At 32.6% G+C, this 107,390-nt stretch overlaps 2 protein-coding genes across 3 annotated transcripts; one reads left to right on the plus strand and one right to left on the minus strand.

Annotated features, from left to right (window-relative positions):
• Positions 1 to 18,245: 18,245 nt before the first annotated feature.
• On the minus strand, positions 18,246 to 22,552 carry LOC139516607 (microtubule-associated protein 10-like). Its single transcript, XM_071306802.1, has one exon. The coding sequence runs from the start codon at positions 22,459 to 22,461 to the stop codon at positions 19,516 to 19,518; it is 2,946 nt and encodes a 981-aa protein (XP_071162903.1). The 5' UTR covers positions 22,462 to 22,552; the 3' UTR covers positions 18,246 to 19,515.
• A 4,827-nt stretch (positions 22,553 to 27,379) lies between these two features.
• Positions 27,380 to 95,381, plus strand: LOC139514273 (Fanconi anemia group M protein-like). 2 transcript variants are annotated; one of them, XM_071303280.1, is made up of 15 exons: positions 27,380 to 27,502; positions 28,991 to 29,186; positions 29,845 to 30,286; positions 30,816 to 30,988; positions 31,937 to 32,014; positions 32,792 to 32,950; positions 33,504 to 33,635; positions 35,463 to 35,689; positions 37,040 to 37,137; positions 38,525 to 38,691; positions 39,486 to 39,692; positions 42,507 to 42,726; positions 86,727 to 86,860; positions 89,713 to 89,845; positions 90,590 to 95,381. In XM_071303280.1, the coding sequence occupies exons 2-15, from the start codon at positions 29,046 to 29,048 to the stop codon at positions 95,359 to 95,361; spliced, it is 7,083 nt and encodes a 2,360-aa protein (XP_071159381.1). In that variant the 5' UTR covers positions 27,380 to 27,502; positions 28,991 to 29,045; the 3' UTR covers positions 95,362 to 95,381. The 2 variants fall into 2 exon arrangements, with proteins under 2 accessions (XP_071159381.1, XP_071159382.1); XM_071303281.1 differs by having other exon boundaries at positions 27,382 to 27,415.
• The last annotated feature ends 12,009 nt before the right edge of the window (positions 95,382 to 107,390 follow it).

Raw genomic sequence — 107,390 nt, forward strand, 5'->3', positions numbered from 1 at the left:
CACTTTCTTTCAATAACATGTTTACAGGTGTACACTTTTTTATTTGGTTCTAATTAAGAGACACCAATTATAAAAATATAGTCTGTGACATTAAATAATTATCTGTATCTTTTAGATAAGCATGACAACCGTAAACATTGAGTAGTATTGCATTCCAACTCATTTCAACCACATATAATTAGTATCATATGATTAGGATTTCAACCCAAATGATTAACTAAAACCACGTCTGGTCATTTAAAATTGTTTCTCATTTAACATAATCTTAACTATATATTTGAAAATTCCACGGTCGTAGTTGGTTTTTATCTTCAAAAATTACACGGATAATATATTTAATCAATCAATATTTATATACAAGGAGTTTGGATTGGGTTTACAGAATAGAGAATAATGGACGAAAAAATAAATAAAGAATGATATGGGCGAGAAAAATAAAGAATAAAGAAATATGACCAAAATAAATATAAAGAATAGTGAAATAGGAACTGGTAAAATATATCGAATAGAGAAATATACGGTTGCTTAAATATAAGGAATTAAGAATTATGGGATGTTAAACTATAAAAAAAATTATAAAGGAATACAAACAAATACGACTGTTACAATTGCAGTAGCATTTTTTGTTTGTTTGTGCACGTGCAAGAATTATGTCCGTGCAGAGAAACAAGAACCGGTTTGAACCGGTATAAATGAGATGATTCTGGCTCTGTAGGTGGCCGGCTCTTAGCATACGGTCCAATCAAACAAGTTTTATGTCTATATAGTCCTTAACATAAATTATGATGAAGATTACTAAATGCTTAAGGAAGAAAGATGATCAGGAGGATTCATTAATTATACAGAAACACAAAAAATTGTATTGACTATAATAATTATTTCAACCGTATAGAAGATAAATTAGTCTACTGTACTTATATAGTTATACACAACACATTTTAGCCTATTGCAAGGCAAAATTTATGTTCCTATCCAATATACCCTTTTCCCGCGGGGTGGCCTCTTTTACAAGACCTATACCTATTGTATTTATGGTAACGTGTTCTAAACATTCATGAATTATTTGCCACTGGACGTTAAGCAATCAATTACTATTTCCGTTTATTTCCTTAAATACGGCTTTGAGTATAACAAAGCTGTAAGAGAGATACTAAAGGTTTCACTGGAATTAACACTATGGACAAGTTTTGTTTATTTATTAATAGCGAAAACTCGCTTTCATCCATCGTTTGAAAATAACGTACGTGGCAATTTCAAAGTGCGCCTTGCAAAACGCTATACGTTGGATGGATCGTGGGAATGTTCATTGAAGGTGTCGTTCATACCGGAATTAGAAGCCTAAACGAGACGTATGTACTTCTGTTCCGATTTCGTGCACCAGTCGTACGTTAGGGGAAATCTCTACATATTCTCCAGTCGATACGATTAAATGAAGATATTACGGACGTGACGTTTGGGAAACCAGTCTATTTCACGGTAACCAGGAATGAATTGTATCACATCGAATTTGTTTTGAGATACGATCATTTTCAAATATGTCGTCTAAAAGATGACCATGTATTTCTCTTGCTATATTTTCGAAGGAAGTGAAGTAAATCTATAAGAGGAAACTACTCACTGTCATTTAGGAAATTACGAGTATGTTTAATTGCAATATTTGCTGCTAAATGTATGTGTGGCCGCACGATCTTCAAAGACATATAAGAAGTAAGCATTCTTCCGATGAGCCACTATACCACCCAGGTGTTACCAAGCAGCAGCAAAAGCAGCAACAGCAGCAGCAGAAAAAGAAGCAGCATCAGCAAAAGCAGCAGCAGAAGGCTTTCGTGTTTAGACACCCTTCTACCATGATTGTGTCCGGTCCAACCTCCTGCGATAAAACTTATTTTATGTTATTTGTTTCAACACATAAAAAAAACTGTGAAGTCCTAGTCCAGACAGGATCGTTTGGTTGTATAAAAGGTGGCAACCTCTTTACGAGGAAATACAACGAACATGCAGTGCTTCCACGCGTTGAATTCATTCGTGGAATTCCTTTTGATCTCGAAAGGGACGATTTTTTCGATCCCAACATTCGAAACATGATCCTATTAGATGACCTCATGTCGACATCGGACAAAGACTCCAGAATAAATGATTTGTTTACGGAAGGGTGTCACCATAGGAATTTATCGGTCGTCGTTTTTAATCAGAATGTATACTTTGTCAAAGACCCCACCCAGAGACGAAACTGTCATTATCTCATTCTCTTTAATAACCCCATTGATCGACAGCCCATCGTTACTCTTGGCCGACAGATGTATCCTTCTCGAGGGGACTTCTTTCTCCGGAAATTTGAAGAGGCAAAGAGGACACCTTTCGTGTACTTTCTTGTTGACCTAAAAGCTAGAACCCCAGAAGCCTCCAGATTGCACACAGAGGTCTTGCAGGTCGGTCAAGGAGAGACACCAGACGGACAGAGGGATGACGACCGTCTCTCGAATACTTTGGAAGACGATAGTTCGGTCTCATCAGACGAAGATATTGCCGACGAGACAACACATAGTTCGTCAGAGGATGCTGAAACACGGAAAGATCTCATCGCCTGTCAGGATTGTGGAGTACTTAGTGTTTGCTCACCTACGTGGATTAGAAGCCCAACGTCAGCAAGGTTGTGGGAATAAAAACGGCATTGCCCTTAACGATGACCGGGAAAGATGTAGAGGATGCTTTGAGTGGATTGCCCGTGACCGTTTGCTGTGCAGAAGACTTGCCTAGATATGTGAGCGACAGGCGTAGAAGGTTTGTGGTCAATACGGACAACTGTGATCAAAAGGGGAGTCATTGGGTTGCATTTCATTTCCCCGCATTGGGTCCATCAGAATTTTTCGACTCCTTAGAACGAATACCGGAAAAGTACCAACGCTATTTCAGAAATGTACTCATCGTCAATGGACCGAAATACTGTGTGGTTTGCAATCAAATCCAATCCAATGATTCAGATACATGTGGCCTGTATTGCATTTATTACGTCAAATTGAGATGTCGGGACTCGAGATGAAGGACATTATCAACAACTTTTCATCCACTGACACGATTCAGAATGACAGTAAACTCGTAGTTCTATTTGGTTAAATGAAAAATAAGGATACAAAAAAAAAATAATGAAAAAAGAAAGAAAAAAAAACAGAAGAAAAGAATAAAAAAATCTTAAAACACCTACATGGATGTATAGCAGGTCTCAAGTCTTGAAAAACTCTTTCTAGGGTCACTAAAAGTATCCACCCTGGAGGGTAGCCTGGTCAAAAATTAAGATATAGCGTCCAGGATTTAAGCCCAAATATGGCGTCGGCGTCTCGATGTCAGAGTAACATGGTCCAACCCGAAGTTTGCGTCTTGATTTCAGGGTCGACTATGGCGTCCGCTTTAAGGCCCAAATATGGCGTCGGCGTCTGCGCCAACTTTCGAATATGGCGTCAGCGTCCGACGTCCACCTTAATGGGGATCATTCTGTCCCACAAACACTACTGTTGTCTCATTGGCAATCATACAACATCTACTTTTTTATATTATATATATATTATCTATACGTATATATTTTCTATATACGAATTTTACATGTTTAGATGATGCAATGAAAATTCAGAAGATATGTGGTAATATTGCCAATGGGAAACTTATCCACCGAAGACAAACGAATGTGAATCAGCCATGAGTTACACATATGTATTCATGTAAAATGCTATTCAAATCCATTCCTGACTAGATGTGACGAAAAACGAAAACTAACAGCCCGATTAATGCTGAAACGGTAAACGTAAAATCAATATCAAAGACAGCAACCAATAACAATACAGTGCTCCTATATATCGTCTACCAACAGTATTTATCTATACCTACCGTCGGTGGTTAATATGCAATACAGTACTCAAATGTACCGTATATCAACAGTATTTGTCTATACCTACCGTCGGTGGTTAACATACAATATAGTGCTCCTATATACCGTCTATCAACAGTATTTGTCTATACCTACTGTCGGTAGTTAACATACAGTATAGTGCTCCTATACACCGTATATCAACAGTATTTGTCTGTACCTACCGTCGGTGGTTAACATACGATATAGTGCTATTATATATACCGTCTATCAAGAGTTTTAGTCTATACCTACTGTTGGTAGTTAACATACAATATAGTGCTCCTATATACCGTCTATCAACATTATTTGTCTATACCTACTGTCGGTAGTTAACATGCAATATAATGCTCCTATATACCGTCTATTATCAGTATTTTTCTAAACCTACCGTCGGTAGTTAACATGCGATATAGTGCTCCTATATACCGTCTACCAACAGTATTTATAATGAAATTCAAAACAGTGTGGCTGTGGCCACTGATTGACACATTAAATTCATCCATTGACTGGGACAATTAAGGTGAACGTTTGTATGTAACTACCACTGCTCACGATGTACTTTTTAAAGACACTTAAACTATGGGGTCATCAAAGGTTCTCAACAACTTAATAAAGTAATTCGAAAAACTAATCAGAAATAACACGATGTTTTGATTTATATCAATTATATAAATCAAAACATAAAGGTTATTCCTGATTAATTTTTTGAATTATTTTATAATTAAAGGCGTTAAGAAACCTTTGGTGACCCCACAGTTTAAATGTCTATCGTAGGTACGTCGTGAACAGTGGTCGTTACAGACAAACGTTCATGTAAATTGTCCCAGTCAATGGATGAATTTAATGTGTCAATCAATGGCCACAGCCACACTGTTTTGAATTTCATTCTATCTATACCTACCGTCGGTGGTTAACATGCAATACAGTACTCCTATTCACAGTATATCAACAGTATTTGTCTATACCTACCGTCAGTGGTTAACATACGAATTAGTACTCCTTCACACCGTTTATCAATAGTATTTGTCTATACCTACCGTTGGTGGTTAACATGCAATATAATGCTCCTATATACCGTCTATTATCAGTATTTTTCTAAAACTACCGTCGGTAGTTAACATGCGATATAGTGCTCCTATATACCGTCTACCAACAGTATTTATCTATACCTACCGCCGGTGGTTAACATGCAATACAGTACTCCTATTTACCGTATATCAACAGTATTTGGCTATACCTACCGTCGGTGGTTAACATACAATATAGTGCTCCTATATACCGTCTATCAACAGTATTTGTCTATACCTACTGTCGGTAGTTAACATACAATATAGTGCTCCTATATACCTTCTATCAACAGTATTTGTCTAATACCTACTGTCGGTAGTTAACATACAATATAGTGCTCCTATATACCGTCTATCAACAGTATGTGTCTATACCTACCGTCGGTAGTTAACATACAATATAGAGCTCCTATATACCGTCTATAAACAGTATTTGTCTATACCTACTGTCGGTAGTTAACATACAGTATAGTGCTCCTATACATCGTATATCAACAGTATTTGTCTGTACCTACCGTCGGTGGTTAACATACAATACAGTGCTCCATTACACAGTCTATTGACAGTTGTCTATACCTACCGTCGGTGATTAACATGCAATATAGTGTTCATATATACCGCCTATCAACATAATTTATCTATACCTACCGTCGGTGATTAACATGCAAGAAAATGCTCCTATATACCGTCTATTATTTTATTTTTTTCTAAACCTACCGTCGGTAGTTAACATGCGATATAGTGCTCCTATATACCGTCTATCACCAGTATTTGTCTATACCTTCTGTCGGTAGTTAACATACAATATAGTGCTCCCATATACCGTCTATCAACAGTATTTGTCTATACCTACTGTCGGTAGTTAACATAAAATATAGTGCTCCTATATACCATCTATCAACAGTATATGTCTATACCTACCGTCGGTGGTTAACATACAATATAATGCTCCCATATACCGTTTATCAACAGTATTTGTCTATACCTACTGTCGGTAGTTAACATACAATATAGTGCTTCTATATACCATCTATCAACAGTATTTGTCTATACCTACCGTCGGTGGTTAACATACAATATAGTGCTCCTACAATGTATATACCGTCTATCAACAGTATTTGTCTATACCTACCGTCGGTGGTTAACATACAATATAGTGCTCCTATATACCGTCTATCAAGAGTTTTAGTCTATACCTACTGTCGGTAGTTAACATACAATATAGTGCTCCTATATAACGTCTTTCACCAGTATTTGTCTATACCTACTGTCGGTAGTTAACATATAATATAGTGTTCCTATATACCGTCTATCAACAGTATTTGTCTCTACCTACCGTCGGTGGTTAACATACAATATAGTGCTCCTATACACCGTCTATCACCAGTATTTGTCTATAACTACTGTCGGTAGTTAACATACAACATAGTGCTCCTATATACCGTCTATCACCAGTATTTGTCTATACCTACCGTCGGTGATTAACATACGATATAGTGCTATTACATATACCGTCTATCAAGAGTTTTAATCTTTACCTACTGTTGGTAGTTAACATACAATATAGTGCTCCTATAAACCGTCTATCAACAGTTTTCATTTATACCTACCGTCGATGGTCAATATAACGTATTATATGGTCCGTATATAGTGCTCATATATACCGTCTGTCAAAAGTATCTGAATTTACCTACCGTCGGTGGTTAACATACAATATAAAGCTCCCATATAACGTCTATCAACAGTATTTGTCTATACCTACTGTCGGTAGTTAACATACAATATAGTGCTTCTATATACCATCTATCAACAGTATATGACTATACCTACCGTCGGTGGTTAACATACAATATAGTGCTTCTATATACCATCTATCAACAGTATATGACTATACCTACTGTCGGTAGTTAGCATACAATATAGTGCTCCTATATACCGTCTATCAACAGTATTTGTCTATACCTACTGTCGGTAGTTAACATACAATATAGTGCTTCTATATACCATCTATCAACAGTATATGACTATACCTACTGTCGGTGGTTAACATACAATATAATTCTCCGATATACCGTCTATCAACAGTATATGTCTATACCTACTGTCGGTAGTTAACATACAATATAGTGCTTCTATATACCGTCTATCAACAGTATTTGTCTATACCTACCGTCGGTGGTTAACATACAATATAGTGCTCCTACAATGTATATACCGTCTATCAACAGTATTTGTCTATACCTATCGTCGATGGTTAACATACAATATAGTGCTCCTATATACCGTCTATCAAGAGTTTTAGTCTATACCTACTGTCGGTAGTTAACATACAATATAGTGCTCCTATATACCGTCTATCAGCAGTATTTGTCTATACCTATCTTCAGTGGTTAACATACAATATAGTGCTCCTATATACCGTCTATCACCAGTATTTGTCTATACCTACTGTCGGTAGTTAACATACAATATAGTGCTCCTATATACCGTCTATCATCAGTATTTGTCTATACCTACCGTCGGTGATTAACATACGATATAGTGCTATTACATATACCGTCTATCAAGAGTTTTAGTCTTTACCTACTGTTGGTAGTTAACATACAATACAGTGCTCCTATATACCGTCTATCAACAGTATTTGTCTATACCTACTGTCGGTAGTTAACATACAATATAGTGCTCCTACATGTGTATATACCGTCTATCAACAGTATTTGTCTATACCTACCGTCGGTGGTTAACATACAATATAGTGCTCCTATATACCGTCTATCAAGAGTTTTAGTCTATACCTACTGTTGGTAGTTAACATACCATATAGTGCTCCTATATACCGTCTATCAACAGTATTTGTCTATACCTACCGTCGGTGGTTAACATGCAATATAGTCCTCCTATATACTGTCTATCAACAGTATTTGTCTATACCTACCGTTGGTGGTTAACATGCCATACAGTACTCCTATATATCGTCTATCAACAGTATTTGTCTGTACCTACCGTCGGTGGTTAACATGCCATACAGTACTCCTATATACCGTATATCAACAGTACCTGTCTATACCTACCACCGGTAGTTAACAAGCATTACAGTACTCCTATATACCGTCTATCAATACTATTTTTCTGTACCTACCGTCGGTGGTTAACATATAATACAGTGCACCTATATACCGTCTATTATCAGTATTTTTCTAAACCTACCATCGGTGGTTAACATGCAATATAGTGCTCCTATATACCGTCTATCAACACTATGTTTCTAACCTGTTTCTATACCCACCGTCGGTGGTTAACATGCAATACAGTGCACCTATATACCGTATATCAACAGTATTTGTCTATACCTATCGTCGGTGGTTAACATGCAATATAGTCCTCCTATATACTGTCTATCAACAGTATTTAGTCTATACCTACCGTCGGTGGTTAACATGACATATAGTACTCCTATATACCGTATATCAACAGTACCTGTTTATACCTACCATCGGTGGTTAACAAGCAATACAGTACTCCTATATACCGTATATCAAAAGTATTTGTCTATACCTACCGTCGGTGGTTTACGTAAAATATAGTGCTGTCTATTAAAATCATGTGTCTATACATACTGTCGGTGGTTAACATACAATAAAGTGCTCCTATAAACCGTCTATCAACAGTTTTCATTTATACCTACCGTCGATGGTCAATATAACGTATTATATGGTCCGTATATAGTGCTCGTATATACCGTCTGTCAAAAGTATCTGAATTTACCTACCGTCGGTGGTTAACATACAATATAGTGCTCCTATATACCGTCTATTAACAGTATTTCTTTATACCTACCGTCGGTGTTTAACGTAAAATATAGTGTTCCTTTATATACCGTCTTTCAATAGTATTTCTTTATACCTACTGTCGGTGGTTAACAGAATTTAGTGCTCCTATATGCCGTCTATCAACCGTATTTGTCTATACCTACCGGCGGTTGTTATCAAAACAAACTATTTTCAATCGACGGTCCAAAGTTTCGTATCTATACTTCACTCTGAATGACCGATGACATTTATTTGAACAGTAACATTCCCTATTGTTTTCATTATTTAGTTTTCTCCCTGAACTTGTCTGAAGTATTTGCGGCTGTACTGATGGCAAACAACAATCAATCAATTTCTTAAAGTACTTCTTAATCTAAATAATATATTAGTTTTTAATCTAACCAGTAATATGTGATCGGTGAATGTACGTATGACAATTACGGCAATTTTGAAAAAGCATATTTTTTTTCATTTGCGCACATTGACATTTTTTAATTTGCACCAAATTGATTCGAAAGGTTAGGTCTGATAAATTTAGATGATAAAATTAAACTTGTTTAACCAAACGCAGCAATTCAATGAACACAAGCTACAATATAGATAAATGTGTGTATAGACACATGTTGAGATCATGGGTATCATCATTTAATCACACTTCTGGTACCCGAACATTTACTTTCATATATGGAACCGATGCCATAAAGAAAAAAACAGGCTTTAACTGATAAAAATTTTGATAAAAAAGGGGATGCTTTATTGTAGGGAAGATATCACAAGGTTGCAGTTCAACAGAAGTGTTGCATGACAATACTCAGTTAAAAAAGATTTGTGCTTATGCAAATGTGCTTTTTATGTCAAACTGTTACAATCTTATTTTATAAAGTGCTACTTCAAGTGTGGTGTACACTTGCAATAAACTTATCCTGCTTTCAATCCCCCTCCTCCTCCCCGTCACGTGTGAGCAAGTGGCAGGTGGCAAAAGGCCAGAAGGAATATTTTTGTTATTATATAAATAAATTCTATACATCTTATATGCCTCATGACTTGTGTTTACCTGTTAATTTGTGCAAATGAAGAAAATAAATTTGGCGCAAAGAAATAAAAAAAATAGGCGCTAATTAAGTGCAGATTGGCGCAAATGGAAAAAGCCGAAGCAAATATAATCTTTTCTTGTATCAAGATTTCAAGATTTTATTCATAACCTCAGACACATACTTGTGTACAAGAGGACAATAATATATACAACCATATTAAGATAATACATAGCGAGACAGGACAAACGAAACACAAATACATAGTATATTTTAAAAGACAATTGGTATAATTAGATTAAGTATTTCATGATTTTCTTCACGAAAATTGATAATTTCCTTTGAACTTGTACGTTACATATAGACAACAAGCCAGTGAATTTCTTCTTGCTTGGATTCATTACATAGTAATTTGGTACAAACTTTGATCTAAGAGCAGAAACATCAGCATTTTTACAGGTAAACAATATATGAAACTCATCCCCTATTCCCTCATTACATAATGTACATATTCTATTTTCCCTCGCGATCCCCGCCCATCTACCCGTCTCAATAGGTAACTTCAAATTCGAGCATCGAAGTTTAGATATGTAATATCTGTCCTTGGGTAATACTCGCAATAGATACGGTTCCAAACCAAACTCGAGTTTGAATAAAGAATAGAATTCACCCCTATCAGATCAAATTGGTGTTTTCTTTCTTTTTTTCGTTCAGTTTCATCTAGTCCATTTGTTCATTTGACTCTGTTTCCATCACGACTAGGATGCATTTTAATTTATAATGTAAAGTCGTTCAGGTTTTTGTTTTATTATATAAAAAAAGAAGATATGGCATGATTGCCAATGAGACAACTCTCTAAAAGAGACAAAGTGACACCGGAATTAACTATTAAAAAAAAATTAACAGATCACGGTACGCTGACGGTACAGATGTCTGTAAATTCAGAAATTAATGCGAGGTTTTTATTATGCGACAATAATTAAGACTCGCATTTTGAAGTATTGCGTTTGAATTAATCAGGATTTTTTCTTAATCGTTGTAATCAAAACTCATTTCAGGCTATAATGACACTCATCGCATTAAATATTTAACAATTGCACGCAACAAATTTATATTCTAAAATTTGATGTATATTTGACAAGATTAGTTCGTTTAAGTTACCAAAAATTCTATAATTAGTGTATTATTCTCCCAAGTTTATTTGAAAAGGTATAATTCCTCTATACAAATGGCAAAATCTTTCATAAAATATCCAGTAAGTTGGATAAACGTTTACCAAATCATCCCAATACAGTTTGATTTATATATTCACTTTGCTATTCCGTTCTTGCACAGTGATATAGTTCATTTTGCGTCATCCCATATTCTAGCAAAGGGAGATTATCTCAGCATCACCGTTACATTAGTAATAGCTCTCGTACATAAAATAGTTAGCTTGAACTGTATGATCCTGTGTGAATCTGATCTTTATATTAAAAGTGCATAAATGGTTCACATATGGGTCTTATTTAAACATTAAACAGTATCAAAACAATTAGTGCATTATAATATAACCAAATAGGCATGCAAAAAAGAATCAATAGGCAAAATATGCTTGTCTACCGTCTAATTCTAATTGCTAGTATTTACTGTATTGTACATAGCTCAATTCCATTCCATTCCATTCAATTTATTTATTTTTTAATTTTCAGAAGAAAACAGTATTTCTAACAATTAAATTGAATTAATTTGATATGACGTTGACACACGGTAATCACTCTCATGTTTTTATTTACATCGCTGTCAATCATCCGGTAAAGATGAATATTCATTACTACCCTCGGTAGTTAACGTCCCTCGATGGTTAACTTTAAGTGCCTACCTTGGGCCAACTTGATTTGGACACAATATTTTAGCTTGATACTGTCTGAATTTGGATTGTTATCAAATTTTTGACATGATATAGGTTTCTGACACACACAAAAATATACCAAGATCATACAAATCTATTGGGCAATACTGTGCAATTAAAGATTTGGAAGAAAAAATTGAACCCCGTAAAAAATCAGAACCCCCCAAAACTTTTGAATCCTCCTTTGGAGCAACTACATCACACTTGATCCCTGCCTTTCCTTTGTGGTATGGAACCTTGTAGTACAATTTCAGAGAGATCCATGCACTTAAACACAAGTAATTATCTGGAAACTAGATATATGCTCGTTTTTGGTACTTTTTTGGCCCCTAATTCCTGCATGAATCGAGTAATAACCTCCAAACTCAATCGAAGCCTTCCTTTTGTGATATGGAACCTTGTTGTACAATGTGAGATAGATCCATGTTCTTGTATACAAGTTGTTGTCTAGAAAATACAATAATGCTTGTTTTTTACCCCTTTTTGGCCCCTATTTCCTAAACGGTTGACACCATAACCCCATAAATGAATCTAAACCTTCTACTTGTGGTATTAAACATTTTACACATGTTTCCTATGATATGATCTTTCTAATTTTAGTGCCAAATTAGATTTTTGACCCCAAATTCACGATCCACTGAACATTGAAAATGTTCGTGCCAGTTTAAGGTTAAAGTTTTTGGTCAAGGTAGTTTTTGATGAAGTTGAAGTCCTATCAACTTGAAACTTAGTATATATGGTCTTTCTAATTTAAATGCCAAACAAAATTTAGTATCCCAACTTCACGGTACACTGTACATAGAAAAGGATAGTGTGAGTGGGGCATCCGTGTACTATGGACACCGTCATTCTTGTTTATTATGAGTTACTTGGCATTTTTAGTGAATATTTTAAAAACTGACAAACCAAACAAATTATTTTAATCAACTACCACTGTATTTTTTAATAATTTATCACCGAGTAAAAAAATAATTTGCTTTTGAATGTTGAGAAAATAAAAATATTGTTTGACTAAGAATAATGCTTTGAATAATTACGACGAAAATAAATTGTTGTATTAAAACAACAAAAATTCCCAAGTCAAAGTTGAACGCGTTCGTTCAGGTAAGAATTTTCATTCTGAAATTAATTTACTAATTTCTTTAATAAAGGATATGGGCAATTTGCGAAAATGGAATGAATTAAGGTGGAGACAAAAGATTCAAACTTATAATTTGAAAACAGACTGACAATGCCATCACGAAAAAGACAAACAGTACACAAATTGAAAACAAAATAAAGAAAACTAAAGACTGCAGCAACATAAACCTCACCAAAAACAGGGAACGATCGCAGGTGCCCCGGAAGGGGCTATCAGATCCTTCTCCATATGTGCTACTCGTCCGTGTTACTCTTGTACAACTACAGTGAGTCTTATTCGGTATGTCATATTCGAGGATAAGGGCTGTCTAAAAGGGATTATGGTTATGACAAATGAAACATGTCCGTCGTCGTCTTTGAAACGGATATTTCATAACGGTCTTCCAGCTCGATGTGCCGTCTTTAAAAACTTGCGATGACATAATTTCAACTTCCTTACTTAGTTTAATAGCTTCCATATAAACAGTAACCCTCTATGAAGGAAATCATGATAGGAAAATTCAAGCTCTGCATATCGTTTGAACTTTCAATTGGGATAAATATACTCCATATGCATGTCCTGCTTGAATTTTTGCTACATACAAATTGGAAGTTCACAATTGAGGGGGGGGGGGGGGCAAGGGGTTTAACTGTTATGCTGTTATGGGGCAATTTAATTCTTTGTTATCTGTTATTTTGCAAATATATTTGCTGTTAGCTGTTATTGTCTTATTCTTTGTTAGCTGTTATTGGGCTTTTAGTTTTTTTGCTATCTGTTATTGTGATAATGTATTTGCTGTTAACTGTTATTGAAAATTGGAATGTTAGCATTTTTTTGACAGTCATTATTCGGTATAAATTGAAGATCATTGGCCATTGGGGTCTACCCCTACTAATATGTTTGTCCCGTATTCAGAGAAGGATTCCATTAACATATACCCATCACAGAAGTGAGGTCCAGGACAATTCAAGTATATCTTATGATTATCCTTTGTAATAAATTCCATTTTTTTATGAATGTGTATTTAGAATTATCTTAATTTTTTGTATGAGAATAATGTTCATTGTTTTCCGTACGAACATATTAAATTAAAACAATTTCTAATATGACAAAAAGGAAAACATATGGCCATGAATATCTGATAGGGATCTCAATTAAGGACTAGGTCCTAACAACCACTTAACCTTTTATATAATATGGTACATATACTCAGCTCTGTGATTCTTTTCAAAGCAGAACCAAATGCATTGTACAATGAAAGTTCCAACCATGTACTTGGGTCCGAAGCTGCACATAACTCATTACAAACAAAGATTTATTTCGTTTCAAGCCATTGTTCCCCTACTAAACTATGTATTCTACTTACTAGTACACTTGGTACAATCAAAAACCTCAGCTGATAAAAAAATGTTCAAATAAGGCCTTTGAAAATAGTGGAATAAATTGCTTTTAGAGTGTCAAAATTCGTACGAAGTACTTGATAAATTCATTATTGCATGCTTATAATTGGTGCTTTTGATTTTTCTACCCTATATACCACTTTGCCTCATAGTTTTATTAAGAAAAATTCACACACCTCATTAAATGGTCATTTAGAAAAAGTCAGAATATTCAAACTCTTTTAGGTCACTTTTTTTATTAGCAACAAAGGGAGCTTCAGTCAATATATAATTATAAACAATACACCAACGTTTCATGAGAACTGCTGAAAACATTTTTGTCTTAATGTCTGAAACTGGAAAATCACCCCTTTTTAATTAATAAAACTCGTTAACTCAGAAACGTAAAATCTAAAATTTATAAAACTGAATTGAAAGTTACCTCATGTTAATAGATATAAACAATTCACCAAATTTCCTTGCTTTGTGAAAGCATTTTTGAGATATTATCAGAAAACTGGAAAAAAAAACACCAATTTTATTGAATAAAAACCCATTACCCAGAAAATTTATAAAAAAAAAAAAGAAAAAAAAGGGAGCTCACGTTAATAGATATAACCAATTTCCCAAAGTTTAATGCAAATGGTTAAAGAGTTTTTGAGTTAATGTCCGACATGTTGACAACAGTATACCAGAATATGTTCCGTAAACGAGCGTATAAAAAATATTATAATATATTGAGTAGTAATTTAAACACATTCTAGATACATAAATTAATACTAAAAACATAGTCATAAAAAATGGAATGCATTACAAAGTATTATATCCGTAATAAGAAATACTGATTTGTCAAAGACCGAATTATTTTAATATTTCATTTACTGTTATCTGTTTTTGTCCATTTTAATTCCTTGTTATCTGTTATGAGCCAAATCAATTTGCTGTTTTGCTGTTATTGGGACCCCCCTTGCCCCCCTCACAATTGGTAAACCGGCGAAAACATCTCTTGTTTTAAAAGTCCATACCGCAGTCAGATATAATTATAAAAGGCCCCGAAATTATCAATGTAAAACTATTCAAACGAGAAAACTAACGGCCTTATTTGTGTGACAAACAAATGAAATAGGGATTTAAAATTAGATTGGTGGAACTATTTATTTAGTAAATGAGGAAAAATAAACAAAATAAAAGGCCCAGAATGGTTTGGTCTGGATCATAAATAAACGTAAGTTAAACATGAGTGCACACGCTAAAAATTAATTGTCTCTCCTTCTTTACTTACCATTGATATTATGTTGATAGTCCTAATTATAAACTTTACTACAACTATCATATAAACTGAACCAAGTATCCGTTTTTAAGGCCGGCCCGTACCTTGACCTATAATGGTTTACTTTTATAAATTGTTATTTGGATGGAGAGTTGTCTCATTGGCACTCATACCACATCTTCCTATATCTATTAACATGACCCAAGAAAATGACAACAAAACTGATACAAAACTTTGAATTTTTCGAAACAAGAGTGCACACGCTGAAATGTTTCGCCTTCTTTACTAATCATTGATATTATGTTGATAGTCCTAAATAAAATAAACTGTATCACAACTGTCACATAAACTCAACATTAACCAAGAAATCTAGAACTTAATCAATGAACCATGAAAATGAGGTCTAGGTCAGATGAACCATGCCAGGCAGACAAGTACAGCTAACAATTCTTCCATACAACAAATATAGTTGACCTATTGCTTATAAATTAAGAAAAACAGACCAAAACACAAATACTTAACACTTAGCAATAATTTCCAGTACAAATAAGGTCAAAGTCAAATAAAACCTGTGCAACTGACATATAGATCATAAAATATTTCCATACACTAAATATAGTTTACCAATTGCAAATAGTATTAGAAAAATTGACCAAAACTCAAAAACTTAACTTAACTGAACTATGAAAATGAGGTCAAGGTTAGATGACACTTGTCAGCTAGACATGTACAACTTACAATCATTTCAAACACCAAATATAGTAGACCTGTTGCATATAGTATAAGAAAAACAGACCAAAACACAAAAACTTAACTATAACCACTGAACCATGAAAATGAGGTCAAGGTCAGATGACACCTAACGGTTGGACATGTACACCTTACAGTCGTTCCATACACCAAATATATTAGACCTATTGCTTATAATACCTGAGATTTGGACTTGACCACCAAACTTAACCTTGTTCACTGATCCATGAAATGAGGCCGAGGTCAATTGAAAACTGTCTGACGGGCACAAGGACCTTGCAAGGTACACAAGGTTCTTGCAAGGTACACACATACCAAATATAGTTATCCTATTACTTAGGCAGCAACCATTTGATTTTCTGGGGGGGCTATGGGTTTTTTTTCTGTGCAAACTTTTTTTTTCATCTGCGGCGAAAAACAATCTATTTTTTTCGCGACAAGTCGAAAACAATTTTTTTCTTTCAATTTTAGCATTACATATAGGGGCAGCTGAGGGTGAAACAAACAATTTTTTTTTCTCAGAATCAAAAACAAATTATTTTTTTCTCAAAAAACTGGAAACAAACTTTTTTTTCCAAAAAAAACCAAATCCCCCCCCCCCCGAGAAAATCAAATGGTTGCTGCCTTATAATAAGAGAGAATTTAACATTACAAAAAATCTTAAAGTTTTTTTCAAGTAGTCACTGAACCATGAAAATGAGGTCAAGGACATTGGACATGTGACTGATGAAAAGTTCGTAACATGAGGCATCTATATACAAAGTATGAAGCATCCAGGTCTTCCACCTTCTAAAATATAAAGCTTTCAAGAAGTTAGCTAACACCCCTGCCGCAGGATCACTATTCCTATGTCAAGCTTTCTGCAACAAAAGTTGCAGGCTCGACAATAAACCAAACAAGAAATACATGTACACCTTTAAATCATTCAATACACTAAATAAAGTTGAACTATTGCTTATAGTTTGTAAGAAACAGACTTAACTAAGAAAACTAAGCATTGCCCAATGAACCCTGAAAACCAGAGCATGGTTAAATGAACCATGCCAGGCACACATGTACGATGTCATGTACAGTTTATAATACTTCCATACACCAAATTTAGTTGACCTATTTCTTGAAAAAAGACCAAAACTTAAAAACTTAAGTTTGAACACTGAACCATGAAAATGAGGTCAAAGTCAGATGACACCTGCCAGTTGGACATGTACATCTTAAAATCATTCCTTACAGCAACCAAATATAGTAGACCTTTTGCATACAGTATAAGAAAAACAGTCCAAAACACAAAAGCTTACCTATAACCACTGTACCAAGAAAAATGAGGTCAAGGTCAGATGACACCTGCCAGTTGTATATATGTCAGTGATATTGTTGGCTTTTTTCAAAACTACCTCTACCCTTTTTTATTGGGAAAATATGCGTCATTTTCATCAAATTGGGAAATTTGAAATAAACCATGAATTTGACTGAAACTTTAATTTACAGACCCATTTTCAAGAGTCAAACCCTGCTTTAAAATAAGACTCCATTTTGTGAGTGATGATACATAAATAGACCCTCAAATGTGCACATACTAGTATAGTAATTTTAGGCAACAAAATTGTTTAAATTAGTGTTTTTCAGTTTGAATTCACGCGCAATTACTACTGAGACTGCACTGTTTGGGAAAAAAGTTGTCTTTTTGGGAATAATTTTAAGCCATTTTTTTTCAAATTGGGATTCTTCTCCAGGGGAAAAAGCCTTTATTCTCCACTGATTTAAGGCAAACAATATCACTGAATGTTCATATAATCCTTCCATACACCAAATTTACTAGGTCTATATATTGCTTATAGTATCTGAGATATGGACTTGACCACCAAAACTTAACCTTGTTCACTGATCAATGAAATTAGGTTGAGGTCAAGTGAAAACCGTCATTAAAAAAAAACCCATACCGCCCCTCCCCCTTTTGAAGTTAAAAGGGTTGATCCCTTAGTAGTTGGTGTGGTTTGTTGAACTGACCAACAAGTCAGGTCTGAAATCAATTGAACTTTCAATGGTATTTTTAAATATATTGTATTTCAAGAATGAGACAATGTAGTCATTTGATGATAATACTTTTATATAAATAATAAATATCTTTATACAATGTGTACAACTTTCTATTAAAACAATCCTACATATTCTTTACATGTACATGTATCTATCTATCTATTTTGATTCATAATAAAAAAAAATAATGATTCAAAATATAGTTTAAAATAGAGATTTCTTTTTTATGATATAAAAAATTATCTATTGAAGTCTTAAAGTATCCGCATCACAAATATATCAAATAAAAAAAAAAGGTTCACTGTTCAAAACAAGACTCAAATTGATAAAAGAAATCAAAAGCTCATAATGGAAAATGGAACACTTAGTATAATGCATGAATCTTGAATGCATACTTGTGAAATAAAAATGAATTTGTGAACACTATATTTATACAAAGAGAAAACAAAATCATATTTGTCATGAAATAGATGGAAAAATAAAACAAGTAAAAAAGTCAATGTTGAACCTTGGGAGATTTTATTTAAAGCAATAAGATTCTTGATGATCAAGGTATACTGTAAATTTAGAAATTAATGCATGCATTTTTTCATTGTAAAATGAAATCCTTGACCATTGGCAAAACTGGAATCTGAATTTTATGAAGGAAAAAGCTCCATAACCTTTTAATATTTTTAACTTATTTTGTTTCTTAAGTTAAGTTCTTCTAGCCTATAGTATCAATTTTAAATTCAAGATTTTTTGTTAATTTCACCTAAGTCAATCCTTGAGAAATATGAAAAGCAACTAGAAATGTTTAATATACACAGTATGAATAAAAACATAAAAAAATGATCACGTACAAAAATTATACAGGTAAAATTGTTTCAGGACTACATTTTTTGCAAGGGGAAAAATATGAAAATGTAGAATATGATCCATTCAATTGTATATTAGATTACTTTTGGATTGTTATCAAATTAAGTCAGACACGTTTAAAAACAAAACAAAAATGAATAAATGTGGAAATCTTTCAGTACATTATACATTACATGCACAATATTATACTTGTATGGATTAAAAATACTTGTCTCTGTTTCCTTTTCTTAATAAAAATAAAAATAAAATGTGTGTACTGACTATTTAAAATTTCGTAGTTTTAAAAAATAAAAAAAAATTTACTTGATAAATAATTAGCCATATAATGACTACATATTTGTATACATATCAACTTAACCTAGCTTTAACAATTGATAGAATAACTAAATTTTGTTGAAAACAGTTCTAACTTATAGTATAACCAAGTTTTGTGGAAGGAATCCATTTGTTAGAGTGGCTTACAATAGGAGACATTCTTGAGCTACTATTGTCATTAAAGTCATCTGAGTACCCATCATTACCGAGAATATCTTCTTCGTCTGAAGGAATATATGAACTGACTGATTCTGTATGAATAGAATCGGGTTTAAAGTCCATTCTTTTTCTCTGAGCTGTTTTCTTTCTTGGTGTTGGAGTAGGATGACGAGAACTACCCGGTGATCTTGGCGTTACCACGGGTGATGTTCTACCAGATCCATCTATTTTTGTCTGCGATTTTCGAATGGCTGGTAATGGTGATTGCATCGAAGCTTTCGGATTAAGAACTTGAAATCGTGCAGCTGTCATGTTATAATCAAAAGGAGGTATTACATTTGGTGAGACCTCAGATCGACTTGTACTTAGAATATCTGAAACTTCTGATTTCTCACCAGAACTCATAAGTTTCTGAAGTTCTGGTTCTTCTGTTGACTGAAACTGTTGTGTGTCAATTTCATCATGAGATTTGTTAGGTTTAGAATATCTTGTGGACTCCAGTGGTTGATAATCCTCTTCATCATGTTCATAATAATTATCTCTTGTTGAATTAAGTGATTCATTAGTTTTACCATTTATTGACGCTGGGTAGGAAACATTATGATCAATAAATCCAGGAAACTTATTATCATTTGGACTACTTTCTTCAGATCTACTTTTATCCATGTGTCCAGGATATTTGTAACTTTTAGGACTGTCAGCAAAGTCACTATCATCTTCATACATCTGAGCACTAGGTATTCTCACTTCAATGCTTTTGAAACTCTTTGCATCTTCTTCATCAGAAACATGTTCTTCTTTTTCTATATGTCCTGAAGTTGTAAAATCATCGTCTCTAGATTCAGATTTACTGGATATCTGCACTTTACTTAAATATTTGTGCTTTGGAGATTTTGATCGTTTTCTTACAGGACTTGGGGCAGATGGTTTTGGTTTCCTTGGTGGAGAGATTCTCCTCCGATTCTTTTTCATTGTAGATTTCACTGTATCATCAAAGTTTGACTCATTTTGCTCTACTGTATCATCCATCTGATTTAAGTTTTTCTCTGCCAAACGTCTTACTTCTGTCAGTGTATCAGACAGATTTCCTTTTTCAAATTCTTCATCTTCCCTTTTGAATGTTTTTGCTTTCAAAGCTTTTGCTTCCTTTTCTTCTTTTTCAATAGTCTTTAACCATTCAGGGTTTACTTTTGCAAGTCTCAGTCTTTGAGTATTTGTTAGACCATATGCTAACTTGGACTTGCTGACACTAACATTTGGAGTTTTTCTGATCCATCCTTTCTTTTTAGGAACACCATCAGAAGGTGTTGTAAACACTTTATTGGTTTTACGTCCTCTTAATTGTACATCTTTTTCACCAGCTTGAATATTTTCCTTATTATCATGTAGTTTTGATTTATTTGGAGAATTTATAATTTCAGACTTTTGTGTCATGCGAGGCTGAGGTACAGGACATGGTCTTGGCTGTTGCCTATCTTGTGTGGCTATATTCACTTGATTTACTGCAGACTGAACAAATCTGGGATCTTGTATTTTAGAAAGCTCATTTAATAAGGCTGTCAGCATTGGAAATAAAGGTCCATTTGTCATTGATCCAGGAAATCCCAGCATTAAACTCTGAAATTGACCAAGTGCAGGTGCTTTTTCAGCTGACGGCTGCTGAATTTTCACCTGGTTTTCCTCTCTAGTTCTTGGCTTTGTTGATGTCACTTTTTGAGGTGGTACATTTCTTGGTGGTTTACTTAGTGTCTTTTCTTCATCTGAAAAATCATCCATTGTTAATTCATCTGTATAAACACTAGATGCATCATCCTGGTAGTACAGGTAAGGCCTTTGAATTTTTACTCTTGGTTCATTTTCACTGTTGTAAAATAATGGTGGAGGATGCACAATGTTATTTATAATAAATTCATCGTCACTTTCATCAGCTGGGGGTTTAAGTTCTATGCTAACCAGTTTGGGTTCTTTTCTATTTTTATTCAACTTCTTTTGAGTTTGGGTTGACACAGTTTGTAAGTCTCTCGGCTTTTCTGTTTTAATATCAGATAAGGCAACATGAATTTCTTTGTCGCACATATCTATTGTTTGCATCAGAACATCATGTTTTTCAGGATCTGTCATTGAACCCATATCTTGTGATGTTGACAACTTCTTTGATTCTTTTGTTTTTGCTCTTTGGACAGTTTTAGCACTTTTGTTGCTTTTCGTCGGTGCATGATATTGTTCTTGAATGCTTTCTTCTATCTGCTGTGAATGTTCTTGAATGCTTTCTGACTGGCGTTTGGCAATTTCTCTCTGTGGAATATGTGGAATGAGACCAGATCCTAGGCACATCAATCTATAGCCTAGTATTATATAACCTATTTCTTTCCCCATCAAATTGAACACTTTAAATAGTCCTTTGTCCCCATGCACAGATGGAACAGTGTCTCCAACTTTTCGAATATCTTCAGCAATATCCTTTATTACCTCATCCAAAGGCACGGTTGTATTTCCTAAAAGCTTTGGAACTTGTGGGTAGCTATCAATAATCATGACATACATAGGTGTATTTGATAAATGTGTTTGCATTGTGTTGAAAGGCAGTTTCAGAAGGCAAGATTTTCCCTTTTTCAGCTCAAAATTTCCATGTTTGTCGGTTAGTTCGTTTATTTGTTTCGGAAGTTCGTAATAGGGATCAGATGAAACTTTCCTTCTAATTTTGGAAGCTAGATCGTGTTCTACATGGTCAATTAAAATAGTTGGATAATCTAAAAGTCTAAATGCCACAGATGGAAACCGACATACTTCGTGTGGTATGTATATCTTTTCAACCACTACTTCTAATGAAAATAAAGACCCTATGTCCCTTTTTAGCCTTGAGTGTTTAGAGTCCATGTTTTCTTGCTTTAGTCCGGTGTTAACATTACAACCAAATCAGTTGGGATAGACAAGTTTTGACAGGAAAAAAAATCAAAACAAAAATTCAGTGTTGATTAGACGCTTTCATACCTAATAACCAAAAGGTTTACTTTGGGATAAATGACAGCCACGAACTGGATAAGCTTTTATCTATTATTGTCGGGCAAAAGAAAATAAAAATGTGAAAAAAATAAAATATATAAATAAAATGAATAAAATGCACCATGCAATATAAGTTGAAAAACTCCATTACCAGATTATAGAATTTTACAGATCGATAATGCAATAGTTGAGTCAGGGATTAAGACTTACTAATACTATACAAATCCTTGGTTGAATATAGACCTGCAACCACTAAAACACATATTCACTAACATAACATACAATAAAAAAAATCTGAGATTTCATTCTTATGTAGACTATTCAATTGTAGTATTAAATAGACTGACTTATTTTGGACAGAATTTCAACTTCATGTTTATATATGATTTCATTGCAACAAATAGATGTTACAGCAATATTTTTTTTCTTTTTTCTTGTTATAAATTCTTTTATTAGCTATTTACACTTCTTCTTCTTTTTCTTCCAGGTAAGGAACCGGATTCAATGCTGAATGTTAATGGTTCCACTTATATTGATAAATGTTTTTAACGATTATCTGTGTCTCAAATATTGTTATCTGTTTTCTTATTAAACTACTGGTATATCAGTATGTTGACAGTGCACATTTCATAGTACTTTTCAAAAGTATATCATGATTAAATTTCACTCTACAACGAACTGGCAAAATAACAAAATCGCTATATTGCTGGTGCCGGGAAAATAGCCATTTCTATAGAAATAATATCTATAGAAATAGGCTATTTTGCGGGCTTAAATTAAGATATGTTAATCAGAGCCGGCAAAATAGCCCCTGCCTAAAAAAACCCACCAAAAACTTCAAACGTGCACTGCTGTACAATACAATCCAACTGAACTGGCCAATATTTCCTTTCAGCCAGTAGAGTGGGGCGCTCATATTCGTCGGGGACACAATTTTGCCGTTTTCAATGATGATTTTGAGATGTTAAACAATCAAAGGATGGGTGAAATTGAAGAAAATTGGTGGTAAATTATATTATTATAACAAATATGATTATTGTTTTTAAAACTTAGACAAAATGTCGGCACTTACCGCAAAGGACCGAAAAACAGACAACGATTTTTGGCCAATTTCCTGAATGAAAAAATGATTTCAAAGAAGCCATTTTTTAGTATTTTTTTGACTGATTGCCCTCAATTTCTGTTATTTACACGAAATGTCTGCCATTCATCTTATTCTGTAATGAAATTAATTTGATAAATAGTGTTTAAAGCTGCAGTTTGTTTGTGTTTTTTTTGGGGTTTAGAATAGATGTTAAAACGGCGAATATATGTGTCCCCCTTTGACAAAACATCAGGAAATTTCAAATAGCCTTTAATCTAACTTTTCAGATGATTTTTTTCTAACAAAAACATTTTCAAGCTAAAAATATTTTGTTTTTTGATGTTATCTTCATATGGAAATATCAGTATACTTCAAAAACATAAAGACCTGGCCACCGTTTCACAAAGCCTTCTTACCGCAAAGGACCGAAAAACAGACAACGATTTTTGGCCAATTTCCTGAATGAAAAAATGATTTCAAAGAAGCCATTTTTTAGTATTTTTTTGACTGATTGCCCTCAATTTCTGTTATTTACACAAAATGTCTGCCATTCATCTTATTCTGTAATGAAATTAATTTGATAAATAGTGTTTAAAGCTGCAGTTTGTTTGTGTTTTTTTTTGGTTTAGAATAGATGTTAAAACGGCGAATATGTGTCCCCCTTTGACAAAACATCAGGAAATTTCAAATAGCCTTTAATCTAACTTTTCAGATGATTTTTTTCTAACAAAAACATTTTCAAGCTAAAAATATTTTGTTTTTTGATGTTATCTTCATATGGAAATATCAGTATACTTCAAAAACATAAAGACCTGGCCACCGTTTCACAAAGCCTAAATCCTTGGTTGAATATAGACCTGCAACCACTAAAACACATATTCACTCAAACATAACATACAATAAAAAAATCTGAGATTTCATTCTTATGTAGACTATTCAATTGTAGTATTAAATAGACTGACTTATTTTGGACAGAATTTCAACTTCATGTTTATATATGATTTCATTGCAACAAATAGATGTTACAGCAATATTTTTTTTCTTTTTTCTTGTTATAAATTCTTTTATTAGCTATTTACACTTCTTCTTCTTTTTCTTCCAGGTAAGGAACCGGATTCAATGCTGAATGTTAATGGTTCCACTTATATTGATAAATGTTTTTAACGATTATCTGTGTCTCAAATATTGTTATCTGTTTTCTTATTAAACTACTGGTATATCAGTATGTTGACAGTGCACATTTCATAGTACTTTTCAAAAGTATATCATGATTAAATTTCACTCTACAACGAACTGGCAAAATAACAAAATCACTATATTGCTGGTGCCGGGAAAATAGCCATTTCTATAGAAATAATATCTATAGAAATAGGCTATTTTGCGGGCTTAAATTAAGATATGTTAATCAGAGCCGGCAAAATAGCCCCTGCCTAAAAAAAACCCACCAAAAACTTCAAACGTGCACTGCTGTACAATACAATCCAACTGAACTGGCCAATATTTCCTTTCAGCCAGTAGAGTGGGGCGCTCATATTCGTCGGGGACACAATTTTGCCGTTTTCAATGATGATTTTGAGGTGTTAAAAAATCAAAGGATGGGTGAAATTGAAGAAAATTGGCGGTAAATTATATTACTTATAACAAATATGATTATTGTTTTTAAAACTTAGACAAAATGTCGGCACTTACCGCAAAGGACCGAAAAACAGACAACGATTTTTGGCCAATTTCCTGAATGAAAAAATGATTTCAAAGAAGCCATTTTTTAGTATTTTTTTGACTGATTGTCCTCAATTTCTGTTATTTACACGAAATGTCTGCCATTCATCTTATTCTGTAATGAAATTAATTTGATAAATAGTGTTTAAAGCTGCAGTTTGTTTGTGTTTTTTTTTTGGTTTAGAATAGATGTTAAAACGGCGAATATGTGTCCCCCTTTGACAAAACATCAGGAAATTTCAAATAGCCTTTAATCTAACTTTTCAGATGATTTTTTTCTAACAAAAACATTTTCAAGCTAAAAATATTTTGTTTTTTGATGTTATCTTCATATGGAAATATCAGTATACTTCAAAAACATAAAGACCTGGCCACCGTTTCACAAAGCCTTCTTACCGCAAAGGACCGAAAAACAGACAACGATTTTTGGCCAATTTCCTGAATGAAAAAATGATTTCAAAGAAGCCATTTTTTAGTATTTTTTTGACTGATTGCCCTCAATTTCTGTTATTTACACGAAATGTCTCCCATTCATCTTATTCTGTAATGAAATTAATTTGATAAATAGTGTTTAAAGCTGCAGTTTGTTTGTGTTTTTTTTTTGGTTTAGAATAGATGTTAAAACGGCGAATATGTGTCCCCCTTTGACAAAACATCAGGAAATTTCAAATAGCCTTTAATCTAACTTTTCAGATGATTTTTTTCTAACAAAAACATTTTCAAGCTAAAAATATTTTGTTTTTTGATGTTATCTTCATATGGAAATATCAGTATACTTCAAAAACATAAAGACCTGGCCACCGTTTCACAAAGCCTTCTTACCGCAAAGGACCGAAAAACAGACAACGATTTTTGGCCAATTTCCTGAATGAAAAAATGATTTCAAAGAAGCCATTTTTTAGTATTTTTTTGACTGATTGCCCTCAATTTCTGTTATTTACACGAAATGTCTCCCATTCATCTTATTCTGTAATGAAATTAATTTGATAAATAGTGTTTAAAGCTGCAGTTTGTTTGTGTTTTTTTTTGGTTTAGAATAGATGTTAAAACGGCGAATATGTGTCCCCCTTTGACAAAACATCAGGAAATTTCAAATAGCCTTTAATCTAACTTTTCAGATGATTTTTTTCTAACAAAAACATTTTCAAGCTAAAAATATTTTGTTTTTTGATGTTATCTTCATATGGAAATATCAGTATACTTCAAAAACATAAAGACCTGGCCACCGTTTCACAAAGCCTTCTTACCGCAAAGGACCGAAAAACAGACAACGATTTTTGGCCAATTTCCTGAATGAAAAAATGATTTCAAAGAAGCCATTTTTTAGTATTTTTTTGACTGATTGCCCTCAATTTCTGTTATTTACACGAAATGTCTGCCATTCATCTTATTCTGTAATGAAATTAATTTGATAAATAGTGTTTAAAGCTGCAGTTTGTTTGTGTTTTTTTTTTGGTTTAGAATAGATGTTAAAACGGCGAATATGTGTTTCCCTTTGACAAAACATCAGGAAATTTCAAATAGCCTTTAATCTAACTTTTCAGATGATTTTTTTCTAACAAAAACATTTTCAAGCTAAAAATATTTTGTTTTTTGATGTTATCTTCATATGGAAATATCAGTATACTTCAAAAACATAAAGACCTGGCCACCGTTTCACAAAGCCTAAATCCTTGGTTGAATATAGACCTGCAACCACTGAAACACATATTCACTCAAACATAACATACAATAAAAAAATCTGCGGAAAACATGGAAAGCTATTGCGAAAATGAGAACCCCACTCTGTGCTTATTATTCCCGGTAAAAAATAAAACAGAAGTTAGATATAAACTAATTAGAGGCCTCAAAAGTGCACTCAAAATAAAAAATCAAATCCAAGATATGACTAGGAAGTGTTCCTGTGGTACGTTTTGGTCTATACAGTTAGAGTTTAGGTTGTAGGTTCTAGGTTCTTAAACGATTTCAAACGTTCAAACGACGTTGAATAATTTCACGTGGCGCCATCACTTCAAAGTTGAAAATGTAAACAAGTTTCCAAATATGAAAAATATTAAACTACAGACAGTTGAAAATATAACCACCATCCAGTAGAAAATATGATTTCAAATAGTATGTGGCAGGTGTAACCTAAGAAAGAAGACGAACTCTGTTATCTAGTCCTATAACATATGACCTCGGGGGCATTATTTACTATTTCTATTCTGTTCTGATAATTTTTTTTACTATCAATGTGCCACCCGCATTAAAAAATAAATAAATGAAAATATCAGTATAAAAACGTTAAAAATTGAATAAGAATGCGAAGTCATATGTTATAGGACTAGCTTATTACCTGATTTCTATGATATAGAATGTCTAAATAAAAGCAGATTTCGGATAAACATTAACAAGAAAAAAATCCAGCAACAACATAAAACCAACTGAGACCTATTTTATTCAAAATTCAGTTGATAACGAGCAACAAGAGTTTTATATACTATTCAGTATGAATGGTATGTCAAGCACTAATTCATCATGAGTCAAATTAATCTTTCTTATGACAGGCACATGATATATATTGTATTCAGCAATTTTTTTCAAGCATGAACCAGATTTTATATGTTTCGGATATAAATTTAAATTCAGATATTTTTGCATGCATTTATTATTATGATTTTACCAAGGACAATTTTTTTATTCTGATTTCAGTAACTGATGGAAAAAAATAATGCTATTGTCAATAAATGCAATTTAAATTTTTACGAAACCAATCCAGTTGCAATTTTCACAATAGTAAACATGATAAAATATTCTGAATTTACTATTATACTAAATACATTTGTACGTCAAATATTTTTTGAATTTTGATAATTCCTTATACATGTATCATTTTAGGTATTATATACACACTACATATAACGTGACGGTACCCAAATTGCACCTATTTTGACAGTTTTTTCATCTACGTTTTTTTATGATACGGACAAAAATGTCAATTCTGTGTTTATTTTGTAGCTGTATCCTTCTTTATTATAAAGGTACACCAATTTGATTTTTATTCCATATGGAATCATAGAAAAATTAGTCTAAACTGACCTCCAAACCATCAATGATTCTGAAATGAGGAGTACCCAAATTGCATCCATGCTTAAATTCACATCGTCAAAAGTCTAATAACAAGGGCTTTTGTTTAATTTCTTCAAATATTTTGAACAATTGGATATTAGTCCATGCTTACTCTTCATTATTTTTTAAATGGATACTTGTAACATATTGTATTTGCTCATTTTAAAAAGATGACGTTTTGATGACGTCGCATGGCGACGTTTCAATACATTTTGCTTTTTCAGTAAATACTTCATCTGTTGATAAATACTGTGAACGTTTTGTGCATATCTAAATAGTTTTACCTATGTTGAAAGATGTGCTTAGTATCAAATCATAAAAATACAAATGGTTTAGTCTCTATGAAATCTTGTAAGATTTTCGCTGCTAGTTTTGCTAAATAGGTGCAATTTGGGTACTCGGTGCAATTTGGGTACCGTTACGTTATGTGTCTCTGTTAAGTTGACAACCATGGGAAATATTAATTGTAATATTTCATATTTTATTTTGCAGTATTGGGTACTTGCATTGTCCCAGGATAAAAGGAAATGATAAAACAATTTACATCATGAACAAAGGAAAACAGGCTACTCTGTTTCAGAGTTGGGGACAGAAGAAGAAGGATGTACAAACAGATAATAAAGGCAGCAGTGACGTTATTGATCTGTGTGAGGGTTTGGATGAAGATGATGATCAGTTATTGGCAGAGGTACGATTTACATTTAAATTATAATTTTACCCACCATGCAAGACCTTCATGGGTAGTCAAGGTCTTTAAATACCCCCTAGTAGTAGCACAAAAAAAGTACACAGTTAAATCATGATATCAGGGTTCACAATTGCATAGTGTTTCTCATAGATTTCATTTCAAAAGACTACATGGTAATGGAAAGTGAACACAATTAAAAAAGTGAACAGGTTGTAAAAAGTGCACATAAGATATCTTGATGACTTTGAAGAAAATAATAGGTTCACAAAATAAAAATCAAATACATATGGTACTATAAAAGACATATGTAAGCATTGAAAAATAAAATTCTGTGAGTGAAAAAAATTAAAAAAGAATTTACCAGAATAAGGTATTATAATATTAGACATGAATATGTGATAGCATGGTCTGTCAAAAAATGAAGAAAGACACTTTATGATGCTATTCTCTCTTAGGGAAATCTTGTAGCTGACCAACATAAATCTTTGTCCAACATAAACTATGTTCAAAAATGTACATGTCACTAATCAGTAAAAGCACAAAAAACACTCAAATTTCAGATGTTTCTAGTATTATTTCATACTATGATTTTTGAATAACCTACCTGTAAATTATTGATTATAAAAAAATTGATCTTTGCATATTCTACATTTTTTAGGCTATGGAGAGAAGTCTACATGACTATAGTGATGATGGTGGACAGACAGCGAATGATGGTCATGACGGACCATCTGATGTATGTAACATATCAATAGGAGCCGAGAGCTTCCCAGTACCAACACAGGGATTGACACAGACGAACGTACCGCCAGGGTTTGACAGAGTTGCTGGAAAGTTATGGATCTATCCCACTAACTACTCAGTGAGAGAGTACCAATACAATATAGTTGGTAAGGCCTTGCTGAAGAATACCATGGTAACGCTGCCGACTGGTCTAGGAAAGACATTTATAGCTGCCGTTGTGATGTATAATTTTTATCAGTGGTATCCCCAAGGAAAAGTTGTCTTTATGGCTCCAACCAAACCATTGGTAGCACAACAGATTGAAGCCTGCTACAATATAATGGGTATACCACAGGAAGATACTGCAGAAATGACAGGTGAACTATAAATTATTTATTTGCTAGTCAAGAGACTGTAATCCAGTAGTTGTGGTTGGCTACATATTGTCATAAATTTATTTTTCTTCACATTTTGTTATGCATAAACTCCCAAAAAGCTCCAGTTCGTACAAAATACTGACTAAGACTTGGAATTAAATGTGTTTTAAAGGGAGTTGTATGATCCCATGGATCTCATTTTTTTAACATCGAAGGGGTATTTGCAAAAAGGATATGCCTTTTTTACCCTCTCTGCTGGGGTATTTGCCAAAAAATACTCTATCTGACTGGACACTTGTAATGTCATCATCAAAACGTTTTTGAACGTTAACATTCCGTGTAATTAAACAGATATAGCATGTTCTTGAGGGGTATTTGCGAAAAATACCAGTCTTGAGAATGAATGGGTGTGTTATTTTACTTGGAACTTTTTTTTTATTTTACATATTCCCTTTAGGGGCTATATTTCAATTAACTTGTCCACCTATTCTTTACAAGTGAATCAAATGTCTTTGAACTTACAATTTAGGCACAATGGCACCTACAGAGAGGAGAAGAGTTTGGATGGAAAAGAGAGTGTTCTTTTTGACACCTCAAGTCATCATGAATGATTTAAGCAGAGGAACCTGTCCTGCTGTAGATGTTAGATGTCTGGTTATTGATGAAGCCCACAAAGCTACAGGCAACCATGCTTACTGTCAGGTAATATATATATATATATATACAAGTCTAAATTGAAAACTACGTTCAAACCTATGATTGCGTTGGATAAAAACCGCAATTTTTATACATGTGCATGTAAAACAAATTTCGTTGTAGAAGGGTCTAAATACTGCACAAACAACATTTTCCAAAAGACCAAAAAAGTGAAAAAGTATATTTAAACAAAACGCATTTGACTAACAGGTCGAACAACTGATGTTCTTTAACCCTGCTGACTGCCATTGGCGATTGCCAAATAAAATTGAGTAGGAGATGTAACAAAATGGATCTTAATATAAATTTAATACTAAACAGAAAACAATGAACTTGTGACCAAGATGTTATGCCACAAACACAAGGAGTATATATATATATACTGATGGAGGCAACTAATCTTATTGCCTGGAAAAACATATGAGAACATCTAACTAGGCAAAATGTCAGATGAAGTTACAGTAAAAGGCAGCAGAATACCTTTATTTACTGTGATGTTTTTGATAGTTCTATATTTTTTATACTTTATGCCCCTGAACATATAAAAGAGGGGCGAAAGATACCAATGGGAAATAAGAACTCATAAATCGAAAAATAAACTGACAACATCATGGCTAAAAAAAAACCCGACAGACAAGCAATAGTACACAAAAACTAAAGACTAAGCAAAACAAAACCAAACAAAAAACTTGGGGTGATCTAAGATGCTCCTAAGGGTAATCAGATCCTGTTCCTCATGTAGGAAACCCATTGTGTTGCTCATACCAGTACAAACCAAGATATATGTGCAACACAGGGGACTTTGAAACTCTTTTATGTTTTCTGCATTTAGGAATCTGAATACATTTTTTTAGTGACTTATTTAGGTATCAAACTAAATGTTTAAAGTAAAGGACTTCTGCTTTATCTTTTATAATGTGTTCGTTTGGAATATATTTTACGCTTGTATTATAGGTTGTTAGAGAATTGATTAAATACACAACAGAATTCCGTATATTGGCTTTGAGTGCTACACCTGGAGGTGATATCAAGGTATTTATTTTTTATTTTTATTTTTTATGTGATGTTTCTCATTTCATCCTCTTAAATTAAACATTTTGTCCAGATTTTTTTCTTTAAATCTGAATTCACTTCTAAATTTGATAACATTTGATGGACCCGTATTTCCAGAACGTCCGATTTACATTATTCGGAAATTCGGGTCTGTCATATTTTACCGAGTTTAATATTTTTTTTCTCTTTGAAAATTACATATTTTGGTAATTCTGGGAAATCATTTTGAAAACAAATTATATATTTAACTACCTCAAATGGAATCGTATCTTATTTTATCATTTGGATATTTCTGGAAATATTTTGCATCAACATCAATAAGCACAAAAAAGTTAGGACTTAGTTACTACATGTATGTAAAAATTTCTAGCCGACAATGAAAATTTCATGTCAAAATTAGGTCTCAAAGTTCCCCCCAAAATTTGCTCTCAAAGTCCAGATGTAAAAAATGGCTTCAGCGTATGACGTCAAAGGAAGGCATCCCAGAAAAAAATTAAAAAAGCTTTGCCAGACGTCAAAATTATTTGGACTATATGATGCTCAACTAAAAAAAAAGAGTTTTGTTTTCGACTAAGGTACATTTTATGGAATTAAGCCCCTTAGACTTTAAAACTTTGTGAAAATTTTACTTGGCAGCTGAAAGGGCATTTTGTTTTTCATTCCTAGACATTTAATCAAATTACCATAATTTATTTCAAACTGAAAATAAAGAAACTTTTTAATCATAAATACACATGAATTTTGACTTACTTTTAGGCAGTACAACAGGTGCTTGCTAACCTATTGATATCACACATAGAAATACGTACAGAGGAATCCCCAGACATTAAGCCATACTCTCATGAAAGGAAAGTAGAAAAGATTGTTGTCCCATTAGGAGATGAGTTAACAAGTGTCAAGAAAAAATATGTTCAGGTATGTATGGATCACATGAGACTCAACTTTTTTACAATGACCTTTTTTTCATTTTGAAACATGAAAATTACTGTTTACATTTCCTGGTTAGTTAGTGGAGCAGGATCTGTGTATCCTTCTGGTATCTCTCACCCCTCTTTTAATGCTTTTTCTATTTATAATATGTTTTTATGTACAGAATTTACTTCCTTTATTTTTAAAATGATCTTTTAGTGTAAAATGTTATTTCAAAATATATTGTAAGGGAGATAATTCATGTTTTTTTTACCCAACTATGAAATGCACATAGATGAGGTCTTTGGAAGTGTTTGTAATTTAATGAAATCTGTAGCAACGTTATTTTCAATACATGTAGACAGTTTGTTAAATGTTTCATTTGTGTTTAAAATTCTATTTGACAAATTTATTATTTGGAACACAGAGATCCAAATAATTTTTGAAATTCTATTTGTCAAATTTATCATTTGGAACTCAGAGATCCAAATAATGATTTGAATAAATTTGTAGAGTAAACTTAATAACAGGATAAATTTTCTTTTCTTTTTATTGATAGATTTTGGATGTAACCATAAACAAATTAAAAAGACATGGTGTAATATACAACAAAGATACCACTAGTTTTTCCAAGTTCTTAATTTTAAAAGCAAGAGAAGACTTTAGACAGAATCCACCACCTAATTTACAGGTAAATCTATGTTTTGTAAATACTATTTGCTTTTTGTGTTTGATTATTATACTCCCAGAAAGCCAATAGTCACTACACTAATATAAAAAGTAATTATATGGTTTTAATAACATGATGACAAAATATAAAAAAGAAGATGTGGTAGGATTGTCAATCAGATAACACTTCACAAGAGACCAAATGCCATAGAATTCAACAAAAGTTTGCTTTTATTACAATGCTTCTGCCATGACATGATTCTGCTGATCATACAATGTAAATCACACATAATTTTCTCTGCAATGGAAGGTATCTTTCAGGTTCAGTCTTGAAACATAAAAAGTCATTAAAAATTTTAATGGTTTAATCTTCTGCCATGATATAATTCTTCTGATCATAAAATACAAGTCCTATATAGTTTTCTCCATAATGGCAGCTATCCTTCATTTACAGTCTTGAAACAAAAATAAAGTCAATAAAAAAAAACCCAATAAATTGAAAACAAAATTTTTGTTTTCTTTTATTACAAACCTACTATTTTAGAAACAACAATGAAATAAAATATTGAATCTGAAAATCTTTAATCTGTGTGATTATGATGGCTTTAAATCAAAGTTAATTTACCCTTTCGCCGATGAGTCCCCGTTTACTGGGATTCTTACAAGAATACCTCTTTTATATTTCCTGCTCAAAACAGTGCAAACATGAGTTATCTTTCTCTAATGAATACCCGGATGAAAGTGTAAACATGGCGCTTCCGTTTGTTGAAAACTGTGTCAAAATCAGAGGAAATTTACGGAATTTAATAGAATTTGAAATGAGGGAACATTTTTTTTGAAAGTATATGGAAGAATTGAAGCCAAACTAGTATACTTTTTTGACATAAAATGTTGTTTTATGTATAAAACAATTGGAAGGACATCGTTCAGTGTGAGGAATTTGTACAGCCTCATAAAATTTTTCAAAATTTTGCCGTTTTGGGTTAAAAAATTATGATTTGGGGTCAAAGAGAAAAATTTTGAGAATTTCACCTAGATAATGCCGAAAATTTGGAAATTTGAATATTTTATGAAGAAAAAATTATCAAAACATGAATAAAACTGTGAACATGGTGTTAGTGAATGAAATAAATACACAAATAACTACAAACAAGATTTTATTGACATTTATTATGAAGATCTCCCACTTGAGTAATAGTAGCCAGAGAAGCCATCATCTCAGAGTAGCTTCTGTCTGGGCAGCAACCGGTGAAAGGGTTAACTTGACCTATATTTAATGGTTAAGTTTTCATCACTTTTTTTCAATACATTTTGACTTCAGGTACCTTAACATATGATATATTTTATTCCCATCAAATGAAGTTATTCCAAGTTTTTATTTCAGTTTATCAACTTTTTCACTCAATTTTGACTTTTTTGAGGTAATTTTATTTACAGCTGTTATCATAAAGCCAGAAAGTTAAAGTTTTTTATGTCTTGCTTGCTTTGTTTGTATTAATGTTTGCAAAAGCTTTGTAATTAACATTGACATCTGAAAACAATAGATAAAGGTTGGGTTAAACTTTTAAACATTATACATGTACTTAAATTTGATTGGACACTATCAAATAATCAAATTTACTTATAAACAGGTTAACTTATAATGTTTGCAGATGTCAGTCTTAATTACAATGCTTGAGCAAACATTAACACCAACAAAGCAAGCAAGGCAAGCAATCTAACCAAACTTTTACTCTGCATGCATTAAGAAATCAACTGTAAGTGTAATGTTATTTTTGTAGTAGCAAAAATAGCATAGATGAAATGCTTTGAAAGTTAGTTTGTTTACAATAGTCAACCTCTATTTCAGAGAAACAACTATGGTATGGTAGAAGGAGATTTTGCTCTAGCTTTAAGTTTGTACCATGGATTTGAACTGCTCCAGTTACATGGATCAAGATCATTATTTAACTACCTTGATGGAATATTACATGGAGACAAAGGTTATGGTCGCACTAAAACAGAATTACTGAGGAATCATGACTTTAATGAATTGATGGATTTGTTAAGAGAAAAATTTACACCACCTGACTGCAGGTAATAAATATGTTTTACAAGAAATAAATGTTTCATTTGAATAACATTATCTTACTGTAAATTCAGAAGTAATTGCAAGGTTTTTATTATTGGAACTAATGCCACTAGGTGAGACTTACAATAACAAGAACCCTCATTCTGATATCTGATACATAAATCTGTATGCAGATATTTTTCAATCCAAATGATAAATCTAGAATCCTACTCTTTTCAAAAATTCAATGTAAATTGCAAGCAATTATTTCTGAATTTGCAGGGTTTTAAAAAACAATTATCCAAAACTTGATCAATTTTCAAAAACAAGTTTTTATTCCAGTTACAAGTAAGAAAATTTATTTCTTAAAATTTTTTTTTTCTTAATAGAATTACACAAATAAAGTCATTTTGGCTTTGTTTAGTTTTTTACCAGATTTTTGTGACAAAAATGTCAGTTATTGATTTGGGGATGTACAGTGGGCGGGCGGCAATCAAATGTTGTCTGTGCATTTACTCATTAACCATTCAACCAAAGCTTTTAAAATTTTAATATGTTGTTACTGAAAACTAAATGAAGGTCAAGTTCAATAATGGCGATTTTGACTTTTACCGTTCAGGAGTTATGGTTCTTGAAAGATTGAAAAATGGTGTTTCCAGTCGTGTCCGTGCATTTACACATGAACTGTTTTACCAAAGCTTCCCAAATTTTAATATGTTGTTACTGATGACAAAATAGAGGTCTAGTTCAATAATGACGATTTTGACTTTTACCGTTCAGGAGTTATGGTTCTTGAAAGATTGAAAAATGGTGTTTCCAGTTGTGTCCGTGCATTTTCTCATGAACCATTCAACCAAAGCTTTTGAAATTTTTATATGTTGTTACTGATGGCAAATTATAGGTCAAGTTCAATAATGACGATTTTGACTTTTACCGTTCAGGAGTTATGGTTCTTGAAAGATTGTGAAATGGCGTTTCCATTCACGTTGTTGCATTTACTCATGAACCATTCAATCTAAGCTTTTCAAATTTTAAGATGTTGATACTGATGACAAAATGGAGGTCAAATTTGATATTGACGATTTTCACTTTCACCATTCATCAGTAATGGTTCTTGTGATATTGCCAGGACACAAATAAATATTAATAAATCCGGTTTGCTGTCGTTGTGACAGCCTCTTGTTTGTTATGCTCTGAAAAAGGGGTACCTGTACATATTGGGATTTTCTTCTCAAATTTTACCATATCAATTCATGCAATATACAAGAAAAGTTTCAATTTTAGAGATTGTATGCATTTTTGTGGATAATTTGTCATACTTATGTAATGTAAATTTGTAAACTTTAAATAGTTTGTTTTGATACTGTAATTTTCAGGCCAAGTCAGAGCAGTAAAAAGCCTCTAGTAACAGGTCACCCTAAGATGGAGAAGTTAGAACAAGTGGTACTTGATCATTTCAATACATTTAATTCAGGTAAAATTACAGTAAAGTGGTCATTTCAATACATTTAATTCAGGTAAAATGTACTGTAAAGTGTTCATACTTACTTAGTTGCTGTAACGACATAAACCGCAAATGCAAGACACAGCAATTATACATTCCATTTTTGACCGATTGAGTATGTGGTTAAATTTTATTCAAAATTCAATATCTTTGTCAAACATTTATGAAATTTGATGATGGTAAAGTTGAACCATTTCAAGAAAAAACAAATTTTATATAGGAAGGGACCAAATATCCTTGAAAATAAATTAATTAAAGGGGCACTAGCTGTCAAATTCATGTTCACCGATTTTAATCAAATTCTCATATTTGATTTATAACAATGTAAAACATTTATCCAAACTATTAAAAGTCTAAAATAATCAATTAACAGGGCACGGTTGTAAAACTACATAGGTTCGTTTCATGTGTAATTTAGTCTAGATGCCATCTAATTAACTATCAAGTTGACCTCTAAAGTCATCCGATGACCAATAAGCGATGTAAACATAAATATAGATATAAATAGATTTAGCACAGGGCTTTTTAGCATCAGGGTAATGTGATGCTATAATCTTAAATGTAATGCTATCTGAAGTGGTTTTCTTATCGATTATGTTATGGATGTGATGCTATAATCTTTAGAAACAAGATGGTATATCAATTTCTCCTGTTTACCAGGATGCTAAGTGAAATATCTGGGGAGAACACTGTAGCAAACTTGTACTGTTGGATTTTTCTAGGTTTATTTAATTTCATATTATAGATGAAAAATAAATCATCTTTTTTACCTGTATAAGAAAGATTTTTTGTGGATAGAATCAGTCAATCAAATGATTTTCCTTTGTTTCACTTTCAATGTTGACATTCTTTTCCTTTCAATAACTTTACACATACAATTCACTTATTATCCATCTCAAGCTAAGGGGTTAATTTGAAGTTCACATGAATACAGAATCAATGAGGTAGAATTAAGTGAATAATTCATAATCAATATTTTTTAGCTTTTTTTGACAAAATTAAACCATACTAGCTGCTAAAAGCAAATTATTATTTCACTTTTTGCATTTCATTAATGATTGAGCCAAAAAAAAAATAGTATATTAGATTTTTCATATATCTCATAGCTAGTGCCCCTTTAATACAGTGTTGGTTGCTTAACGTCCAGTGGTTATGAAAATAAAAGATAAAAATCAGCACATTAGGATATTCCAAATGATTTGAAGTTGACTTTTTTTTTAAATTAAGGACATGATTCTTTAAAAAAAAAGGGGTTTTCTCATTGTTGATGGCTGTCATACATCCACTTCATTTGAACTTTGGTGAAAAGTTGGTCTCATTGGCAATCATACCACATCTCCTTATTTTTATATTTTAGGAGATGGTGAGACTAGAGTGATGATTTTCTCCCAGTATCGTGACAGTGTATCAGAAATCACTAATATATTGAAACAGCATCATCCCCTGGTTAAAGTGATGAGTTTTATTGGCCAGTCCTCTGCAGGAAAGTCTACCAAAGGATTTACACAGAAAGAACAACTAAAGGTATTGAATTTGTACTTCTAATATTAATTTAAACTTTAAAAAAGATTTTGGTTGGATATACCTGAGTGAAAAAAATTAAGAGAAAAAAGAAGAATTGCATATTGATAGTCTCTATCTTGTCTTAGCTGCTTAAAGGGGTTACCCTGCAGCGAGAAAAAGAGGCCCCTTGCCTCAACTTCAGTGGTATGTTTGTGTTTAAACTTCAATAGATCTTACGGAATTAGGTTTGTTGCAATCTAAATTGACATTAAAAAAAAGCAAGATATTTTCTTTCAGTAAGGTTAGGAAACATAAACAAATGTATGTAGTTATTTTAACAAATTTAATATTGTCAATAAATTAGTATCTATTTATTTTTGCTATGATTTCCAAATTATTTTCTCATAAATAAAAGATTTTTTTTCAATTTGATGGGAATAACCCACAAAATTGAAACAGAGTATAAGTAGCTTTAATGGATAAATGGAAATAATTAATATAGTTAAGACTAAAAATTGTTAGTTGAACAATAAAGCTGTTGTATTTGGCTTGCGGCATTATTTAGTACATTTGTACTTTTATTCATTTATATTGGATTTTTATGTTTGGCGCACTAGTGTTGCTTTAATATTTCAATTGAGTTTATTTCAAGTAAACAAGGTTAACATGTAGGATGCATCTAAATTTCTTTTGTATTTGTGTATATTATTTTTCATGAAAATATACGATCCTCAAAATCATGAAATACACAACAAAAAATATTCTTATGCTGTAATTAGCAAAGTTTTCCATTTATATTTATGACTGTGTTGCAGGTAATGAAAGATTTCCGTGAGGGTGGTTATAACACTTTGGTATCAACATGTGTTGGTGAAGAAGGTCTAGATATTGGTGATGTAGACCTTATAGTTTGCTTTGACGCCCATAAGAGTCCAATACGTCTGGTACAAAGAATGGGAAGAACTGGCAGAAAACGAGAAGGGCGTATTGTAATGCTTGTTACAGAAGGCAAAGAAGAACAGGTTATTTATATGACAGGGCTTTCAATAGAAGGCGGTAGGCGGCGATTTTCGTCGTCTACTTGAAGGAAATCCGCCGCCTACTTTGCTCAAAATTGTAAAATTAAAAAATCAATAAAAATGACTGAAGGGGAAATTTACGCTGTTGACACAACCAGGGGATTTCCGATAAAGTGTGGTTGATATTTATAACCTCTACGTGAAGTGACCCGAGTAGTCACGAACGCCTAGGCTGGGATCGCTATCAACAAGGAGAGTAAGGCAAAAACTACTGAAAGTAGAAACCAGCAGAAGGCACCCGAACACCGTCTGTAAACAGACTCCTGATTGGTCGATTTACAACCGGTTTTCTTAAACGACCTACGATTGGTGTAATTAATAGGCGTGTACGAAAATAAGTAAACGAAACCAAAGTGACATCAGTCAATGGATTAGAAAAATACAAAAACAAGGTGCTTTATAAATATTGAATGGAAATACAACTTATTCAAAGGAGAACACTATATATTTTCACAATGTTAAAATAAAATAAAAAACAAACAAACGCCAATATAAACAACGTACAGCCACTGACCCACGTGTTCGCAAGGACACCGATCCCACATTTGTTTTTAGATTCAAATCCTATTACATAGAGTGAACTACATGAACATGTTCCTTTATAACTATGTTGGCTTTGTATTAAAAATTAAATAAATTGGTGTCGCAATCTTCTTTTCTTTGTATCTGTAAAGCATCACTGTCAAATTTGGGCCCACTTTAGGGTCTTCTGACTTCAATGCACAATGCAACGATGTACCCACACTCAATGCCCATGTCAAGGATCATATAATTTATTATCCTGTTAAGGATTTGTCTGCCTCTGTTGTATCTACTGAACTGAATGTTAATGTCCCATTCAATTTATATTCTATTTTCCCTGAACTCATAGAATTTTAATCTAATGACTATTTTTTCAATTATTATTCAAAGAGCACAATAATCACAAAATTATTAAGGCATGTTGTAAGGGGCAAATAATAATATTTTTTTTTTAAATAAAATTTTAAAATGTTTTTTTTCAGAAAATCAATATTTTTAGAGGGGTGTGAATCATCAGACGGGTCAGTAAGCGAACAGCAAACACATGTATTTGTAATTTAGGCCAGCCTCCTGATAGTATTAATTCATAAAGCGCATTGAATAATTTCCTATATTATAAAAAGGGATTTTCATAGTGCTATAATTGTACCAAAATATAGTGGTCCCCTGTTCTATTTCAGAACTTCTTGAGTTTAAGTATAATAAAATTTCATTAATGAATAAATATGATTGGATGTGGATCTTTCCCTATATTATCACCATGTCATTGCTATTCTCAAACAACTTCAAATACAAGCTTTAAGTTGAAGTCTGGATCAAATGCAGATATAAATGTAGTCAATATTTACAGAAAATCCAACCATGCTACAAATTTTAATCAAACATTTACATTATCTTCATTAAAAAAATGATGTTTTGAGAGGACTGAAACAGGGTCCAGGAGACTCCCAGAATGCAGGATTTTGCACCATTTTAAAAAAAAATTCTGGGGCCCTTGAGCGGGCCCCAGACCCCAGGCCGTAGGTTCGACGAGCAAGCTCGTCGCCGCGGCCGGCTTCGCCGTCCGCATTAAGGGGACTCCTATTTTTTGGTTTCATCCTTCTACTTCTAAACTTATTGAAAGCCCTGTATGATACTGTTTGTTTTAATTTATTTTGTTTTTTATGCCCCACCTACGACAGTAGAGGGGCATTATGTTTTCTGGTCTGTGCGTCCGTTCGTTCGTCCGTCCGTTCGTCCATTCGTTCGTCCGTCTGTCCCGCTTCAGGTTAAAGTTTTTGGTCGAGGTAGTTTTTGATGAAGTTGAAGTCCAATCGACTTCAAACTTGGTACACATGTTCCCTATGATATGATCTTTCTAATTTAAATGCCAAATTAGAGATTTTACCCCAATTTCACGGTCCACTGAACATAGAAAATGATAGTGCGAGTGGGGCATTCGTGTACTGAGGACACATTCTTGTTTGTCATGTTTGTGGACAAGGTTGCAATCAAAACCATTGTGTTACTCATGCCTTCCTTACCTAACATGCAGTGAGGTGAAGATAACTGATCTATCTAATCACATGTCAAGCAATTTATTCATACTTTGTACTTCGATAGACAAGTTACAGTTATAGATAAAAATTTGACACTTGAGATTTTATGCTATTTGTAATATTTGTTATGTCCTTTTTTAAAACTTTTTATTTGAGAAGATGTCAATGGCTTTTTTTCCAATATCTTTAGGAAGATTATGTTGTCACAGTTATGAAAAAAGATTTTCATTGAACACTTCTTTTAAGGATGTTCGCTTGTTCTGTTTTGGAATTTTTGTCAGATTTTTGGAATCCTCTGGTTTTATCCATTTGAATGCCATAGAAGAAAAGCCCCATTGACCCCCAATTTTCTTTTTATAAATCTTTATAATTGTAAGCCATCTGTCAAACTCTTATAACATCCTTGTTATTTTTTAATAGTTTTTGAGCACTTAAACTTGTCAATGATAAAACTATGAAAAATCAAGAGAGAACATTTTCCCGCCAAAATTCCAATGGCTAATATCTCGAAAACGAGCACATTGACCCATATTTTTCTTTGGCTCTTTTGGTTCCTTTATTAACCCTTTATCAATATGTACTAGTGTTATGAAAAGCTTGTTACTTTGTAACTGAGTAGCAAACCTCCTTAAGTCACAATGAATATTTATTTAGGAAATAATATAATTTTTCCATACATGTTTTATCTAAATTTTAGATTTATAATCAGAGTCAGTATTCAAAGAAAAGTATCCATAAAGCTATATTGAATAGTGCAAAGACGTTACATTTCTACCAGAATAATCCTGCCATGGTTCCAGATGACTGGACACCAAAATGTCATAAAATGTTCATCACTGTCAGTAAGAAATTTAAACCTTCAAAGGCAGCGACTACATCCAACCAGAACAAAATAACCAGCATGCTTGCTTCACATGGTAAGTTACCCAAACAGAATATTAGACAGGCAACAAAGCTTGCATCACACCACAAATGGTAAGGTAAATAACCCTAGCATGACAAAAAGAAGCTAGTCAGTTAGAAGAAACGCAACTAATACCCCTGAAGGTAGGAGGGTATATCATGCTTGCTGTAGTATCTACCTTCAACATTTAGAAGTTGTGTCACATCAACATTTTTATTTTGTTTTTATATTGAGATAAAAAGAAATTCAAGAGTTCATGTGAGATTTATTTGATACTGAAGTTATTTATTAATAGAATGACATTAGCTGCTCCTGCAGTAGATACAGTTGCAGATCAAACATTTCATATTCAGAAAGAACCATTGAAAAAAAAAAATAATTGAAATTGGTAAATGTTGAACTTGCAACTTCGTCCATATTTCCTGTACTCAAATGAAAATCAATGTTTTAATAGTTTGAATCATAAAGGTATCAAAGAATGAGATCTGTGGTATCAAGCCACTCTTAGTAAATTTTTATAGATTATTGGGTTTTCTTCACATTGATATTGTAAAATATCAGCAGCGAGCTACAATGTGAACCTAAGACAGTTTAAGTTTTTGCGCAAGCTCGATAACGTCTCCTCTCGCAATGTGACATCGCTGATAACTTCTCCTCTCACATTGTGACGTCGCTGATAATGCCTGGTCTCGTTTTAAAGCCTTGATACAAGAATTACAGAGCGATAGAGCAGGGTGATGTAGGCGTAGGGAAGGACGATAAATTTTAAATATGCATTGTACATGTGTATCTGATGAGATATGCCTTTTTAAGTGATGATTACTGTTCGTTCTTATGTCCTGCTGTTCCCAATTGTCCCAGTTTAGTGCAGGGATGGGGTTGATTACTTTAAAATGTAATCAATTTAATTACAATATTACTTTGCTTATTCAATGTTATTGATTACATTATAATTACAATAACTTTGCTTATTCAATGATATTGATTACATTATAATTACAGCTAATTTCGAATGTAAATCAATTACATTAGATCACTTTTCTTTAAAGTATTCATGATTACTTAGGATTGTATTGTATATCGTAGTATTAAAGAATTTCTTAATAAGATTTTTTCCGCACGAAAAAGCTAATTTTGGTGTCTATTTTTACATCCTTAATCTATTCATTTAATTAAGAATTATAGAAATTTAGAAAAGACACATTGTAACAAGTGTTATGTTTGATAGCATAGACAAGTGTCCTTTCTCTGGGTAAAACATTGGTATTTTTAAAAAAAAACCATGCCAGCTGTCAAATTAACTCAAACAAAACAAATAATGAAAACCCAATTAAGTATAGTTTTATTGTCGGTGGGGATATAATTGACACGTCCATATGTTGTTACAGGTGTTAATCACTACTTCTATTTTTTAACAACCGATAGGTGATCTTGAAAATTTAATTATCTTTATTGCAATATCAATAAATTTATAATTAGTTTATTTTCATTATTTATTTAATTGTTTAAAAAAATTTAATACTTGATAATATACAATTGTAGTTAGAAATCACATATAAATTAGCTAATTGCCTATATAATATCTGATCAGGTCAATTGTTGTGGCTGTCCAAAAAAGGTGTTTGGAATAATTGGAATGATCGCTCTCCAAATATAAAGCTATTCCAACAATTTACTTCTAATGGAATATGAGTTGAAAGGTTTTTTTAAATTTAATATCTAAATTGATATTCTATTATGGAGGAGATTTTTCATTTTGATATGTTTAAGGTTAAATGTTAGAAACAATGAAAGAAAAGGCAAGAATTCCTGAAATTAACACTTTTATTTCTTGATAAATTTGAGGACATTATTTTTCTCTGAAATTTTATCAGAAAATCTGAAACAAAACATTTTTACCTTAAATGTTTCAATAAAATGAATTGAATCAAATATAACTTGACAAGTTTTTTTTAGATTTACAAAGATTTCCCCCCATTTTAGTATTAGGTTCACAAGTAACAATATGTCCCCATTGTGTTGCACTTCTGGGATATTGTCATGGTCTCTGTATGTCCCCTTGTATATCCATCAGAGGCAATTTGACATAAAGCTTTCATACTTGGTAGGATTATTTGAAATATATTTATATGTGCAAAAAATAAAGTAATCTAAAAAAAAAATAATCTTGAAATTGCACTTGATTGAAAACCTTTTATATTTTTATTTATTTCTGTTATATATGTAAAATAGCCTTTTAATATTTTTTAGACTTACTTACCGATTTTTTGCACAATTTTTGGGGAATTTTGCCTTCCAGCTGTCTTTTTTAGACCATCGCTGATGGATTTTGTGTTCTAAATTTTTAGCCCTGGTATTCTACAGCTAATTGATGGATGCCAATACTGGTGGAAGTTTTATTCTAATTGGGATCACCAGTTTGAAAGGCAGCAGTTTTTGTGAAATGAAATATCATCAATATGATCATTTTCTGTAAATTAACTGTCAATGAAATATTGAATTACAATGTATTTCGACACAAAATTTAGGTAGTTTTGTTTTTTACTGCTTTTTATCTACGTATTTGATATAGTCCTCCAACAATGTTGATTCTTGCATCACTTATGCTCCTATTGTTGACAGAAAAGTTTGTCTGGTATGCTTAAGTGTAATTAAGCTGGTTCTTTGGTTAAAAACATGTAATGTTGGGTTCATGCCACTGGTGTAGCTATCACCAAATAGGTAGTCAGCACTACTATTTTGACATGAAATATCCTTGGTACTCTTGTTAATTACATGAACATGCAGGGAAAATATAATGAACTATTTTTGTCCCCTGCATCAGACATTGTGGGGACATGGAAATACTGGGTGTCTGTCTATCTGTCCTTCTGTTCATCTGGTCTTGTTAGCGCTCTTACAGGTACAATTCTTGCCATGGTTTTATAAAACTTAAACTCTAGGTTCATATCAGCAATATCTTGGACAAGTTCTAAAATGGTGGAAGATTGGGTCTTTTCAAAAGAGTTATGTCCCTTTGAAATATTAAATTTATTGAAATGACCTAGATAGCTCTCTCACAGTTTCAATTCTCGCCAAATTTTGATGAAACTTATAGTTATACTCAAGGTTAATATCAGCAATATCTTGTTTGGGAATATTAAATTTATTGAAATGGCCTAGTAAGTAAGTTCTCTCATGGTTTCAATTCTTGCCAGATTTTTATGAAACTTACACTCAAGGTTAATATCAGCAATATCTTGTTTGGGAATATTAAATTTATTGAAATGGCCTAGTAAGTAAGCTCTCTCATGGTTTCAATTCTTGCTTGATTTTTATAAAACTTACACTCTAGGTTGATATCAACAACATTGGAACTCTGTTCTTTTATGTTTAATTGATTAATGTCTGTACATATGTAAGTAGGTCGATGCCACTACTGGTTGAGTTTTAATTCGCAGAGGGTGTCACCAGCCCAGTAGTCAGCACTTCTGTGTTGATTTGAGTTATCATTGATATGTTCAAGATTATAAATTTACTATTAACAAAACTTTGAATTCTTATACACCCGTCAAAATTATTATGGTATACAAATGTTCGGCGTCCGTCTGTCTGTGCAGCTTAAATATGTCACACCGTTACTTGAGAACAACTTATCCAAATTTCATGAAACTTAGCATAGTTGTTTCTCATGATGGTCAAATGATCTGAATACTCTTTGGTGAAAATAAGATAAAAACTTATTGAGTTACAGGACTTAGTAACTAAAACAGGGTGTGTTTTCTTCACATGTCGTGCAGTATCTCAAAAACAGTTTATGATTATTGTTTAAAACTTTACATACTTCTTAGTTTTATTAATCTAAAGTTCTATATACTTTTTGGGTGATGATTCAAAATTTTTTTTTTGAGAAATTGAGTATTTTGTAAAAAAGTGGGAGTGGGTTTTCACATGTCGCGCTGTATCTCAAAATTGATTCATGGTTATTGCTTTAAACTTTACTTAATTCTTAGTTATATTAATCTTAAGATCAGTATACTTTTTGGTTTTGATTCAAAATTTTATTTTAGAGATATCAATGTTTTTGTAAAAAAAAAAAAGTAGGGTGTTTTCACATGTCACGCTGTATCTCAAAAACAATTTATGATTATTGCTTAAAACTTTACTTACTTCTTAGTTATATTAATCTTAAGATCTGTATACTTTTGGTGATGATTCAAAATTTTATTTAAGAGTAATTGTGGTTTTTGAAAAAAAGGGGGATTTTCACATGTTGCGCTGTATGTCAGAAACTATTTATGCTTATTGCATTATAATTCACTTCTCAAGACGAAGGGCGTATCAAACGCTCATTGTGCAGCTGTTTATTCAAATACTCTGGCTTTTCTACTTTAGGAATAGATAACCTTAGCTGTATTTGGCAAAACTTTTAGGAATTTGTAGTCCTCAATGCTCTTCAACTTCGTACTTTATATGGCCTTTTTCACATTTTTATATTTGAGCATCACTGTTGAGCATTTTGTAGATAAAATGCACGTCTGGCATAAATATAAAATTTCAATCCTGGTATCTATGATGAGTTTATTTATTATTTTTCTTTTTAATCAGAGTAATAATTCTAATGAAATATACATGTATAGGAGGTACAATATACAAGGTTTTTTTAATGGAATAAATTACAAATTATAAGTAATTGTGTCTTGTTCTAGGCAATCTTTGAAAATATCTTGACAATACCTAATATTATGGATTACAAATGTGTGGAGGTTTGTGATTTGGATAACAACACAGAGATGTCAGTATATATTCAAGAAACTACCAGGGTATATACGATGTTTTTATCCCCAATTGGAACCTCAAAAACGTCATCATAACACTAGTCACTATGTGACCTATTCAAAATTAATGCTATACATAACACAAAGGAATGTCAGAGGCTCATAGTGGAAAAATAATGACATGCTTCAGTCAATAATACATTTTGAATACAAAATCACGCAATTTATACTTTTAATTCTTAAATTTAATGTTAAAAGTGTTATTATAAATTATGTTCACAGCAAATTAGAAAATCCTTCACGTATGCCGAACATATCAGGTTGGTTGTTTCAATAATGTGTTGTAAAAAACTAAGCCACACACACATACAAACACAAAATATCATATCTAAAAACTTTATTGAAACTACACAAAAAATGTATTTTTTAACGGAAAAAAAATTGTCAAGATAAATAGGTGCATTTAAATGGATTACTCAAAATATTTAAGAAACAATAAACATGTAATGAATATACATGCTGCATTGTGAATGTTCAACAAATACCTGCACTGGAAAATAACATTTAGTCAGGGGTAATCCGTAATATATGTGTAATTCAGGTCTCAGACAGGGTATATACTGTGACATTCCCGGCTTAGGGCTTAGCTAAGCTGGGAATGTGACAGTATACCCTGCCTAAGACCTGAATAACATATATTATTGTGTTATGTCACACTAGTGAAATTGTCTAATTAATTTCACATTTTGAAATTATTAGCTTTTATTTAACTGGGGCTATCATAAATGTATTGCCACCAATATTATAAATACCTATTCTTTGTTCCTGTATTAGAATAATAATATAATGAAATATACAGTTATCAAGCTAGACATGAAAATATAAGACATTACAAAACAGAACTTGTCTAACCATAATGCTATGTCTTTGTAGAAGATAGTAATGTCATCATTTACAGAGACCTTCTCCTTTCTCCCTTTTCTGCACAAAATCTTTGCAATATGCTTCAGAAATCCTTTGATTTCCTTGTCATTTTTGACAAAGAAGTAGCAGTTGATGATATTGAACAACAATATGACAGCACTTGCTATAAACACTAAGACAATGAAGACAATCAGAAATGATATGGGATTTGATGTGGCTGGTATTTTATCAGAAGCCAGTGTCAAGAAGACCACAAATGAAAGCAATATTGTCATTCCATAAGATATTCTTTCACCAGAGTTTTGTGGAAGCAGGAAAACCAGTGGATTCAATAATGCTAATACAGCTATTGGTGTAAATACCAGGATGTTATAATATAGTGGTTCACGTTTGATATTCAGAAAAACTGCCAAAGATATATTTCCTTGTTTATCAGGTTTTACTTCCCAACTTTGAACCCTCCAACCTGGGTTTTTAGTTTCAAAATAGTCACTGTATGGCATTGATACTGGTTCAAGACATAACTGCTGACTTGGTTCCCATACAAAAAATGTTAATGAACATTTTTGTTCATCAAATGGAAATTTTCTCATATTAGCTGGACATTTGGAATTGATAACATGAGCATGGGACCATTCTATGTTCCCAATATATGAAACACTGACTTTGGAAGGACTGGTACTGCCAAATGGTTCAAGTTTGTTTGCATCACTCAATAGAATAATATGTGGGAACCAGACTGTACCTGTAGAAACAGTGATATGCCTCAGATTGTTATAATCAGACGGTTTCCATCGCAGTGAAGAGTCCAGCCATGTAAGAATTGTCATTGAAGTCAACGATAATATTCCATCTACTTCATCATAATGGTTTATTCCAAGGTTATAAAACTGAAACTTAATCCACTTTTTATTTGAATTGCCATTTTCAGTGTCAAATGGTGTTATATCTGGATTATAGTCATTGAATAAGTCATTGTGTAGTTTCTTGTAGTCTGTTAAATTCTGGCATACAGTTGCCTTAGGAATACTCAATATCATAAGTAAAGAAAGTATTTTCACATACATTTTCAGAACAAGAATGATTTCAACCTTTGATATAGGAAGCTTTTATAGTTCCATATTTCATTGATGCAAGAATCAATGCTAACAGGCTGGAAGCTTTTAAAAAATGAAACACTTTTCAATCATTGGTATATTTGCTAAAAAAAAATCATTTTGTATATTTTAATTGATATTTTGTATAGAGGAGTTTTACAATTCAATGAAAGAATAAGGGCTTAGATGAAGACAATTATATGGTGTGTATTTAGTAATTTAATATGTATTTACTTTGTTTTTTATGTGTTTTAAAATTCAATATTTGCTTGCAATTAGGTAATTGCCTGTATAATATCTGATTGAGTCAATGTTTGTTGCTGTCCAAAGAAGGTGTTTGGAATAATTGAAATGATTGCTCGTCAAATATAAATATAATTCCAAAATGTTACAATTTGCTTTTAATGGTATATGAGTTGAAATTTTTTTTTATATCAAAATTGATATTAAATTATGGAGGAGTATTTTTAAAAATGTTTAAGGTTAAATGTTAGAAACCATGAGTGAAACCTGCACAAATTCCTGAAATTTACACTTAATTTCATTATAAATTTTGGGCATTTGATTTCTTCTGAGAGTTTGATTAGAGAATCTAAAACAAAATATGTTAACCTTAAATGTTTCAATAAAACGAATTGAATCAAATAAATTTTATAAGTTATTTTATGATTTACAGGTTTCCCCCTATATTAGTATTAGGTCCACAAGTAACAATATGTCCCCATTGTGTTGCACTTCTGGGATATTGTCATGGTTTTGCATGTCCCCTTGTATGTCCATCAGAGGCTGTTTGACATAAAGTTTTCATTCTTTGTAGGATTATTTGAAATACATTTATATGTACAAAAAATAAAAGTGATCTAAAAAAAATGAAAAAAAATCTTGAAATTGTACTTGATTGAAAACCTTTTTTAAATTTATTACTTCTGTAACGTTTGTGAAACTTACTTTTAATATTTTTTTCAGACTTACTTACCGATTTTTGCACAATTTTTGGGGAATTTTGTCTTCCAGCTGTCTTTTTTGTACCATCACTGATGAATTTTGTGTACTTAATTGTTAGCCTGGTATTTCACAGCTAAGTGGATGATGCCAAAACTGGTGGAAGTATTATTCTAATAGGGATCACCAGTTTAGAAGGTAGCAGTTTTTGTGAAACAGAATATCAGTATGATAATTTTCTGTACATTTACTGTCAATGAAATATTGAAATGTTAATTAGACACAACTTTTAGGTAGTTTTTTGTCAAGCCTGCGACTTTTGTCACAGAAAGCTGGACATAGGGATAGTGATCTGGTAACAGCTTAGGCGGCATTAGCTTACTTCTTTAAGAATATTTAGAAGGTGGAAGACCTGTATGCTTCATACTTTGTATATGGATGCATGTTTACATGTTCTGAATTTTCTGTCAGTCACATGTCCAATGTCCTTGGCCTCATTTTCATGGTTCAGTGACTACTTGAAGAAAATTTTAAGATTTTTTGTATTGTTCAATTCTCTCTTATAATAAGTAATAGGATAACTATATTTGGTATGTGCATACCTTGCAAGGTCCTCATGCCCGTCAAACAGTTTTCACTTCACCTCGACCTCATTTCATGAATTAGTGAACAAGGTTAAGTTTTGGTGGTCAAGTCAATATCTCAGATAGTATAAGCAATAGGTCTAGTGTATTCGGTGTATGGAAGGACTGTAAGGTGTACATTTCTAACTGGCAGGTGTCATCTGACCTTTATCTCATTTTCATGATTCAGTGGTTATAGTTAAGTTTTTGTGTTTTGGTCTGTTTTTCTTATACTGTATGCAATAGGTCTACTATATTTGGTGTATGGAATGGTTGTAAGGTGTATATGTCTAGCTGGTGGGTGTCATCTGACCTTGACCTCATTTTCATGGTTCAGTGGTCAAAGTTAGGTTTTTGAGTTTTTGTCTTTTTTTTTAATACTATATGCAATAGGTCAACTATATTTGTTGTATAGAAGAACTGTTTGCTGTACATGCCTGCCTGGCATGGTTCATCTGACCTTGATCTCATTTTCATTGTTCAGTTGTTAAAGTTAAGTTTTTGTATTTTGGTCGTTTTTCTTATACTGTATGCAATAGGTCTACTATATTTGGTGTATGGAATGATTGTAAGGTGTACAAGTCTAGCTGGCAGATGTCACCTGACCTTGACCTCAATTTCATGGTTTTGTGGTCAAAGTTTAGTTTTTGAGTTTTGTTTTTTTTTCTAATACTATATGCAATAGGTCAACTATATTTGGTGTATGGAAATATTTTATGATCTATATGTCAGTCCCGCAGGTTTTATTTGACCATGATCTCATTTTCATGGTTCATTGCTCAGTGTTAAGTTTTTGTGTTTTTGGTTTGTTTTTGTTTAACTATAGGCAATAGATCAACTATATTTGTTGTATAGAAGAATTGTTTGCTGTACATACCTGCCTGGCATGGTTCGTTGGTCAATATTTAGTTTTCTTGGTTAATATTAAGTTTATGTGCCAGTTGTAATAAAGTTTTATATTTAGGACTATCAACATGATATCAATGATTAGTAAAGAAGGCTAGACATTTCAGCGTGTGCACTATTGTTTTTTAAACTATAAGGTCAACTTTATTTGTTGTATGGAAGAATTGTTAGCTGTATATGCCTGTCTGGCATGGTTCATCTGACCTTGATCTCATTTTCATTGTTCATTGGTCAATGTTTATTTTTCTTGGTTAATGTTAAGTTTAGGTGACAGTTGTAAAAAAGATTATATTTAGGACTATCAACATAATATCAATGATTAGTAAAGAAGGTGAGACCTTGCAGTGTTTTTTTAACTAAGTATTTGATTTAGTCTTCGAACGTTTTGATTCTTGCATCACTGGTGCTCCTTTTGTTGACAGAAAAGCTTGTCTTGTATGCTTAAGTGTAAGCTTGTTCTTTTGTTCAAAAAATAATGTTGGGTTCATGCCACTGGTGTAGCTATCACCAACTAGGTAGTCAGCACTTCTATTTTGACATGAAATATCCTTGGTACTCTTGTTAATTACATGAACATGCAGGGGAAAATGTAATGTACTATTTTTGTCCCCAGCGTAAGACATTGTGGGGACATGGAAGTACTAGGTGTCTGTCTATCCGTCCGTCTGTTCATCTGGTCTTGTTTGTTCTCTTGCAGGTACAATTCTTGCCATGGTTTTATAAAACATATACTCTAGGTTAACCATACAATATTTAGGACAAGTTCTAAAATGGTGGAAGATGAACTATTTTTCAAAAAGTTATGTCCCCTGGAAATACTAAATTTATTGAAATGGCTTAGATAGCTCTCTCACAGTTACAATTCTTGCCAGATTTTTATAAATCTTAACTCTAGTTTAAAATCAACAATATTGGAACTATGTTCTTTTATTTTAAATGATTAATGACTTTAAATATGTAGGTCTATGCTGCTGCTGGTGGAGTTTTAATTCCTTGAGGTTATCACAAGCCCCAGTAGTCAGCATGTCTGTGTTAATTATAATTATTAATTAACTGTTAACAAAACTTTGAATTTTTGAAATACTAAGACTTTTTTACCTCAGGAAAGTTTACCTTATAGTCGCCGTCAGCTGAAATTCGTAGCGGTTATCGGTAAAAATAATCTAAACTATCAATCGCGTTCACTCAAGATATAGTTTTTCACATTCCATTCATAAATCGCAAAAAGAAAAACCACTACTGACCTACCTTTTAAGTGATTGTACTGTAATAATCCTAACCTTCACTTTTTCATAGACGATTTTGAATGATGGAATCAGCCATTGTTTTTACCGGAAGTGTTTCTGTGGAGTTCAATTTCATAAAATTTGCATAAAGCTCGGGAAACCTTATCACATCAATAAAAGGAACATTTCAGGAAACTGCGTACAGTGACGAATGTCATATGTAAACAAATGATCCTCATAGAAACGAAGATGGCGGAATTACAATGGAAAATATTCTGGAAAATGTGAAGGTCAGGATTATTACAGTGTGATCACTTAAAATGTAGGTCAGTAGTGGTTTTCTTATTGCGATTTATGAATGGAATGTGAAAAACTATATCTCGAGTGAAAGCGATTGATAGTTTAGATTATTTTTACCGATAACCGCTACGAATTTCAGCTGACGGCAACTATAGTTGTATTTGGCAAAACTTTTAGGAATTTTTGGTCCAAAATACTCTTCAACTTATTACTTTATTTGGCCTGTTTAACATTTTTTTATTCAAGCTCCACTGACGAACAGGCATCTGTCTTAAATATGATTTCAATCATGGTGTCTATGATGATCATGAGTTTATTGATAAATGATTTTTAAATCAGAGTAATGATTCTAATGAGCCATACATGTACAGGAGGTACAATATACAAGGGTTTTTGAAAATGTCTTGACAACACATGTCATTGTGTTATGTCACACAAGTAAAATTGTCTGATTTATTTCACATTTTTAAATTATTAGCTTTTCTTTCACTTGGGCTATTATATTTCAATGCCACCAATATAATTAATTCCTATTCTTTGTTCCTGTATTAGTGTAGTAATATAATGAAATATACAGTTATCAAGCTGAGCATAAACATATAAGACATTACAAAACAGAACTTGTCTAACCACAATGCTATGTCTTTGTAGAAGATAGTAATGTCATAATTTACAGAGACCTTCTCCTTTCTCCCTTTTCTGCACAAAATCTTTGCTATAGTCTTCAAAAATCCTTTGATATCCTTGTCATTGTTGTGAAAAAAGTAGGAGTATCAGAAGCCAGTGTCAAGAAGACCACGAATGAAAGCAGTATTGTCATTCCATATATGATATTCTTTCACCAGAGTTTTGTGGAAGCAGAAATACAAGTGGATTCAGTAATGCTAATACAGCTATTGGCGTAAATACTAGGATGTTATAATATAGTGGTTCACGTTTGATATTCAGAATAACTGCCAGAGATATAGTTCCTTGTTTATCAGGTTTTACTTCCCAACTCTGTACCATCCAATCAGGGCTTTTAGCTTCAAAATAGTTGTACCATCCAATCAGGGCTTTTAGCTTCAAAATAGTCACTGTATGGCATTGATACTGGTTCAAGATATATCTGCTTACTTGGTTCCCATACAAAAAATTTTAATGAACATTTTTGTTGATCAAATGGAAATTTTCTCATGGTTTGCGTTCCTTGTGACCATTTATTTCCCGTTCTATTATTTGGCACGTATTTGCCACTGTTTCTCATTTCTTGGAGCTTTCTGCAATCTCTTTTGTAATGTCCTTTAATTCCACAAAAATAGCAGGTAGCTTCTGCAGTGTTCTCCCCAGAAATTTTGGATAGCATCACATTTGGCGTAAAAAAAATAATTGTATTTTTTTTCAATGTAATTTATCGTGTCGTGGCAACGCTTTATTTCCTTTATTTTATATACATTATTGTTTATTTACAAAATGTATTATAATGTTTGTATGCTATAGGCCCTTATTTGGTAAATAAAATATTCTATTCCACCCTATTCTTTGTTTTTATATTGTTGAATTCATAACTGAGAATACAATTAAACTATAACCATGATAACAGTATTTTCAGTTTATGTTTTCTATATTCATTTATAGTTCCAGAATTATTTTTTTCCTCTTAGCCTAAATAAAAATATATGTGTGGTTCCAGTTACCCTACCTATACCCAGCTAAATGAATGAATGGTTTATTATAGTGAAAGCTGTATAGATACAATTGCACTAAATATGTAGGAAAAAACATGGGTTCTTAATAAAAAATTTGAATAGAAAAAATTCTTTATCATGTCTTTGAAACATATTGGTTCATGGTCCCAGTTGTTTCTTTTTACAAAATGATATATTTTTAACAAAGTTATCTACAAGTAGTATATTCTTATTATTCATGCTTAGTTTTCTCTTTATGTGTCATTGTTTTCTGTCTACTGTGCCATTTGTGCATATGTAGTTATTATTGTAAAATGCTGATTTTTGTCATATCTGGTCCGGTTCCGATCAGTAGTTTAGGTAGCAATACACAGTTAGGAAAAAAACTTAAAATTGACACTCATAATTTTTAAACACCCTCTTTCCCCTCCTGTCTAACAAAGAAGGCTTTATATGTGTGTTTTGCATGTATATACTTGTAGAAAGAGAATCTTCCATAGATTTGATTTCTAATGGTCATAAGGGTGAAATATAATCCCTTTTGGGTGTAACCATGGCAACAATCTGCATTTCTTAGATACAAAATATAGCAAAAAAGGGGGGTGAACATGTCACAAAAGTCTCCAAAATTTAGTCTAAAGGAAAATTTCAATGAATTACAGTGATACCTTTCCTGAATCCATAGGTTTATATCTATCAAGTGGTCCAAAAAAAATCATATGTCTTCCTGCTCGTTTTTCCATAAAATTGAATTGAAAAGATCGAGCGCAAAATCTTTGTTGATAAACACTACAATAATTTATGGACCTATGTACGGTACGGATAGGAAAATACGGACTGTCAATCATTGAAATGGCCTATAAAACATGTTCAAATCAATCTAAATGTTCATATAAACCCACTAAGAAGGCTATATTATTCTTCAATTATCTAAAAATCAATTTTATTGTACAAAAACTTTCATATTTAAAAAATTCACAGGGGCCATAATGCGAAACTAAACTTCTAACTGTGTATTGCTACCTTACACTAAAATATTAAATGGCCGCCGAAAGCAATGAAAAATACGAAAATAAACAATGTTTGACAAGAGATTGGAAATGAATGTGGCGTTTTTAATGCATTAAATGGATGAAACATATACACAAGCCAATTTTGATCACTTTCTAACGAAAGTACAAAACTGATTTAGCCCAAAATCAAAATTTTCACTCTCGATTTACAAAAAGTAAATTATAGGAAGAGAAAGAAAGTAATACTAATATATTAAAAGTCGTAAAAAGATAAGACTCAACCTCATTTTAAAAGAGAAAATTGTTTGTTTCTTTGAAATTTCATTTAGCAAACATATATTTTTTGATTTTTTTTATGATTTTCTAAATTACGTTTTCTCCTTGTTGAAATTTGCCGATTGCAAACCACGTGGTATTAATCATGTCAAAGTGACAGCTTGGGGTATTCTTATCCAAACATTTATCACCCAAAGGGCAATTAACACCTATTTAACCACTCTAAATTGCCTCTATTGTCCGACTTGAAGGGATTACAATTAAAAGTGATATATTTTTTTATGATCATAAGTGGTAATTAGATGAAAGTTCAAAATTTAGGAACGAGAAAAATAACATCCTGAAAATAATTATAGCGTCGCGGTAATAATTATAGCGTCGCGGTAGTTATTATAGCGTCACGGGAAGAAATATAGCGTCGCGGTACCGCGACGCTAAAACGGCCTGGGGAGAACACTGGGCTTCTGATTTAAAACTGGGTTTCTGTTGGGACTGACTATTTTCAATTTTTGCTAATATGTCAATTATACTATTCATGTGTATTTCAGGACCCTCTTCATCGTCTGATATACTTGACTGCATTCGTAATGCAGCTTGGCTATTAAACTTCCTCCTATGTCCTGAATTAAACGCTTCAAATTCTAGGCCCATTCTTACACTGTCGTCTATAGAATTTGCCTTACCCTGAAATATTGCCCATTCTAAATCCACGTCATTCAAAGAATCTATAACACAGTCTCTGGCTAACTGTTCTCTTACCTCTATCGGAGCAGTTGGATAAGCTAACCTAGTTACTCTCTTAATGTCCTGGGCAAGTTCGGGCAATGACTGATCTTTATTTCTACTTTTACCTTTCATTTGGGCTCTATACAATTCTGCTTGATTGCTCGGTTGAAACCGTGAGGTGAGTGCTGCAACTAAATGTGCGTAGCTTCGTCTTAAATCTGGCCTTAAATCACTCAAAATAGCTTGTGCCGACCCTCTGAGGCATGTAGCCAACTCTAAGGCTTTTGTATTTTCGTCCCACCCATTGATTTCAGCGATCATTTCAAAATGTACAATGTAATCTTGCCAACTACCCAAACTATCGTAAGTTGCAGCTGCTTTCTTATTACCCCGTGCATATGCACTATTACTGTTATGAGCAAAATTAATCAAAGGATGTGTCCTTAAATTATTTTCATATCTATTATTTGTTACATTAGAACCCTGGCTAAACCCTTGATTATCGCGATAACCAAGTACGTCCTCGTACCCTGATACTATCCTGGAAGACTCCCGTGCATGGCCATTGCACTCGATGGGATCTTCCGTACCAGTGCCGACCTTCCATGGATTAACCCGAATGCCTCCGGATGGCATTGCATTGGTCTATTGGGGACCTTGGGAGATACCCTGCAAAATACTTGCACCCTCTACGTCCATAGGGACTTGGCCCTTAGTGAAAACTGGACTCGAGAAATTTTCACGCTGATGGGAAAAACGCTGATCACCAAAACGATCTTGTACGGATGAGTCAGCAATATAACCTGAATATTTATCTCCCCTTCCATGGGATACCTGCTGATTGACAGTGCACTTGCGAGTCACTGAACCAGCGGCGGTTCCATCTCCTGAAGCCGCCCCGCCATTAATAGGTTCCTCCATTAAAATTAAATTATCTGCATTTTTGTTTGGTCTAATATTGCCCATAACTTGTCTTTCATCTCTCATTTTCACCCGCATCTGTACTTCTCCTGATGGGGTAGCGTCAATAAAATCATGCTGTACAGATGTGGGGAGTCTTGATCCCTGGGCACGTCCTTCTGGTATTAATTCTGCTTCTGGAGTTAGCAAGTGGTCAGATTTATCTGTGCCTGTCCAGTCCAGTGTACTATCTTTTTCTGCCATGATCAGTTATACTTACTGTTGGGTCCGTTAAGATAGCTTCTTTTATATTGAAACTATCCCACCGCTGCCACCAGAAATGTAACGGGCCGGGGGAGGGGTGTAGTGTATATTTTCTGTCTGTAAATATTACAGATTTCTGTTTAGATACTGCTACACTGCTTTTCAGCTGGATAATATAGTTTAATATAACTGGATAGCTGCTATACACTGGAACTATACTGTCTAGGATACTGTCAGCAGATGATATCTTGTTTTAGTTTGTGTTCATAATTCGTTTGACAAATATAGATTTGGGAGAGGGGTTGTAAATCTTATCTTTAAACGACTACAGAATAACCCAAGCGAACTCGTAAAAACGTAATGCAAATATAGAATTAATAACTCTTTTAATTTAGCAATAAATAATATTGCCAATAACAATCAGATGTAAACAATTGTATTAACAAATATATTAATATTTAAAACCTCTTTCTGCTCCAGCTGCCTATGCCTATATAGAAATAATAGTGATTAAACAAAATACTTCTCTGGAATCTATTGTAGCTAAAACAGGGAAAACAGGGAAAGCTCTGGTTAGGAACAAATAAATATGGACATAAGACACATTCAAATATAACAGACAATAATATAGACAACTTGAACCTCGAAAATATACACCCAAGAATATTATACTTGATAATTCAGCGGAAACTAAAACTACAACTATTACTTTATACTATTCTGACCAAAAGATGAAACAACTCAGCTTTACTAACACTGATATAAAAATCAGGAAAAGCGTCAAACTGACTGACAACAATAATTATCTCGAATTTCAGCTTTAACTCTGTTTAACTATTTCCCTTTAAATTAATCAGGAAACGTTTTCAGGAAATTCAGCAAAAATAAACTCTGATTCTAACCTTTCTCTATCTAAATATAAACTTTCTGGAACTTTAATAACTGCTATAGGTCGTGCCCAGATGAAACAAGACTAAACTGAAACACTAGCTGTGCTTGCTTTTATAGTTTTGAAACGACACAATTTTGACTAAAGACACAAAAACGACAACAGTTTTGACGTTTAGACAACAGTTTGAGTGACGTCATGACACAGTTTGCACTTAACGTTCAACATACGGGTGTTTGAAATTCCAACCTTATGTAAACAAAAACAACAACATGGCGACGTCCATCTACGGAAAAGACCAGAGCTATATTTTAACAAGATTACTTTCCTAATTAAAGTTTGTACATTCGGACATATTTAGTAACTACAATAGGATACCAGAGAATCACGTTAAATGTTTTCTCAACTGACATATCATATCAAACAAAGTAAATTTCACAACGTAGTTTTAACAAAAGAAATGGGGGTTCACTTTCACACAAATAAGTTACATTCGGTTACATAATTCTCACTTGTCTATCACACAAGTTACAAATTCATTTATCAGCAATCATTCATACTTCTTCAGATACATTCAAATCATGAAAACCCCATTCCGTAACAATATCATAAGTAAAGAAAGCAATTTCACATACATTTTCAGAACAGAAATGAGTTCAACCTTTGATATTAGAAGCTTTTATACTTCTTTTATTACTTCTACTATTTAAGTGATGCAAGAATCAATGCTAAAAGATTGGAAGCTATTGAAAAATAAAACAATTTCCAATTATTGGTATATTTGCTTAAAAAAATCATTTTGTATATCTAAATTGATATTTTGTGTAGGAGAGTTTTATAATTCAATGAAAGAATAAGTCTTAGTTGAAGGCAATTGCATGGTGTTTATATAGTGATTTAATATGTATTTACTTTGTTTATTGATGTGTTAGTTCATTTTTGCTGCAATAAGCTAATTGCTTATATAATTTCTGATCAGGTCAATTGTTGTGACTGTCCAAAAAAGGTGTTTGGAATAATTGGAATGATTGCTCTCCAAATATAATGCTATTTTAACAATTTACTTTTAATGGAATATGAGTTGAAAGGTTTTTTTATAATATCAAAATTGATATTTCATTATGGAGGAGATTTTTCATTTTAATATGTTTAAGGTTAAATGTTAGAAACAATGAAAGAAAAAGCAAGAATTCCTGAAATTAACACTTTTATTTCTTGATAAATTTGAGGACATTTTTTCTCTCTGAAATTTAATCAGAAAATCTGAAACAAAACATGTTTACCATAAATGTTTCAATAAAATGAATTGAATCAAATATAACTTGACAAGTTTTTTTTTGATTTGCAAAGATTTTCCCCCATTTTAGTATTGGGTTCACAAGTAACAATATGTCCCCATTGTGTTGCACTTCTGGGATATTGTCATGGTCTCTGTATGTCCCCTTGTGTATTCATCAGAGGCAATTTGACATAAAGCTTTCATACTTGGTAGAATTATTTGAAATATATTTATATGTGCAAAAAATAAAGTAATCTAAAAAAAAAAAAATCTTGAAATTGCACTTGATTGAAAACCTTTTATATATTTATTTATTCCTGTTATATATGTGAAATAGCCTTTTAATATTTTTTTAGACTTACTTACCGATTTTTTGCACAATTTTTGGGGAATTTTGCCTTCCAGCTGTCTTTTTTAGACTGATGGATTTTGTGTTCTAAATTGTTAGCCCTGGTATTCTACAGCTAATTGGTGGATGCCAATACTGGTGGACGTTTTATTCTAATTGGGATTACCGGTTTGGAAGGCAGCAGTTTTTGTGAAATGAATTATCATCAATATGATCATTTTCTGTAAATTAACTGTCAATGAAATATTGAATTACAATGTATTTTGACACAAAATTTAGGTAGTTTTGTTTTTTACTGCTTTTTATCTACGTATTTGATGTAGTCCTCCAACAATGTTGATTTTGCATCACTAATGCTCCTATTGTTGACAGAAAAGTTTGTCTGGTATGCTTGAGTGTTATTAACCTGGTTCTTTGGTTAAAAATATGTAATGTTGGGTTCTTACCACTAGTGTAGGTATCACCAACCAGGTAGTCAGCACTACTATTTTGAAATGAACTATCCTTGGTATTCTTGTTAACATGAACATGCAGGGAAAAATATAATGTACTATTTTTGTCCCCTGCATCAGACATTGTGGGGACCTGGAAATACTGGGTGTCTGTCTATCTGTCTGTCTGTTCATCTGGTCTTGTTAACGCTCTTACAGGTACAGTTCTTGCCATGGTTTATAAAACTTATACTCTAGGTTCAGCAATATCTTGGACAAGTTCTAAAATGGTGGAAGATTGGCTTTTTTCAAAAGAGTTATGTTCCTTGGAAATATTAAATTTATTGAAATGACCTAGATAGCTCTCTCACAGTTTCAGTTCTTGCCAAATTTTGATGAAACTTATAGGTATACTCAAGTTTAATGTCAGCAATTTCTTGTTTGCAAATATTTATTTATTGAAATGGCCTAGTAAGTAAGTTCTCTCATGGTTTCAATTCTTGCCAGATTTTTATGAAACTTACACTCAAGGTTAATATCAGCAATATCTTGTTTGGGAATATTAAATTTATTGAAATGGCATAGTAAGTAAGCTGTCTCATGGTTTCAATTTTTGCTTGATTTTCATAAAACTTAAACTCTAGGTTGAAATCAACAACATTGGAACTCTGTTCTTTTATGTTTATTTGATAAATGTCTTTACATATGTAAGTAGGTCGATGCCACTGCTGGTGCAGTTTTAATTCCCCAAGAGTGTCACCAGCCCAGTAGTCAGCACTCCTGTGTTGACTTGAGTTATCATTGATATGTTCATAATTATAAATTTACTATTAACAAAACTTTGAATTTTATACACCCGTCAAAATTATTATGGTATACAAATGTTTGGCATCCGTCTGTCTGTGCGGGGTAAACATGTCGCAGAGTTCCTTGAGAACAACTTATCCAAATTACATGAAACATAGGATAGTTGTTTCTTATAATGGTCAAATGATCTGTATACTCTTTGGTGAAAATAAGATAAAAACGTTTTGAGTTACAGGACTTAGTAACTAAAACAGGGTGTGTTTTCTTCACATGTCGCGCAGTATCTAAAAAACAATTTATGATTATTGTTCACAACTTTACATACTTCTTAGTTTTATTAATCTAAAGATCTATATACTTTTTAGGTGATGATTCAAAATTTTATTTTTGAGAAATTGAGTATTTTGTAAAAAAGGGAGAGTGGGTTTTCACATGTCGCGCTGTATCCAAAAACGATTCATGGTTATTGCTTTAAACTTTAGTTATATTAATCTTAAGATCAGTATACTTTTTGGTTTTGATTCAAAATTTTATTTTAGAGATATCGAGGTTTTTGTAAAAAAATAAAAGGGGAGTGTTCTCACATGTGGTGCTGTATCTCAAAAACAATTTATTATTATTGCTTAAAACTTTACTAACTTCTTAGTTATATTAATCTTAAGATCTGTATACTTTTTGGTGATGATTCAAAATTTTATTTAAGAGTTATTGTGGTTTTTGAAAAAAAGGGGGATTTTCACATGTTGCGCTGTATGTCAGAAACTATTTATGATTATTGCATAATAATTCACTTCTCAAGACGAAGGGCATATCATACGCTCATGGCGCAGCTGTTTATGCAAATACTCTGGCTTTTCTACTTTAGGAATAGATAACCTTAGCTGTATTTGGCAAAACTTTTAGGAATTTGTAGTCCTTAATGCTCTTCAACTTCGTACTTAATTTGGCCTTTTTCACATTTTTATATTTGAGTGTCACTGTGGAGCATTTTGTAGATAAAATGCACGTCTGGAATAAATATAAAATTTCAATCCTGGTATCTATGATGAGTTTATTTATATATATTTTTGTCGAGCCTGCAACTTTTGTTGCAGAAAGCTCGACAGGGAAAGTGATCCTGCCGCGGCAGCGGCGGCGGCGTTAGCTAACTTCTTAAAAGCTTTATATTTTAGAAGGTGGAAGACCTGGATGCTTCATACTTTGTATATAGATGCCTCATGTTACGAAGTTTCCGTCAGTCACATGTCCCATGTCCTTGACCTCATTTTCATGGTTCAGTGACCACTTGAAAAAAAAAGTTCAAATTTTTTGTAATGTTGAATTCTCTCTTATTATAAGTAATAGGATAACTATATTTTATATGTGCGTACCTTGCAAGGTCCTCATGTCTGTCAGACAGTTTTCACTTGACCTCGACCACATTTCGTGGATCAGAGAACAAGGTTAAGTTTTGATGGTCAAGTCCATATCTCATATACTATAAGCAATAGGGCTAGTATATTCGGTGTATGGAAGGACGGTAAGGTGTATAGTCCAACTGGCAGGTGTCATCTGACCTTGACCTCATTTTCATGGTTCAGTGGTTATAGTTAAATTTTTGTGTTTTGGTCTGTTTTTCTCACACTATATGCAATAGATCTACTATATTTGTTGTATGAAATGATTGTAAGGTGTACATGTCTTGCGGGCAGATATGATGTTACCTTGACCTCATTTTCATGGTTCAGTGGTCAAAGTTAAATTTTTGAGTTTTGGTCTTTTTATCTAATACTATATGCCATAGGTCAACTATATTTGGTGTATGGAAATATTTTATGATCTTAATGTCAGTCGAGCAGGTTTTATTTGACCAAGACCTTATTTTCACGGTTCATTGCACAGTGTTAAGTTTATGTTTTGGTCTATTTTTCTTAAACTATAAGTAATAGGTCAACTATATATGTTGTATAGAAGCATTGTTAGCTGTACATGTCTGCCTGGCATGGTTCATCTGACCTTGACCTCAGTTTATGTGACAGTTGTAATAAAGCTTAGCTTTATACTTAGGACTATCAACATAATATCAATGATTAGTATAGAAGGTGAGACATTTCAGTGTGTGCACTCTTGTTTTTAATCAAAGTAATAATTCGATTGAAATATACATGTATAGGAGGTACAATATACAAGGTTTTTTTTAATGGAATAAATATAAATTATAAGTAATTGTGTCTTGTTTTAGGCAATTTTTGAAAATGTCTTGACAATACCTTATGTTATGGATTACAAATGTATCGAGGTTTGTGATTGCATAACAACACACAGATGTCAGTATATATTCAGGAAACTGCCGGGGTATAAACGACATTTTTATCCCCAATTGGAACCTCAAAAACATCATTATAACACTAGTCACTATGTGACGTAGTCAAAAGTTATACATCTGTCACCAAGGTCCACTCGAGAGCAGTGTTAGATAAGGGGGAGCTAACTCGTATGTGCTGGAACCAAGGGACAGGGGGTCAGTCTATCGCTAGACTTAATGTTCTGATAGGCATAGCTTAAACGCAAGGAAGGTTTTCATAATTTAATTACTGTAACAATTTAAACGAATGATGTTAACAAATCAATTAGTAAACAATTCCAAATAATAATAATAGTCTAATTAAAGTATAAAGTATCAAATCTAAATATCAAATCCAAAGTAAAACTAATTCTCTTTATAAAATGTAAAATATAAAATAAATGCCAAAATTACTAAATCATAAAATGTACTTGATCTCAATTTCAAAAGATAAAAGTCTCAAAATAAAGGTTTCTCAAAAGTATTTCCAAAGTTAAATTATGAGTCAGAGATAAATTTTGTCTCACACTACACAGTCAACTGGTAGACTGGTAGACAGTCTTATAGGTCCAGTATAATGACATGAGTAGTGTGAGGTTACGCTTCCGAAACACTGACTGTTATCTTAAAAATTATCAAAAATAAAAGGTGAGTCAAAAATACATTTTTGTCTAAACACTACAAAGTCAACTAGTAGACTGATCGACAGTCTTATAGATCCAGTATGATAGACTTTAGTAGTGAAAGGTTAGATTTCCGAAACGTAACTGCTTTTCCAAAATTTCACAATGATATTTATACTAAAATCCGAAATAACTCAACTTGTCCTGACACGTTAATAATACTCTCATTAGCAAAAAATAGACATTAATTAACAAAGCCTAATCCTATAATGTTTTGATAAAATCTTAAACTTTCAAAGTGACATATGCTAATTACAATTAGTATTTCAAAATAAAGTGCTTTGAGCAAACTGTGACATTTCAAGTACTAATGCCACAGCATAGGTAAAATTAATAAAACAGATTAATAAAATTTTTACAAAATACAAACATTAAATTTTCTTTCTCTATAAAATAAAACATATTTTTATCCAAAATAACAGTAACACAAATATATGCCAAATAACACACCATGACATATAACACAAAGGAATGTCCGAGGCTCACAGGGGGAAAATAATGACGTGCTTCAGTCAATAATACATTTTGAATACAAAATCACGCAATTTATACTTTTAATACTTATATTTAATGTTAAAAGTGTTATTATAAATTATTACATACACGATAAAATTATGTTTACAGCAAATTAGAAAATCCTTCATGTATGCCGAACATATCAGGTTGGTTGTTTCAATAATGTGTTGTAAAAAACTAAGCCACACACACATGCAAACACAAAATATGATATCTAAAAACTTAATTGAAACTACACAAAAAATGTATTTTTTAACGAAAAAAAAAAGGTCAAGATAAATAGGTGCATTTAAATGGATTACTCAAAATATTTAAGAAACAAAAAATATGTAATGAATATACATGCTGCATTGTGAATGTTCAACAAATACCTGCACTGGAAAATAACATTAAGTCTGTGGTAATCCGTAATATATGTGTAATTCAGGTCTCAGACAGAGTATATACTGTGACATTCCCGGCTTAGGGCTTATATCCCCTTGGCCTTGGGCTCAGGGGATCTAAACTCTAAGCTGACATGAATATTAATAATGTGGTCATTTTTATAAATTTCCTGTTTAAGGATTTTCTTATCCCAGGCATAGATTACCTTAGCTATATTTGGCACAACTTTTTGGAATTGTGGATCCTCAATGCTCTTCAACTTTGTACTTGTTTGGCTTTATAAATAATTTGAAATGAGCATCACTGATGAGTCTTATGTAGATGAAAGGCGCTTCTGGCGTACTAAATTATAATCCTGGTACTTTTGATAACTGTTTACACCACTGGGTCGAAGCCACCGCTGGTGGACGTTTTGTCCCTGAGGGTGTCACCAGCCCAGTAGTTAACACTTTTGTGTTGACATGAATATCAATAATGTGGTCATTTTTATAAAATTCCTGTTTACAAAACTTTGAATTTTTCGTAAAACTAAAGATTTTCTTATCCCAGGCATAGATTACCTTAGCCATATTTGGCACAACTTTTTGGAATTTTGGATCCTCAATGCTCTTCAACTTTGTACTTGTTTGGCTTTATAAATATTTTAATATGAGCGTCACTGATGAGTCTTATGTAGACGAAATGCACGTCTGGCGTACTCAATTATAATCCTGGTACTTTTGATATCTATTTACACCACTGGGTCGATGCCACTGCTAGTGGATGTTTCGTCTCCAAGGGTATCACCAGCCCAGTAGTTAACACTTCGGTGTTGACATGAATATCAATAATGTGGTCATTTTTATAAATTTCCTGTTTACAAAACTTTTAATTTTTCGTAAAACTAAGGATTTTCTTATCCTAGGCATAGATTACCTTAGCCATATTTGGCACAACCTTTTGGAATTTTGGATCCTCAATGCTCATCAACTTTGTACATGTTTGGCTTTATAAATATTCTTTTGAAGTGTTCTGTGATAACTATATACCCTGTCTGAGACCTGAATAACATATTTTATTGTGTTATGTCACACTAGTGAAATTGTCTAATTAATTTCACATTTTGAAATTATTAGCTTTTTATTTAACTGAGCTATCATAAATGTATTGCCACCAATATAATAAATTTTTATCCTTTGTTCCTGTATTAAAATAGTAATATAATGAAATATACAGTTATCAAGCTGAACATAAAAATATAAGACATTACAAAACAGATCTTGTCTAACCACAATGCTATGTCTTTGTAGAAGATAGTAATGTCATCATTTACAGATACCTTTTCCTTTCTCCCTTTTCTGAACAAAATCTTTGCTATAGTCTTCAAAAATCCTTTGATTTCCTTGTCATTTTTGTGAAAAAAGTAGGAGTTGATGATATTAAACAACAGTATGACAGCACTTGCAATAAACACTAAGACAATAAAGACAATCAGAAATGATATTGGATTTGATGTAGCTGGTATTTTATCAGAAGCCAGTGTCAAGAAGACCACAAATGAAAGCAATATTGTTATTCCATAAGATATTCTTTCACCAGAGTTTTGTGGAAGCAGAAATACAAGTGGATTCAATAATGCTAATACAGCTATTGGCGTAAATACCAGGATGTTATAATATAGTGGTTCACGTTTGATATTCAGAATAATTGCCAAAAATATAGTTCCTTGTTTATCATGTTTTACTTCCCAACTCTGTACCATCCAATCTGGGCTTTTAGCTTCAAAATAGTCACTGTATGGCATTGATACTGGTTCAAGATATATCTGCTTACTTGGTTCCCATACAAAAAATGTTAATGAACATTTTTGTTCATCAAATGGAAATTTTCTCATATTAGCTGGACATTTGGAATTGATTACATGAGCAGGGGTCCACTCTATGTTCCCATTATATGAAATACTGACTTTGGAAGGACTGGTACTGCCAAACGGTTCAAGTTTTTTTGCATCACTCAATAGTATAATATGTGGGAACCAGATTGTACCTGTTGAAACAGTAATTTGTGTAATATTGTTATAATCAGACGGTTTCCATCGCAGTGAAGAGTCCAGCCATGTAAAAATTGTCATTGAAGTCAACGATAATATTCCATCTACTTCATCGTAATGGTTTATTCCAAGGTTATAAAACTGAAACTTAATCCACTTTTCATTTGAATTACCATTTTCTGTATCGAATGGTGTTATATATGGATTGTAGTCCTTGAATAAGTCATTGTGTAGTTTCTTGTAGTCTGTTAAATTCTGGCATACAGATGCCTTAGGAATACTCAATATCATAAGTAAAGAAAGCAATTTCACATACATTTTCAGAACCAAGAATGAGTTCAACCTTTGATATAGGAAGCTTTTATAGTTCCATATTTCATTGATGCAAGAATCAATGCTAACAGGCTGGAAGCTTTTAAAAAATGAAACACTTTTCAATCATTGGTATATTTGCTAAAAAAAATCTTTTTGTATAGCTAGATTGATATTTTGTATAGGGGAGTTTTATAATTCAATGAAAGAATAAGGGCTTAGATGAAGACAATTATATGGTGTGTATTTAGTAATTTAATATGTATTTACTTTGTTTTTTGATGTGTTTTAAAATTCAATATTTGCTTGCAATTAGGTAATTGCATTTATAATATCTGATTGAGTCAATGTTTGTTGCTGTCCAAAGAAGGTGTTTGGAATAATTGAAATGATTGCTCGTCAAATATAAAGCTATTCCAAAAAGTACAATTTGCTTTTAATGGTATATGAGTTGAAAGATTTTTTTTTATATCAAAATTGATATTTTAAAATTATGGAGGAGTATTCACATTTTCACATGTTTAAGGTTGATGACCCCTTCTATAGGTTGCATTTCTGTAAATATTGACAATGCAATTTCCCATAGGAACTCCTTTTACGGCTAAAATTGTACCACTTTTACTATGAAGTTTTGAAAAAAATCTTATCCTAGAATTGAAAGTTCATATGCACCACAATTTTTTTCAAAGGTCAAAATATAGGGCTGTGCGGCATATTTTCAACGTTTATATGCCCTGAACTTCTCAGAGTTTAAACTTACACTAATTTTCTTAACTACCCCTACCTCGAATGAAAGGTTACCACAGATTTCAATGTAAACAATATGCACGTGTTTATTTACTGGTAACATTCCCAAGTTCTGTCTCTGCGATATGGAACAGAGAGAGCATAACTGGAAACCAGTATGTAAACAAAATTAATTTTCTATGAATATTCTATTACTCCCCAAAAGAGGCGTGTTTTGAGAAACAGCTGTATTTACAAAGTGCAACCTATACAGACATTTATTCAAATAGAAAACTCTCTAAAATCAGTTTTTCTCACATTAATACTCATTTATCAGAATTAAAGTCTTAAAGAAATCACTGTGTATACTCTAAGTTTTTCTTTACTATACATTTTATACCCCCTCCCCTGTTTCAATTTTTTAAAGAATTTGAAAACAAGACTTTAATTATTGCCAGCTTACCCTATTTGCATATTTTCTGACAAAAAATGGCTAGAACCTGTTAAAAACTGTTTTGATAACATATTGAAAGCATATTAGAATATCAGAAATGTAATGTTTAGCAATCAATCATTACAACATTCAAGATTATATAAAGTATCCAATCCAACCTCTATCTCCAGTCCACATCTTACTGTATGCCTATTTGTCAATTAAAGAACACATTTTCTGCCTCAAATGGTCAATTTAGAATTCTTGTCACAACAGTATCATCTGTAACCATATATCTGACACAATTTAGCTACTATATATAATAGAAGTGTTCAAACAAAGCCATATTTGCAATAGTTGTATGTATGCAGATACCAGTCTGAGATATAAATTCACTTAAAATGTTGTATAGATGACTGCTAACATCTGATTTTTGCATCACTTCCAAGCATAGTTATTGTTTTCTATATCAAGAACTTTAAAATCATAAAATCATAGCATTTACAAGTTAAACTATTTGTTTTATGACCCAGGGGGTAGGCAATTTTCTATGTTTTTTGCCCCTGGGGCCTCAAATTTCCTAAATCATTCTGCTGTTTCTAGCATTTTGGAATATTTAGTACATATTCAGGATAGAACACACTATTGTAAGTTTTCTTGAGATATTTTTGTTTTTCTAGCTTGTATTTATTATGCCGTGGTGACAAAAATGCAGATTTAGGTGTTGCGGCTTACTTTTGGGTTATCGAAAGGACACAAATACCCCATAAATAATATTCAGGAAGGATCTATGAGTTTCAATGACTGCGAAGAGTAAATATAAGCACTTCTTAACAATTTAACTTACAAATATGCAAATATTATGATTTAATTTTGTATCCAGGACTTTAAGTAAACTATGCATACTGTAAACTGTGAATTTATGCTGAGTCATCATATTTAAGGCCCAGGATTCTATCAATCTTCATTAAATATTTATAAAACTTCTTATTTGAGTTAATTTCTTTAAAACCTGTGAAATAAAGCAAATTTGGTTTAATTCTGAATGTTCCCCTTTTTCACCCTATATAGGTTGCATTTCTGTAAATATTGACAATGCAATTTCCCATAGGAACTCCTTTTACGGCTAAAATTGTACCACTTTTACTATGAAGTTTTGAAAAAAATCTTATCCTAGAATTGAAAGTTCATATGCACCACAATTTTTTTCAAAGGTCAAAATATAGGGCTGTGCGGCATATTTTCAACGTTTATATGCCCTGAACTTCTCAGAGTTTAAACTTACACTAATTTTCTTAACTACCCCTACCTCGAATGAAAGGTTACCACAGATTTCAATGTAAACAATATGCACGTGTTTATTTACTGGTAACATTCCCAAGTTCTGTCTCTGCGATATGGAACAGAGAGAGCATAACTGGAAACCAGTATGTAAACAAAATTAATTTTCTATGAATATTCTATTACTCCCCAAAAGAGGCGTGTTTTGAGAAACAGCTGTATTTACAAAGTGCAACCTATAGCCAAGTGAATTACGAAATATTGAAATTGCATTAGTATCAAAAGAGAAAAGATAATGATTAATACAGATAGGTCATTTTATACATATACCAAGGAGAAACTTTGTGCAAAGCGTTATCTTTTATTGATTAACTACATTTAATAGAAAAAGGAGATTTTGTGGCAAATAAAACCAAGATTTTTGTAGAAAATCCACAGACTTTAATACAGAAATTTTAGTTATAAATTTTAAACAAAGGTTACTTATTGTTCTATAATATGCTAGGGTTTATTTTTTACAAAAAATCCTTAAAAACCTTTAATTTCCAAAAAACTTGTGCTGAGTCACTAAAGTCGAGCGCACCCTAGAAGGTGTACTTGAATTGGTATATATTTATATTTGTTTCAACCAATATCTGAATTTATAAACTTGCTTTAAGGAAATCATTGCTAGCACTGCATGCAATAATCCTCGAGTTATCAAGCACCGAATTGTCAAATATGAGAGTAAAAGGGGAAAGAAAGGCTGTGGATTTTCTACAAAAATCTTGGATTTATTTGCCACAAAATCCCATTTTGGTATTAAAAACAACAAAACATTAAAAAATAAAGCTTTGTTGGACTTTTCCCCTGGGTATATGTACAAAGTGACCTATCTCTACTTTTCATTATCTTTGCTGTTTTGATATTATTGCAGTTTGAAAATTTCGTAATTCACATAGCTACGGAAGGGGTCTTAAATCTTAAGGTTAAATGTTAGAAACAATGAATGATTAGAGAATCTAAAACAAAGTATGTTAACCTTAAATGTTTCAATAAAACGAATTGAATCAAATAAATTTAATAAGTTATTTTATGATTAACAGGTTTCCCCCCATATAAGTATTAGGTCCACAAGTAACAATATGTCCCCATTGTGTTGCACTTCTGGGATATTGTTATGGTCTCTGCATGTCCCCTTGTATGTCCATCAGAGGCTGTTTGACATAAAGCTTCCATTCTTGGTAGGATTATTTGAAATATGTTTACATGTGCAAAAAATAAAAGTGATCTAAAAAGAATTAAAAAAAAATCTTGAAATTGAAAACCTTTTTTAAATTTATTACTTCTGTTACATTTGTGAAATATACTTTTAATATTTATTCAGACTTACTTATCGATTTTTGCACAATTTTTTGGGAATTTTGTCTTCCAGCTGTCTTTTTTATACCATCACTGATGAATTTTGTGTACTAAATTGTTAGCCTGGTATTTCACAGCTAAGTGGTTGATGCCAATACTGGTGTAAGTTTTAACAATTTGGAAGGCAGCAGTTTTTGTGAAACAAAATGTCAATACGGTTATTTTCTGTACATTAACTGTCAAGGAAATATTGAACTATTAATTAGATACAACTTTAAGGTAGTTTTTTGTCAAACCTGCGACTTTTGTCACAGAAAGCTGACATAGGGATAGTGATCTGGCGATTGCTTAGGCTGCGTTAGCTTACCTTTAAGAATATTTAGAAGGTGGAAGACCTGTATGCTTTATACTTTGTATATGGATGCCTCATGTTTGCATGTTATGAAGTTTCCGTCAATCACATGTCCAATGTCCTTGGCCTCATTTTCATGGTTAAGTGACTACTTGAAGAAAATTTAAGATTTTTTGTAATGTTAAATTCTCCCTTATAAGTAATAGGATAACTATATTTGGTATGTGCAATTTTGCATACCTTGCAAGGTCCTCATGCCCGTCAAATAGTTTTCACTTGACCTCAACCTCATTTCATGGATCAGTGAACAAGGTTTAGTTTTGGTGGTCAAGTCCATATCTCAGATAGTATAAGCAATAGATCTAGTATATTCGGTGTATGGAAGGACTGTAAGGTGTACATGTATAACTGGCAGGTGTCATCTGACCTTTATCTCATTTTCATTGTCAAAGTTAAGTTTTTAAGTTGTTTTTTTTCTAATACTATATGCAATAGGTCAACTATATTTGGTGTATGGAAATATTTTATGATCTATATGTCAGTCCCGCAGGTTTTATTAACCGGATTTTTGTGACAAAAATGTCGGTTATTGATTTGGGGATGTACGGCGGGCGGCCGGGCGGGCGGGCGGCAATCAAATGTTGTCCGTGCATTAACTCATGAACCGTTCAACCAAAGCTTTTAAAATTTTAATATGTTATTACTGACAACTATACGAAGGTCAAGTTCAATAATGGCGATTTTGACTTTTACCGTTCAGGAGTTATGGTTCTTGAAAGGCGGCAATCAAATGTTGTCTGTGCATTAACTCATGAACCGTTCAACCAAAGCTTTTAAGATTTTAATATGTTATTACTGACAACTATACAGAGGTCAAGTTTAATAATGGCAATTTTGACTTTTACCGTTCAGGAGTTATGGTTCTTGAAAGATTGAAAAATGGAGTTTTCAGTCGTGTTCGTGCATTTACTCATGAACTGTTCTACCAAATCTTCCCAAATTTTAATATGTTGTTACTGAGGACAGAATGGAGGTCAAGTTCAATAATGACGATTTTGAATTTTACCGTTCAGGAGTTATGGTTCTTGAAAGATTGAAAAATGGAGTTTCCAGTCGTGTCCGTGCATTTATGCATGAACTGTTCTACCAAAGTTTCTGAAATTTTAATATGCTGTTACTGATGACAAAATGGAGGTCAAGTTCAATAATGACGATTTTGACTTTTACCGTTCAGGAGTTATGGCTCTTGAAAGATTGAAAAATGGTGTTTCCCGTCGTGTCCGTGCATTTTCTCATGAACCATTCAACCAAAGCTTTTGAAATTTTAATATGTTGTTACTGATGACAAAATAGAGGTCAAGTTCCATAATGACGATTTTGACTTTTACTGTTCAGGAGTTATGGTTCTTGAAAGATTGTAAAATGGCGTTTCCATTCACGTTGTTGCATTTACTCATGAACCATTCAATCTAAGCTTTTCAAATATTATTATTTCAAAATGTAGATACTGATGACAAAATGGAGGTCAAATTTGATATTGATGATTTTCACTTTCACCATTCATCAGTAATGGTTCTTGTGATATTGCCAGGACACAAATAAATGTAAATAAATCCGGTTTGCTGTCGTTGTGACAGCCTCTTGTTTGACCATGACCTCATTTTCACGGTTTATTGCTCAGTGTTTTTGTGTTTTGGTTTGTTTTTCTTTAACTATAGGCAATAGATCAACTATATTTATTGTATAGAAGAATTGTTTGCTGTACATGCCTGCCTGGCATGGTTCATTGTTCAATATTTAGTTTTCTTGGTTAATATTAAATTTATGTGACAGTTGTAATAAAGTTTTATATTTAGGACTATCAACATAATATCAATGATTAGTAAAGAAGGCTAGACATTTCAGCGTGTGCACTCTTGTTTTTAAACTATAAGGTCAACTATATTTGTTGTATGGAAGAATTGTTAGCTGTACATGCCTGTCTGGCATGGTTCATCTGACCTTGACTTCATTTTCATTGTTCATTAGTCGATGTTTATTTTTCTTGGTTACTGTTAAGTTTATGTGACAGTTGTAATATTTTTATATTTAGGACTATCAACATAATATCAATGATTTATAGTAAAGAAGGCGAGACCTTTCAGCGTTTTTTTAACTAAGTATTTAATTTAGTCTTCGAACATTTTGATTCTTGCATCACTGGTGCTCCTTTTGTTGACAGAAAAGCTTGTCTGGTATGCTTAAGTGTAAGCTTGTTCTTTGGTTCAAAAAAAATAATGTTGGGTTCATGCGACTGGTGTAGCTATCACCAACTAGGTAGTTAGCGCTTCTATTTTTACATGAAATATCCTTGGTACTCTTGTTAATTACATGAACATGCAGGGAAAAATATAATGTATTATTTTTGTCCCCAGTGTAAAACATTGTGGGGACATGGAAGTACTAGGTGTCTGTCTATCCGTTCGTCTGTTCATCTGGTCTTGTTTGTTCTCTTGCAGGTACAATTCTTGCCATGGTTTTATAAAACTTATACTCTAGGTTAATATCCGCAATATTTAAGACAAGTTCTAAAATGGTGGAAGATGAACTTTTTTCAAAAAAGTTATGTCCCCTGGAAATACTAAATTTATTGAAATGGCCTAGACAGCTCTCTCACAGTTACAATTCTTGCCAGATTTTTATAAAACTTAACTCTAGTTTAAAATCAACAATATTGGAACTATGTTCTTTTATTTTAAAGGATAAATGACTTTACATATGTAGGTCAATGCCGCTGCTGGTGGAGTTTTAATTCCTTGAGGGTATCACAAGCCCAGTAGTCAGTACTTCTGTGTTGACTTGACTTATAATTATTAATAAACTGTAAACAAAACTTTTTGAAGTACAAAGACTTTTTTTACCTCAGGAATAGATTACCTTAGTTGTATTTGGCAAAACTTTTAGGAATTTTGGTCCAAAATACATTCAACTTATTACTTTATTTGGCCTGTTTAACATTTTTTATTCAAGCTCCACTGACTAACAGGCATCTGTCTTAAATATAATTTCAATCATGGTGTCTGATGAGTTTATTTATAAACGATTTTTGAATCAGAGTAATGATTCTAATGAGATATACACATACAGGAGGTTAAATGTACAAGGGTTTTTGAAAATGTCTTGACAACACCTGTCATTGTGTTATGTCACACAAGTGAAATTGTCTGATTTATTTCACTTGGACTATTATATTTCAATGCCACCAATATAATTAATTCCTATTCTTTGTTCCTGTATTAGTATAGTAATATAATGAAATATACAGTTATCAAGCTAAACATGAAAATATAAGAAATTACAAAACAGAACTTGTCTAACCATAATGCTATGTCTTTGTAGAAGATGGTAATTTCATCATTTGCAGAGACCTTCTCCTTTCTCCCTTTTCTGCACAAAATCTTTGCTATAGTCTTCAAAAATCCTTTAATATCCTTGTCATTTTGGTGAAAAAAGTAGCAGTTGAATATATTAAACATCAGTATGACAGCACTTGCAATAAACACTAAGACAATGAAGACAATCAGAAATGATATGGGATTTGATGTAGCTGGTATTTTATCAGATGCCAGTGTTAAGAAGACCACGAATGAAAGCAGTATTGTCATTCCATATGATATTCTTTCACCAGAGTTTTGTGGAAGCAGAAATACAAGTGGATTCAGTAATGCTAATACAGCTATTGGCGTAAATACCAGGATGTTATAATATAGTGGTTCACGTTTGATATTCAGAATAACTGCCAAAGATATAGTTCCTTGTTTATCATGTTTTACTTCCCAACTCTGTACCATCCAATCAGGGCTTTTAGCTTCAAAATAGTCACTGTATGGCATTGATACTGGTTCAAGATATATCTGCTTACTTGGTTCCCATACAAAAAATGTTAATGAACATTTTTGTTCATCAAATGGAAATTTTCTCATATTAGCTGGACATTTAGAATTGATTACATGAGCAGGGGACCACTCTATGTTCCCATTATATGAAATGCTGACTTTGGAAGGACTGGTACTGCCAAACGGTTCAAGTTTGTTTGCATCACTCAATAGAATAATATGTGGGAACCAGACTGTACCTGTAGAAACGGTAATTTGTGTTATATTGTTATAATCAGACGGTTTCCATAGCAGGGAAGAGTCCAACCATGTAAGAATTGTGATTGAAGTCAACGACAATATTCCATCTACTTCATCATAATGGTTTATTCCAAGGTTATAAAACTGAAACTTAATCCACTTTTCATTTGAATTGCCATTTTCAGTGTGAAATGGTGTTATATCTGGATTATAGTCATTGAATAAGTCATTGTGTAGTTTCTTGTAGTCTGTTAAATTCTGGCATACAGTTGCCTTAAGAATACATAATATCATAAGTAAAGAAAGCAATTTCACATACATTTTTAGAACAAAAATGAGTTCAACCTTTGATGTAAGAAACTTTTATACTTCTTTATTTCAGTGATGCAAGAATCAATGCTAAAAGGCTGGAAGCTATTGAAAAATAAAACAATTTCCAATTATTGGTATATTTGTTCAAAAAAATCATTTTGTAATCTAAATGGATATTTTGTATACTAAGGGGCATTTCACTTTTCAATGAAAGAATAAGTTTTAGTTGAAGACAATTGTATGGTGTTTATATAGTAATTTTATATGTATTTACTTTGTTTATTGATGTGTTAGTTCAATATTTGCCTGCAATTAGCTAATTGCCTATACATTGTATAATAACTGGCCGGGTCAATTGTTGTGGCTGTCCAAAGAAGGTTTTTGGAATAATTGGAATGATTGCTCTCCAAATATAAAACATATTACTTTTAACGGAATATGAGTTGAAAGTTTTTTTGTTAATATCAAAATTAAGAATTAATTGATGCAAGCTATACTTTATTGTATTTTTAACATGGGTAGGCATTATATTAGTGTTATTTTAGCCCTCACTATTGCTTGGGCAAATATAATCACAAATATAATGCTTGCCCATGTTAAAACTACAATAAAGTATAGCTTGCATTAATCATTACAATTCTGAATCGGACAATTAATGTAATTTCTATGTCCGAAAAGTATAAATGTAATAGCGTTTGTGTAGGCTCTTCCATGAACTTCCCTTTTTTGTTTGTAAAAAAGCAAAGGGCTGGCACTGTGTCTTTTCAGAGGGGGGAGTTTGAACAGCCAGCATGAACGGTTGTATCTAGGTCAAATATGTCAATTTCGGAATGCAACACATTACAGTGTTTTTCATGATCATGAATGAAAGCAATATTGTCCTTCCGTAAGGTATTCTTTCACAAGAGTTTTGTAGAAGCAGAATTACAAGTGGATTCAATAATGCTAATACACAGTGACGATCCAGAAATTCAGGATTCACAAGTGGGGGCCCACTGGCTGCCTTAAGAGAGGGCCCGATTTCGTCACGCTTCAATGATCCCCTATATAATCAACCAAATTTTTTTCTCAAAAGGGGGCCCCTGGCGTCCCCCTAAATCTGCCTCTGATACAGCTATTGATGTGAATACCAAGACGTTATAATAAAATGGTTCACGTTTGATATTCAAAATAACTGCGACAGACTTATGTCCATACTTAAAACGTTTATTTCCTAGCTTTGAATAATCCAAACTGGACTTCCAGTTTCGTAGGTGTTTATGTATGACAGAGGTGATGGTTTAAGATAAATGTTCCAACTTGGTTCCCATACAAAAAAATTTAATGAACATTTTTGTTTATCAAATGGAAATTTTTTCATGTTAGCTGCACATTTTAAATTGATAACATCAGCAGGAGACCACTCAATAATACCCATAATGATAATTTTAACTTTGGATAGACTGGTTCCGCCAAATGGTTCAAGTTTTTGTGCATAAATTGTTCAATAGGACAAGCTGTGGGGACCAGACTGTACCTGAAGAAACAGTAATTTGTGTAATATTGTTATAGTATGAAATTCAAAACAGTGTAGCTGTGGCCATTGATTGACCCATCAAAATCATCCATTGACTGGGACAATTTACGTGAACGTTTGTCTGTAACAACCACTGTTCATGACGTACCTACGATAGACATTTAAACTGTGGGGTCAACAAAGGTTTCTTAACGCCTTTAATTATAAAATAATTCGAAAAATTAATCAGGAATAACCTTTGTGTTTTGATTTATATAATTGATATAAATCAAAATATCGTGTTATTTCTGATTAATTTTTCGAATTACTTTATTTAGGTGTTGAGAACCTTTGGTGACCCCATAGTTTAAGTGTCTTTAAAAAGTACATAGTGAGCATTGGTCGTTACATACAAACGTTCACCTAAATTGTCCCAGTCAATGAATGATTTTAATGTGTCAATCAATGGCCACAGCTACACTGTTTTGAATTTCATACTAATCAGACAGTTTTCTTTGCAGTAAAGAAACATTACCAAAAGGTACTAACTCTGGATTATAGTCATTAAATAAGTCATTGTATAGATTCTTGTAGTCTGTTAAATTCTGGTATGCTGTTCCCTTATGAATACTTAATGTCATAAGTAAAAGAGCACTTTCACAAACATTTTTTGAAAGTTTTTTTGTTAATAGGTTTATACTCTGATACTGAAAGCTTTTATAGGCAGTTATTTCAGTTGGCTTAATTGTACTTACCCCGGGGTACATTATTTTTAAATATGACTAATTACAATCTTCTTTTAGGATTGTTTATTTGTCTAAATAAAGAGAAATAAAAGGAACCTATATGATCAAAATTTCTAAAGTAATTTGGAATCGATAGTTTGGTTTGTTTTTCTAATTTTTGAAAAGTGTATCATGATTGAACCTATCTACTTGAAGTCAAAAGTTTAATGAATGTTTATTTAGCCATTAAATATGTACATACTATGCTGATAGGTGTTTTGACTCAGTATCTACTTGTAATTAGCTGATTGCCTTTATAATATTTGTTCTGGTCAAGGTTTGTTTGCTGTTAAAAGAGCCCCTAAGCTGTCAAATTCATGATCATCAATTTGACTTAGATTCTAATATTTTGATTTATAAAATACTAAAACTTATAGCCAAATTGCAATAAGTCTGAAATAGACAGATAACAAGGCATGTACTCGATAATATGTATCAGAATTTTGTGTGTATTTGTTATTACTAGATTTATTTCACTTGACTGGGCAGAGTTTAAGAAGTTCGCTCATTTAAGACCAGTCCATCTATAAACAGGAGTTTCGGGATAAGCTCATCAATGAAGACTCAAGTGTCCAGTAATTCGGCCCATATCATGCAATCATTTCCTTTGTATATGCCTTTGGTGATACTGATTAGTGATTAGCATTCAATTAGTGTTATAACGGCAATCATCCCTATCACACACGATCTTCAAATAGACTGTCCTTATGCAAATTAAAACAAAAGCTCTGCCCGATCAGTTGAAATAACATTGGTAATAAGACCCATTTAATTAACTAATGATCATGAGATGACCTGAATACTGCCAACAGTAACAAAACCTGACATTAACATAAATATAGACAAATTGTGATCTCCTGCAATTGGATTTTTATAGGCCTGTTTGATTTCATGTTATAGTTTAAACAAATCTAGGTTAATTAATGTTTATACCTGTATAAGAATGTTTTTTGTGGATCGAATCAGTCAACGAAATGGTTTACCTTTGTTTCACTTTTACTTTTTCATATCTTGTATCTAGTTCCCCTTTAAAGAGGGTGAAAAGTTGAAATAATTGCTTCTTCTAATTTGTAGTGACCCCCTTCAAGATGTTGAATTTTATGTCACTTTTACCCTACATGGCTTAGTTCAAACGTTTATACAATGAAATTTTACAATTATTAATAAAATCAATTTTAACTTTTCTATTTGGTGCACTTATTAAAAAAATAATTATATTATTGAGGCAGGGCTTCCAAAACGGTCATATATTCCAGTCATTTGTAAAAGTCCGGCTGGGCAAAGCATGAAACGGTCATCTATTTTTTAGTTACAAGGCTTTTTCGTCATTTTAACATGTACATAATTCACGATCTTTTTGACCCAACCTTTTTGCCTTAACATCCACACATTTCCGGTCATAAAAGTGACATGATGATTAATTACTATCAAAACAACCCCTACTTCAATACTTTCTAATTTCAATCAAGGCTAATTAGTTGTTGGACAGCTGAAATCTACCTGTTCAGGTGACAGGTAAACTATTTTCAGTACCGGACATCGTAAAAATTATTGAGGTAGTTTTTTGGTTTTTTTACACATGATGAATTTACTGACTGTGGGTATGTTAAAGAAGCTCTTTTAACAACTTTATAGAGTCTCACATGATACTCAGAAGAAGACAGTTCAAGTTTATAATTCGCAAGCAAAAAATGCTATCCAAATATAAAGCTGTTCCAAAAATGCTACATTTCCATTCACTGGTATGTTGGATGGAAGGACATTTTATATATATACATTGATATTTTTCATGGGAGAACTTTGCATTTAGTTATAAAATAACCAGAAGGTTTCCATTACAGTGAAAGGTCTAGGACAGCCTTGTAAGCTAAGTAGTTTATGTCAATGATAATATTCTGTCTACTTTAGAAAGGTTTATTCCAAGGTAAAAGAATTTTAAATGAATCCACTTTTATACGAATTACCATTTACATTGTCAAAGGTTGTTAGTTCTGGATTGTAGTCATTGAATAAGTCATTGTATAGTTTCTTGTAGTATGGGAAATCATACAAACTACTGCAGTAGGAAGAGTTTATATGATGTTTGAAAAAAAAACTTTCACAAACATTTTCAATTCAAAGAATGAGTTAATCTCCTGGTTTAAGAAGCTTTTGTGATAAGTTATTTCATTTTGCTAAAATAATATTTACCTATTATATTCAAATATGATGTATTCCAATTTTCATTTAAGTAATGTTTTGACTTAAACAAAATATTATACAGATATGACAATGTTTTATTATTTTAACTTCTACAGCCATTTCATCACGGCTGGTAATCTACACACGCAGAACATTTGGTTCTGCAATGAAAACCGTGAGAGGATTTTCCGGTTGTGCTTGAGTGGAGTAATTGTCACCGCTTCAAAAGGTATGTACATTTCTAAATCGCAATTTTCTAATTCAACTGATCAAAATATTTAAAATCGGAGAATGCTATGCTGTGGTGAATACGTTAACAAAGAGATACATGTATCATTTACTGTTGTACATGGTGTTAAACTCCTACAAAATCAGTTGTCCCACGAGAAATTGCCTAAAAAAGTGACATTTGAATTTTGAAATGGTTCTATTAACTGACCTACAAGTTTAAATTTACCCTTTTTTCGGTCAATGGGTATGAATGTCGTTTTGGGCGGCGTGTACGCTGTCCAGTGTCAATAGACGTCTAAATAAATCTAAAAACCTCATATTTTCATTATTTCATGCGTGAGGGGATCGGTTCTGATTGAGGACATCGTGAATGCGTGAGGGGACGTAAAATCATATCTTTATGTCCAAGCTATGAGTCGTTGAAAGTTGGCTAAATTTGGTTAAATTGTTCTTTAAAAATTACATTTGTGTGTATAAAAATTGTGTGATAGAATTTTGAAATATCAATAAATTACCAAACGTTTGTTACATGAACAAACAATCTAACCAAATAAGTTCCAAATATGTATCCGCGGATTTAAGCACATAATCGGCCTAGTTTGGAAACTTATTTGCAATTTATTGGTTAGACTGTTTATTCATATACAGAAAACTTGGTGATATTTTTGTATAAATCAAACTGTTCCATATCAATAAAATTTTAGTTGGTTTCTATATGAATGGGATTTTGAATAAATAAGCATATTCACTTGCGGTAAAAGTATTTTCACCGCGCAAAACGTTGCGTGCTTTTAACGTGCATAATTTTGATAAAAAAATGTTTGATGTACAATTTGTTTTGGTAAATAATTGCCATTACATACATTTCTCTCTGAGTATGGAATAAAAGAACTACTGTCCTTTGTTTCGGTAAATCATGTGGTTTAATTGACTTTTGTAACACTGATATTCACTTCGGCTGTTGGCCTCAGTGAAAATCAGTTATTCAAATGTCAATAAAACTCTTTACCTCATAAAAAAACAGCAATTGTAGAATATTTAAACAAATTATCAAAACTTGTGTTTTAACAATAATTTGTTTGTCAAATACGAAATTCAAGTGGAGATAACTCTTTTCGTAAAAAATACATACTGAGATGATAGGGAAAAAATATTTGTAACAAGAAACAAAAACGTTAACACTAATTTTCTTTTTATTTTTCGTAAAACATATTATAAAACCTAGCTTGCCCTCAATTTATTTCAAAGTTCTATTTCATAATTTGTTTGTATAAAATTGAGAATGGAAACGGGGAATGTGTCAAAGAGTGACAACAACCCGATCATACGGCAGACAACAGCAACAGGTCTTCAATGTAGCGATAAATTCCCGCACCCGGAGGCGTCTTCAGCTGGCTCCTAAACAAATATATATATTAGTTCAGTGATCATAAACGCCATACTAAACCTACAAATTGTACACAAGAAACTAAAAGTTTAAATAATACAAGACTAACAAAGGCCAGAGGCTCCTGACTTGGGACAGGCGCAAAACTGCGACGGGGTTAAACATGTGTATGAGATCTCATCCCTCCCCCTATACCTCTAGCCAATGCAGAAAAGTAAACGCACAACAATACGCACATTAAATTTCAGTTCAAGATAAGTCCAAGTCTGATGTTATAATATATAGAAGATGCACACAAATGTGTTTTTTCATGAAGAATTAAACCAAATTTAGGCAACTTTCAACGACTCATAGCTTGAATATACAGATATGATTTCACGTCCCCTCACGCATTCACGATGTCCTCAATCAGAACCGATCCCCTCACGCATGGAATAATGAAAAAATGAGGTTTTAAGATTTATTAAGACGTCTATCAACACCGGACAACGTACACGTCGCCCAAAACGGCATTCATACCGATTGACCGAAAAAAGGGTAAATTTAAACTTGTAGGTCAGTTAATAGAACCATTTCAAAATTCAAATGTCACTTTTTTAGGCAATTTCTCGTGGGACAACTGATTTTGTAGAAGTTTAACACCATGTACAACAGTAAATGATACATGTATCTCTTCGTTAACGTATTCACCACAGCATAGCATTCTCCGATTTTAAATATTTTGATCAGTTGAATTAGAAAATTGCGATTTAGAAATGTACATACCTTTTGAAGCGGTGACAATTACTCCACTCAAGCACAACCGGAAAATCCTCTCACGGTTTTTATTGCAGAACCAAATGTTCTGCGTGTGTAGATTACCAGCCGTGTTCATTTTAATGGTATTGTTTTGTTTCATTTAAATGGTATTGTATTGTTTAGGGAGAACAAAAAAATGGAAAAATCGTTTGTGATGAAACTGGTCATACCTGTAGTGAGTTTTATGAAATGTTTATTAAATCATTAAATTTTGACCTTGTTTGTTGATATATGAGTTTAACTTGTAAATAGATAATTGCCTTAAAGAGTTAATAGAATTTTATTTCATCAATGTGTGCTTTGTTTCGAATGAATTTAAATGATTTCTTTCCTTATAATAAACTATAACAACAATTTTACTCTTAAAATTATACAACTTGTATTGGTAAATGAGATGGAAACAACTTTTTTGTATATAAAATAAGATATTAGTTATAGGGCATTTTTTTTTTTTTTTTTAAAGTTTAGATGCTAGGAACAATGATCTTATTTGATGAGAATTGGGGAATATCAACTGATTTTATTTGGTCAGGATTTAGTATTTTATACCTCTGTATTTTGGATAGTTATCTTCCAACATAATTTATGGTTGTTTCAGTATTTGCATCTTATACAGAAAAAAATGATTTTCTTTCTCTTATCATGAGTAACTACCCCGTATATGTGGTCTATGGGTTCCTTGCCAGGTGCACATGTTTGTCAGGTAGGGTTTACTAACCTCTTTCTCATTTCATGGATCAGTGATCAAGGTAACAATTACTTGGTCAAGCCTGTGTCTCTGTAGCAGTAGGTCAACTATATTTGATATATGGAACGATTGTAATGTATACAAGTCTGATTAACAGGTTTCATCTTACCTTGACCTCAATTTCATGGTTCATTGGACAATTTTGAGTTTTAGTTGAGCATGCAACTTTTGTCGCAGAAAGCTTGACAAAGGGATAGTGATCAGGCTTTATATTTTAGCAGGGGAAGGACCTGGATGCTTCATAGTTTGTATATAGATGCCTCATGTTACAAAGTTTCCGTCTGTCACATGTCCATGGTCATTTTCATGGTTCAGTGACGACTTGTAAAAAAAGTTAAGTTTTTTTGTAATGTTAATTTCTCTCTTATGAGTAATATGATAACTATATTTGGTATGTGTATACATTGCAAGGTCCTCATGCCTGTCAGACAGTTTTCACTTGACCTCAACCTCATTTCATGGATCAGTGAACAAGGTTAAGTTTTGGTGGTCAAGTCCATAACTCAGATACTATAAGCAATAGGTCAAGTATATTCGGTGTATGGAAGGACTAAGGTGTACATGTCCAAATGGCAGGTGTCATCTGACCTTTACCTGATTTTTACGGTGCTCAGTGTTAAGTTTTGTGTTTTGGTCTGTTTTTCTTAAACTATATGCAATAGGTCAAACATATTCGTTGTATTGAAGAATTGTAAGCTGTACATGTCTGTCTGGCATGGTTCATCTGACATTGACCTCATTTTCATGGTTCATTGGTCAATATTTAGTTTTCATAGTTAAGTCTGTTTCTTAGAAACTATAAGCAATAGGTCAACTATATTTAGTGTACTGAATGATTGTGAGATGTACATGTATTTTTTGTTTGGTTTATATGACCTTGACCTCATTTTCTTGGATCATGTTAAGTTTATGTGATAGTTGTAGTAAAGCTTTATAGTTAGGACTATCAACATAATATCAATGATTAGTAAAGAAGGTGTGGTATTTCAACATGTGCACTCTTGTTTTGGTTTATTTCTTGATACAAAAAATAAAAAGCAATAGGGTCACTATAATATTTGGTTTAAATGATTGTATGGTGTACATGTCCTGGCAGGTTTCATCTGACGTTGACCTCATTTTTATGGTTCATTGGTAATGTTAAGTTTATGTGTTACTTGTGGTAAAATTTTGATATTGCATACTATCAACATTTACCACAGGTTTACACCTCACTGCAAGGTTAAGATTGCCCCTAGCACTGGCTTTGATTGAATTGCAGACATTTTGCAGATACTGTAAATATTAATGGGTTATGAGTTAAAGAATAAAATTTCAATATGTTGAAAGAACAAAATTTTTCATCACACATTTATTCAGTTCTTCTGACAAGAACTTTCAATATTTTATAAGCAGCTTTACAGTAATTGTATTGTATGAGTATTTTTGCAATCTTTTGGACAACCTTCTTACTGTTTCCCGGTTCTTGGAATTAAGAGGTGGTATGTTAATTAGGAGGATAAGTTCTTCCTTTTTAAAATGACTTGAGATGACAATCTTATTGGTTGACTTATTTTGCAGCAAAGTTTAAAAGAAGCGGTACAGACCTTTCAAAGGAATTTACTTTTACCACTATGTATTTTTGAAAGGAAATCAGAATGATATATCTAATCTGATACTGTAACTTCAGATCAAACTATTTCATTTTACAAAAAAAAGTTTCCATATGATTCCACATTTAATTATCTACTGATGGCAAATTTATTGTTTGAATGACTGTGTAGCCAAGTTAAATAAAACCCAGCAGAAGTGTTGAATCAAAGTAATTATATTTGAGTAATCATCAACATTAGAGAAAAAAAAAACATTGTTTTTTGTGAGGTAGTTATAGATGTTCAGTTAGATTCAGTCTCTGGAATGAACATTATACATTTATTTTCCTTGCTTGAGGGAGATATGAAGATTTGTTCACCCAAGAATATTCATATTCATATTTCAAGAGGGCTATAAATATAATGAGTTAACTATCAATATGTATAAATAATTATCAAAGGTACCAGGATTATAATTTAAAACGCCAGACGTGCGTTTCGTCTACATAAGACTCATCAGTGACGCTCAGATCAAAATAGTTAAAAAACCAAACAAGTACAAATAGGGGAATAATACTTTTTATGAAATCCAAAGTATTTGCTCTGAATTATATAGTTGTTGATTTATTTTCAGACAGTAAGAGTAATGGAGATGGTGGAATATCAAAGGAAGAGTATGAAGAGCTGAAAAGATTCTATGACGGTGACCCATCCACGAAAACATTACCAGAGAAGTCTACTATGCTTAGTTTAGGGGAAACCAATCAGGTGAATATTTGTTAACGATTTTGTATGTTCCTCAGAGTAATTTCAAACAAAACTTATTTTGACGATGAGAGCCTCGATGGCTAAGTGATGTAAGTAGTTCTACTACTGTAATCACCAGCCAGTCAACACTGAGGTTGTGAGTTCAAACCAAGCAGAGGCAGGTGCACTCAACTCCAATCTTAATTGACTAGGATTGTTAGTTTTCCTTTCGAAGGTCAGTGGTTTTTTTCAATTCACACTGGCTTCCTTCACCCATAAAAACTGACCTACGGAGTAGCCTAAAAGTTGTGCTTAAAAGTGGAGTTAAAACTCCTACAATCTATCAATCAATATTTTGACAAAATTGCTATTGTTGTATCTCTGTCCATAATTGTTGCACTGTTCAAATGACAGCCTTATGTTGTCGGTTTTTTTGTCTTAAAAAACTCAAACATAAATATGTTGTTAAATTAAGTTGTAAATGCATTGCAAAAAATTCTGACATTATAAATAAAATTGAGAATGGAAATGGGGAATGTGCCAAAGAGACAACAACCCGACCATAGAAAAAAACAACAGCAGAAGGTCACCAACAGGTCTTCAATGTAGTGAGAAATTCCTGCACCCGGAGGCGTCCTTCAACTGGCCCCTAAACAAATATATACTAGTTCAGTGATAATGAACGCCATACTAATTTCCAAATTGTACACAAGAAACTAAAATTAAAATAATACAAGACTAACAAAGGCCAGAGGCTCCTGACTTGGGACAGGCGCAAAAATGCGGCGGGGTTAAACATGTTTGTGAGATCTCAAAACCCTCCCCCTATACCTTTAGCCATTGTAGAAAAGTAAACGCATAACAATACGCACATTAAAATTCAGTTCAAGAGAAGTCCGAGTCTGATGTCAGAAGATGTAACCAAAGAAAATAAACAAAATGACAATAATACATAAATAACAACAGACTAATATCAGTTAACTGACATGCCAGCTCCAGACTTCAATTAAACTGACTGAAAGATTATGATTTCATCATATGAACATCAGGCACAATCCTTCCCGTTAGGGGTTTAGTATCATATCATCATAACATATATGAGAAGAACATAACCAATCATATAAATAATCTGACTTCATGAAAATACTATATGAAATTAAAATTGAGGTACTAGTTCAATTTCTCACAGAATATAATTTGCAACTTACATCTCTGTCCCTCTGGTACCTTTCGTCTCTTTTTTACAGACTAGAACTGGTTAATATATTTCAATTTGGTAAAATACAAAGACAAAAACACATTAATAGACTGGTATACATCTGTTCTTCTATCTGTCCCACATTTTTTTTTTATGCAATTTTAATTTGTCAGGAACTACAAATTCTAGTTTCCTGAAAGGAGTAAGTTCGGTAAGGGCCATATTTGGCCCCAATTATAAAGTTCATAGTTACAAGACAATAAATACTTTAAGTTGCCTTAAACACATGTGAGAAAGTTAAACAGAACTGTTTTTGTCAAAGTTTTATTCTAACACGTTGATTTTTACATCCCAAAAAGGTCAAGATAAGGGATTTTTGTGAAATTTGACAAAATCAGCTGGATTTCAACCAAATAAAGGACCAGGAAACATAGAGCGCAGGCGTCGACAAGCTTAATATTCAAATAAGACATGTGAAATGTCTTCACAAACATTATTTTAAAAGATCTTTGTTGTCGACGTATGCGCTCTATGTTTCCTGTCCAATAATCTATGGAAATTTACCCATTTTCATTGATTTTTTCGTCAAAAATCAATATGAGTACAACTTGTGACGTCATAATGAAACGCAGAAACGTGAAATTTTCAATAAAATGGCTTATATCCTATCTAGTGAATGTATTAGCTATAATTTATCGTGATATTGTTAAACAAATCCGAATTTGAAATTTACGTTAAAAAAGGGGGCCATTTTAGGACCTTATCGAACATACTCCTTTGGTATCAAGATTCATTTCAGCAGAATATTGTTTGAAGATTCATCGGTAATTACATGTTTAATGAATACATAAGTATTATTTCACATAATGGTCATTTATGAACATGATGAATTTTTCATTACATTTTTCTCTAAAATTTTAAATCCAGGCTTACTGATTTTGGGAATCAACCTTTATGTAATGATGCTTGACTGTGTGATGAGTTTTTACATCCATTACTCTTCATCTTTAGGTTTACCAAATACGTTTGGCTAAACTATTATTAGTTAGCAGCAAAATAGACAGACATAAATTTTATTTCCATGGTTCCTTCTTTGATAGGATATCTTTTTCTGAGAATTGTTATGTAACCTAGAGCAGCAATCATTTGGCCTCTTAAATTGCAAATAATTGCTAATTTTTTCAAGTCTGAAAACTATGTAAACATTCTATCGAGTAATACGGCTTCATATACCAATAATAACTGACCTCAAACTGGAATTATAACACCAAAGATCAAACAATCATATAAAAATCTAATGACAAAATCTCAAAATCAACAAGAAAGACAAAATTGATGAGACACTAAAAGAAAACATTTATGGGCATTATGTTTTCTGTTCTGTGCATCCTTTCGTACATTCAATTGTTTGTTCATTTGATCGTCTGTTCATCCGTTCATCCCGCTTCAGGTTATAGTTTTTGGTCGAGGTAATTTTTGATGAAATTGAAGTGAAATCAACTTGAACATTAGTATACATCTTATTTGTGATATGATCTTTCTAATTTTAATGCAAAATTAGAGTTTTTACCCCATTTCCACGGTCCACTGGACATAGAAAAAGATAATGTACTTGGGGACACATTCTTGTTTTTATATATAATACATTAAAAATAATTTACTTTGAACTTTTCAGACAGAAACTGAAAGTCACCTTTCCTTGTCAGATTGGTTTCCATGGCAAAATAGACAGCAACCTACATTTGTTGTTGATCATTCCAACCTAACAAAGAACTTTGTAGAAATGGTACAGTTTCTAGAGTTACAAGGTATGTCTTAAAGTAGATGGTACAATATTAAATTGCTTTACCTTTTTATTATGATGAGTAAATTCAATATTTTAATAAATAAACTAAATTCAAATAATGTTCTATGAACCAATTTTGCTATAATCTTTTGATATAGGTTTAATTGAATATTTATTTTCTTCTCAATTTCTGTTATATTCTATCATATAACTGTATCACTGTCAGAATTTTAAGAGTTCATCAACCTTTAAGCCTAAAAAATCAGTGCTATAATCATCATTATGAATCATTGAAAATTATCAATAGTTTTGTTGGAACTAAAAGCTTAACTACACAATTCTGAGGTGGTAAACTGCAATACAATTTATCTTTATTTTCCTGATGATATTGCTCTTACAGTATAAGATTTATTTATATTTGAATATAGAAAATGTGTCTCTGCAAATGACAAAAATTAGTTCCCATATAAACCCATGTTATATTTTTTGTTGAAAAAAGTAGTTTCAAACCCCTTTTTTGAAAAATGAATCAAAATTCATTAACAATGCACACAACCATATATTTTGAATAGAAATGACAAATGGTCAGAGGGAAAAAAGTAAAATCATTGCAATGTTATTATGTTTCATAAAGTGACCAGCTGATATCATCAGAAATTATGCTGTAGAGAAATATTTTAGGAAATCCTTATAACTAACTTTTAAACAAATGTTGTCATTTTGATTTCATAAAGCATAAATAGTTAACTTGTTTTTCGCTTTTCAGAGGCTTTAGATCCTAATGAAGACAACTACGGCCAGGAAATGGAAGTTTTCCTGAATGAGGCTGATATCTTAAAACCTGGTCAAAATGATGAAGATGGTGGAAATATAAGGCAATTCTTTGTTGCTAATGACACCATCATAAAACATGGAAAGAAAAAGAAGTCTTTATATAGTCAAAACAAACCAAGAAGAAGTGATCAGCTGCCAGAGTTTGATGCATTTGTTGTATCTGGTGAAAGTGATGATGACCTTCCAGCAATTTTTGACAAAAAAGATGACAAGGATGATGAACATGTTGCTAAAATTAAAGCTGTTGAAATAACAAAAGCGTACAGAAAAAGTATATGCATAGATGGAAATTTTGATAGGAGTGAGAAAAAGCTTAAACAAAAGAAAAGAAACTTTAGTGGGAACATTTCAGTGGTTGAGGTGATTGCTGACACTGATGTTAATGATTTCGTAGAAACTGTTCCTGAATTACCTGGCATTGATGAAGAGAGCCAAGGAAGTAAATCAAATGAAGATGGTAATGAGTTTAGTGATGAAGATAGTACACATGTACAAATAGATATAGAACAAGGCTCCATGTCTAAAATGGAGGCTTCTGACTATGAGATAATATCTGAAACGGAAGCTAAACCACAAGACGAATATTGTGAAGATTTTACTAAACTCTTACCAATATTTTTCACAATGCCTGAAGACATTGTTTCTCCACAGAAAATAACAGAAACAAATCAAGAAGTATTTCTTGTGCCAGAAGCTCCTTCAATGGATGAACTTGAAGTATTAGTTGAAAATATAAATAATTTGACAACACTGCCAAAAATAGATATGGCACAACTGGTTGAAGAGTGGACATTAGAATATTCTGGCTTGAATACAAAGCATACAAGTAAGATTGAAAAAAAGAATAGCAAAGATTTTGAACATAACAAAAGCAGTCTAAAATGTTCAGATGGATTTGATGATAAAACATCTGGACAAGATATGGGTGAAAAAGGAAATTTAGACAAAGATATTGATGCATTTGGTGAATCGTTTAATGTATCAAATAATGGCAACTTTCAACAAAAGCAAGCGGTTAATTTTAATATGGACATATCAAGTGATTTTGATAGCCCTATTAAACCACTAACAAATAAACCAAATAAAAGTAAAAGAACTAGTCCTATAGTGCAACATAATACAAGTACCTTTGATAGTTTAGGACATAAAATAAGTGATGACAGTACACAAAGTGATTTGGCTAATAACAAAAAAGAAGTGACAGATCTTGTTGAGGTACCAACACACAAGTTAAATGAAAATGACGTTGAAATGGAAATTGATTCTTTTTCTGGATCAGATGACTTTCTGGACACTCAGGCAAATTTTATGTTGGCAAGCAATGATTTTCTAAAAGAAATTAATTCAGATGAAAGTAATGAAGGAATTAAGAATAAAGATTCATCGTTGAAGCTTAGCCAATGTGCAGAGCTGTTTAGAGGATCTGTAAACTGTATTGAAAAGCAAAGAACAGGAGAAGCTGAAACCAGTAAATCTTCCAGTTCTAACAACAACAAAATAAGTTCATGCAAATCTATGGACGTTTCTCTATTTGATGATTCATTTATGAATGACAGTGTTCTGGAGGCTATAAAAACTCAAGCAGTTGTTGAGGAAAACACAAGCCAGTCTACAGGAAGGATTATGTCCCCTTCACAGTATACTTTCAGTCAAGCCTTAGCATTTGTACATGATAGTGATAGTACAGACAGAAGTTCTGGTGAAAGGGAACAGAGTGGAACATTCAAAGTTCCATTCGAAAAAGAAAAAGACAATATGGATGTGAATTTCTTATTTAAACAAAAGAAAAATGAAAAATTTAGAAATGATGAAAGCATTTTTTCAAGTACTTTTGACCATCAGAAAAATAATGCTGCTGTTGATAGCCCTGGAGCATTTACTGCTATTAAACCTCATGATAAATTGGACACGTCACAACTTAATTTGATTAATGAAATTGTTAATATGGATAACATGGATGCTTTCAGTGATGATGGGGAGGAGTCAGATGTACCTCTTTTTGACCTTGGCTTTGATGTTGACGATGATATCATTCCACCATCACCATGTTTGAGTGAAACAACTTCTCAGAAATCAGTTCTTAAAAATCTAGGTCAGAGTTTTCTATCTAGTAGGAAATCTTTGTCATTCATGTGTGACAAATCAAGATTAATCGGATTTAAAAACTCCACTGTCCTAAAACCTGCTTTGTCACCTGCAGGAGAGGAAGTAGAATTAGAACAGGAAGATGGTGATGAACTTGAATTGTCAAATACCAAAGTTGGTGAAGTTTCTAAGGGTAATAAAAGAACATCCTCAACTTTTTCAAGGAAGGAAGATACATTTAATGTGAATCCAGTGAATTTTGATGCTGAAGATGATGAGTTAACTCAGCAAAATGAGGACGAAAATAACATCAGTTTAAGTGACCTTCATTGTGACATTGAAATGCCACCCTCTCCAGTGTTATCTGGTAAGAGACTGCTCAGTCAAAAACCAGTCTTTTCACCAGTGAATCTTGAAAAAAAATCACCAGATGGTCTAAAATCTGATTTCTCGGGAATGGATCTTCCTGATCAGGGGTCACCCTTGATAAATCTATCAATTCAGGACTCTCCTTCTTTGGACGACAGTTTTGTAGTGAGGAAAAAACGTAAAAAGACACTCATAATAGACTCACCAATAACTCCTGACGTAAGGAAAAAAGATGATTTCGATGATTTTAAAACACCATTAAGACCAGTTAGTGCTAGAGTTAAGAAAAATATTTCCTCAACCTCTAGTGAGGAAAAAAGTATATTAAAGAAGAAGAAACCAAAAAAGGCAGTTTCATTTTGTGTAGATGAATTACTTGATGATGAAAGTGATTTTGAAGACATAATGAGCATCAAAAAGGATAAGAGCAACAAATCTACCAACAATGAGACAAAAACCTTTTATAGCAATATAAGGGATTCATATGATGGCAACAAAAGGGATTCATCTGATAAAAACAAAAGGGATTCATATGAAAATAAAAAAAGAAAATCCAAGTCTCCTTCTAATCCATTTTTGGTAGATGAAGCGGATGTGTCTGAAGATGAGGAAGCTTCAACAGATGAGGAAGAAGGTAGTGATTTAGATCAGATGGAAGAAAGTTTTGTTTCTGAAGGTTGTACTCAACTTTCTCAAGGTCAGCATGAGGAACTTCAGGCCATCTACTTAAAGTCAGTACGTAGCCCAACTGGTCAGGGTGGTAAATTTAAACTTAAATATGACTATGATGATAATATTGATGTTTATTCTCAGGTTCCCCAAGATGAAGAGTCTCAGTATTATGATGATAGTTTTGTTTGTGATGAGGAAGAGGAACATGATCTTCTGGAGGGACATGAAATCACAATATTAGATAAAGGCAATATCATTGACAATGAATCATTTGCTGGACCAAGGACAAGATGGTCAAAACCAGCAAGACATAAAGTGATGCCTACGGTGAAACCAATCAAGCGAAAGAGGGTTAAAAGGATAGCAGATTCTTCAAGTGAGGATGAATCTGATAATCAGAACATGAATCTTATGTCACCTGCAGAACAGGGAAGAAAATTCCTAGATTCTCCTGCAATGACTCAAGGGCATGGTACAGTCCGTTCAAGGTCAAGTAATAGAAACAGTCGTCAGTTGTTATCAAGTAGTGATGATGAACAGAAAGAGGAAGTAATATCACCAGAAATTATGTGTTCACTTAAAAGTAGAATAAAAACTAACAAACAAAACTTAGGGAATGTTACAAGTAATCAGCTCGCAAATTCTCACATATTAGACGCTAGTGCAGATATGACAATATCAAAAGAGAAAGAAGAACGTATTAGAAGACAAAAAGAAAAACAGGAAGAATTTCGTAAACATTTAATTGCTAAGCAACAAAATAATGAGTCAGTAGACAAAACTAATAGTTATTGTGATGATACTGCTTTATTGACAAGGAGAGATTTAACAATTACAGAGGAAAATTCACTAATTACAGAAGACAGTGACTTATTGTTGAATACAATGAAACCATCTAATAACAAATCTGTGATAATCGTTGATTCACGTGAAATAAATGGTGCTCAGGACATTGTTTCTACTCTAAGATTTAATCATAATATAAATGTAGTCGCTGCCCAGTTAGACAGCTGTGATTATGTTGTCAGTGTCCGCATGGGAGTTGATCGTAAACAATGGTCTGAATTCAGCAATGGAACAAATCGTGCTAAAATGATCGAACGTTTGCTTGAAATGTGTGACTTTTATGAGCGACCTTGTCTTATCATTGAAAAAGATAAATGCAAACCAGAAGAGAAAGGTAGAATATTACACTGGACTAAATATGTTGATAAAACTTTAGTTCATTTGATTCAGTCGAAAATGACATTGTTTTTTACGGAAAACCAGTTAGAAACGGCATCCATTGTAGCTGATTTATGTCAACTTGAGAACAGAAAGAACTGTGCAATATCTTGTCCTATTAATCTAAATACTGATCAGCAGAACAGGGTTAAGTTCTATAGATCTATACCTCACTTATCTTACGTTCATTGTTTATTTTTGTGCAATAATTACATAACTGTGGCAAGCTTTTTATGCAGTGACATCAGAACTATAATGACTAATGGCAAAATGACAGAGGAACGAGCTTCTAATGTTTATAATTATATCAGAAGAACGTTTGATACTCAGATGTTACCATCAAGTTATGGATAATAAAATCTAAGCTCAGATTACTTACTCATGTTGATAAAATTGATAGATTGCTTTATTGCCATCTGCCAGTAAAGCAATTTCAGGAAACTTTTATATTTGGAGAAATAGTTAAGCCTTGTATAGATTCATATTTTCATATCAAGAATACAGTTTAGGGTGTAAAATGGCCAAAAAAGAGAAATATAGTAATCCTTCATAATGTTACAACACACAAAGAGTATATTTAATTGATGTTCAAGGAGGTGAGTTGCTATTTTATGAAATTTCAATGTAAAATAATTTAATATTCAGCCTCTTATTAAGAGATGAGTTGTGTGATTTTCATTCTTGAAGGAAAAACAGCAATTGCTGATTATCAAATCCTTCAGAAAGTCTGCATTATCTTTGTTGTGTCTTTCTTACAATGAATGGCATGCTTTAGATAGTTGCGTCAATAGCTTATGTTAATTTTTGTCGAGCCTGCAACTTTTGTTGCAGAAAGCTCGACATAGGGATAGTGATCCGGCGGCGGCTACGGCGGCGGCGGCGGTGTTAGCTCACTTCTTAAAAGCTATATATTTTAGAAGGTGGAAGACCTGGATGCTTCATATTTTGTATATAGATGCCTCATGTTAGGAAGTTTCCGTCAGTCACATGTCCATTGTCCTTGACCTCATTTTCATGGTTCAGTGACCACTTGAAAAAAAGTTCATATTTTTTGTAATGTTAAATTTTCTCTTACTGTAAGTAATAGGATAACTATATTTAGTATGTGCGTACCTTGGAAGGTTGTCATGCCCGTCAGACAGTTTTCACTTGACCTCGACCTCATTTCATGGATCAGTGAACAAGGTTAAGTTTTGGTGGTCAAGTCCATATCTCAGATACTATAAGCAATAGGTCTAGTATATTCAGTGTATGGAAGGACTGTAAGGTGTACATATCCAACTGGCAGGTGTCTTCTGACCTTGACCTCATTTTCATGGTTCAGTGGTTATAGTTAAGTTTTTGTGTTTTGGTCTGTTTTTCTCATACTTTATGCAATAGGTTTACTATATTTGTTGTATGGAATGATTGTAAGGTGTACATGTCTAGCGGGCAGATGTCATCTGACCTTGACCTCATTTTCATGGTTCAGTGGTCAAAGTTAAGTTTTTGAGTTTTGGTCTTTTTATCTAATACTATATGTCATAGGTCAACTATATTTGGTGTATGGAAATATTTTATGATCTATATGTCAGTCGTGCAGGTTTTATTTGACCTTGACCTGGTTTTCACGGTTCATTGCTCAGTGTTAAGTTTTTGTGCTTTGGTCTATATTCTTAAACTATAAGCAATAGGTCAACTATATTTGTTGTATGGAAGCATTGTTAGATGTACATGTCTGCCTGGCATATATATGGTTCAACTGACCTTGACCTCATTTTCATGGTTCATGTTAAGTTTATGTGACGGTCGTAATAAAGCTTTATATTTAGGAGTATCAACATAATATCAATGATTAGTAAAGAAGGCGAGACATTTCAGTGTGTGCACTCTTGTCTGACAGACGAATAAAAACATATGTGACTGACAGAACAATTTAACTGAATACAAATGTCAACCATACCTGCCAACTGTCACTATTTGCGGGGGATTTCCCCCATGGAGGCTCCGCAGAGCCGTAACTACATTGAGGCAAATGAGGCAAATGCCTCATGCTGGAAATTTCAAAAAAAAAATAAAAAAAATTGTCTTTATATCAAATTGTTTTCCAGGGCAGTAACTAGCCTCTTTTAATAGTGAGGCAAAATATATTCGCTGAGCGGAGCGAGGCGAAAAAATTTTGGCGAGGAGTCTGGGGGCCTCAAGGCCCCTGAGCGGCCCCCAGAAGCTCTGAGAAAAATAACGCAAAATCATGCATTCTGAGCTTTCCACGGACTCTTTTTTACATTAAAACGCAAATAATCTTTAGCTATTTTTTCGACAATATTCTGGTCTCAAAGCAAAAACATAGATTTATTGTAATTTAAGACTTTTAGGTTTAAGGGGCAACATTAAAAGACCGATATGTAGGATAAAGTAAAAGTCGTATTTCTCATAATCATTAATACCAGGTCTGTCTGTTTGCTCTTGTTTTGTATTGTGCTGACTTTGGTGATTTTTTTATGACTAGATTTAAATATAGTGACAGTGCAGTATTATACTTTAAGTACTAGTCCTGCTTAAGTCGACACTAAGGACCATCTTGACCTTCTGTTACGGTATTAATGATTATTGAAGTCCAAGACCCTCCAGCAACTATCAAGATGAAGAACAGGAATAAAAACTTTGACCATTGATCATTTGTATGTTTTCTATGCATTGACTTTGTGTGCGATTAGGTCCCGTGCACGTTTACTCCATATTCCTTTATTTTCTGTCCAAACACAACTTGATGCAAGTTTAACCCTTCAATGTAAAAGGTCATATATGGCAATATTGTTTTTTTCAAATGATTTGATACCGGGAAATTGGTGGTCTTTCTTTAATTTAAACCATGTCAGCTATGTAATTTTATCCACAGGAGTTTAGTTTTTGTTGATTAAAGTAGTAAATTTTCTATATTTATAATACATATTTATCACTTCTGTGCGTGTCTCACCTATATTTAGCTAGTTTCGAGTGATTTAAACGACTCAGAGAAAATACCCAATTTTACAATCCATACTAAGAAAAATTGCCGGTATTTTCTCTGAGTCGTTTAAATCACAGAAACTAGGTGAGAAATGCACAAACGTGAATGATATAGAAAATTGAATATCTTAATCAACGGGAAAAAAAGACAAAAAAATATTTGTATTCTTTGATATCAAGTTCAATTATCCATGCAGAAACGACAATTTTTTCTGTGTCCAGTATAGCATCGTAGATATAGATATAGGAAGATGTGGTGTGAGTGCCAATGAGACAACTCTCCATCCAAATAACAATTTATAAAAGTAAACCATTTTAAGTCAATGTACGTCCTTCAACACGGAGGCTTGGCTCACACCGAACAAAAAGCTATAAAGGGCCCCAAAATTACTAGTGTAAAACCATTCAAACGGGAAAACCAACGGTCTAATCTATATAAAAAACGAGAGCATATTCTTAAAATATTTTCCCGCACAATATCTGGACATCGGTGGACATGCAACATTGCACACGTTTACAAATGAAAATCAACACTCAGACTATAGTCATAAAGTAGGACAAGTCAATAAAAGAACAAAAGACAAACCCGAGTCACACAAGTACAAACAATAGACCATCAACTCTGAAAACCAAAAGTAAAATAGAAACATAGATCACGGAAAAAATGCAGGGGCGACATCAGGGAGTGAAGAGAACTTGCTTCTTGCAAGACACTTTCCGTGAAAACAGGGCCGTAACTACATTGAGGCAAATGCCTCATGTTTTAAATTTCAAAAAAAAAAACTAAAACAAAAGATTGTCTTCATATCAAATTGCTTTCACTGAAAGTGTCTTGCAAGAAGCAAGTTCTCTTCACTCCCTGATGTCGCCCCTGCATATTTTTCGTAATCAATGTTTCTATTTTACTTTGGTTTTCAGAGTTGATGGTCTATTGTTTGTACTTCTGTGTCCCGGGTTTGTCTTTTGTTCATTTATTGTCCTACTTAATGACTAGTCTGAGTGTTGATTTTCATTTGTAAACGTGTCACACTGTGTAATGTTGCATGTCCACCGATGTCCAGGCATTATGCGAGAAACTATTTTAAGAATATACGATGCTACTGGAAACAGAAAAAAGTGGTCGTTTCTGCATGGAAAATTGAACTTGATATCAAAGAATACGAAACTGCCTTTCTTGTATATAAAACCATACCCAATTTTTCTTAGTATGGATTGCAAAATTAGGTATTTTCTGTAGGTGAGATATGCACAGAAGTGATAGATATGTATTATAAATATAGAAAATTGAATATCTTAATCAACAACAAAATTAAAAAAATAACTATCATATATCCAAGCGCCTGTGGATAAAACTAGATAACTGACATGGTTTAAATTAGAGTAAGACCACCAATTTCCCGTTATCAAATCATTTGTTGAAAAAAAACATCAATGTATTGCCATATGACCTTTTACATTCAAGGGTTAAATTTGCATTAAGTCGTGTTCAGACCCTTTAACAGAAAATAAAGGAATATGAAGTACACGTGCACTGGAGCTAATCGCACACAATGTCAATGCATAGGAAAAAATACAAATGATCAATGGTCAAAGTTTTTATTCCTGTTCTTCATCTTGATAGTTGCTGGAGGGTCTTCAATAATGAAAGAATCATAAATACCGTAAAACAAGGTCAATATGGTCCCTAGTGTCGACTGAAGCAGTACTAGTATTTAACGTATATATGACTGCACTAATGACTGTCACTATATTTAAATCTAGTCATAAAAAATCTTAAGTCAGCACAATACAAAACAAGAACAGACAAACAGATCCGGTATTAATGATTATGAGAATTACGATTTTTGCTTTATCCTACTTATCGGTCTTTTAATGTTTTGAATTTCCCTAAAACTTTAAAGTCTTAAATAACAATGGATCTATGTTTTTGCTTTGAGACCAGAAAATAGCTAAAAATGATTTGCGTTTCTATGTAAGAAAGAGTCTGGGAATTTCCCGAAACGCTCAGAATGCACGATTTTGCGTTATTTTTCTCGGAGCTTCTGGGGGCCTTAAGCGGCCCCTAGACCCCTCGCCAAAATTTGTTTGCCTCGCTACGCTCGGCGAATATATTTTGCCTCAGTATTAGAAGGGGCTAGTTACGGCCCTGAGTTGGCAGGTATGATGTCAACACATTGTCTTCAACAATAGACAGGTACCCAATAGCATGTCTTAAAAAGATGCTGATGAATACAACCATGCATATAATGGTTAACTTTTATAAAATGTTATTTGGATGGAGAGTTGTCTCGTTGGCAATCACACCAAATCTTCCTATATCTATAGACTTTCAATGTCTGCCATCAACACATAAAATAACAGACACTCAATGTATAGGCGGATTAAAAGGGGGGCAGATGGCCCCTCCCCTCTCTGTGGGAAATTTGTTTGATTATATAGGGAATCACTAAAGCATGACTGGAGAAGGCCCCTCTTGAAAATTTCTGGATCTGCCACTGAATGTATGATTCTAAGATATGGTTAAGAAAAAACCTCAACTGACTAGGTTTGGGACACTGACATGGGACAAGCAATATGACACAAGGGGATTTAGGCTAGTTTCTCCAGATATGAATCCTCCCTCTTTTTAGCTCACCTGGCCCAAAGGGCCAAGTGAACTTTTCTCATCACTTGGCTTCCGACATTGTTAACTTTTACAAAAATCTTTTCCTCTGAAACTACAGGGGCAAACTTAATCAAACTTGAGCACAATCATCATTGGGGTATTTAGTTTAGAAAATATGGCCCAGCCAACCAACCAAGATGGCTGAAATGGCTAAAAATAGAACCTAGAGGTAAAATGCAGTTTTTGGTTATAATCTAGAATATCATTACAGATAAAGAAAAGCTGTAAACAACAATAAGGTTCAGCAAAGTAAGATCTACAAATAAGTCAACATGACCAACATGGTCAATTGTCCCCATTAGGAGTTATTGCCCTTGAAAGTCAAATTTAACAAATTTTCTATTTTGTTTTTGTAATCTTTTACAAATGGCTTCTCCTAAAACAACTGAGACAAATTTAACAAAACCTGGCCACAATAAGCATTAGGTAATCTAGTTTAAAAAATGTGTCTGATGACCCTGCCTGCAACATGGCAGACATAGCTAAAGATGGAACATAGTGGGGAAATGCAGTTTTTGACTTATATCTCTGAAACTAAAGCAAATGTAAAACAGTTGAATTATTTCATGCATCAATTGTAAATAAAAATATCAGGTGAGCAACATATGCTCATTGGAGCCTCTAGTTTATCTTTACGATTAAAATGACTAATGGTAAATAAAAGAACATACAAAAAAAGAACTGATAAAGGAATAGTACAAAATCTCTGATTAAATATGGAAAACAAAAAGTACAAGTATAACAAATTGTATAAAAGAATGCTTACAGTTACTGAAAAGATGCTCAGTCCAACTCAAAGTACTTAACCATCTGAAATGAAATCAACTTAATTAGAACTGCTTATTTCAATCAGAAACATATAATACACTGAATTAAATGTCTCTGGCTTTTTATTCAAGAAAACTTAGAAACATTGAAGATTATATGAACTCAGAAAAATCAAATAAAGTACAAATAATTGGTCAACTTTTCATCTACAATAAATTAACACATTACACATGCAATCTTCTTCTTCTTCAGGAAGTCCACCCTATCTGCAGGGTCACCGCATTTAAAGTTTTTGTCTATTTTTAAAATTGCGTTATTTGAAATTAATATGTACTAGTTAAAATTTAACAATAATAGTAACAGAGTTAGAATAGGATAAAACTAAAAATTAGTTAAAAACATGAACTTGTATGTACACTATACATTTTAAAATGGATACAAATCATATATGTGTTAATTGCTTTCTATTTCTTTGAGTCATGAAAGGTTAATATGTGCATAGAGAGTGTAAAATTAATAAGTATGTTAGAAAACAAAAAGTTGAGACGCCTTGTAAAATCTATGAAAAAGTTAAAATAAAGGATTTCATCAAATACATGCAGACTACTAAGTGTCCTCTCAAAGAATCGTGAACAGTTTATTTCGCACCAAGGCCATTTTCAAAGACTTTCAAGGGACTTTCAATATTAACTATTAAAGTTACTTTCATTCTTTGTTTAGGTTCAAATATTTAATTGTTATTTCTGAACCGATTTCCAAATTGTAATCGCCAGACATTTTGACAGATTTTGAGAAAGGACCTATTATCAAAATGCGTGATTTTTGCATTTTTTTGCTCACCAAAACTTTGGAAAACCTTGACTGAAGCCTACGATGTAAAATGTTCTGCTACTAAATGGTTATAAGATTAATAGTTTATCATTAGAAACATAAAATTTCGCCGAGGTTACGCCAAACAAAGATTATGCGAAAAACTGTTGTAAATTATGGAAAGATTGGACCAAAACTGACGTTACATTATTAAATTTATGCGTAATTTAGAGGTCATTGCTTCGTAATTTATAATATTAGACATGCTAGAGGACAAACAGCAGTTGTTTTTTTAATTAATAGTATTCACGGGATTTCACGCACCTGTTTCTAGTGAGTTTTGGTAGAATTTTTGCGATCTTGTGGTCAATTTTAGGTCATCGTGAACCTTCTTCTCCTTATCCAAATATTTAAGTCAAAATGATTATTCTTTTGGATTTAAAGCTATTAATTCTTTAGATAGATTCATGGTATACAGCCATCTTGGGGTGTACTTTCTCAGTACACAATCAGTCTAGTTAATTGCTCAAATCTACAAGTAGACAGATGTGCAATTTTATTGGTTAGACTGTTTATTTATACAAAGAAAACTTGCTGATTTAAAGCATTAATCAAAATATTTAAACAAAAACCAAACAGTTGTGTTTTAGAATCAATTTTTCAACTAAGCCATGTAAGGGGAAATAACTCTTTTAGTTAAAAATTTAAACTGGAATGATTGGGAAATTTTTAATTTTTACTTGAAGCAAGAAAACAAGTTCGGTGACACCATTTTTTCTTTTTTATTTTCTTGAAACATATTATAAATCCTATCTTCTCACAATTTATTGCAAAATTCTATCTCAGATTTTTTTTATTCACAAAAATGTGTTTTTTCATGATCATTCTTAGAAAATTAAGGCAATTTTCAACGACTCATAGCTTGAAAAATAGCATAGTGACCCATCCTTTTTATTCTACTTTTGAAAAGAGCATAGCAAAGTCTTTATTATGGCAAAGTATAAGAAAATCTATCTCAGGGGAAACATACCTATGATCTATCTTAAGCAAACAAAAAATAATCAGGAATTCTGTTCCACATCTAATTCTTTTCATTACAAATTTTCAATACCGCTGTTCAATTTGAAATCCTTTTAGTTATCAATATCTACATAGCAAACAAAAATAAAGTTGTGAAACTTTAGGTTTATATCTCATTCTTATCTTAACAATACTGCTATTCAATTATAAGTATTTCTTAGAAAGTTAACAAAAGTGTCGACATTTTGTGTTGTTGATTGAGTGTTTTGTAGATTAGTGAATATTTAAGATTGAAATCCGATGCCTCGTGTAAAAAGAGTGCCACGCTTTTTGCATGTTAAGAACCCTTACAACAGCTTTTATAGGGGTCCGCAGGTGGCATGTGCAACGCCAAATTTCTGTCCCTATCCAGTAAACCCCCATTTTTCAGTGGCAGTCCGAATTTCCCTGACCATCATCCCGGATGGCCTCTACCGATATTCCGATATTACAAGACCTACATATGTATTTATTGTTGACTTGTTCTCGTCCTGAACATGCATGAAATGTTTGCCACTGGACGTTAAGCAACCAAAAATCAATCGATCAATTAAGCAATGATAGATTGTACTTCGTCATGGTTTGGGTCCATTATGGCTGAGCTGTAGTGACACTTTCGTATATTTTCTGTCGTCTTGTGTTGTAGTTTGTGTCTCACTGTCATTATCCACAAAACTCTGAAAACGAATTGACAGAATGACATTAAACTTGCAGAATTTTTCCCTTTTTAATCAAGAGTACCCTGGGAACAGTATATCTATATCTAATTTATATGTTCCTGGGGTGCTACAATGCAAATAGTCAGTGGTTCAGCCGTATAATGGTATAAAAGAACATTTTCTTTGCATCGATCTTGATGGTGAATTTAAATAAGACAAAAGACTGCATTAGATGCGCATTTTGACAGTTTATGTTTCTTCGGTATTGCGATAGGCCAAATATTTGAAAATCCTAAAATTATTAAAACAGAGCTGGTAAACCTGAAAAGGACAAAACAATAATTTCCAAAATTCCCAAAATTTTAATAAAAAATTTCAATAACATAAAATCCGTATCTTTTATAAATTACCAAAGTAATATCTACTTGTCTGGTGATGTTCTAGGTACTAGCAGCCCACCAGCAGAGGTACCCACCCATAATTAACTTGGCCAATTTTACGGACTAGAAGCTATGTACATGGGAGACAATTTCATTTAAATTACTGACTTATTTTTTTTTTTATTTACATGACTTATCTCCCTTACTATACAATGATTAGGCGATGTGTACTTTTAAAGTTAAATAACCTTGTTCCAATCTTTGTATAAATGTGGAAAAATACTAAGAAATAAAATGTTTGAAGAATGAAGTTATACAATCATATGTAAAAAAAATTGCATCATTTTGGTGCAACTTTTTGGAAATTTTGGACCTTCAATTCCCTTCAACTTTGAAATTGTTTGGCTTTATAAATATTTTGATATAAGCGTCACTGATGAGTCTTATGTAGAAGAAACGCGCGTCTGTCGTACTAAATTATAATCCTGGTATCTTTGATAACTATTTAACAATTTACAAAAATTTCAAACCGATGAAAGATTTATGATAAACTGACATTAGACCAAGGTGCCAACCATTCTCTTGCGTCTCCTATCGTATGTCGTATGTGGAGAATCTAGAAACTTGTTTAAACTAAACTTAATCAGAAAAACATTACTCTTTATTGAAAATATTATGTTACTATCAAAATATATTTTCATAATTTATATACCAAAATTATCAAGATTGCCAATCGCGATTAATACTTGTAGGTGAATATTTTCAAAGTGATATTGCAACCATATTCGGATGATATTTTTTACCTACAGGAATCTACAGCAAAAATTTGAAACCGAACAAACCGATACGTTAACAAAACCTACTTTATACCTCTCATCTAGAATGGTATTTTTTCTAAGAAATGTCAACCGGATTTTCAGATATTTTTCTGACTTCAAATAATTATCGTTTTTGTTTGATAAATTATGGGAGGTACTCATAATTATGGTTTAATATTCAATTCTGACATAAGAAAAGAGAAAATTAATGAATATATTTAATTTATTGTATTATAATGTGACCTGACAATTATATATAGATCAAAGCGTTTGTGAAACAAATTATCTATCACAACGCCTACCTGTAAGTTTTCAATAAATCAACTTATTTATAGCATGTTCTGAGATTCATATTATGTACAATGGGGAAGTTTCTTATACTTTGTAGTCCAATTACACTAAGAAAATCGCGTGATTGTGACCAACTGTTCTGTCTCGCCTGCGACTCGAGTTGTTGAAAGCGAGACAGCGTTTTATACAAAAAATTATCATAGTTTATTCAACTAAGGAAATCATCTCGAGTTTTTCATTGTTTTGTGTCCTCTTGGTGTTAGGCTTAAATACATTCAGAAAAAAAAACATGATTGAAACTGTGACAAAGTATCTACCATAGGACGTATTGTGATTTTGAATTTTAATCTTGCGGTTATTTTTGTGTTATAGTAGTCTCATTTTAAAATAAATAAAATCATTTGGTACTTATGCGTAATTTATCTGTATAATAAAGATCTAATAGGAATTAAAAAAAAATGAATTAAGCAATACAATCAACATGTTCATGACAAACAAAACCATGACATAAGTGTCAGACAAGCTGACAACAGTCATAACAACACACAAAACACGAAAACACAATTGGTGTGCTCAGATCAGATGACCCAGGAGGTATGTTATGTACGTTATGTTCCAAACTTATACCAAAAAGGTGCTAATCTTTTACATCCGGGTCACTTATGATTCTTGACAATAATAGTTTTTCTTTCATTACCACCATCTCTAAGATAACTCTGATAACCTTCAATTATACACAATCAGGAACGTGATTTGGCATACTATAGTTAATTATTTATGGAGAATGTACTTTAACATCATGAGAAATGTTTTAAAAGCAACTTTTACGAGACCAAATATCAAATCTTTATTAAGGTCGACAATGAAATAAAAATTACAACGGGACTCTACATCCGTGAAGATGGTCTTTTATGGTCAAATATTCAACCTTTTAAACAATTGCCTAACTAAATTCTTGGTCCACTTATTATTGAGACACTTACTTCACAATAGGTGTTGACTAATACTTTGTATTTATCAGATCCACCTTTGTAAAAGTTTCATTATATCTGTAATTTTAAGAATAAACTGATTGATCAAAAAACAAGATAGATAATGTATTCTTACTTATATAGTTACGAAACCGGGGCTACAAATCGCCTACAGTATCAATTAAATTACACTTTTACACCATGATGTTAAAAGCATTCATTTGTACAAATAAAATTTAACGAAAATTAAATCAGACTGGTTATATACATTTATAATGGGAAAACTTGGCATGAGGAAAATCTCATTCTTATGTTTTGCATTTCAGACGCAGAAATTGAGCCGGAATAAACGTGTTCAATAGACATCCGTTTCCAATTTTTGTTATTTTTCTCAACCTTCCCAGATCAGCTTTAGGTCAGGATATAATGAGAAAATGTATGACGACGAATTTATTTTTACAATTGTAATGTGCACGCAAAAAAGGTTGAAAGTGAAGGTCATATATATGAAAATTGAAGGTCGTACTATGATTTGTATACTAGGTATATAGTTCTTTACATCTTTATCATTTTGGACTTTGGTGGATATGACTGGGTCTCTCTGAAATCATTCCATATCTTCTAAAAAAATATATTAGTAATTTTGCGTATAAATGAAACACCTGAGATTACATTTAGGTATTTTTTTTATTCTTTCAGGGGACTCGTTTTAAAAGTAAACATTTGCTGAAATAATATGACGAACATGACTGCAGGTGTTTTCAGCCTAACCATGTATGGCGAGTATTTTTTTTTGGTATTTTCTCTCACTTTTCGATGAATTTGTATAGCTCATTTGGTAACGTATCTTAACCCTTCCACAAGGATGAAATTCAGCAATAAAATTTTAAGTTTATTAACCGTTTTAATCCAAACACTCAGCTTCCAGGGGGATGTTATATTTTTGGAGAAGCGTAAAATACTAGAGGGAAATA

This window comes from Mytilus edulis, chromosome 3 (genome assembly GCF_963676685.1).
Source record: "Mytilus edulis chromosome 3, xbMytEdul2.2, whole genome shotgun sequence".
NCBI lineage: Eukaryota > Metazoa > Mollusca > Bivalvia > Mytilida > Mytilidae > Mytilus > Mytilus edulis.

Coding starts and splice junctions, on each gene's coding strand:
- LOC139516607 (XM_071306802.1), bottom strand. CDS start 22,461: ATGGACTCTAAACACTCAAGGCTAAAAAGGGACATAGGGTCTTTATTT.
- LOC139514273 (XM_071303280.1), top strand. CDS start 29,046: ATGAACAAAGGAAAACAGGCTACTCTGTTTCAGAGTTGGGGACAGAAG. Junction 42,727..86,726: donor CAGCATGCTTGCTTCACATG/GTAAGTTACCCA, acceptor ATTTATTTTCAG/ACAGTAAGAGTAATGGAGAT. Junction 86,861..89,712: donor GTTTAGGGGAAACCAATCAG/GTGAATATTTGT, acceptor TGAACTTTTCAG/ACAGAAACTGAAAGTCACCT.